We start from the raw sequence: 144,179 nt of genomic DNA, 5'->3' as shown, positions 1-144,179 counted from the left end.
GGTATAGCTATGTCAAAGGCCAGGAACAGTTTAATAACCTTGGGGGCATAGTTTCAAATTGTTTTCCAGAAAACAGCTGGACCAATTCACAGTTCCACCAATGGTGTGTTAATGTGTTTGTTTTCCCAGAGCCCCTTCAACATTTGTCATTGCATTTTTTTTGTCAACTTTGACAACCTGATAGGTGTAAGGTTGAACCTTAGAATTGTTTTAACTTGTATTCCCTGACTTAATAGTGATTTGGAGTTTTCATTTTTTTTTCATAAAGCTATTAATAGTATGGATTTTTTTGTTAGAAAACTAACATTTAGGGAATGACTTCCTATAATTTTGAATAAATTCCTATTAATTTTGGAAATAAAGCAAATGGATATTTATTAAGCATTTATTAAATGCAAGACACCACAAGAAATAAATACTCATCAAAGAAGTAACTATCTAACTCTACTTATTTTCTTTCAGAATGTTTATATTCCTTAACCCCAAAGTCATAACTAACAGAATAAAGCCAGGAAATATTCAGGGCACATGTTTCCTTGGGAAAGGGGAAGTAAATGCCTCCCCGTAGCAACCTCTATTTTTGAACCCTATTCTTTGAACAACTCATTCCCAAAGAGGTGTCACCATGACACCCCTGTCCTCAGATTTGTTTTCTACCTCATCGACCTCTCAGGAACTCAAAAGGATACGCCATACTTTACATAGCCACAATCACACCGTCCTCTGGGTCGCTGACTCATTCAACCTTCCTCCTTCCCAACTGATTTCGTTCATGGTGAAATTATTCCTAAATCAGACTTTTCCATACCCAGGTACAATATTGCTGAAAATCAGAGTTGAAAGGGAACACAAATAGCATTTAGTTCAACCCATACCTAGTTGAGAATTCTTTGTATTTGACTATATTGACTATGTAACCATATTTAACTACGTGAATATATATCAATATATGACTATATTTATTTGACCACATGACAAGCGGTCATATAGCCTTCACTTGAAGTGAAGTGGGCAGAGGTAGAGGCAGTGTCTTAGGGGTGTCCCAAGTGAGTTCACTCTACTTCTGAGAAGCCCTAATTAGGGAGCAGCTAGGTGACGCAGTGGATCGAGCACCAGCCCCGAAGTCAGGAGGACCTCAGTTCAAATCTGGCCTCAGACCAAACACTTGAAACTTACTAGCTGTGTGACCCTGGGCAAGTCACTTAACCCCAATTGCTTAATAACAAAAAAAATAATAATTTTTTTTAAAAAAGAAAGAAAAGCCTTAATTATTTGGAAATGTGTTATATGGTACCAAAATTCTGCATCTCTTCAACTCTGCCCATTGTCCAGTTCTATCTTCAGGGACAAGCCCTCTGAGTCACTATACCTAGGTAAATGACCATTTGCCTGATGCTTTCTTCTTCTTCACCTTCTAAAGAATGACCAGATCCTGCTCAAACCCAACACTGCTTGCCAGTTCCCATAGATGCAAGTCCAAACAAGAGAACAATCTGTAAAGAGGAGCTCCACTCTAAACCAGAGGGACCCTGACAGGTACATGCTATTATTGAGACAGCTACAATACAAGACCCCGAGTTAACTGATGTTATTCCTTAGCTGCGCTACTGATTCCCTTCCTCCTCCACCAGCTCTCCACCAAAACTACCTTTTATTCAGTGTGTGTGTGTGTGTGTGTGTGTGTGTGTGTGTGTACACTCATATGCATACACATTCTTTTGTTTCTTCCGTTAGAGTCTAAGATAATTGAGGAAAGGACTATTTCACTTTTGTCCTTGCATCCCCCACAGTTAACATGGTACCTGCCGCATAGTAGGTATTTAATAAATGCTTATTTGTCATTTGGTTGATTAATTGTTATAGCTGCTGACATCTTTTGAGTCATCATTCTAGGGATAGGCACAACAATCTTCTCCCTATATAGTGATGCCAGCTTTAAACTAAAGCAGAAGGCATGCATCCACTATCTTGAAATCCACCATCAGATCCTTACAAAACCAGGTGGGTGCTTCATCATTGCTTGCTGATAGATTATTTTAAGTCTGCTTTAGCAAAGGATTGCCTTTTCCCCCAAAGAAAGTTAAGCTTTCCTTGGAGTAAGAGAGAATCCTTCAATCTAAGCCAGAAGTTGGTCCAAAGAAGCCTTATTCCCCAGACTTAAGACTGAGAGGCCCTGTAGTGAAGTGGGTAGATCACTGGAGTCAGAGTCCAGAAGACCAGGGTTCAAATTCTTTAGACACTTACTAGCTGTGTGGCATTGGCCAACTTACTTAACCTCTCTAGGACCTCAGATTCCTCATCTGGAAAAAAATGTAGGGTTATACTTAATAGCCTCTAAGGTCCCTTCTAATTCTAAAATTATAATCCCAATTGTAAAATTCTAATCCTCTGATCCCTTCCAGGGTCAGCCTGATGGAGCAATTCTGAAGAATATTGTGGTGTTTAGCATTACTTCAGTTGGGACCCTCATCCCTATGGCCAAGCCAAAGCCAAGCTGGAGAGTCAAGCACAAAGCAAGCAACCATTTATCTTTGTAGATTCTCCATGGAAAACAGCAAGCATAATCAACATAGAAATAAAGATCTAGCAAATCCTTAGTAACAGATGAGAGAGTCAATTGACCCTATACAGTCACTTAAAATGCACAGAGAAATTATAAAAGTTAAAAAAAGGCAACTGTCTCATTTCTTGTCTCCTACCCCACGCAGTCCCCTCAGCAAGGCATGTCATCCTAACATGAGTTCCATGCAAAAAAATTGCAATTAATAAGGGACCTTAGGCATCTCAACATGTAATATAACATTCAAAAGGCTTGTGATTCTGTAAGATGCCATAACTTTTTCTTTTCCAAAAAGAATTCCTCTTTATAGCTCTCACTTAATTGCCCTTATGGACTAATCAGTCCAGAGCATAATGCTGTTCCTCACCCACAACCTTTTGATCTACTTCCTACTAGGCTTTATTTCATTTTCTGAAAACCACAAAAGGAATAAAACAGGGGGATGAAGGCTGAAGTCTCCCCCTCTCTGCAGGCTTGCCTGCCATGACACACTCTCTCTGCGAGTGCTAAATCTCATGAGGGCTCTATTGAATAAATCTCAAGACTATTACTGTTAATTGTTACATATTTTCTCAACAGAATACCCCCTTTCTTTATGTTAAACAATGTTTTCCCCCTTAAATGCATCGCAACAATTATTGTAACTGATTTCAATTAGGATTCCAGTTTACACTAAGTATTAGCTATTATTAGCCCTATATCAACACACAGAAGGATGCTTGCAGTTGACACAGCTCCTGTGCCCTCAGCATAAATGCAACAAGCATTGCACAGAGAAGAAAAATCAGCAACTGAAACATTTCTCATGCCGTGGAGTGATATCCTAGAAATCTTGTCTGGGTGCAAGCGAGACACTATGCTGTATTTCTAGTCCAATTGATGTTATTTATGAATTCTCATGTTTGCATTTTAATTGCATAATGACTCAAGCCCCCACAAAGGATCTTTTATGAATAAATATGCCAGTATTTAGTGTAGTTGGCCCTTATCTATAGTTCAGGATCTCATGACTTTCCACTAGAATATATGTTCTTAAAGCTACTTGGGGCTTGGCATTTTGTTCACAACTAACACAAGGAATCTCGGTATGCCACCTCAGAGTCAGGGGTTTATGTCTGGATTTTTGTTATGCATTTCTAAAGCCTTATCAAAAGCACTCTTTGGCCCCAGGTTTTTCTGTAGCTGTCCCCTTCATCATCTCCTATAGTATAATAGTATTCCATTCTACTTGCATACCACGGTATGTTCATTATTTTCCCAGGGTCTACACATTATTACCTTCTCTTTGTTACCTCTTTGTTACCACAAGCATTAGCACTCCATGGACAATACCACTGTTAGAAGATCACTTAACCACCACTGAAGTAGAAAGTCACCCATGAAATCACACCATTGAGAGACAGAGCTATGGGCAGAGCAGCTTTATTTATGAGCAGAGTCTAGGATAAGGATTTTTAACCTTAATATTCTAGATTTCAAGGGGTTCATGAACTTGTCTAGGGAAAAAAATTACATCTTCATTTCAATGTAATTGGTTTCCTTTGTAATATTGTGTTTTTTAATTATGCATTTAAATGCATTATTCACAAAAAAACATCCATAGTTTTTACCAAATGGCCAAAAGAGTCATTGACACAAAAAAAGTCTAAGAAGTAGTTCCTGCCTATTCGCCCGATACTTGTATAAGAAGCAGAGGATGAGTTCCATCCATCCATCCGTTACTTGGAAAAATTCAAAATCTGTTATCAAAAGGGTGGATTGTGAATTCTGGAAGGTGAAACATGGCCCACGAAACCTAACCTTATGCAGAGCAGGTAGGTCATGCTAAACTCATCTGATTTCCTTTCATTTTCCTCCTTCCTTCCCCCTTCCTCCTCTTTACCCTCCCTCCTTCTTTCCTTTCTTTTCTTCCTTCTTTTCTTTCTTTTCTTCCTTCCTTCCTTCCTTCTTTCCTTCCTTTCTTCTTTCCTGCTCCTTGTTTTTCTTTCTTGGGTAATAATTAATTGGTAGGTCAGGCAAATGCAGTAGATATAGTTTTCCTTTATTTTGGTAAAGTATTTGTCAGTTTCTCATTTTTTTCTGTGTGGATGAGATGAGAAATGTGGACTAGGTGTCAAACTCAAATGAAAGCAGAGCCATTAATTTATCCACAAGGATCCCTGTAGACCATATATTAACTCACTTTTAAAATGTAATATTATTAATGTCCTACTATACTTTTGTTTATTTTGTTTAATATTTTCTAATTTCATTTTAATTGTAGTTGGGCCACACTCAAGAGTCTCATGGGCTGCATGTTTGACACCTTTGAATAGTTAGGTTGATTCAGAGCTGGGTGAACTCCTAGACCGAAACAGACATCATCAATCATTTTATATTCACTTGCAAGGAGGTCTCTAGTGAATGTCCCAGGGATCTGCCCTGACCCTGTGTCATTTAGCATTTTAACATCAATTGGGATAAAAGGCTAGATGCTTTATTTACCAAATACACAGGTGACACCAAGCTTAGGGATATAGATAAAGTGCTGTATGGTAGTGAGACAATAAAAATTGGACAGGTTAGAATGATAAGTTGAATCTGATGAGATTAATTATGAAGTCTTCCACGTGAGTTCATAAAATTAACTTTAATGTGCAAGATGGGAAAGGCTTGGCTGGATAACAGACCATGTGGAAATAAGTTAAAAGTCTTTATGGCCTACATGGTCAGTATGAATCAGTTGTGTGATAGGTAACTCAAAATGTCTCGTGAGAACGAGTTTCATTAAAAGAGTTAGGATCCAGAATACAAAAGAAATATCCTCATCATACTTGGCATTAGCAAACAAGGAGAGTGCTGAAGTTAGTTCTGGGTTCCATGTTTTAAGTAGAGCATTGGCAAGAATTCACATTTCTATAGCCCTGTTAAGGTTTACAAAGTACTTCACTCACATCACTTATGATAAGGTAAGTGATTTTTTTAACTGAGACCTGTGAATTGATAAGCTCAGTAAAATTTCAATGAGGAAACTCTTTAATGCAAATTAGCACCTGCTCAGAGACTTGCAGCTTTAGAGTTTTTGAGGATGCTGAGAAGTTAAGTAGCCTATAGGTTAGTGACTTAGAGGTATAATTATGATCCTCATATTACAGATGAGGAAACTGAGGTTGAGAGAGTTGAAGCTAACCACGTGGTCATATAGCTAGTGAATGCTAAGATGTGGTCAGATACTGTTCTTGCTGATTTCAACTTCAGTGTTCTCTCTAGTATATCAACATTCAGAAAAGGGTGATCAGAACAGGGAAGAGCCTTCAAATCATACTATAAAAGTACAAGTTGAAGAAAATGGGCGTGTCTAACATGAAGAAAACAAGACTGGCAAAGGAAAGACAGAGAGGATCATGATTATCATGATTAAGCATTTAAAGTCTGTCAAATGTTGAGGCTACAGAAGATCTTTTTTATTTTAATCTATTCTCTCTTTTTTTTTTGGTTAGGCAATGGGGTTAAGTGACTTGCCCAGGGTCACACAGCTAGTAAGTGTTATGTGTCTGCGGCCGGATTTGAACTCAGGTCCTCCTGAATCCAGGGCTGGTGCTTTATCCACTGCACCACCTAGCTGCCCCTGATCTCCTCTCTTAAGACAAAGAAAATTAACTGGGAATATTGAGTCAAAGTTCCAAATTTAGGTTTGACTTAAAGAGAGACTTTCTTATAATTAGAACTATCCAATAGTTGAATAGTGCATCCTCAGGCCATGGTTATTTCCTCTCCCTGAAGGTCTTCAATAAAAAGTTTGTTGATCACTTTTGTTGGATGTTGCAAATCTTGTTCAGAAACACATTGGACTAGATCATCTCTAAGGTGCCTCTCAGCTCCATGAGTCTGTCATCATCTCTGCATATAGGATCATAGGATGACAGATCTAGAAGTAGATCTCTTAATGTGCTTGGAGGTCATCTAGTTCAACCCTTTAACTTGACATAGGAAGAAACAGAAGCCTGTCAGGGTGAACTGACATTCCCAAAGTCAAAAAGTTTTCAGGGTTTTAGTCCCAGGACTTAAGCCTCAGCAACAAGTTCTCCATCTTTATTCCCTGGGGATTAGGATCCTGCCTTAGGTTCAGGTGTTTTGTCTGTGGTGGAAAGATCTGAGATCCAACTCGTTTCACCCATCACCAGCATAGAACTATTTGGTGAAATATGAGTAAATACTCCTAAAAGCCAGTATTGGAATGAAGGAAATTACTAAGTGAGAAGTCCTGAAGCCAAATAATGAACTAAGTGTAACCTGCCCTGGATTCTGTCTTCCGGCTTTTGGATTTGTTTTGTCAGTCAGTCAACAAGCATTTATTAAGTGCCTACTATGTGTAGAAGGCAGAGATAAGGAGGGAGAGAATTCCAGGCACAAGGGATTTTTTTTGCTGTTGTTGTTGTTCTCTTGTTTTAGTTGTGTCTGACTCTTTGTGACTGAATCATACAGTAGGTGGAAAGAAAAGTGGAAAGTTATAGAGGGATCAAGTTATTAATGGTTTTAAAACCCAAACAAGATTTTATATTTGATACTTAGAGTAATAGTGAAATACTGGAGTTTATTAAATAGGGTGGTGACACAGACCTATGCTTAAGGAAAATTAATTTGTCAGCTAAGTGGAGGACAAACTAGAGTGGAGAGAGTATTGAGGCAAGGAAACCAACCAGAGACTATTGCAATAGTCCATGAATGAAGAAATCAAGGTCTACACCAGGGTGGCAGGAAGTAGGTGGAGAAGGTAGTATATGAAGGTAGAAATGATAAGACTTGATAATTGATTGGTTGTGGAGGTGATGGGATAGAGTGAGAGGGCGAGAACACCTTGATTGTGATCCTAGGTAACTTGGAAGATGGTGGTCTCTTAGACAGTAATAGTTCAATTAGGAAAATGGGATGATTTGGGATGGAAAATAATGAATACCATTTTGGACATGTTGAATTTAAGCTGTCTATGATACATACAGTTTGAAATGCCCCATTGGAATCTGGTTATGTAAGACTGATAGCCTGGGTTGAACTTATAAGTCTCAGAACCATTTGCATAGAGATGACCATTTTAAATGTGAGATGAGAACACCAATCAAAATACTAGAGAAGGAGAATAGAAGAGGACCTAGGGCAGAGCTTTGGGAGACACCTATGGTCAGTAGGTGTCAAACTGATGAAGATTGAGCAAATTAGCCTGAGAAGGAGTGGTCAGAGAAGAGAATAAATAGAGAGCAGTGTGACAAAAACTGAGAGAGAAAAGAGTGTCAAGAAGAGGATGAAAAAGTGTTAAAAGCTTCAGAGGGGCAAGAAGGGAGGTCAAGAAAGATGAGGATATAGAAAATGCCATTAGATTGGGCAATGAAAATATCATTGGTAACTTGGGAGAGAGTAGTTCCAGTTGAATAATTCAGTCAGAAGCCAGAATGAAGAAAGTTAAGGGAAAGAAAGCATAGGTACCACTTGCAGATTGCCTCTTCAAGAAATTTAGCCATATTTGAGTCTAAAAAAAATTTTAAATGAGTAAAAAGGAAAAAAAGAAAAGAAATTTGACTACAAAAGGCAGGAAAGAGATAGGACAATAGTTATCTGGGATAAATGGATGGATCAAAGTGAGAAATTTTTGAGGATGGGGAGAAACGAGCATGTTTGTAGACAGCAGGGAAGCAATCTATAGATAAGGATCAATTACAAATTAGGTTGAATAGGGATGATAGGAGGGGCAATCTGCTGGAGAACACAGCAGAGAATGGAATCCCTTATGCATGGAGAGGGGTTTGCCATGACAAATAAAAAAGCCACCTCTTCCTGTGAAATAGGGGTGAAGAAGGGGCGGTTAGGTGGTGCGTAGAGAGAACTCCAGCCTTAGTCAGAAGAACATGAGTTCAAATCCAACCTCAGACACTTGACCATTACTAGCTGTGTGACCCTTGGCAAGTCACTTAACCCAATTGCCTCACGAAAGAAAGAAAGAAAGAAAGAAAGAAAGAAAGAAAGAAAGAAAGAAAGAAAGAAAGAAAGGTGAAGGAATAAATAGAAGCAGAAGGTATTTGGCTGATATGAAATGAGGAAGGCAGAAGAAGAATCTCTCTGCAAACAACTTCAATTTTTTGAATGAAATAGGAATCAAAGTTCTTAGCTGAGAGAATGGAAGGTATAAGGGAGATATTGAAGGTATGGAGATGGATGAAATGGTTTGTAAAAGTCATTGTAGTGTGTGGGATAGTGAATTGATTAGGGAGATGTAAAAGAATTCCTTTGCTGCAATGAGAGCCCAGTTGAGATTATGTGATATAAATTTGGAGAAGACTTAGTCAGCACAGTTCCATGATTTTTCCCAGCTTTATAGTGGTTCATTCATTGGAACAAAGGCTGTGGATGGTGGAAGTGACCTAAGGTTGAGGTTTGGCAAGGTAAAGTTTTCAATAGGATAAAGGGGTAAGGGACTTTAGAGGAATGCACAATATCGAGCTGAACTGGTCCCCCAAGAATTCAGTATGAGAAAGGGAAGAGATGTGGTCAGTGCAGGAGTGATGACCTGGGAAAGAACAGGGGATGGAAGGATTGAAGGTCCTGGTGAGGACAAAAGCAAGGTTTGCAACTGGAATGCAGAGGGAGAGGTAGAAAAACAACAAATTGTGATCAGATCAAGGAGTCTCAGAGTTTGTGAATGTGAGTGTCAAACACTTGTAGGTGATGTGTAGATCAAAGGTATGAGCATCTCTGTGTGTAGCGGTGGTGGAGTGAAAGAGCAGATCATGGGGTATGAGTAAGCTGAGGAATTTCCTGTTTCAGTCCTCTGTTTCATATCTGGTTTCTTACTTTCTTACTAGCCTCTTGAGGCTTGGTGCAGATTCCCTATGGAGTATAGTTGAGGCTATGGCTCAATATGTCCCCTGACCTTCCTTGGCCCTGATCATGAATTATCTTCCATAACTTCATGAATCCAGCAGGTCAATAGCCCTGGTTTTTCAGTTTCTCAGAGGAAAATGGGACTGACTGTGATAATGTCATAAGAAGGTAAATCACTGGGTTCCATGTCTTTGATGACTCAGAGAAGCAAAAGGCCTGTGTATATTTCTATATGGCATTGTGGGAAGATCCTTAAAATCACAGAACCTTAGGAACTTGGAGAAACTAGAGAGAATTAGTGTGATGCTTGGAAGAGTCCTAACATTACACTTAGAGGATGTGGATACAAATTCTAACTGGCACTTTTGTAACTTATGTGACTTTAAGTTAGTCATTCTACCCCTCTAGGACTCAATTTTCTCCTTCCTAGAGTTTCCTACATGACCTCAAAGGTGCCTTCCCCCTCTGTGTCTGAGATCATGTATATTTTGTCCCCTTTGTTTTACAAATGAGAGGACAGTGATGAGCAAAATGGTTAAGTGGCTAAGTCTGCTTTTCCTTATCAAGCTGGTTCTTTCCCTCATCTGACTAGCAGTCTATAAAAGGCATCTTCCAAGAAGAAAAGGAGAACAATGACTCATGAACTTGAGCAATTATTGTTCTCTAATTTACCCTTTGGTTTGAATAAGAGGTGCGTTAACATAGAGAATTGCTTTTCTTATCATTGTCATTGATTGGACATTTCACAAAGCAAAAGAGAAAATATCTTTTGTTCTTTTTGTCCACCATTCCACTTGCCCACGAAGTTACCCAAATCAAATTAGTTCCCTAATTAGAATTGGGAGAAATGAATGCATTTAAAACAGCACCAGCAAAAATGTATTACAGCGTTTATGAATTTTTCCTTATTTCCTTTCTTTTGAACTTCTGTTTCGTAATTGGAAACTTTCAGGGCTTATGTCGAGGCATGCCTGTTTCTTTCATCCATCACCCTGATTCCTCCATAGATTCTGCCATATCTCAGTTCAAATCCATAATAAGTGATGAAATATTTTCATCTATTCCCAAGTTCAATCAGATCTCATGTCATTTCAAACATTGCCAATTCCTTGTCCTGAAGCACGTCATGAAACTTAGTTTTGTTAAGATTAATTTATATTATTGAAGCTTCTGGCTTCAAAGTAAGAGATCTCCTTCTTTCTCTCTAAAACCAACATTTCTACCTCTACTTTGGACTCCGATCCCTTCTAACCTCCTCTGGAATCTCAATCCCACTCTTACTAGTATCCTACCTCCCTCTATTTACTGTTACTTCTTCATATCTCCCTCTTAGTAAGTTCACTTTTTTGCCATCAACCAAATTCCAAGGTCTGCTGGAATTATAAAGAAATCTTAGCATGACATTGTGATGCTTTTAATTAATTTTGAATATTTCCTCTTCTTTTTTCTCTTGCCTTTTAGTATTCTCAACATTCTTTAAGGTTCAATGCCAATGCCACTTCCTAGTGAGTCTTTTCCTGATTCTGCCTCCTCAATCTTTAGTGCTCTCCTCCCATAGAAATTGTTTTATATCAACTTTATACATAGCAGCATATTTGCTCATACATGCATATGGCCATTGCCTCACACAAATGTAAGTTATTTGGTTGTGGGAACTGTTTCATTTCTGTCTTTGTATCTTCAGAATTGAACATAGAGCTCTGTACACAGTAGGTGCATTCTAATTGTATCTTGAGTTGAATTGAATTGCTGTCAAAATCTGTGACCCTAAGTTCAATACTGGATATGCTGACTTCTAATCCAAACATCTTATCAATCAGTCAACAAGCACTTATTAAGTGCCTCCTGTGTACAAAAATAAACATTAAGTAGTCTTTGACCTCAAAGAGGTTCTATCTGATCAGCAGAGACAGCATGTACCCATCCCCCACGTACACACCCACACCCACCCACCAAACATACACACACACACACACAATCTCTAGTGAGCAACTATTTTGTTTTCTTATGCCCAGGGTCATCTAGTTTCTTACAGGAGGACTTTAAACCTACATAAATTTGTGACATCAGCCAAATCTCTCAACTAATCTCTACTACAGACTGAAGTAGAATGTGAATAATATGTTTAGTTGGGGGTTAGGGGCTCAATGAAATTCAATCATGGGTTTAATTTGGGAAAAATATTCAGGTGGCCCTGACCCTTTCCATAAAGCTTTTGGGAGGGATGAACAGAAGGTAATCTTTAACAAAGTTATCAAATGCTTTCTATACTCATTCGCCTCTGGCATCAATATGTATAAACATTCATTTTTCATCAAGTCCTTGTAATAAAATTATTCTAATGTTTAATATTGTCCAACTTCACTTGCTCATGATTTTCAAAGCCAGGGGGAAAATGACTCCAATTGGTAAAATATCCAATCCAATTCAATCCAACAAGCTTTTATTCGGCTTTTATCATCATAGCATGTCATAGCATGTTAGATGGTCAAGATAAAAAGAACAAACAACCACAACAAAATGAAAACATCCCTCAAGTTCAAGAATCATATTCTCCTGGGAGATGTAGCATGTAAACAGATAAATATGTACATGGACATTTCCAACAGGATCTTGGAGCTAATGAGTTAGAATCAGTGTAACTAGTTGGCACACTTGCTTTGCCATTCCCCAGTAGATCAATGATCCACATATAGGAATAGGCAGTTCTCAAAGGATGAATCCTAAACTAAAAACAATTATATGAAAAATTGTTCCCTATCACAACTAATAAGAAAATTTTAATTTAGAATGATTTTTTTTCTATCTACTACTCATCACATTGGCAAAAACAAATAGAGAAAATGACAATTGTTGCAGGGACTGTGGGATGACAGACACACTAATGTGGCTGTTGATGGAGTTGTGAACTGGTTAGGCCATTCAGGAAAGCAATTTGCAACTGTTCCCACAATGTGAACGGTACATACCTTTGGACCTAGAGATACCACTACTAGGCTCATATACCAAAGAAAAACCAGCACTGGTTTTGAATTCAGAAAACCAGGTAGAGAGAGTTCTGTCATTGATTGCTTGTGTAACTTAGGGCAAGCTCTGTAACCCTACTGCATTTCTTCATTTGCTTAATGAGGGGATTAGACTGCACTAACCCTAAGATTTTTTTTTTTCCCCAATCTTTTTGGAAAGCTTCCTTTGGAGATCAGGATGTTAGAGGTGGATGCCTACCGGTCTAAGCAGAAATCACCCCAGTGTCTCTCATATAAATACCCTGGGATGTTTGCCCTGACTCTTTGACTAACAAGAGTAGAGTTTGCTAAGGCCCTCCCTTTCCATTAGGGCCTCCAAAAGCCAAGCAAGAGAAGAGGTTCTATGCATAGCATGCATGAAGAAGCTGGACAGGTACAGCTGGTCAGATGTATCTCTGTGATAAGCAGTGGGACTAGACATAGGAGAGTGGAGACCCTGGAGAGAAATGAAGCAGGTCATGAGACACTCAGTGTCAAACTCTAAGACTTGGGCTCTTGGGTCATATGCAAGAGGAGTGTCAGGATGGATGTTCTAAGGCTAAAGTCCCCACCCTTCCCCATTTGCACACTGCAGACTCAAGGCAATGATTTCTCCAACTTTTCTCTCCTCTTTGCCTTCCGCTCCCCTCAGACGGTAAGCACCTATTTCCTAGAAATTAACTCTGTATCTTTTATTTTTTCTCCTTTTTTTCTTTTTAAAGAAAAATTCAATTAATAAGTGTTTATTTTCTTTCCCTTCTATCTCCCTCATTGAAAATGTCCAAAAATATGTCTCATTCTATGTGGTGAATCCATCTATTTACTTTTTCTTTTATATGTGATATAACTTAGGATCTGGAATAATTTTCACAAGCCCCACTCTCTTAGTAGGTTGGATCCCCAGAGGAGGGCTGACAACTTCTCCTTTCAGGGTTCTAGGAACAACCCTGAGGGGTTAAGGAGTTTTCTAGTAATATTACTCTCAAGCCCCCATCTGGCCTACCCCGATGTTAATAGCTCTTCAACATCAATTAAGTAACATCGGCCAGTTTAAAAAAAAACATTTTATTTTTAATTTATGGAATAAAACAAGTATTTTCATAACATAATAACAATAAAAGAAGATACTTGCACATGAAACTGAAAATCTGCTATGCATAACTTGCTGTTCCTTTCAAATATACAATACAATGATCATGTAACTTTTTTTTTTCCTTCCTTCCACACCACAGAAAATATAGCAAGGACGAAAAGACAAAAACATCCTCCTACAATCTCTGTCATACTTTGCCACAAGCACGTACAGAGTCCGGGAGGAGATAGACTCAAATTTAGAGAAGGCATGGGGCAAACGGGTAATACAGCTCTTGGATACATAGATATCCATTTCTTCTTTTGTAGAGTCCTTGAGAGGTTCTCCTGAGCTATGTCCTGAGTTCCTACTTCACTTTGAGAGTCTCATTTGTCCTCTTTTAGATCCTGATGGGAAGCGTTGTTTGCTACTAGTGCAGTCTCTCTGATGACATTGTGAGTGGTACAAGGCAATAAAGCGTTCAGTTGCCTTTGGCCTCACTTTCCCCCATAGTTACTGCCTTCTGATGCAGGCACAATGGGTCTGTCTCCTCAAGCTTCCAAAGCTTTTACTTTTGAAATAACTGCTTGAATTCTTCTGTAGGAATATCAGTCTTTTAGATACCTAAACCAAGGGATGTATCTAATTCTGTCAACCAATTCCAATACATTTTGTCAACTGATTTCATCTAGTGCTTGGAAACATTTCACTTCTCAACTTAATTAACCAGGTCATTCTTACCTAGTTTATACTTTTGATTGACTGATTCAACAGCAGTCCTTGGAACTGTTCATATCAAAGTTTGCACATTTGATTGATGGATAGATTCTGTGGTCAAGTCAAGGAGTGTTCTCACCTAATGATGGCATCAGGATACTTAGTTTCTTGTTAGTTACCTTAATTTGGGGGAAGATGACTTATTGATTTCTTGTTTCAATTTAGAAGTCAGTCAGTCAAGTAGCAGTTATTAACCAGTTCTGTGTATCAGGCCCTGTGATAAGTGCTGAGGATACAAGGAAAGGTTAAAAGGGCGGAATGCTTACCTCTAGACTACTCTCTCTCTGACAACAACAGTATTGTTGCTGCTGAAGTATAAATCTGTTCGTGTCACTCTTCTACCCAAGAAACTCTCATATTTCCCTATCACCTCAAGGACACGGACTCTTTATTTGGGGTCTATGAACTTCTTATTTTATATTTTGATGACAATTCTTCAATATATTTAGTTTTCTTTGTAATTTCAGAGGGGGTTTGTAGATTTCAAGGCACTTCCAAACGAATGCATCATACACAGAAAAAAGATTGCCTCTGAAATAAAACACACAACCTTCTGTTAGCCATTCCCTCCTCTTATGTTTCTAGGCTTCGTTTTACATTCGTCTATAGGCATTCCATATTCTAGCCAAACTGAAATACTTGTTTTTCCCCACATATGTCTTTGCCCAGGCTCCTCGTAATGCCTGGAAGTATCACCTACCTGACCACCACATCCCAGAATCCCTTGCAGGCTCAGTAGAAGTAACACCTACTATCAAAGACCTATCCTGACTCCCCACACACACCATTTCCTAGTTTCTCCCCCATCCACAGTCAATTTGCTTATTTTGCATATAGTTTACATTTATCTTTGTTCATTTTGTTCCCCCCAAAAGAACTAACATTTATTGAAAACAGAGACTTTAAAAAAAAGTGTATCCCCAACACCCAGTGCAATGCTTAAAACACAGTAGGTGCTTAATAAATGCATATTAAACAGATGAATGAATGAATGAATGAATGAATGAACTTGCCACCTAGCTCCTTAGTCCCAATAGAAATATCAGGTTGGTGAAGCTGATGCTTTAAAATTAGAAAACCTGAAAAGTCTGATCCCCAACTAGTCCTGGTCCCAGATAGTTTAAAGGGGGATGCATCTTTTCAATGAGCAACAGGTGATTGGGGGGGGGGCCTACTTTATTACAATTGCTGCCAGAAATGCCCAAGTGGTAACAGATTAGACTGCCCTCCTCCCTGACCATGGTTAGCTCCCATCACCATAGTTTGAAATAGCCATATTTTGAACTCATTATAACCCGTTCTCGGTGGAGGTGGGGGTGGAAAACGGGTTATAATGAGTTCAAAATATGGCAGTTTCAAACTATATATATATATATATATATATATATATATATATATATATATATATATATATATATATATCTCACTATAAATGCAGGTATTTCCTCCAACATTAGTGCTGGTACTTGGGAGATAACGGAGGGCAGCCAACAATGAGCCTTTCTACTGACCACCACATTCTCTCTCAATCCAGTTTCACAGGCTCTCCCTTGTATTCCCAGCACCTCATGTGGGGTGCTTATGGATTATCTGGATAAATGCACTTATGTTACAAGCTACATAATCACCAAAATGGCTTTTTTTCTCAGCAGTGCCTCCAAATGTTACAACCTCGAATAAAATACACACAAGTAGTTTTCCGACACAGAGGGGCTAGATGTTAGCTGCAAATCCACATATGCTGAAAGAGAGTAGCTATAACACTACCCTCAGTGGCCTTCGGTGGGGCTATTTTCTTATTTTTTTCTTGGTTATAATCAGGTGAGAAATTATACTTATTAATGGATTAGAAAGTTAATTGATCTATATTATATCTGCGAGTTCCCAGATAAAATGGAAAGGAAGGTTTCTCATCCCCTGCCTCACTCATATATTGAAATTGTGCCTAAGTAATTTTAACTTACGCTATCAGAACTTCAGGTACATATAATTCATTTGGAAATGAAAAAGGTTATAGAATTAATATTTTTATAATGTCTCATTACTAATGCTTTAAGATCTTATGTTTAAAACACTCGATAAAGTTGAGCTAAGCATCGTAACATTCTTTACAAATTTCATAGGATTTTTATTTTTGGATGATGATGTCCATTTGAGTATGTCTCAGATGGAAGCTATATGCTTAATGATGTAAACAATTAAAAAAAACCCTTATCTATAGAAGCCAACTCCAAAAATAAAACTTGATGTATTTTAGGATTTAAGAATATTTCAAAATTCTTTAAATTTGCTACCCATTTCTGAATATAATTTCAAAAACGGATTTGGAAAAGGCCTGAAAAATCATAGGATCACAGATTTGGAACTGGAAGGAATCTCATAAACACACTCATTTTGCAGAGGAGGAAACTAAAGCCATGAGGGAGGGAGAAATCAGTCTAAGATCACATAGATTGTGGATCATTATTGATCACATTAAAAGACAATATTTTGGAATGAATATTGTATGTCAAGGAGGATGACAGTAAGAGTGAGCAAACTAGTTGGTTGTGTCCTTTGTTTTTGAAAAGGACCAAAGTGACATCACTATGCTGGAGTCAAGTTTTAGTGTGTCTGACTATGGCTGATCAAACTAATATGAGCTTGGAATGTTCTACCACAGGTCAGGCATAAATAATCTGTGAACATTTGGGCAGGATTCTCTAAGTTTGCGCCTCTTGGGCTTCTCTTGAGCTATTTCAATTCTGCTCTGTTCATAAAGCACAGCCACCTCTTTGAGGTGGGCATGCCATGCTGAGTAGTCCTATGCCATTATCTCCCATGTCACACAATCAATTCCAAAGTTCTTAAGAGAGACCTTGAGGGCATCCTTGTATTGCTTCTTCAGACCACCATGTAAATGCTTGCCCTGTGTGAGTTCTCCATAAAATAGTCTTTTTGGCAAGTGTATGTTTTGCATTTGAACAACATGGCCAGCCATTGGAGTTGCATTCTCAGAAGCTGAGTTTGAATGCTTAACAGTTTAGCTCAAGAACAGACCTCAGCTTCTAGTATCTTATCCTGCCAGCTGATCTTCAGGATCTTCCTAAGACAGTTCAAATGGAATCGATTCTGTTTCCTGACATGCTGCTGGTATACTATCCAGGTTTCACAGGCATACAACAAGGAGGTCAGCACAACAGTTCTGCAGACCTTCAGTTTAGTAGTCAGGTTAATACATTTTCTCTCCTTTCATCTCCTTTCAAAGACTCACAAACACTGAGCTAGCTCAAGAACAGGTGTAGATGTGAAAGGAGATGGAACACAATAGCTGTTTCCAAATATTTGAAGGGTTATTAGTGAAAGAACTTTTAGTCTGATTTTGCATATCTCTGGTGGAGAAAATGAGGATCAATTAATGGAATTTATAGCAAAGTCAATTTCAGTATGCTGTAAACATGTTTCTAATAATTAGAATTGTCTGAAGATGGAACAGGCCACCATGGGAAGTGGTCCATCATTGGTGTTGTTGAGGCAGAATGTGTATGGCCTGTTTCTAGGGTTATAATGGGCAGAAATTTTCATTGAGCAAAGGGTTGAACTATGATGAATGTGGTGCAGTGTAAAAGAAGGCTGCATTTAAATTCATGAAATCCACATTTAAATCTTATCTCTGCTACTTGCTACCTTGATGACTTTGAGCAAGTCAGCATCCAGTATGCATTCTTCACAATGAAAATGCTCTGTATAAATGTGTTACTTCTACATGCACTGGTGTTTTAATCCATTACTATACTTTCACTCCCAGCTCTGACAGTATGAGCATCCAATAGCTGTTCTCAAATATATGTGAAAGTTTCAATAAATTAGATTCATTTTTTGTTCTTTTTTTTTTGTAATTAACATTTTTCAAACCCAATCAACAGGTTAATGAGACACACTTCATCCTTATGGAAATCATTTCTGATTTATCTCAGTTAAGTTATATTATTCTGAATATATCTTAATTCAGCTATTATTCTGTGTCAATGTGATAAAGCAAATATATTGAAGTGGAAAGGGGAAAAAAACATCATTATATATGTTCCAATATAACGTGAAATCTTATCAGACCCACAGATGCATCCCTAGTTTTGAAGAGAGTTGTTTAGGGTGAGTAAATTTAGTATTCTATGATCTGAAATTCCTTCCCATCATCAGACCTCTGCTCCTTCAGAGAGATCTGGTTTCTCCACCCACACAGAATGGCAGCCTTCCCATACCCCACCAGCAGCTGTACTTCTTTCAATAACTAGTTATGTATGTCACTGTCCTCGGCCATTTGCCTCCTACTCTTCCTGCAGTTGTCTGGTGGATAGGGATGCAAATGGGTTTCTTTTACTCAGTCCTAAGAGCTCAAATGACAAATGAATTTCTCTACCCCTGCTGCTCTCCAAACTTTAGGAAGTATCAAGTGAACCATTAGCCTTTTCATGAAATTCTCCCTGTGTAACCATGCTGAGAGTGGGAGAACTGTAATGCCATTTTGTCTTATGTATGTTTATGAGCTCCACCGTATTTAGTTCTATTATGGTTTCCCCCAGTATTTTCATTTTATTGTGGCATGAATTATTTATTATCTTTATTTTTATTATCACATTATATTAATTGTTATATTTCCATTATTGTTTTCTTATTTGCTTTTTATAATGGTTGTAAAGTTAATAAATATTTTTCGACGCCATCTCAGGAGGCCAGTGTTGCCACTGAATTTGACTTTAGCCAACTTGGCATTATAAATGTTGGTGTACAGTTCCCATTCAGGCATTTTGTACATTCACACAAAACACATTATGTTGTGATGAGAGAGAGAAAGAGAGAGAGCCAGATGGAGACAGACAGAAACAGAGAGACAGAGACAGAGAGAGAAAGAAAAAGAGAGAGAGAGAATGTGTGTGAGAGAGATCTAAATAACTTATTAACCTAAATATTTTATAAGAACAATAGGATAAGTGGAAACACAAAAGTTCAGTTCTTGGTCACAGGAATTCACCATTTGGAAATGGAGTGTTCCTAGACCCAAAGATAGATGTGAAAACTAATTATTTTTAAAAAAGGTTTTATCTTTACATCAAGTTATTTTTTTCATTTTTTCACCTTTTTTACTAATTTATTTTGATTTATCAACAACCACTTCCATATGCTTTTGAGTTTAAAATTTTTCTCCCCCTTCCTCCCCACCATCCTCCCCAAGACAACACACAATCTGATATAGGCTATACATTTACATTCCTATTAAACATATTTCCACATTAGTGAAGTTGTAAGTAAAAATTAAAACCAATAGGAGGTACCATCAGAAAGAGGAAACAAAACTCAATAGAAGAAAAAAAAAGATAGTGATTCAACTTCCATAGTTCTTTCCTTGGATGTGGACAGCATTTTCCATCAAGATAGATTCATCTTTATAGAATACTTATCTATCTACCTATCTATACCTTCTAACCTACCGACATGAGAGACATTATGGTAGAGTGGTTAGAAAGCCAGTTTTGACATCAGAATGACCTGGGTTTAAGTTCTACCTTGGACACGTGCTGACTAAGTGACCCTGGGCAAGTTCCATAAACTCTCAGTTCTCTAGAAAACACTCTAAAACCCTAAATTGTATACAAACTCCCAACTTACATTGATAGAGAGCATTTCCTTATCTGAGATTTCCCTAAACCAAAAACAAATAAAAGTCATATGGAACAAGCAAATAATAACATTGGGGGAAAACACCAAAGTTGTCATTGAATGGCACTGTCTGAATGAGGCATTGGTGATTAGAAGATATTCAAGAAATTGGACCATACTCATTCAAGTTAAGATAAAAAAAAAACCCAAACCTGTGATCTCATAGTATAGTAAATTCTTGATATAGAGAATTCTTGGTATGGAAACTCCCATTACTGACGCAGATTGTCAGTTTGTCTGCATGTTTTCTTAGAGATTTATCTACATCTAAGGGATCAAGCAACTTGCCCATGACTTTGAATTTAATGTGTCAGAAACAGGATTTAAACCCAGGCCCTCCTGACTCCAAAGCCAGCCTTCCATCCGTTATACCATGCTATCTCTCAGATCCCATATACCAATACGAAAAATATGAACATACCTAGAACATTTTTTTAAATCAATGCCAACAGTATTGTGAGATTGATTACCTACTGAAAAAAAGTGGAAAGAGGAGGAGGAGGAGGAGAAGAGAAGAAGAAGAAGAAGAAGAAGAAGAAGAAGAAGAAGAAGAAGAAGAAGAAGAAGAAGAAGAAGAAAACTTCTATATTACTTTTAAGTTTTGCGAAGTGCTTTACAGTATTGATCTGCACAACTACCCTGGTAGGGAAGTACTATTATTTTCTCCATTTTACATATAAGGAAACTGAGGCAGAGAGAGGTTAAAAGACCTTGCCCAGGTCACAGAGCGAGGATATATTTGAAGTGAGATTCAAACTCAAGTCTTCCTGATCCTAAGTTCAGTAGTTTATCTAGCATCACCTAACTGATATGGCACTACTTAGTGGTCACTAATTAGGAAACTGATGAAAAAAAAAAAAGATTCACAAATCTCTTGAATAGATCATATTCTGGAAAAAGTTCCTTAGATTTACAGAGGAATTTTCTTTAGAAGTTTCACGATATTAGGCAAAGGCAACAATCCAAATGCTCCTTGACCCTGAGATTCCATTGATAGACCTATACACAAATGAGACCAATAACAAAAAGAAAGGCCCCATGTATATGGAAATATTTATAAAAAGTACTTTTCCTGGTAGCAAATAATAGGAACCAAAGTAGGTACTTATTGGTTGGAGGTAAGCAAGCTGATGTATATAAATGCAATCAAATATTACAGTGCTGGAAGAAATAAAGACTAGAGAAAAGCATAAAAAGACATATAAATTGATTCAAAATGAAGGAATCAGACCTTGGAAAGCAATATACGGTATTGTAATAATATAAAAGAAGATAACAGCAATAAAAGGATTGAAGAGATATGAGAAATCTCCTTTCCCACTTTCTTTGTAGGGATGGGGAGTCATGGGTGTGGAACATTGTATACAAAGTTATACTTGATTGTGTTGACTAGGATTGCCAAAGTTTTTGTTTTCCTTTTATTTTTTCTTTCTTTCTTTCTTTTTTTATATAAGGGGTAGCTTTCTGAGATGATGTTGAAGAGTGATAAATTGGGAAATATAGGTGATATAATATATCAATAAAATGTATGTTTTATTTTAAAATGAATCATAATTGTATGCATATATGCATATGTGTATACATAATATGTACTGTAAATATATCAGCATAAGACTATGAGAACAAGAGTCAAGACATGGATGCTCATACTAGCTCTGCCACAAATTTATTTTGTTACTTCTGCTCTCTGGACCTCATTTTCCTAACCTATAAAATGAAGAAATGGAACTATAAGATGTCCAAGTCCCTTCAAGCTTAGACTCTTGGAAATATATTGAGGAAGTAATAACCTACCTGCAAATGCATAATGGATCTGTGGTTTTTCCATGTGGGAAACTCCTCATGTGGAAACTCCCTTTACTAACTCGATTACAATTCACTTATGACAAGAGGTAACTAGGTGGCTCAGTGGAGTGAGTGCCTGGCCAGAAGTCAGGAAGACTCCTCTTCCTGAGTTCAAATGTGGCCTCAGACACTTACTAGCTTTGTGACCCTGAGCAAGTCACTTAACCCTGTTTGCCTCAGTTTCCTTATCTGTAAAATGAGCTGGAGAAGAAAATGGCAAACCACTCAAGTATCTCTGCCAAGAAAAGCCTAACTGCGGTCATGAAGTCAGACGTGATTGAAACAACTGAACAAAAACACATGCTAAAACATATGATCTTGGTGAGTTGACAGGCAATGAGAAGTTTATTAACTTTCTGAGAGTTCACAATCAAGTAAGTATCAGAGGCAGGATTTGAACCCAGGTCTTTTTGACTTCAAACTCAACCTTCTATCCATTATGGCAGTCAGTCTTTTTTTTTTAACATGCTATATTTGAGGAGAACATTAATGCATATTTGACTGCCATTATGCAATTTCACAAAATTACGAAATTTGCAGATGTTATTTTAATATTGAATGATCAGCAATATGTTCTGAAATGACATAGATATGTAATACTCATCTCCATAGAATACATAGGAATTAAAATAATCATAGTTCAAACTGTCTATAAAAATAGAAGCATCATAAATTTCTCATCACCAGCTAGTTCATGACAGCTATTTTATGACCCACTGCCTGATGCCCTATCTGCTACAAATTGAGCTCTATCACTAATTAGCAAATAAAATAAACACCTAATGGGCCCACTAAATTGACATACTGTGAGTGAGCATAAGTTGTGGATGCTAACACAAAAAGGAAGAGGGAAGAAAATAGCCTGTCACCATTATAATTGATCATTATGTCATCTAACCTTGCTTATACATATAATACCCTTTAAAAATATTTGCCAAAGGCTATTTGGATTTACATCAGAAATGAAAACTAACTGACTATAGCTAATTAAAAGGGGCACTTAATTTCAAAATTTTTGTGTATGTGATGAACTCTGATATATCTCAATTGTTCATTTTAAACCAATTTTATTTAAAATATAGGAATAAGGATATGGATAAATTTGTAATTTCATTGGCATAGGAATCTCCTAGATGAAAAAACTCCCTCTACCAACATAGATCAGTATGTTCTCTTCAACTTATAGCCTTAGAGAGTTGCCTAGACCATTGAGAGATTAAATTATTCACCAAAAAATCACACAGCCAATATGTTGCAGAACTTAAACCAGTTCTTCCTGACCCTAAGACAATTCTCTATTCACTACACCACAGCAAAATGAATTAAATATTTATAAACAATTTCAATATTGGTTTTGGTCACTTAGAATGGCCAGGACTTTTCACAAAACATGTCACCAAACAGGGAGCAGGGATCTTGGTCTCAGTTTCAAGGCAGGGAGAACATTACCACCTGTGGCGATAGGAGAATGTGAGCCCTGCTCACAATTTCAGAGCCAAAAGCACCACTAGTGTTTGCTATTGCAAGGGAGAAGGGGTCCTTCCTGGGTCCAGATCACACAATCTTGGAAGCATGGAAAACTTCTGAAAACAGCAGCTTGAAAAAGTCTAATGCTTGGAACAGTGTGTCCCCACCCCCAAGTGAACAATTGAAGTTCAAAGTCAATAAATAGGCTGAAAAGTGAGCAAACAACAAAAAAGAACTTGACCATGAAATGCTGCTATAACGTCAGGGAAGACCAAGACATAAACTTAGAAGAAGACAACAATGTGAAAATATCTGTAAACAAAACCTTGGGGGAACTACATGGCACTTTGGATAGAGCTCTGGCTCAGGAGTACCTGAGTTCAAATCTGTCCTCAGACACTTGACACTTATTAGCTGTGTGACCCTGGGCAAGTCACTTAATCCCATTGCCTCACCAAAAAGCAAGAATAAATAAATAAGTAAACAAATAAACAAATAAATAAATATAAATTAATAAACCTGAAAGAAAAATAATAACTAAACCCAAGCCCACCCAGAATTCCTGGAAAAGTTAAAGAAAATGATGAGTGGATGGCAAGTTGGGAAATGAAATAAGAGTGAGGCAATAAAATTATGAAAAGAGAATAAACAGCTCAGTAAAAGAGGCATAAAAAATGCTAAAGAAAATAGCATCAAAAAAAACCAGAATTATCTAATGGTAGAAGAGGAATAAAAATTCACTGAAAGAGAGAACTCATAAAAAGAGAATTGGCTGAATGGAAAAAAAAAAGATACAAATGCTCACTGAAGAAAATAATTCCTTAAGAGTTGGAATTGGGCAAGTGGAAGTTAATGACTCAATGAGACATCAAAAAGAAAAAAGAAAAAAAGAAAAACAGGACTTCTGGGGGTAGAGCCAATACAATGGAGAGCATTTAGCTAAGCTCTCCCACCATCCATGTTTTTGAGACAAGAACTCTCTATTTTTCAAAATTTGCTGGGAAAATTGGAAAGCAGTTTAACAAATATTAGGTATAGGCAAAAATCTCCTGCTGTATACCAAGATAAGGACAAAATAGATCAATGAGCTAGATATCATAAATGGTGATATCATAAATTATATCCTCTAATTAGGGAGTATGGAAAAATGTTCCTGTGAGATCTTTGGACAAGGGAAGAGTTTATGACCACACAAATTATAGAAAGGATTATGGAAGTAAAATAAATAATTCTGATTACATGAAATTAAAAGGCTTTTGCACAAAATCAATGCAACCAAAATTAGAAGGAAAACAGGAAACTGGGGGTAGGGATTAAAGCAAGTTTCTCTGATAAAGCCCTCATTTCTCAAGGGGAACAGAGCCAATTTCATGCATATAAGGACCATTCCCCAATTGATAAATGGTCAAAGGATATAGACAAACAATTCAGAAGAAAAAAATCAAAGCTCTAAATAAATGAAAAAAAATGCTCTGAATCATTACAGATTAGAGAAATGCAAATTAAAACAATGTTGAGATACTACTTCACACCTATTATATTGGCTAACATGAAAGAAAAGGAAAATGACAAATGCTGGAAGGGGTGTGGGAAAATTAGGACATCAATGCATTGTTGAAGGAGTTGTAAACTAATCCAATCATTCTGGAGAACAATTTGGAACTATGTCCAAAGAACTAAAAACCTGTGCATACCCTTTGACCCAGCAATACCACTGATAGCTCTATATCCCCCCAAAAAAAATCAAAGAAAAAGAGAAAGGACCTATTTGCACAAAAATATTTAAAGCAGCTCTTTTGGTAGTGGCAAAGAATTGGAAACTGAGGTAATAGTCACCTGTTGAGGAATGGCTAAAAAATTGTAGTGTATAATTGTAATGGAATACTGCTGTGCCATAAGAAAGTATAATAAGAATCATTTCAGCAAAACCTGCTAAGACTTAGATATATTCATGCAGAATGAAGTGAGAAGAAACAGAACACTGCACGCAGTAACAGCTATATTTTATGATCAAATGTAAAAGACTCCACTGCTCTGATCAAGACAATGATCCATGATAATTCTAAAGGAACCATGATGAAAATTCCTATCCACCTCTAGAGAAAGAACTGATGAACTCTTAATGAAAATTGAAGCATACATTTTTCTTTTAATTTCTTCATTTTTTTATTATTTTGTTTTGTGTTTTCTTTTGCAACATGGCTAATAGGAAATATTTTGCTTGTCTTCACATGTATAATTGATATTTTTTTCTTGCTTTCTCAGTGAGTGGAGGAGGGATAGAAAGGAGAAAGAGAATTTGGAATTCAAAATTTGAAAAGAAAAGAATGTTAAAATGTTTATGTTAAATTATGAATGTTAAAAATGAATATTTTTTTAAAAAGAAACGTAGATTAGAGCTTAAAGGACTGTAGTAGCTATCTATTTCAAACCCATCACATTCCTCTCAGGAAACTGAAGTCCAGAGATGTAAGATGACTTAACTAAGATCATGCAACTTATAAGGAGTTAGTCTTTTAATGAATGTCTTTACTTCAAATTTAGTGCTCTTTACCACAATCTTTCTGTAAAATGATGTAGCTGGACTCTATTACTTCTACAATATTTTCTAGCTTTAAATCTTGTAACAAGTTCTTTGCCTATTTCAATAGTTATTACCATGTCAGGAGGTGGGGACGACATCCCTTTAAAAAATCAAATTCCAGGGGCAGCTAGGTGGCGCAGTGGATAGAGTACAATTACTGTTAGGGTTAGGGTTAGGGTTAGTTCAAATCTGGCCTCAGACACATAATGCTTACTAGCCATCCTGGACAAGTCACTTAACCCCATTGCCTAGCAAAAAAAAAAAATCAATTTCCAACCCATTGTCAGTACTATTATAACTGGATTTTTACCATTCTCCATCCCAGTTTTCTGGATTCATGGGTTAAGGAGCAGAGTTTGACATATTCTTTGTTTCCGACTATCCCATCCAAATTATTCCTTTACTACCATCCTTCAATAACATTTTTCTTCATTGGAAGTCCATCTAATCTGGCTATACTTGTCTCTTTCTGTTTCTGTCCTTGTTTTCAGCCATTCATGTCACTCTTCAAAATTTCTGAATGACTTTAATGCCTTATACTCCCTTCACCTTATACTTTGTCACCTACTGTTGATGACATTAATATTCATGTTGATGTCCCTTTAATGATGTAACTACAAGATTCCTCAACCTTCTTAATTCAAATAATTTTGTTCTCTACTCTGCTTTAACCACATAGTAACCTGGGCACATATTCGATCTCACCATCTAATTCAATTCTTTTGTAATATTATTTTTACGTATCATAGGTGTCAATTTAGCCATCTTATTCTCCTACTAGACTGTTAAGGTCTTACAGGTCAGGCACCATATCTTATCTAAACATATCCCCTCTATTACCCAACATATTAGGAGCATAACAAATGTTTGATTAATTCAATTGAATGGATCAATGCTTGTTAAGTTTGAAATCAAAGATGGGATAATTATGTACTCTACAACTATACCAAAAATCAGTATTAATGAAGAAATAAAAAAGTGTAGGAGGGGACATTAAAAGGGAAAAGTTTTAAAAGACATTTCATTATAGATCATAATAACTTATAAGAAAAGTAAAAAGTATTATCTTATTTTATAAGAACAATATAATAGACTGCATCAAATGAGTAACTTTAGTTACTAAGGTTATTATTTTAATCACTGCACTATTTTTCTTTTGCATTGTTATTCCAGTATTATCCTAGAAGAGTTGGAGTGAAGACATATAGAAAAGAATGGAATTTAGAAGAAATAACAACACTGTAATATTCAGCTTGATTTCAATGGGGTGGAAGCTACATAGAGGTGAAACTAGGGACTTAAACCAGAAAGAACCTAAAGAATTATAGACTAATGGAAAGAATACACAAGACATGGTTCCTTGTCCTATTCCTAGGAGAGCTACTTTCACCATCTGAGCCCCAACCATTTTGTGATAGCAACGGACTAGGGCATTTCTAATATTTAAGTGTACCGTGCCACTATCCCAATGTTTGTACCAGGAGCCAAAGTGTTGAGGCTAGAAATGAAAGTTTGACTTGGAAACAGTGTCTGGCAATAGAGAGGACTAGCCTGAGGGATCGTGACCATACAGACTGCTCTTCAGACTAAAGAGTAGTGAAGATGGAGAAGGACTACAAAAGACAAGTTATACAAAACTGAGCAGCATGAATTAGGATTGTAGTGTTCTTCAATGACATATAGATTGTGATTTAAAACTCTGTCATGTTACTTAGTTGTGTCATCAAATTGAGCATGTACTCTAGTGGGAAGGATGAGAAAAAAGGGATACAATGAGAGAAGTCACAAGGGATTTGAAAAAAAATTACTATCATGAAAGTAGATAGACCAATGAAGGATGTGGGAGAGTCCTTGGAGAATGCATTAGAGGACCATATGACAAGAACTACTACCCTTACTTAGATAGATCAAAATGCCTTTGATGTTAGGAAAAATCAAGGAATATATCAGGCCTGTTTGGGGGAGAGAGGTGAAAATCTTCAAAATAGAAAAGCATAAATGATTTGTGATCTGCTTCATTGAAAGGAATTCCTCAATCAATTGAGATCACAATGTCCTTTGAGGATTTGGGTAATTTATAAAGGAAAGGAAGGAGGGAAGGAGAGAAAGGAGGAAAGAAAATGAGAATGTATTAAGCTCCTACTATGTGCCAGGTCTCTGCTAAGTACTTCACAAATTTAATTGCATTTGATCCTCACAACAATTCTGAGAAGTAGGTGATATTTTATAGGCCATTCTATTATTTTATAATTGAAGAAACTGAGGCAAACAGAAGTTAAGTAACTAACCCAGAATTACACAGCTATTAAGTGTTTGAGGCTAAATTTGAATTCAGGTCTTCCATCTGATTCCAGGACTAGCATTCTATCCACTACAGTAATAATAGTAATACTAATGATAATAATAACTATTATTATAATAAGCTATACTGAATATAAAGATGAAAGTGAAATAATTATAAGAACAAATAAGACTTGTACTTTAAACCGTAAAAGCAAAAAGCTTCACATACATTATCTCACTTAAAAACACCACTATAAGGTAATTTCCCAATCCCCTCATTTTACACACAGGAAAACTGAACCCCTAAGAGTTTACCCAAGTTCCAAAGCTATCACACTTTCTACTACATGGTGCTTTTTTCAGGTTGCATTTCAGAATATCAGAAGATGCTATAATTTCATCAGAAGAAAATCATCATGCTAAAATATTCATTTAACATTGTTTTAGAATGCCTTTGCAAACTATTGTGAGTTTTACATTTATTTACTTTTTGTTAGCAAGGTTATAACCTGTCTCTTTGATTTTAATTGCTGCAGTGACTTTCTTTTCCAGTGTTGCTATGGTGAAAGAAGTTTGGCTTCTCATAGACCATGTTGGACCATGCTTTTAGTCAACCTCTCCTCCATTATTTTTGTATTGAAATGTCTTTCTTCGTCCCATCAGAGTTGTATTTGCTGCAGAGTTTCAGAAAGACTTGAGAATTTCAGAGAGAAGGAACCGGGGTAATAGAAAAAAAAAGAATGTCCTGAAACCAAGCAAACAAGATTAACAAAGAGGCTCACCCAGATGCCCCAGCAATTCCCGTTGTGGAATGGTCCTTTATCAGGCTATTAAGTTACAGCCAATTTTGTAAATCTAGAAAGACTGCATTGGTCAAAATTGTATACGAAGTCTAATAACTTGAGAAAACAGTTACAAAGTTGCTTGTTCATGACCTACTGTAGCAATCTGGACCAGGTAATCACCATTTAGGGAAATAACAAAGAACAAATTCAATTCAATTCAACTAGTATTTGTTCAAGGCTTAGTGCTGCTAAGGACCATGCTAGATCCAGGAGACACAAGGAAATAAAAATGAAACTGTCCCTGCCTTCAAGGAGTTTATGTCCCATATGGAGGATACAATAAATACACAGATAAATAATTACAACATATATACAGAATGGTACAATGTAATTTCAAGAGGGAAACTATATAAAGTAAAAAGAACAGAAAATGTCTCATGCAGAAGATAGCAACTGAGCTGTGCTTTAAAAACTAAGGGTTCAAAGAGAAGGAAGGAGGACGTGTATTCCAGGTATGGGTAACAGGTGAAGGCACAGGGATAATACACAAAACACAAGGCACATACACAAGGAAGAGCTGTCTATCTCAATGGGGATGGAGGATGTGAAGGGAAATAACAAAAAGAAAATGACAAAGATAGATGAGAGCCAAATTGTGAAGGTATATATAAAGATTTTATAACTGTTCAGTCTCTTATGACCATATTTAGTAATGTGAAATTCAAACCAAAAACAACTGAGTAGCAGAGGACCTCATAATACCTCACAAAAGCTTCAGGAGGGGGAAAAGTCACAAAATTTTCACCTGTAATTAAAAAGCCCCCTGTAGAATCTAAGTCCTAAATTAAAAATGTCCATTTTATTTGCATTTAGTAAATTTGCAGAGAAGACAGCTGAGTGCAATTAGTGGATAGGCTGATGGATTTTGTGTCAAAGTTAACCTTCAATATTTATTATCTAGGTGACCCTGGAAGAGTCACTTATCCCACCAGATTCTCTAGTACTTCATCTATAAAATGTGCCTACGTTACAGGGTTGTTGCAAAGAAAGCAGTTACAAACCTTAACGTGCTATGTAAATTTAGTTATTACACTGCACTATTGTTAAATGTTATTATATATAATTTAAATATCTATAATTTCATCATGGTGCATCAAAGTAATACAAAACTCCAGCATGGCTCAGGAGATACATCCTAGAGAGTGGTTCAAGTATCAGAAAAGTCAAGTGGCTTGCCCATGGTCAAACAGTAAGTGTGGAGTTTGAAACCAGGGCTTTCTAATTTCAAGTTCATTATCATTATACCATACTACCCCCACATGAGATTTGTAATATTATCAATATTTAAGGGGGGGAGTCTTCAGGAAAAAAATGGAAGATGATAGGGATTTTCAATATTAGAGAATTTTAGAGTTGAAAGGTAATTTTAAAATGTTGTTAAGCCACTTCCTTCATTTGATAAAGGAAAGGTGAGTTTCCCCAACGTCTCCCATCTAGTAGATGTTTGAACTAGGACTAGAAGCCCCATTTTATGATTTTTAGTTGTGTTCTACAGCATACTACCTCCCAGAAAGATGATCACAAAACTCATTCAGTTGTCTTCATTTGGTTTGGTAGCACAAAGTAGTGAAAGCACAGTCATGGATAAAATTCCACCTTCTACAAGAAATCTTTCCTGTTCTCCCTGAACACTAGTGCTTTCCATTGCTAGTTCTCTCCAATTTGTCCTGTTTATGTCATGCATGTACATAGTTGTTTGCGGGTTATCTCCCCCAATAGATGGCAAGTTCCTTGATTTAGGGACTGATTTTGATTTGTTTGTTTGATTTGTTTTGTTTTGCCTTTCTTTGTATCTTCAGTGCTGGGTGCAGTGCCTGGCACATAGTAAGCACTTTAAAAATACTTATTGAGTCAATGTTAGCTTACTGGATGATTGACTGGATTTAGAGTTAGAGAAAATGGAGTCCAGATCTTTCCACTTGCTATCTGTCTGACCTTGGAAAACTCATTTAACTTCTATAGATGTTAATTTCTTCCCGTGTGAAAAAAGGATTTTGGACTCAATGATCTCTAAGGCCCAGTCCATTTCTAATTTCTACTTTTTTTCCAAATCAAAATGTTGTACCCCATTATATTATAAGAGAGGCAGCATCATGTAATGGACAGAAGATTGGTCTCAGAGCCAGGAAAAAAGTGATTTGAATCCTTGACTTTCTACAAGACTCAATCCAAATTCCACCTTCTACAAGAGGCTAATTCCTGCTGCTTCCTCCCTTCCTTCCCCACACACATACTACTAGTGCCTTCTTTCTGAGATTACCTCCCATTTACTCTATATATGTATGTGTGTTTGTGTGAGTGAATATATACACATGTATGTATATATGTATGTGTATATGTGTGCATATGTGTGTGGCCATATGCATCTACATATGTAATGGTACATAGCTGTTTGCACGTTGCCTCCCCATTAGAATGTGAATTCCTTTAGAACAAGGACAATGTTTTTGCATTTCTTTCCAGTGCCTGACACAGAGTAGGCACTTAATAAATGATTGTTGACTGATTGACCAAAAGTCTCTGGCACATCCTAGTGACTCTATGGACAAGTAACTTAACTATTTAGCTGCCTGAGAAATTCTAAAATACCCTAATTATTGATAATCAGCTAATGGGAACTCATTGAGGGAAGTATCAACATTGTGAGTTCCCTGTGACAATGAAATCAAAAGTCCAGACCAAAATTAATAATAATATCATCAATAAGCATCCACCTTAAAAACCTAGCTAAGATTTTTGCATTTGTTATTTTGGTTTCTCTTTCATCCACTCTTTCAAACTTAATGGCATTAAAATAATGTTTTCCTTTCATGTATAGCTATAGCTCATTCATCCCCTTAAGCTGAAGGAGATACTGGTCTACGGTAAATCTTGAGTTATGAAAAAGCTCGCTTGTCGATGGAGCAGCAAGACTTACATTGATTCTAAATGTATTTCAGAGTGATGAAAGGAGGTGGATTCACAGGCCCAGAGACTGAAGTTCTCTGGTTATCCACTGAACAAAGAGGCCCTAGGGCACTGCGGTGCCCCATAAATGTGCCTCAACTGTGAGGTGAAATTCACCATAAAGAAAGCATGTTGGGTAGGTCCAACTGAAAGAACTGTATGACTCGAAGCCCATACATCACACAAGTCAGAAAAAACAGTCTAGTCCATCCTGATGTCGTGTTAGTCAAGTCAAGACATTTGCATTTTATTTCATCCCAAAAGATTTGCAAGGCTTATTTCAGTGACTTTTTTTAGAAATCCTGGATCTCTCTGACATTTGTTTGAAAATATTTGGGTGTGAATATTTATGTAAGGTTTAGCTTTTCAAAGGGAAAAACAAAAGCTTTCCTAGAAGTAACTCTGAAAGACCCACAGAAAAGGTTTTCATTATCCTCTTTCATATTTTTCAGTTTCTAGACTGTTACGGAGTAGATTCGGGATAACAATAGTACTTTGAATTTATATGGTGCCTTAAGGTTTGCAAATTGTTTTATATCCATCAGTTCACCTCACCACCCTGTAATGTAAGTGCTTTCTGTTAACTCCATTTTACAAGATAGGAAGTAGCCTGGTGACTGAGTTGTCTCACAATTCATCAAAAGTTAGATTCCCTTAGGCTACTTGGAATCATGGAATCACAGAATCTCAGATTCAGAAGAGACTTTGGAGGTCAAAAGATCATAGGATGACAGATTCAGAAGTATAGAAGATATTAAAGGTCATCTAACCCAACCCCTTCATTCTATAGGTGAGGAAGCCAAGGACCCAAGAGACTGGGTCATTTCGTCAAGGTCACCGAGATGACTTTGGTGGCAGATCTTGGGTCCCATGACATCGCATTGGTTGTCTAGGTTTAGGCCTCTGATCAATACATGAATCCTTATAATTACATCCTTAACTGGTTATACGATTTCTGTCTCAGCACCAGCAATAATGGGGAACTCATTACCTCCAATGGCATTACATTCAATCTAACACTTCCAATTGCTAGGAAGCTCTTCTTTATATGGCACTGAAGTCAACTTCCCTTATAACTTCCATTAATTGGTCTAAATTTCTCCATTGAATGCAGACAGATTAGGAGTAATATCTCTTTCATCTAATGGCATTTCAGATATTTGATAACACAGACAAAATCTCTCTCTCTCTCTCTCTCTCTCTCTCTCTCTCTCTCTCTCTCCCTTTCTTTCCTTTTCTCTCTGGAATCAATATGATCAGTCCCTTATTCATTATCTGTGTGTCAATTTCTAAACCTCTCAACGTCTCATCACTATAGTAATCTTGCTATGGACATTGCAAGTTCATCAATATCCCTTCTAAAGTCTAGCTTTATGTAGAATTGAAACATTTCTGAAATGTGAGCAGACTAAGATTAGAACAGTGCTATTCCTCCCACCAACCCACTCAGTTCTCAGTTCTATATATTCTATATATGTTAATTCGTGAGGGCTTTGGGAACTCATGTCACACTGCTAAATATTCCTGAACTTTCCACTCCACTCAAACCCCCAGGTATTTCTCACCTGAATGGCTAACTAGTGATGTCTTCTTTTCATAGAATCACAGAATTTGAAAGGACCTTAGAGAGTATATAGTTCAATTACCTCATTTTGTAAATGAAGATATAGAGTCCCAGAGAAGCTGTCTAAAGACACACAGCCAGTTAGGGGAAAAGTCAGTACTTGAACCCAAGTCTCCTGACTCACAATTCATTGTGTTGTCTCTATCATAATGCTTTCCACTTGAATAACTGACATTTTCAATTTGTCAAAGTTTACATTTATCCCTATTAAATTTCATCTTGTTAAAATCAGCCCGTCATTCCAGCTTGTCAAGATCTTTAGGATCTTAATTCTGTCACCCAATGTAAAAGTCATCATTTTAATTTTCATATTTCTCAGAGTTCCCCAGTCTTTGAGACATATTTTCAAGGAGAGAGAAGGGCTTCAGAAATGTCAGTTCATGCACAAAACAACAGGATCTCTTACTTCATCTTCTGCCCCTTTAGTGTTATTTTTGCCCTTCTAGAATGGTCAAGAATCTACAAATGCAGCTGTAGAAACAACAGACTTCTTAGGTGCACAGATGGGAAACACCCTGGGGGCTTCCCATCCTGGAGAATAGGATTCCCAGCAAACCTTAAGAATATACACAAGTACAAAAACCCCAAGAGACTCCTTGTTAACCAATGCACCATTTGTCTACTACAAAGATCCATTTGGCTTTTTTTTTTCACTCTCCTTGCTCCCTACAGTTCAGCATCTGTGGTATCAGAAGGGCTTGTAAAACAAGGAGCATCAGCCATGTTGTCTGATCCCCTACAATGCACTAATATAAGTGGAGATGCCATTAATTCAATTTAAAAACTAAATGGACTAGGTGAGACAGTATGATTTGAGGTCAGGAAGATCTGAATTCTATTTCTGCCTCAGATACTTCCTAGCTGTGTGACCCTAGGCCAGTCATGTATTTTTTTCTTAGTCTCAGTTTCCTCATCCATAAAAATGGGAATAATAATAACACCTAACCTATAGATCTATTATGTGATTCAATGAGACAACATATGTAAGGTGCCTTGCAAACCTCAAAGTGTTATTTAAATACTAGCTATCAGCACCATAATCATCAACAACAATATTAAATGCCTACTATGTTCTATACTGGTGAAACCCACATAGTTCTCTTCTCCCTGCTGCCACAAACCAGCTATGTTAATTCCTTTGCAATATCATTAGCATCGCCTACAAATTTGATGAAAATTCCATCTATACTCAAAGACTCAAAACAACTCTGAGCTCAGTGATATAGATGTTCCTTTCAAGTAGCCAACCGCAACTCATCCATGCTGGCTTATCCTGCTTTCTTCCAAGGTGACTTCCCTCCTTCCCTCTAAATAAGAAGTTGCCAGCTATAAAGACCTTCATACTAGAGTCCTCTAGTATATGCACATATATACATACACACACATATGTATTATATGTATACATATATACACAATATGTATATGTACATACATATATACACATACATATATGCATATGTATTATGCATATGTGAGTATGCATGTAATACAAATTTAGCTTATAATAAACCTTTGTTGAATATACTGAACTGAATTGAAAGTAACTCAATTCTATTCAGTTCTGGGTTTTGTCCCTCCTGGCATCATTTTTAGATTCTCTTCCCTTGTTTTTCACTCTTTCTTGGTTATTTAATACAATACTGCTTTGGTCATTTTTACTTATTCTAAAATTTGAATTTATCAGAGAGGTCCCTATGTAGCCACATTGGTCTTTGGAAGCCTCACCCCTTGTCTTGTCCACTGGAACTTTGTCATAAGAATTTCATTCCTCAGACTCTCCTGTATTTCTACAGCCTTTTTTTCCTTTTAGAGGGAGGATTACTCTCCATAATTTGAGGGAGGCATTAGAAAGAAATACATTATTTTCCCAAGACAAAAGTGAGATCTTATGATCTTTACTATAATTCATATAAACATACAAAATGGACCCCACTGAGCCACTTCAACCTAACCAAATGTATACTTTCAGACACAGAACACAGGGAAAAGCCTCAGAAAGCAGGGCTGACTGAATTTTTCACTACCAGTTTGGGTTTCTATCAACATCCAGAAACAGCTTCAGGCTCTGTGTCATGCTATTTTCCTCATAACATATTTTCCCAGCTGCACATTGAAATGGAATGGGGTGAACAAAGACATTTACATGAGCATAGTTGTCTCCCTGCCCGACTGATTCAAACCAGGCCCCTAAGTAGAAATGCACAAACTTAGAGCTCAATGTCAAAAGCATTGGAAACCTGTTTTTTCAACAAACAGGAAAAAAAAGATTTAGGAATGGAAGGGAATAGTGAAGAGAGAGAGAGAGGTCAGTGCAGAAATACATGTAAAGCGTAGAATTGACACTGAAAAAAGCAGAGAAATTCATGGAAATCCTGATTCATAGTGAATGATATTTTCCTCACTCTTCAATTAATCAATCAATCATTAAACATTTTTGCTAAGCATCTATGTTCTAGGCATTTCTCGTTTTCCCTAACTAGAATTAGAAGGCAAACTCATTGCAAAAAGGGGTTTTTTTTCATTCCATAGTTTTACTCCCTTTTTTCTAATATAGTGCCTGCTTTGTGGTGTGTCCTTAATAAATACTTAACAACTGCTTGACCAAGTAGTATGAAGTCCAATGCTTTTGCTGGCACTCTACATCCCTATCTTTTGACCTTCTACTACAAAGGATTAAAAAAAAAAACAGATATGAGATGCCCTCTGGTTTTAAGATACTTCACGAATACTCTAACTTCAGTCACCCTTCCCGGTGCTAAAGACCTAGCAGTGGCCAATTTATTGAGAGAGACTGAAAAATATCAAATTAGTTACACTTATGTTTATATTTCTGTATGTAAGGCTAGTTAGAATGATAGCATGTTAACAAACATACCTTAAAATCTACAAAGTACTTTAATAATAATAACTATGAATTCCATTATCCCTCTATAGCAGATGAAGAAACTGAGGCAAAGAGAAGTTAAAAGTCTTACCTTTGGTCACATATCTTGGATATATCAGTGCAAAGATTCTAAATTAAGAACCTGCCCTCTGCTACCTTGCTTATGGCTTTGACTATTGCCTCTAAACAAATCTTTATTTGAAGTCCCAACCAATCTCCTGGACTAATAGTCCTTTCTTTCCAACTGTCTGTTGAATATTCACATCTGGATGTCTTTAACTTAGATCTTCTGAATCAAAATAATCATGTTTTCCCAGATCTGTTCTTTTCCATGGTTTCCTTATTTTTGATAATGTCTGTATTCATTCAACAAGCTTTCATAAATCACCTACTGTGTTCCAAGGATTAGAGTTACCAAAAAACCCAAAACAAAACAAAACAGTAATACTTACCACAGCTTGCATTCTAATTAAGGGGAAACAATATGAGCATAGATATGAAAATTATGAATGGCTTTAAATGACAAATGGAAGAGTGTATTTTTTATCTTATAGGTATATGTCGTGAGGAAGAAATTCAATAACTGGTTTTGACTGGATGGCGTGGTATCTATAGCTCTAGAACTGGAAGAGACATCAGAAGTTACTTCTTCATTTTATACTTTAGGAAACTGAGATCTAGAAAAGTTAAGCGACTTTCCCATTCTACTAGTACTAAGTTTCAGTGCCAGCATTTGAACCTAGGTACTGTGTGTTTGAGTGGCAGTTAGATGTCTCAGTGGATAGAGCACTGGGCCTGAAATCAGGAAGACCTGAGTTCAAATCTGGCCTCTGACACTTTTTTAACTGTGTGAAACTGGGCAAATCACTTAACCTCTATTGGTCTTAATCCACTGGAAAAAGAAATGGCAAGCCATGTCAGGATTTTTGCCACGGACCCATACTATATGGAGCATATTGTCATGTCATTGTTATGAAGAATCAGACACAACTTAACAATAACAAAATCTGGGTTTTAACATAGTACGACCCAATGCCTAATAGAAATCAAATCAGATAGCTTTTTTCTAGCTATTAATATGTAACTAAATTCTCCAGTCATTTAGATTTCCAAAGAATATTGGCCTACTATGACTTTTATACCAAGAAAAAATATATTGCCCACAATCAAATTTTACATTAAGAATAAAAAATCTCTTAAGCAAAATATTTCCTGTTCCAGGGATTTAAGAAAGTCCTTACTAAGAATATCCATAGGTTAAGCCTACTTTACTTTCCTCTGATACCTTCAGCTGCCTAAGGAATAAACATCCTTATATTGTTCCTTCTCCTTTTTCCTTGATTGTGTCTAATAACTAGTCATTCTGCCTTAATTTATTTGGCCCCTGGGAGCTTTACACAGAAACACCCATTGGATGAGGAGAAATCAAATTGTCTCAGGTCCCCATCCAGAGCCTCCCACATCCAGTAATAGTCATTAAGTCTGTTCCATTCAGAAAAAGATATAAATTTTTAAAAATCAACAAGTTGACCAAGTTTTCCTGAATTAGATCAAGAGGACAAAAGAGACATTTCTTTAGCACTCACTCAATATAATTTAAGATGGCAATGGAATCCATAGTTTGTGCATAAGTAACTTTCTTTTATGGAGGGGGTGAGATGAAACAGATACTTCTAAATATTCTGATTAGACTGAACATCGTAGCAATGAGTGGAGTAAGATAAATACAAGGATAGATTCTTTCTCACAAATATTTCTTTTTTCCAATCTGGTGTTACATATGGATGTTCAAGATAAGTAATGTAAATTGTTCTCTAATTTCCATTTAAACAAGGACTTAAAAAGGATCAGGGAGCACTCTTCTGCCAGGAAAACTGTAGCCTAAAAAGAGACTTTGGTATTAGAATCATCACCAAGTCCCCATTAAATAGATTCATCCTCAGTTAGGGACATCCACAAGAATGTTCTTCAGATTAAAATATAAAGTGGGCATAGGTGCAGGACACCCAGAATTACATGGTCAAAAGAAGATTTCACATTAAAACAGTGATAAGCTGATTTAAAATTGGGCAATTATTAAGAATTTATGTACCTTTTAGCATAATTAATGGTACATAATACTGTCGTTGGAAAATTACAATCCATCATTTTAAATTATGCTTATAAATTTACATATATCATTAGAATGAAAATAAATGTAGAACAGTTAGATTAATAGGTACAAACCAAACCTGGATTATCTATTTATCCATGGTGAATATTAAATGGGAATGTGAGAAATCCTTCTCATATTAAGTAGATCCTAGTTAACTGTAGGGCATTTACTAAAACTAATATTAATATTATCTTAGTTAACTTTTCATATATAAAATGTTGGGTAAATAAGCCCTGTATGAAATCTGGAGTGTAATTTATAATGAATTTGTGCTAATGATATCTAATGTGCCTAGTTAAGATGGGAAGCTTTATTGAAAATAAATGTTGCTCATTTACTTCAAAGAGAGTTACCAAACATACATAATTTGATGGTAATTTAAGAAATAAGACAATGTTGGCTAATAAAAGTATGATTCACAAATTTCCTTGTGAAACTATATAATACAGACACTATACTTGTGGGTTTTTTTCTTAATTGCTAATATCAAAAACTTCTAAGAGTCTCTAGGCTTTAAAATGTTCTATAGATAAGCTATTATGACAAATGCTTTGATTTTTGTATAAATATATGTTTTGTATGTTCATTATTTGCCCACATGCATTTATTCTTTCTTCAGAATATTTTTGGTGAATTATATGCAAAAGGTGCATAAAATATGCTACAAATAGATGTAAGGCATTGATTCTGATGGTCACGTAGCCAGCTGAAAGCTGTATCATCAAGATATCAAAAAAAAGGCCATTTACATGTAGGGTAGCCATGGAGAATCCATGGAGAATTGATATAGCATGGATTGTAGTCACTCAAGTGGATAAAGTCTAGATCAGACATGAACTTGCATCATTGCATAAAGTATTCCCAAAAAATTAAGATAGCAGTTCATTGGAAGTCTTAATTTATACACACATACAAAGAGGTATATATAGCTATTGTATTATATACTTTAGTGTTAGAAAATAAATGGTGGTTATTTTCTTATGTTGTATCCCTTAATTTAGCAGGATCTCTCATGGCACAATTTAATAGAGTTAGCTCTCATGGATCACTGGAAACAGCACTGGACCCAGAAACAGGAGAGACTCATTTTCAACCCCCTGCTTCCAGTGCTTACTAGTTGTGTGGCTATCTTCATCTTTAAAATGAGGATAATAACACCTATCTTATTTTTTCTCTCACAGCACTGTGTGGATCCACTGTAATAACGTATACAAAGTGCTTTGTAAGACTTAAATTGGTATATAAGTGATCTGTTACTATGTGAAGTTTTACAAACTGATTATTCCCAAAGGATTTTTCTTTCAAATGGTAAGAAGCAAGAATATTATATAGTCCTGAGGCCTCTGATTTGGAGAGAATAAAGACCACCCGTCAGAAAGCCTGAAAGATGACCCAAGTTCAAGTCATTATTCTGCCACTCACTAGTTGAATCATCTGAAAAAGTCATTTTACTTTTCTGTGGTTCAGTTTCTTCATCTGCAAATTGACAGGGTTGGACTATATGATGTCTAAGGTCCTTTCTGGCTCTAAAGCTATGGTTCTATTGTCCTAGAATCAAAGAATTTTGAGAACTGGAAGGAACATCAGCTACCATCTAATCCAACTCATATCCAAATGGAATTTCACTAACCCATATAGTGATTTGATGGGCAGCCAGGTGGCTCAGTGGATGGAGTGCCAGGCCTGGAGTCAGGAAGACTCATCTTCCTGAGTTCAAATCCAGCCTCAAGTACTTGCTAGCTATGTGGCCCTGGGAAAGTCACTCAACCCCATTTGCCTCAGTTTCCTCATCTATAAATGATCTGGAGAAGGAAATGGCAAACCACTCCAATATCTTTGCCAAGAAAACCTCAAATCGGGTCACAAAGAGTCAGACACAACTGAAACGACTGCATAACAACAAAATATTTGATAAATCAGTGAGGCCATCCAATCACTTCCAAATTCACAGTCTAGTCTGCATCTGCATCTCTACCCGTACAAGAATAGCATGAGAAACTTTGTCAAAAGCTTTGCTAAAATCTGGGCAAATTAGGTCCACAATATTTACCTGATTAACTAGTTTAACACTTTCAAAAAAGGAAATGAGGTTAGTCTGGCATTTCCTATTCTTGATGAAACCAGGCTAGTTTTTGTAATCACCACTGATGTTTCTTCATCTTCCCCAATCAATTCATTAATGATCCATTCTAGGATTTTCTCAGGAACCGCAGTCCAGCTTACTAGCCTTTATTTTGTATTTTCTATTCTCTTCCCTTTTTTTGAAAGTCAGGATGGCATTTTCCTTTCTCTAAAATCTTAAGCTACCTCTCTTTTTAAATCCCCATTGAGAAAGAAGTAGAAACAAAATCCCAATGACAACACACGTATTGTCAAGCAAAATAAATTTCCACATTAGCCATGTGTTCTCTCTCTCTCTCTCTCGCTCTCTCTCTCTCTCTCTCTCTCTCTCTCTCTCTCTCTCTCTCTCTCTCTCTCTCTCTCTCTCTCCCCCTCTCAGTCTCTCTCTTTCCATATATATATATATGTATATATATATATACATATATATATACATATATATATTCATCTGCCCTCCAAATCTCCCACATTTTTTGTGATTTTTCAAATATCACTACAAGCAACTCAGCAATAATATTGACCAGCTCCTTCATCATATAATGACATAGTACAGCTAATCCAGGAAGCTGGAATTCATCAGGGGCACCTCAATGCCCTGTAAGTATATCCCCTTACTTTTCTTGGATATCAACTCCACATTTGCCACTTTTATGTTGTCTTTTCCAATGCAAAAAGTCATTCTCACACACAGAGAAAATAGAAGTAAATATATGAGAGCAGGTTTGTCTTTGCTGTTATCAGTTATTTTCCCATTCACCCCCCCAAACAAAAACCATTTCCCTTCACAGAGCTTCCTTTTTCTCCCGATTCAGCTAAAAGAGGCATCACTAATCTCCTTTTATTCTCTCACCAGTCTCGACTCATTCTGAGCTTTAGCCCTCCTGACTGCATGTTGGCAGGGCAGTCCTATGCTCTCACATGCACTCTCCATTACCTGGCCTGACATTTATTTTCTCCATGCTTCTTTTTTCATTCTGTGTTGATTGGTGAGTTTCCCATGCAATCCCATCAGTCTTCAGACATATATTATTTCCCCACACACACTCTCATTGGACTGTTCCTCTTTTTAAAAATAAAATAAATAAAATAAAAAGAAGAGGAAGGGAAGGGAAGGGGAAGGGGAAGGGGAAGGAAGCAATTAAGCATCTGTTAGGTACTCAGATTTCAGACAGAGATTCTGTTGTCATAGAGTTCGTGACACAGCAAGAGGGGAAGATGCATATACAAATAAGTAGGGTGCAAGGGAGAGTGAGATAAATATAAAGGAAACTTAAATAGTAGTTATCAAGAAGGGGAAGCCGTGGGAGGTTGTAATTAGCCGAGTAACATAAAAAATTATTTTAGCTGTAAATGTTCAGAATAGTCTTCAGGCTTAGTGGTTTGAAATCTACTAGGAAGGATAGTAAGCAGCTTTAAAGTTAATAACAACGACAACAGCTAATATTTATATAGAGATAGTATTGTATGGTGGATACAGAGTTTGCCTTGAAGCCAGGAAGATATGGGTTCAAATGCGACTTTTGACACGTAATAGTTATAGGACCCAGGGCAAACCACCCTCTCTCAGTGTTCTACCTAGCCATCTCTCCAAAACTATACTGCTGGCTTAAACTGGTAGAGTTTCCTCACGTGAGGGTTCCCTGGACCAGTGAAATCACAGGTCCAATTCCTATCCTTAACCCCTAACATTTGCATAGTGCTTAAAGGTTTGCAAAGCACTCCCAACCAACCTGTTCCATAGGTGCTATCTTTATTCCCATTTTACAGGTGATGAAACTCAGACTGAGGGAATTTGAGTGACTTTCTCCAGGATGCGGCACTATAGTATGTATTAGAGGCAGAATTCAAACTCAAGACTTCCCAATTCCAAATATAGCACTCTATCTCAGTGGTTCTTAACACTGGGGTCAGTGAAATTTTTTTTTCTCTTTTTGGATAGCTTTTTTTCCCAATAAAATCAATCTTTATAATCCTATGTATTTTGCGTATTTAAAAGCATTATTCTGAGAGTCCATGGGTTTGCCAAGTGTCTGATATAAAAAAGAGAAAGAACCTCTGCTCTCTCCACTATGCCAAGCTGCCTGTCCCATGACATAAAACAGTGTTTGGGTAAAGCATTACACAGCAATGATGAACAAGAACCATTTGATTTGTAAACTCTCAGAGATAAAGAAGCAGCTGTCAAAAGCCCATAAAGACACTTCCCTGGCTCTCTATTGCCTCTAGCATAAAATATAAAGTCCTTTGTTTGGCATTTCAAACCTTCCCAGTCTGGCTCCAATCTCTTTTTCCAGGTTGATTATACTTTACTCTCTGTCACATGCTCTCCATTCCAGCCAAACTGGGCTACTTGCTCTTTCCTGTACATGATTTTCCATCTTTCATCTTCATGTCTTTGCACACTGTCCCCCATGACTCCTTACCTCTTAGAATGCCTAGATTTTTTCAAAATTCAACGTTAAGGTGCTGGGGCAGTGAGGTGGTTCAGTGGCCTGAAGTCAAGAAGAGTCATCTTCCTGAGATCAAATCTAGCCTTAGCCACTGAGTATCTGTGTGATCCTGAGCAAGTCATTAAACCTTGCTTGCTTCAGTTTCCTCATCTGTAAAATGAGCTGGAGAAGGAAGTGGTAAACCACTTCAGTGTGTCTGCCAAGAAACCCCAAATGGGGTCACAAAGAGTTGGACACGACTGAACAACAAAAGTGCTGCCTTCTATAAGAGGCCTTTGGAGATTTCCCTACTTGGTAGTGGTCCATATCTTGCCCTGCCTTCTAATTACCCTGTGTTTATTGGGTATATATTTCTATTAACTGACTGGTGTATATGTTGTTGTTTCCCAGTGGAACACAAGCTCCTTGGGGGCAGGAATTGTATTGGTTTTCTCTTTGTATCCCCAGTGCACAGTGCAGTGTCTCATTCAGAGTAGGAACTTATTGAATATTAGTGTAATTGAACTGAAGACAGAACATGATGGTAAAGAGAGAATCATAGAACTTTAGCATTTGAGGAGACCCTAGAAGCCATCTTGTCCATCTTATCTCATTCAAGAGTGATTTAAAAGATTTTGGCAAAAGTCAAGAAGCCAAATGGCTGGTGATCATCTTGAATATGCCTGAATAATAAATACAGCTAGAGAAAGAAAATTGTATGCAGAGGCCCAGGAGAGATAGAATGCATAGCATGTGAAAGTTTTTGAAGAAGCTGATTGAGCAAGGCTCAGAAAGTCATCTAACAATTAACCCTGTAAAACCCTTAGAGAGCCCAGAATCTCCCACAAATAACATGAGTGACAACATGCCTCACGGTGTGCAGGTGTGCAGAGAGGAAGCTACTTAATTATCAGGCAGACAGGATAGCAAAAAACCTGAAAAGGGGCAGAATAGGGGCATGGAAAGGAGAGAAAAAGTCTGAAAAAGTATTATGTGCCCAGGGATGGGGAGAAAGGAAATTCTAATGAAGAGGGAGTTAATAGCCAATCTCAAGTGATGTATATCTACATCTGGAGAGAGAAACAGGCAAACAGTGAGGTATAGTTGTTGAGAACTGAACAGAACCTGGGTTCCAAATCTTATCTCTGGCATATCTCGGCAGTATGATGCTAGACATAAGTCACTCATTCTCTCATTGCCCCATGACCTCGAAGACCATAGTAGTTGCATCAATAGAATGAAATTCTCTTGATATTCTCTGCACTGAAGAAATCACACCATGGACGCACATACTCATACAACACACACACATAAACAAACATACACTCACATGACACAAACCTACATATGCTATTTTTTTTTCTTTTCCTGGATCTATGATTTTGTCAGTGTCGTTCCCTAGTAAAGAACTTCTATCAATAGCTAGTCAGCATACTCTCTACAATAACCAATGGTCTTAGATAGTTGTCTTGTGCACTGAGAGGTTAAATAATTTGATGTAGGTCACATAGCTGAGAGTCTGAGCTTGAGCCTGTCTTCTTGCCTCCAAGATGCTCTCTCTTCACTACACAATGCTGCCTATCTACATATCTGTATCAATTATATCTATATCCATATCTGTATATGTCTCTCCATATCTATCTTTCATATATCAAAATAGATGCATATGTATATGTAGCCATATACAGAGGCACGAACGAATATGTACATATACATACATACATACATATTTATAGGCACAGAGAGTTCTTGACTGAAATCCAGAAGAAGCAACCAACATCTGGCCTCATGGCTAACACCAGTGTGTAGTTCTCTCACGCTGATTGGCCTGAAGGGAGGATGAAAGAGCTCTCCCAAATGGGAACAGATGGAAATAAGTGCCAACATGGATTGACAGCACATGATTCCCTTTATCCATTTACATTTTCAGTAGCATCTTGGTACCATCACCATCATCAGCAGCAACAACATTTATATAGCACTTACTACACGCCAGATATTATGCTATATTTTATAAATATTATCTCATTTAATCTTCACAACTCTGAGAGAGAGAGAGAAGTACTATTATTGTCTCCATTTTACAAATGAAGAAACCAAAACAAACAGAGGGTAAGTAACATGCCCAGCATCACACAGCTAATAAGTTTCCAAGACTGAATTTGAATTCAGATCTCCTGATTCCAGATTCATCATTCTTAGATGCCCAAGTATAGAGTGCTGGATTTGGCATCGCAAAGGCATGAGTTTGTATCCTGCTTCAGATTATTAATAGTTATGTGAACTTGAGTATATCACTTAACTTCTCTGTGCCTCAGTTTCCTTACCTGTAAAATAAGGAAGTTGGACCTGATGGCCCCCAAGATCACTTTCAGCTCTATATCTATGATTATTACCATATCAGATTGATTAAACCTCTAATACTATTATATTCTAAGCCCAATTAAGACAAATCTTTACATAAGAAAATAAAAATTGAATGCTGTAGTAGGACATATTATCTTCATGATTCAGGGATAAAAGAGAAAGGAATTTGATTTTATATAAATCCATTTTCAAAATACTGCATTAATGTCTTGCATTAAATTATTTAACTATTTAATATATTGTAAAATTTAAAATGACAGTTCCATTCAAAATGCTTACAAAGCACTGAATTTGAATGTAATTTAATAAAAGTATATAAAATGCATTATGGTATGAACTCAATCTGATTAGTTTCATAATGCCACATACATACACTGTTGAATACTGTTAAGAATGTATTATTACAGTTCCCATTTGAAACATTTACTGACTCTCTGCCACTGACTGAATGACCAAAGATTCTGGTTTGTTCTCCAAACATTATCTTGACATCACGATTTCTGTAACTGTTTTTACATTATTTAACTGTGGAACATTGTGAGAGGCTAACTACGAAATGTGTGATGCACATCTAAGTGGTACTGTAGGACTTTGTCACATCTCTTGGAATAATCCTGCAATTTAAACTAGTGTTTAAGAATTGGATTCTGCTTTAATTGCCATTTGATATAACTTTATTTTGATGATTGGCTAGTTGAAAATTAATCTGTTTATGTCAGGATCAGGAAAGCAGTCAGATTTTTTAATATGGCTAGAAACATCTAAGTCAGAAAGCACAAGGTCAAATAACTCTCTTTTTAAAATAAAAATATAGATTTGATTTCTTGTCATTACCTACCATAATGCAATCATTTAATCAATAAGCATATTGTTCAAAGCATAGTTCTAGGTGCTAAGGGTGATAGAAAGAATAAAAAGTCTTTGGTTACAAGGAAGATACTCAGACACATAAAAATGAAAAGTTAAACAACTGTAAAGAATTTAAATAATAGTTTTAAAATCTAACAGAAGCAACATTATAATGTATGTTTATGTGCAATAAATGCCCTACATTTACAACATATACAACACAATATACGATTAATTATTGTGTAGGCGAAAAATTACCTTTAGAGTCAGAGAATAGGTGAGATTACTTAGAGCAGTGGCCAAAGCATTAGAGAGGAGGTGAGATCTGAGCTGAATTTTGAAGTCTGAGTAGAATGCCGATGGTGTAGGAGGAGAGAAAGGAGTTATGTGGAATTATCTGAGTAGCAGGAGAGTACAAGTTATTTTCAGGAGATCCAAGGAATAAGCTATTTTTTTCTGCAATTAGTAGTTTCCTCAAAGCCTTTGCTTCAGGAAAGTTCTGAAAGGTACTTAGTTATAGATAGAACTATAAAGGTGGTATGTGTGCGACCAGAAGGTAAAATACCAGAAGGTAAATAAAATGAAGGGGGAAAAAAATTAGAGTGTAAGGCAGTAAATGAAAAGCATCAAATTAGAAACACAAACAATAATAAGACTTTAGTGGAGGACTGCATCCTGTATATACCACTGGTTGTATCCAGACAAGACCAAAGGATAGTTGTGTTGGCTTTCGGGAGCATGTGTCCAGTGTGGTGGAGAACCTGCCATGACTGATCAAATCCATCAAATTCTGCCTGCTGCTACAGTGAGGTGGCACAGTAGATAGATAAAGCACAGGTCCTGGAGTCAGAAGGACTTGAATTCGAATTCAGCCTCAGACACATACATGCTAAGTGACCCTGATCAAATCACTTAACCCTGTTTTGCCTCCGTTTCCTCATATGTAAAATGGGCTGGAGGAGGAAATGGCGAACCACTCCAGTATCTTTGCCAAGAAAACCCCAAATGATGTCATCAGCAGTTGGACACAACTGAAAAATGACCGAACAATAACCCTGATTCACAGGGGGATCAATGATAGCGCCAAAAGAAATCTAAAAAGTTGCTTGAGTGATTTTGAAATCCCAGTCAGAAAATTAAGGACATGGAGACATAAGGATGGTTATCATTTCTTCTTCCAATATAAGACTGAAAAAGAAACATCTAGATGGTGAATCAAATGACAGGATTTTTTTTAAACTTTTGTTTTGGATATTGCAATGATGGGCTCTTGGCTAGTGAGCAAGTATATTTCATGTAGACTGGGAACACTGTGTTCAACCAGAAACTTAACAATCCAATAAATAGAACTTCAAATGGAAAATGGAAGGGAAATATTTCCATCTCTCTTTGTTTTCACTTCTCTGCCTCTGTTTCTTTCTCCATGCTTCCTCCTCTTTCTCACTCTGTCTCTGTTTGTGTCTGTCTGTCTGTCTGTCTCTCTCTGTCTCTCTCTCCACCCTCCCTCATTTTTCTGCCTAACCAGAAATTGTAACCCATAACAGTAAGAGCAGGAAAAGTGGCTCAGGAAATGTACCTTGACTACTCTCTCTGTCCCCTCCCTGTCCCTCAGCCTTGCCAGTCCCTTACTCCTGAGATGCTCTCTTCCTTACTTCTCCATCTTAGTGTCTTTGTCTCCCTTCAAAGATCAGCTGAAATCTGACCTTGTGCAGGAGCCCTTTCCCAGGCCCCCCCCACCCCACTAACGCTTTCCCTTTTCAAATTACTTTTCACCTCCTTGGTTTATACTCCTTCTGAGGATGTAGCTATTCAAATGCCATATCCTCATTTGAATGTATACTCTGAGGGCAGGGTCTGTATTTCTACCTACTAATGTTTCTCCAGCATTTAGTACGGTGACTACTGTACACTAAGTGCTTAATAAATGTCTGTTGACTGGTGACTTACTCTCTTCTCTGCCTGAGATAATTTTATCTCAAGCTGACATCCCCCCACTTCTGTGCTTGCTTTTCCATCTCCCCCCTTCACAAAATTTTGCCCTAGCGACATGGGTTGCTAGGTGGTGCAGGGGACTGAGTGCTAAGCCTGGAGTAGGGAAGACTTGATTTCAAATCCAGCATTAGTAGCAATATCATTTAACTTTCCTTAGTCTCAATTTCCTCAACTATAAAATGGGGGTAATAATAGCACCTACTTCCCAGGGCTGTTGTGCTGATTGAAGGAGACAATATTTGTAATGCGTTTAGCACAGGGCCTGGCTATAGTAAGTGCTTAATAAATGCTGATTCTCTTCCCCTCCTTCACATTGTTTTTCTTCTCTCTGACCATGTATATGTGTCTCTGCCTTCTTACTGCACTATGTGAGTTATACTCAGAAGTTGCTAAAAATAATTTCCTGAGAAGAAATAGTCTTCAGTCTGAGCTAATTTACCATTGTTGAATGATAATTTCCATATTTGTCTTCAAGCTAAAATTGATCTAGAAGATCCATGTGTAGTTTGGTTCAAATACCTAAGAATTTGCACTTCTGTTTTCAAAGAAAAAGCAATACAAGGGAAAGATAAGAATATGCAGATAAAACTTTATAGTTAGCATATGATAAGTATGACAGAATTCATAAAAATAGTTAGGAGAGGAAATACCTATCAAATCTGCAAGCAGACTCAAGCTATCAGGTACCTACTAACCAGGACACAGATTTCAGGCTAAAAAACAGGTTAAAATAAAGGTTTAAAAATGAATTTGAAATTTTGTCAAAAGGAACCATTAAATGTCCCAGAGGGATCGAGCTCACGTATAGTAGATGGTAATGGAAATATTTACAATGTTCAAAAGACACAAATCTGAGAGACCTGATAGGCCTCAAGTGTGGTTTTATCAACAAATCAGATTGGGACTGGTTCAGGAAAGACTTTGTGTATAGATAGAAGTTGGCCAATGAGCTGGGCCTTTTAGGAAACTGCAGATTCTGAGATGAGGAAGGAGGCAATTTCAGGCATGGGGAACTCCTCATCCACGTCTCCCATCGCTGTGCTTTTGTACCCATAATTTAAATGCACTAGCTCCTCAACCTTCATCTTACAAAATCCTGCACTTCCTATAAGGCTCAGCTCATACACAACTTCTATATATGAAACTCTCCTGAATCCCACAGTTACTAGTTATGCCTCAAATCAACCTGGACATATTTTGTTTATACCCATAATACCTAGCATTTATTTGGCACTTTAAGGTTTAAAAATTGTTTATATATCTATCTATATATAAATTACATGTGTTATTATTTGTATATTTTGTGTATTTAGAAATAGAATACATATCAATGTATAAATAAATATATTTAGATAAATTTATAAATAAAATATATTTATATAATTCATCACAATTATATTGTTAATTACATAAGCGTTAATTACGAATATATTATATGTATATCTACATATACGTATGTACACACATGTATACATATGTATGCTTGTAGCACACACACACACACGCACACATATTCTCATTTGGCCCACATAACAACCCATTTTGTAGATGGGGATACTGAGGCTGAGGAATTGACTTGACTATGGTCATACAGCTAGTAAGTATCTATGGTAGGATTTGAATTAGTTTTTTGAGACTCCAAATTTAACACTCTACATACTGCACTACCAAACTGCCTCAATATCCACATATGTTGCCTCCTCTGCATAGACTGTAACATCTTTGAAGGCAGGCACTGCTTTCACTTTTGTTTGTATATTCCCAATACCCAAAACATTGTTTGGCAATTAGTAGTAATGTAATGAACACGTGATAATTGATTGAACGATTTCTTCATTTGTAAAATAGGGAAAGGAGGAAACTACAGGACACCTAAAGGAGTTTATAAATCTATAGATAATATGACGACATATTTTTATAATATGGCATATTTTAGGTTGCCGTTCCATTACAGCCGTTCATTGGTAATGTATTATACCCTATTCACATTTACCAGGAGTTTTTCTGTTGCATGTTGCCTTTAGGGCTGGCTCACGCGAGAGAGAAAGAGAGAGAGAGAGAGAGAGAGAGAGAGAGAGAGAGAGAGAGAGAGAGAGACAGAGAGACAGAGAGAGAGAGAGAGAGAGAGAGAGAGAGAGAGACAGAGAGACAGAGAGAGAGAGAGAAGAGAGAGAGAGAAGAGAGAGAGAGACAGAGAGAGACAGAGAGAGAGAGAAAGAGAAGAGAGAGAGAGAAGAGAGAGAGAGACAGAGAGAGAGAGAGAGAGGGAGAGAGAGAGAGAAGAGAGAAAGAGAGAGAGAGGAGAGAGAGAGAGAGAGGGAGAGAGAGAAGAGAGAGAGAGAGAGAGAGAGAGGGAGAGAGAGAGAAAGAGAAGAGAGAGAGAGAGAGAAGAGAGACAGAGAAGAGAGAGAGAGAGAGAGAAGAGAGAGAGAGAGACACACACACACAAAATGTATATACATATATGCAGACATGTATGTATATGCAATTCACATTTGCTGCATGTGTGCACATACATGTCATATGTATGTATGCACACATGTTGTTAAGTCTATAGGTAGTTCGTGCATATACACATTATGCACATATATTCCATATATAGTTGCATTGTGCATATTATCTATGCGTGTATGTTATACATGTGCACACATGTACATGTATTTGTGGGTGTGTGTATCAGATAGCACTATATACTCATCTGGGCCCAAGATTAAACAAAAGAATGAGCCAGATGACCTTTGGGAGATTTCTCCGTGCTTTTAATGACTCCCAAGCTCCTCCCTGAAAAAGGAAATATTTTTACCAACAAAATTCTTTCAGTGATGTCTCTTGGCTGCAAGTCATGAAATATCACAGTCTCCAAAGATTGGAAATTTCAGGTCACCTACAGGGCAACGGGGAGGTACACAGTGAGTTATTATTATTGTTATTACCATCTTCGTGAAGTTTGTGTGTGTGTGTGTGTGTGTGTGTGTGTGTGTGTGTGAGAGGGTACTTAAGGAAAACACTTTATAGGCTGTAAAATGAGGCATTATGTTTATATTCAAGGGGGAACAAACAGGAGTGGCCAGATCCATTGCAAAAGAACTATCAGAAAATCAGAATTGTAGAACAAGCTGAATAAAGTTTCTGAAAAACACTCAGGACAACAAAGAAGGCTTTTTGAAATGTGTGTTTTTAAGTCAATAACAAAGATGGAAAACTGTGGAGCAGTGGATAGAAAACTGGCCTCAGAGTCATAAGGCCCTGGGATCAAGTTTTGTCTCTAATGTTCCCTGGTCATAGGATCCTGGAGAAGTCACTCAACCTTTCAGTGCCCCCAAACAACTATCTTAGACAGTTAAAGAATGCATGCCAAGGTACATTGATAGAGGAATTTTCCTCATTGGCAGTTCTCTATGCCAATGAAATCTCAGGTCTGGTCCACAGTCAAGTAGAAGCCCCTTTGGTTTATCTTGCACATCCCACTTACTCTCAAGGGTTGGGTCCCCAGAGAGCAGCTGACTCCTACTCTGTGTTTTAGGAGTAACCTTGGGGAGTTATACTTCTGCCCATGTCACTTACAAGCTCCCACTTATGTTCCTCATAAATAGTCAGCCAGGAGCAGCATTTAGGTTTCGGAAAAGACATTTACTAAATTGGCATAGCAAAAATAGTTAGTACAAACATCCCCAAAATCCTCTCCCAAAAATGCATGCAAAGTCAAACTTGTCAGACAATGGTAGTGAGAAATAAAGGGAGAAAACATGTGTGTCAGAAGGGTAAATCACAACTCCCAACCTAGAGGTCCTTTCTTGAATTCAAACTTCACATTCTTCTCTGCTGCAAGATTTCAGATCCTAGAAGATGTCTCCTTCCTTAGGTTATTTTCTTATCAACTGCTGGTCCAATCTCTCTGATGAAATGGTTAATCTCTTCTCCCAAATTGCAATTCCATCTCAGGGGCTTGGCTCCAACTCTGTATCCTCTATTCTCCTTTTGACCATTGGTTGATTGTTTCTTTTTGCTTGTTTGTTTGTTTTGTTTTCCCCTTAATCACATTTTGCTTTTTTCCCAATTACATGTAAAGATAGTTTTCAACACTCACTTTTATAAGATTTTGAGTTCCAAATTTTTTTCTCCCTCCCTCCCTCCCTCCACTCCACCCTTCACATGCAATCTGATATAGGCTATACATGTACTATCCTATTAGACATATTTCCACATTAGTCGTGTTGTGACAAACAAAAGGGAAAAACCACAAGAAAGAAAAAAATAAGAAAAAATAGTATGCTTTGATTGATTGATTGTTTCTGACTACCTCCACTCAGGAGTCTGGGCTTCCTGTGGTTATATTAATCAAAGTGGTATTAGAGCTTCCACCCCTTACGGTGATTGTTGATGATGACGATGATGATGATGATATAGGTAGTGGCATGGTGGTGGCAGTGATAGTGATAATGAATGGACAGCCCCACTGCCTGGAACAAATGCTACAATCTTTGACTCATAGACTGCCAGGCTTCTCTGACACCTCAGAAGTCTTTGAATCCAATTTATGCTTTAATAAGGCTCCCAGTCTGCTTGAGGCTGTGTGGTGGATTTGAAAGTGCACTAGATTTGGCATCAAAGGGCCTGGTTTCAACTATTTAATATATTACTGCCTCCTCATATGAACCTAGACAATTCACTCCACTTCTCTAAGCGCTCATTTTCTGACATATGAAGCAAAAGGACTAGATTAGATGGCTTCCAAGTCACTTTCCAACTCTACAGTTCTTTGGTGCTACCACAAGGTCCTCATGGTCACTCAGTATCTGCCTATCAACTGTCAGTATTAGATAACTCGTTATCTATTGATAGACTCAAAGGATATAGAACAGAGCTGCTCATGTACTGTCTCTCTTCCATCTATTCTGTCATGGATCTTCAATCTGTAAATGAGAAAACAAACAAAGCTAATGGGAAATTGATTCACACATTAGACAAGGAGATGCAAAGGGAGGAACTATCTGTGCTAAATGAGGTTATGACTCCAGGACCAAATGAATCCCATCCCAAGATCCTAAGAGAGTTTGTACATGAGATCACTAGCACTGTTAATCTTTGAGGAATGGTGGAGAACAAGAAAGAGGCTTGTAGGCTAGGGGAAAAAAATCAATTTTCAAAATGTGGGAAAGAGTGGATTCCTTAACTTTGAAGTGAAAGTAGAAATAACAAAAGAAAGGTGAAAGGTAGAAATAACAAAAGTAAGGAAAGAATGAATGCAAGAAACATTAAGAAGATAGAACTGATACAACTTGAAAACTGCTGAAAAGGAATCTTGACACAGTGAAAATAGTTCTGGATTCAGAGTCAGGAAATCCTAGCTTTGAATTCTACCTCGACATGTCTCTAGGTTTGTGATTCTGGGCAAGTCACTTCAAATCTCTGGGGCTCAGTTTGCTCATCTGTAAAGGGCTGAGACATTTAAGAAGTTTGAAATACATCGTTTCTGAGTAATTAACCATTTTATTAATAATGTTAGCATTTTATTAATAAAATGGTCAGTGACACTCTTGGATGTCAAAGACCCCTCATGGCACCCAAAGAGTGGGTGGTCCTGAGGGTAGCAATTGACTCTAATTGGTTAACAAGTAATGAGAGAGAATGAATAGTATAATGAGAAGTGGGCTTATTCCAATGAGGGAATTGGGGTACATGATACTGAGCACCCAAATCTTGGTCAAAGGGATTTGTCAATTTCTATATCACCTGTCTGACAAAAGGGAGAATCCACATTTTCCCACACCTGAATAAACAAAATGACCAAGAATCCACCCATTCACCTAAGCTTAGAATTTCTTTACCGTCCTTGATTAGATCATACCTTGAGTAAGTCTTTGCCCAACATTTCCCTCCCTGGTTGATTTCCGGATGAGGAAGTAGAAAAGGGGAATAATCTTAGTCCTAATTCAATAATCAGTTATTAATATATCAAAGAAATAATAATTTCTATCAGGGCTGATAATATTAGTACTTAAGAGAATTGTTGTCAGGCTCAAATGAAATAATGTATACACAGTGATTTGTAATCTTTAAAGCATTACATAAATGCAAATTATTATTGGATATGACTGAGGAAGAGCCAAGAGTCAAAAAGATGACTCTCGGATTTGAAGTCTGGATGATTGAAAGAATGGTGATAACATTACCTGAAAAGGGAAACGTGGGAGGGGGCAGGGGTGGTAGGTGAAGGGTGGCAGGGAGTAGACAGTCAATTGTGATTTTAGTTTGATATGATAATGAGACTCTATATTTATATAAAATGTTAGCATTTCTCAAGGCCTTTCACAATGTGATCCTCCCAACAGCACTGCAATAGCCTAAATGTCATTATTCCTACCATCTGTCACCATTTGTCCTATGACCTAGACTAGAGACCAATGGCCTGAGGGACTAAAGCCTTTCAGCTCCAGAATTCCCAACATGGGCCCCAGTACCATCCTGACTGGCAAAAGGATCACATAACCCTTTTATTCAGGGGACCCTAGCCATGTTTCACTTTAGCCCGCATCATGTGTTTGCCTAATGCTCTGGCTGATGAGTATTCTCATACACTAGCCTTCTCACCTCTGCTTTATAGTCATGGAACCATAATCAAATCCTTACTGCCATTGCTATTAAGAAGGTTGTGTCAGTCTACTTGCCTATGGCTCCACTCACTGTCCTTGCAACTTTCCAATTCAAGATACTCGTCCCTGACCACTCCTTTTATATGAGTTGCCTTCCCCTTTAAACCCTCATTAAGAGCAGGGATTAACTCTCCTTTGGTACTTGTATCACCAATGTTTGGCATATAAAATCATTTTACACAAGCTTATTCATTCTTACAGATTTTGAAGATGAAGAAATTAATCATACTCATTTTGAAACTGAAGATCAAAGAGATCAGGTGACTTTCCTAAAGTCACGCAGCCAATATGTGGCAGAGTTAGAATTGGAATCTAGAATTTCTGAATCCTAGTCAAGTAGCCTTCAGTCAATCAGACAATAAACATTTATTAATAACTACTATGTCAAAGAGACTGTGCTAAGTGCTAGGGTTCCAAAGGTAAAAGAGAGTCCCTGCTCTCAATATGTTGTTGTTGTTCAGTCATTTTCAGCCATGTCTGACTCTTCATGACCCTATTTGGGATTCTATTTGCAAAAATACTGCAGTGGTTTTCCATTTCCTTCTCCAGGTAATTTTACAGATGAGGAAACTGAAGCAAACAGGTGAAGTGACTTGCCCAAGGTCTCCCTGTTTGAACATGTCTGGGTGTTCCTGACTCCAGATCCGGTGCTCTATCCACTGTGCCACCTAGCTGCTCTCAGCATCCAGGAAAACAGAAGATGGTGTCTTTCTTCAGCTACTCTAGGGCAGTCTTTAGAACTGGAAACAACCTCAGTGAGAGTCCAATCCTCACATGTTACTTGTTCTTGACCGAGGCCCAAAGAGTTAAAGAGACTGGTCCAAAGTTTTATAGTTAATAAGGATCAGAAGCTAATCAAACCAATGTTTTCTGACTTCACATCCAGGACTTTCTTATAATCTGGACTGAACAGTTTTTGTCATTTGTCACTATTTGAACAGACTATGATTGAAAACTTCCCTAGTTATGAACTCATACACCCATAGGGAAAGAAGGGAGGGTGCTAAGTCATCATTTTATCCAACTCCCCCATTTTACAGGTGAAAATACTGAGACCTAGAGACAGAAGGCAAATTATCAAAAGTCATATGAGTAGTACATGTCAGAGCTAAGATTTAAACCTAGGTTATCTTCAAGTACCTGAAAGGCTGGCTTGATCAAGAAGGAATGGTCTTGGTCTGTTTGGGCATGAGAAAGCAAAATTAAAAGCAAAGTGTGGACAGTGCAAAAAGGCAGATTCAGGCTTAAGGCAAGGAAAAAACATGGAAACAATGAAAGTTATCCACAGGTAGATAGGTAGTGAGCTCCCCTTTACTGCTGGACAATGAGCAAAGGCTCATGAAGTACATTGTAGAGAGGATTCTTTTTTCAGCCACATTTTGGATCAGATGGCTGCAGAGGTCTCTTCCAATGTTAAAAGCCCATGATTCTGGGATTCCAATTCCAGTCAGTCTCAGCGTCTTAAATCTGCCTCCTGGCTTCTCAGAGCCCCTCCCTGAGGTTAGACTGTGTTTATATTCTCATCCTCCTTTTCTCCACTTTGGAGTCAAAATTTACCTGTTATCATTTTAAGAAGGCTTTTCAATATTATATTAAGTGCGAATGTAATTAGATCAGCTTACCCCCTCCCCCTCATAACGTGTTAGTTTTTTCTCTAATGTGTTATACATTTGAGATAATGTGATGCCTTGACCCTAAAGGAATGCTGTAAATGTTAAGAATTTCTTCTGACCTTACCTGGGGAAACTTTCAGAGAAACTGCATAAGGTCTGCACCAAACAGCAGGAGACAGCCAGAACCAAATCAGCTTCCCAGAGTGGAGGCTCCAGGCAAATGGTCACTTACCTCTATGAGTTTTATTTTGCTACTATATCTTTTAACCCACTCCCTACCTCTTAAAGAAAGATTGCAGGAAAGATCTAATGGTGACTGTTTTCTATGGAGTCACAACCTTCAAAATAGAAAGTGGATGACAGTTGTCAGAGATGCTATAACAGATTTCTGGGTGGTAACTGAGGTTGAACTACATTACGTACATATTTTTGTCTAACTCTTATGTTACTGTAAATAGAGGCAAGGCCTTAGATGATGGACTTTGGGCAAATCCCATGACTCATTCATGCCTCAGTTTTCCCATCTGTCAAATAAATATAATAGTGCTTGTACTCCCTACCGCATAAGGCTTTTGCAAAGAAAGCATTTTGCAAAGCTTAATGAACTACAGAAATGTAAATTCTTTTATTATTGTCCTTATTATTCTCTTTACTAGAGTACCAAATAAAGAGCAAAATGAGTTGATTTGAATTTTGCTTCCAATTTTATAATCTGCTAAAGGAATTTACAAGTAATAAAATAGCCAGTAGCCAAGCAGAATAAAGGAGGAGGATTTTTATAATCTGCTATAATGTTTTTATATTCCTTATTCAGATTTGTTTTTTTCCCCTTAGTGAGGATAGGCAAGAGAGGGGATGATTTGGGGAGAACAGATCAGATTTGGTATTTCCCTTGGTGCAGGGAACTCCCAACAAGAAAACTCCCTCTACCAACACAAATCAGCAGATGCTCTATAAAATATAAAAAATCATTTGGATGCAATGAGATAGTAAGTGTTTTGCTGGGATTTGTACAGCCAGGTTTTGATGATACTTGGACTCCAACCCAGGTCTTCCTGACTCCAATATCAATTTCCTATCCATTGTATCATGCTGCCTCTATTGAATATTTATATTTGCAGTTGCATGTGTGGCGGGAAAAGACAGAACAAATTGTCTAGACTGCACCTAAAATGCCCACAGTAATAAATGTTATGCCCATGAAGAGGAAAAAGAAAAACAAAGTAAATCCTTGGGTCAGAGCTCTATTTTCTCTTCTAATGTTAATGTGATTTAGGCAACAGTAATAGAAGGAGAGCACTGAGGAATAAGAAGGGGATGGCCAAACCACGGCAGGAGGGTTGGAAACAAATCTGGACACCATAGCACAGCCTGAGGAAGGCAACCATTAGGTTAAAGGTCCTTGAGGGCATGCCCTTTGAGAATTATTGAAGGTTCTGGGAATGTATAGCCTGGAGAAGAGAAGGCTAATTGGCTGGTTTGAGATAGAGTGAGGGATCACAGTAGCTATCTTTAAATATCTGAAGGACTGTCACAGAAAAGAGGGGTTAGATGGGTCCTGCTGGGTCAGAAAGGTCAGAAGCAGTACCAATAGGAAGGAGTCACTAAGACAAAACCGTAGGTTTGTTGTAAGAAAATACTTCATAGTAGGGCAATCTAAATGTGGAATGAGTTGCCTAAGCAGGTAGTGTCCACCCTCCTTGAAGGTCTTTAAGCAAAGACCAAATGGTCGCTGGTTGGTTATAATAACAACCAACATTTATAAGTTGCTTTTAAGTTTGCAAGCTACTTTCCCTGTAATTTCACGTGATCTTCCCAACTACTGTATGGGACAGCTGCAATTATCATCTCCATTGGAAACTAAAGAGACCCGTCCATGGTTATAGAGCAAATAGGTGTTTGCAGGATTGGATCTCAATTCTTTCTCACTCCAAATGCAGCACTCTATCCACTCAATCCAAGAAGCAATTCTTCGTCAGCTATGAGTTGAACTAGAGGGCCACCGATATCCCTTCCACTTTGAGATTTTGTGATTCTATAGCTTAAGAAAGATTTTGACCCTTAACTACTCAGGTTAGTGCAGGAAAATATTAACTGAACCTAAATTGCTGGTGTCATACTTCTCGTCACTCTCCATATGCTGCCAGGAATTAATAAGAGAAGAGTGACTCTATAAACATCCTCTTTAACCCTCTCTCAGATTTTTAACTTGACAGTAGAAGTACAAATAGGATGTTAACAGATTTGTTGATTTTCTTTAATTCATTTACCAAGTATTCTTCCCTGCTTTTTTCCCATGAGCTCTGAAAACATAAACCCTACTGTTTCTTAAAGCTCAAAATTACCCAATTTTTAGTTGGAAGGGACCTCAGTGACCAATTAGTGCACCTGAATGAGAAGCCCTTCCACAGCCAAAGAAGGGGCAGCATGGTGAACAGCAGAGGTGTACAAATCAAATAGAAACCAGGGCCGCTAACCCACACAGAAAGCTCCCTGCAGGCCACATATTAACTTAGAAAACCACATGTTAACATTATCTCTGTTCTATTGTATTTTTATTCAGTTTCTTAAATATTTCCTAATTACATTTTAATCTAATTTGGCCAGAACACCACGTGCCTTGGTTTTGATACCTTTAGTCTAAAGATAGAGAACTGACCTCAGAACAAGGAAAACCTAGGTTTAAGTACCACTTCTAACCCAGACCAGCTAAGTGACCATGGGCAAACCACTTCTCAATGTTCTGAGCAACTCTCTAAAATCATGTAAGGTGCATAAGGTGCCTATCTGCATTGGTAGAGAGAATTTCTTCCTCTGGGACTTCCTTATTCCAATGACATCAGAGACCTGGTTCCAATCCCTAACTCTGTCTCTGACAACACAGAGGAGCAGCAATCCAATCTTGACATGAAAAGTTAGAGGAAGAGCCTGAGGCGGCCCATAAAGTCTCCTGTCTTTTAGGGCAAATCAAATACAACACATAAAGGTCAAAGTTCCTCAGGCAAAGTTTAAAGCAAAGTACTTATTTTCAGTTTAGGTAAGAATAATTGTTCTTTGATATCTATGGTATCAGATGGGATGAAAATGTCATTCAGGTCAAAATCCTTAAGGTGATTCAGTCCTCAAAAAGTTGTGGATCACACTGTATTTTCACTAATAATATGTCACTGCTGGCCAAATAGCCAGGTGAACATTTTATGTATAAGTGAATGGAATCACTTTCTTTAGAGTAAACCCTGTATGACTGGTTCTGTGATAACGCATGTATACCTGAGTCCCAGTATTGGTCTGAACTACATGGCCCAGAATATGACTGTGACCCTCAAAAATATGAAAAGGATCATTGTCCTGTAACTTACAACAAAAATAAGATTGTAGATGATGTAACCATAAATTCTTAGGTTTCCTGTGGCAATAAACCCCAGTATGACTATTTAGAAAATGGAAATGGAAAAACACACACACACACACACACACACACACACACACACACACACACACACACACATACACATCAAAGATCCATGTAAGTTGAAAACTAAAATTAGCAAATAGTCCCATATTTATATCTCGTAGTCAGAATACAAATAAACATCCTTGGTGAAAACACATCAGTGCTTCCAATTAAGGCAATATAATTGCATGCTTTGAAGTGGAACAATGGAAAAATCTGACATTCCATTGTATTAATATGAGACACAGACTTTAGAGACATATAAAAAATAGCATTTAATCTGTGTAAGGCATCTGCTACTATATACTTTTCGCATAACATTTATGTATTATTTGTAAACACACACATTAGATAGATAGATAGATAGATAGATAGATAGATATAGATAGATAAACATATGTTAAAGAATAGGATGAAATGTAGCTGCAGCCATCTATTTCATGTTAGCAAACAATTCTACCAAAAGCCTTCCCAATTTTGTTCTCTCTGTTTTTCTCTCCACAGTTTTCTAAAGGATCTGGAAAATAGAGTCTAGATTTCTATTTTAAGTATGCATTTATTTACAACCAAGGCAAACATCATGAGTGTTAATGGGCAAGGCTTTGTCCAACATGAACTGGAGATGGCTAAATACTGAGGAAATCCAGAGCCCAGAGGGTCTCAATATCATCATCAAACCTCAATATCATCAACATCAAAAATACCTGATCTTAACTGTTTTATTTCATTCACAAATTAGTGTGTGTATGCATGTACACATACCACATGCATATATACACGTATATGTAGGTGTATTACACAGTGGATAGAGTGTTCTACAAAAATCAGAGTTTAAATCTAGCCTCAAACACTTAGCAGGGGTGTGACCTTCGGCAAGTCACTTAACCTCTGTTTTCCTCAGTTTCCTCATCTTCAAAAGGAGATAATAGATAATAACAGTCTCTACCTTTCAGGGTTATTGTGAGGAGTAAATGAGATAATATGTGGAAAGCTATTTTACAAACCTTAAAGTGCTATATAAATGCTAGCTATTTTTATATATGAGGAAGTAATAAGCCAACTAGTATCTTTGGAAAGTACCCCTTTGGGAGCATACGTTTATTTTCTAAGCTATGTGTTCAACGCACAGATTTTATATGATTCTCCTCTCCTGATCTGTTTTCAAGTATGAAACGCTATCTCACTTTGTTCTCAAAGACAAAATGTTAAAACAAAGCTTTATCTTTGCATTTCTCTTAAAGAATCTAGTTCTCGAGGACTTTGGCATTGCCTAAGAGACCCATTGCAGAGGAATTGAAACAACAATGTCACTTTGGGTTTCTAATGCAAGATGGTCTAGACAGCAGGTTACAGGGAAATGGGAAAGAGAAGTTGCTTTAGGTAACCAGTGAAGGGAATGAACTGTAGCCTAGAATAATGGTGCTTTTATGTGGCTGCTCTGATTCTTGGGCCTTAGGGAACTAGATAGGAACAAAAGCTTCATATTGGCATGAAGGATAAAAAGAATGAGAAGAATCTTTTGGTCCAGATTTAAGTATGGGGAAGAGAGAACTATTTGACAGAGGACTGGAGAGGAGCATTAGTTATTCTCATACCTGGTTTCTTCTACAAATGTTGTTTCTGTTATTATTAGGACATTTCTGTTATAATTCCACTGCAGCTAGCAACTTATTCTCTGATTACAGCAAATTCCATTCCTACTTATTTTTTTCCCCTCCTCATTTGCACTTATGAAACACCAGCCACTTTCTGGTGCATAAAATTAATTATCTCTGATACCTGAACCATCTTGCATTAGAATTACAAACTCACAAAGGCCCATAATGCAAACAAGCTACACTGCTTGGGGTGGTAGGGACTGGCCGTGATGTAAAGATGTTGTGACATGAAATTGATTTATTCATGATCTAAGCTGTCTTTGTTCATGAAATCCTCAATATTGCTGGATTCCCTTCCTTTAGTCAAATGCAGAGTATTGAATCCAGAGCTATGCTTCAACTAAGAGTTCCTGCTGATTTCAGAAATGTGCCCTTTTAAACTATTTTTAGTGCTCATGATCAAAGTTCCAGATTGACAGTCCTGGGAAAGAAACTAAAATCTTTTGTTAATTCACACAATATGTATTCCTTTCTTTCCGTACCATGTGCTTAGCTCCCAATCCATAAGGAATGTTAAGGTAAATGAGTAGCTTAGCCTCATTGTCCATTTACCCATGACATCTGGGTCAAGTTTATCAATGAGATTTTAGATACAGATTTTAAGAATGGAATTCAGTTGGGGATTTATCATTGAGCACCAAACATCCATTAGATGGTAAAAATCTTTCATTCTAGAAAATTTATTCCTTGATATAAAGTGATGAAGACTTTTCTTAGTTTTCTGAAGTGATAGGAGTTGGGGGGGGGGAGAGGTCGAATAGAAAGATGAAGGCATTAGGTTTGGACTAGGTAGTTATCCATGTAATGACATAACCCAAATAATGAAATATTAGCATGTTATTATTTCTAAGAGGTATTAAAATGTTTAGCCTTCAACTTCAGCACACAGAAGATCCTGTTGATAAGTACTCACTCTAATACTTAATCAATCAATAAGTATTTATTCAACACCCACCATACCCCAGTCTCTAAACTAGGTCCTAGAGGTATAACAAGGGAATAAAGCAGCCCTTGTCCTCAAGAAGCTTATATTCAAGTAGTCTGATACAACACATATGGGGAAGGGGTAGCCAGGAAATGAAATTTTAATCCAGAAAGTCATAGGGATTGTGACTAGAAGCATTGATCAGTAGGTTGGCATACCCTTTCTTGCTAAAGTAGAATTTATTTGATGATTTCATGAGCAGGAGAGGTAAAGAATAGGGAAGTGCAGTGGGCAAGTGACAGGCAGTGGTATTATTTGGCAGTAGCTCCAATGGCAAGATATCTGATGGCGAAATATTCTGGCGAGGTCTTGGTGTCCTGATGATAAATAAATGGAATGGTATTCCTTCCATCGATACTGGTCAAAATCTACACATTCCTGGTCATAATGGATAAATCTCATCTATAGTGTCCCATAAATTCCCCACCTGGGGGAATATGTTAATCAAATATGAGGGGGAAGAGGAGACTTCCTTACATTCTTTGATGTTTCATAAATACCAATGTAGGGAGCAGATCCAGAAAGTTCCCTCATCAATTTAAGGAGTTACAGGGTGTACTGGGGATTTTGAGAGCATTTTCCTATAGAAGATTTGACCTGTGACCAGTGATACCTTGCTGAGAAGAATAAAGAACTTTTGGTTGGAGGCAGAGGAATAAGAATTGATCAGGAAAATTCCTTGAGCAACTTGATGAATTTGTATGTTGTTGGCACTTAACAAATGCTTGTTGACTTGACTTGGTGAGCCTTTATTTGTTCTTTATTTGTTTGGGGAGATTATGAATATGGCACCTATTGAAAGTTGGGTCTCAATGATTATGTATGTTTTGATTGGCTTGGTTATTGCAGATGGCGGGGCACCTTTTTGTGCTGTCCTATGAAAGAGTCTTCATTGCAGAACGGACACTTCTTCTATTTAGGGGCTTTTCCCCCTCTTTTCTCCTTTTCAGTAAACTTTATCAGTACACAGGAAAGCAAAACTGTTTTCTAGTGGGGGTGGGGTGAAAGGAGTAGCCATGATGACTGACTTAGGAAAGAGAAATATGGATGACACATACATTCTTGCCCAAGATGCCACTCAAAAGGACAGTTTCAGGTCTCAAGCTCCTAGGCCCTCCCTCAGAGGGTCAGTGATATAACCCCACAGCCTGATGGGAACCATGCAGTCCAAGAGGAAAGAGTGCTTGAACCCCAGACTGATGGCTAAAAGAGAGGGAATTCCCTGAATTGTATGATCCCAGAATCTAGGGATTTCATGGGGAGTGCCACCTCAAAATTGTCTTTCTAGCAATCCCAAGTTCAAGAACTCAGGCATGCAAATTTTGGGATACAGAATAAGCAGCATCAGCCCCCTGGATGGAAAAAAAGGATCACATGTGTAGCCCAAGTAGAGCGTAGCCACCCACAGTACCTCAAACCATTTATTTTGTCTTGTGAGCTTCTAGTCACTCTCTGGTTGACTTGTTCACTCTAACTTCCTCTCACCTTGGTAGGTCTAGGTGCCTAGAGATACACTACCACCACATAGTTACACTTTAAATCATCTCAGGGTGCTAGTGGTAACCCTGTATAGGAGAAATACACTTCCTGTATTCACCACTCTATTTTTAGCTCTCCCCTTCCCCAAATGCAAGATGCAGTTACATGCCATGCAGGACGCAATACTGAATCTGGAAACACTTGGATTCAAATTCTGCCTAGCTTTGTAACCCTAAGCAAGTCATTTAATGTATGTCTGCTTCAGTCCCCTCATCTGCAGAAAGGAGATAAAAATATTACATGCCTCCTAGGATTTTTCTGAGGATAAAATGAGATTATGTTTATAAAGTACTCCGTAAACCTTTAAGTGCTATATCAAAGCCAGTTATCATTATTATTATTTCTATTTATAGAACCAGACATTAACAATAAGATTTTTAGATCTTCAACAAAACCATTTGCTTAACAATAAGGCGAAAGAAATAATGATGTCATCACTGCTAATCAGGTATTAAAGCAAGTCAATGAATTGTAAAAATACATCACAGTCCATAAATAACTCTCTCCTGACAATGTCCTTGGTATTTATGTGGCAGAATGGCACCCATTTATAGATACATCAGGAAAACACGAGGGAGAAAAACCCACGTTATCAGATAATTGAGAACTCTTAACTGCAGATATGGACATCATTTATGCATTTAAGGAACATGTGTACCACATGAAACTCCTGCTCAGATAATTGCTTGGCTTTTGGTCCTCATTGCTTTTAATTGTACAAATTGTCTTTTTTTTCTGTATTCCATCATATCCTTTATAAACTCTTTCAATTTACAATCAGCTTTAGAGAGGTGTTTAGAAAGTCATGTAAAGAGCAGAGCCATAAAGTTCATCAGGCTGAGCATCTCTGACCTATGCAGACCAGACAAACCAGTTCTTGTCATACAGCAAAGCAGCAGTAGTACCTGTTTATTACTCTTTCTGCCTTTGCCTCTCTAACCAGAGGGAGCTGACAATGGAAATACGCACTTCTGAGAAGCTCCCCTTCTCTTCACTTTTAGTTGGCACTGAATAGACAGTAGATAAAAATGCAGTTTTCCTTCAGCCAATCATGAACTAGTAGCCAAAACCTTCCGGTCAGCTGAGCCTTTTTGTTGATCTTTCTTAACGCTCCCCACAAAAACACTGCCTTTGGCCCCCTATCATTTCTTTCCTTTTTTCCCAGGTTCCTCAGCCTTCAGCCTCAGTCTTCTTACTCATCTCTTATTCTTCCTATGCCTTTCAGTGGCTTAAATCAAAACCCAAATTCTCCCTAAGAAATTGAGAGTCCCTTTAAAATCATACCTCAGTCTCCAAATGTTTATATTGTTTTTCTTTCTTTTTAGAGTTTTATCCTTTTAATCATAAAATATATGTGCAAATGAGCTAGGGGACCATAATGTCCTGCATTTTATAAGTCCTCAACATGGTCCAAACTTTTATTTTGTGTCTTTGAACTGTGTTTCTTTGTACTTACATTTTTTTAGGTTTTACTAATTAGAATTTCTTTCTCTGTCCCTTTAAATCATCAAGCTGTTTATATACACATGAAGTATTATTCTACATGATTCACAAGATGATACAGACTTTCATATTTACCTCACAGTTAATTTTCTGTCCAAAACAGGTCAAATCCTATTACAGAAATGTTTCTTCATATACATATTTTAGTAGTTTTTTATGAAAACAAAGTTTGTCTCCTTTCAGGCATCAATCATCATCTATAATAGTTGCAACATCTTACATCATTTAACAGATGATTTAAATTCTTTCCTTTGCACAAAAGGGATTTTCTTGTCTCTTTGAGTACTGAACTGCTTCATATGAGAAGGTCTTTAAATAGAGAGTACAATATACATGCATAGCTCCAGAAGCAATGGGAACACAAAGGGTGTTGGGATAAGGAAGGAGAGATAGATTGGTTAAACCATAATACGGGAAAGCTAGGCACTTTCTCTGTTATGTGATTTTTTTAGGGAGTGTCAGTCTAATTGGAAAAGAGATTGCCTCTCTATGTACCTCAAATTTGTTTCCCTAAAGGAGGAGCCCAAATTTCAGGACAGTACTATAATGCTGGATGCCTATATGGGTTCCTGGGAGTGAAAATGTGATTAGCCAAAATGTCAATGAGTCACCTACCTAGCAAGCCCAAAAGTATTTCCCTCCAGTTGTGTCTAAACTACATGGTAAAGTCATACCTTTCAATATGTTTCTAGGTCTTTTGTGAGAAAAACAGATTCAGAAGAATCAGAATTTCAGGGTAGTGCAGTGATGACTTCCAGGCCCCAATTTAAGTGCAATAATAGTTATACAATAACAATGACGATGATGATGATGATGATGATGATGATGATGATGATGATGATGATGAAAGCTAATTTTTATAAAGTCTTTACTATATGTCAGACACAGTTAAACACTTTACAATTATTATCTCATTTAATTCTCAACAACCCTGGGAAGTAAGTGTTGTTGTTTCCCTCATTTACAGATAAGAAAACTGAGGCTGACATAGGTTAAGTGATTTGCCTACGTTGGCACATCTATCCAGTATCTCAGGATGAATTACACTCAGATTTCCTGAGTTCAGGCCCAGCAGAACTCATTGGAGATGGAAGAGAAATGTATCTATTGTTCATAGGCTACTATGAGAATCATATATTTTCTGTGGTGTGTAATAAAGACTGTCCTGTACTGGATAGTACCCTGAATTCCTATATATATCTGGGGCATATCTATTCACATCTGAGAAGACCTATACACAAGCTATATTTAAGGTATATTCTGAGATTTCCCAGGAAGATCCCGGTGTTGGGGCAGTATGGACCAAAGAAATTTAATTTGGAAGTCCACTCTAAGACTGAACCTGGTCTATGGTACATTTACAACAACATATTGTTTGATATCTTTTGACTTCAATGTGAATGTAGGTATAGTGAAAGATGTGAAAAGAAAAGTTGGAAAATATGGTTCAGGAGAAGGGAATGAGGAAGGCTAGAGTGAGCTTTAATTAACATCACAAAAAAAGTGAATTTCATTATGTTTTAACAGATAGGAAATGTTTCTGATGAGTCATCCCACAATCTGCCACCTACCTGTATACAGTCATAACAATGACTAGTTTAAACAAAGAAAATAATGAATGTGAAACTAGATGAAAAAATAAAAATAGAGAAATAATTCCCTCTCCAGTCAGAATTACACAGCCTTAAAAACTCACACCAATAGCCCAGCCAAGATCAATGTCTTATGTTTCTGCTCTCCTATAAGGCATATAATTAAAACAACTTCAACTTGACTCATGTATATGAGTAATTGATATATACAAAAAAAGAAAACAAGGAAAACAGATAGAGGAAAGGACATAGCCACCAATTATAAGTTTCACATAGAAATTTAACCAATGTAAGTTTTAACCAAAATTGTGGCTTTTCAATTTTTAAAATTATATTTTTTAATGTTACTGGAAAACAGAACAATGATAATCATAGAGGAAAGGAAAAGGTATCAAGGTCCTTAAGAAAAAACATGTAATTGTTAAAAATATTTTAATAGAAGTTCAGTAATCATTCTTTGAGCAACCTGACTGCATTGTGGAAGTTAGATGTTATCTATTCCTCTCACAATTCTTACATTAAACTTTTTAGTGATTAAATGATTTGTATTCCAGAAGCTGAAATGTCAGAGAAATAGTTTTGCTGTTCCATTTGTGGACTTTTGAAAAGGCTGTGAAGCATTTGAAGAAGAGGAGCAGGTTTGGAGTGATGGGAGATGTAAAGACGTAAAAGCTTTGGCACGCCTGTGTGAAGCAAACCAGACTTGGAAGGAACAGCCCTACCAAAATAATAACACATTCACTTTTTATTCATTGTCCTCAGAGCCTCAAGGCCTCTGAGAGGCTTTGCAAAAGAACACGAGGAACAACATGGCCTAAATAAACTCCAAAGAAGGGGGAAGGTAAACAGAGAAATTCAAAGAGTTCAAGGCAACACCAGCTAACTGTGTGCGACCAATAAAAAAAAAAATCTAAAAGGAAGCAAAAAAGCTTTGAGACTGGCCTTTTAGGTGGCGCATATAAGAAGGGCCTGAATTTCATAGTTACAAGCTTTAAAGATCCAACAGTTTCCACTTTTTGATGGTCAACAGCTCTGTCCTGCTGACCTTGACTGCCACTCTAGGAGAAAGATGGAAGGGCATTTAAATGGAGCCATGTTCCAGCTCCAAACAAACCTGAAAATGTGGATCATCAAGATTGAAGGATAGAGGTCACTTTGCTGTTTTCTTTGTACCCTGTTGGAGCTAAAAATCTGTGAATGGTTTTCCATTGTATCCCTATATAGAAATCTTTACAGAAGCTCAGCGCAGTTGAGGAAAAGCATAGGATTATGGAGATGGAGAAAGAGGTTATAATAATGTCACACTTTGAATTTGGAGAAATATGGGTATGTGTTTTATGTGTGTGTGTGTGTATATATATTCATGTATGTGTATGTATATGCTTATCTATTTAGTTTGTATGTATATGTATGAGTGTCTATATGAGTACACTTGTTTAATCATGGGCTAGAAATGTGTGTGTGTATACTGCTTTCTCTATACTTTCATTATATCTGTGTAGATTCTCATAATGTATATCTAGTACACACACACATGCACACACACACACACACACGCACACACATTTATAGCCCATGACTACATTTTTAGACTCATGGGACCATCTTTAGCAAGTCCTATCACTCCAACAATCCACCTTAGGCAAATAATATCTAGGACAAGTAGAGTTCCACCATACCCTATAGGGAAATAATTGACCCCTAGGTATTTATTAAGATTCCATCACAAAGAAGCAATCACTAACTAGACTGCATCTAGCCCATCATCTAATTAGGCTCAAATGTACCCAAGAGAGGAAATCATTTCAATCAGATGGCCAAAATCTTAACTCTATCCAACTACGGCTGAGAACTCTTTGATACACAGTGAACAATAATGGTGATAGAATAACTCCCCGCAATTTATTGTGATGCATAATGAGTTCCAGCTACTAAGGTTTTACATTGAAAATATCTCCTAAAGAACTCAAAACTCTTTAACTGACACTGTGAATGTCAATCAATCTTATAGCCCAAAAAAAAAAAAAGACTATAGCTATGGAGGGCCATGTGAAATGTCAGCTCAGTAATTGTCTGGTTAATATGATAGTTGCAGATGATTCAGGCCTCAAAGCTTATAAGTATCCCTTCTCTGAAGTTATGAAAATAAAATCTTTATTATCTGTAAATTGAGATAATACAATCTTTCTTTTTTAAAAAAATGTTTTATTAACCCATTTCAACATTTACATTACACTTCCTGTTAATCCCCCATAATACCTTTCCTCATAACAGGAAAACAAAACAATTTAACCAAATTTAACAACACAATCACTGATACTGTCACTATTGTCCGAATTTGTAAGTCTACTCATATAATTTACCACTTTTATAATAAGAGGATGGTGATGTATTCCACATTAGCCATCTGAAAGCAATATTGCCTTGCTAAAATCTACTTTTGTGATAGATAGCTAGGCAGATAGATATGCAAATATAGGTATTAGTATTGATATAGAGATAGATCTTTTCCTGTAATCTATCAAATAACACAGTCAAAAGATAAAATGATCTTAGTCTGGCATAACCTATTGTTAATGAAAGGACACTGTTTTCTTTGGGATGTCCATTTTCCTTTCTACATATTCCCTAAGTACACCTTCAGTGACACTTTGCGTTTCCCATGAATAGGAGCCAAAATTCATGCCATCAGTTTTTAGACTCCATTCCATTCCTTTTTCATTAAATTGGGATATTTGCTCTTCTCTAATCCTACCAAAACCATCCTGTTCTTCCTAATTTTTTTCAAAGATCTCAGATACTGGTACAGCAATCCCATCTGCCACTTCTTTCTGTTCCTAAAGATACAGCTTATCTGAACAAGGTGATGCTAACTCTCCAAGGCCAGCTAGGTTCTCGCTTACTATTTTCTTACTTATCTTGGGAATTCACTTTCTATTAGTCAGATTTGTTCTGTATTTTCCAGCCCAATGATCATTCACGGAGGCAGAGAAAGCAAGCAAAGTGAGAATGGGGAAGCTGTGCCATATCTCTGCCATCAGTTATAACCATGCTCCCTGGCAGCCCTGCTATCCCTTCTCTGGTTTTCCTGTTTTCCACAGCATAACAGCAATACATTCTTGATTTTCCTCAGTTCTTCTCCATTCCTACCTCCTTGTTCTCTGCTCTCCTCAGCTCAGTGAGTTTTACCACCTCTGATACTATTATTATAGGACCAGTCTACATTTCTTTTGTATCCATTGTATGTTACCTAGCCTTGTTCCTGTCTTCTGTCATGCTTTTTAAAACCTAAATTAGTAGGTGAGTTCCCTGGTTATCCATCTATCTATCTATCTATCTATATCAGTGTCTTCAGGCTCTTCCCTCTCCCCACTCCATGTAGCCAATAGGTGCCAAATTCCATTGTTTTCACTCCTACAGTATCTCTGGCATCTCTTCTCTATTCTCTACTCCCATTGAAATCATTTTCTCTCTTCTCACCTAGAACATTGTCATAGAGTCCTGACTGATCTTCCTACCTGAAGGTTATCACCTAGGCAAGCTATTCTACATATCAAATCATGTTCATAACATGGCCCTGTGATCTCATTACCCTTCTACCCAACAACTTTCAGTGACTCCACACTGCCTGTAGAATGAAATGTTAGTTCTCAACCCTGAAATTCAAAGCCCCTCATCATCTGGTTCTGCCCTGCCTTTCCAGCCTTACAGCCTACAATTACTCTTTGCATACAGTACTCAACATTCAAAACAGCCTGCGTTAGTTTTCTTCTGCCGTTCTAGCCCTGTGTTCTCTCATGTTCGTGCTTTATCCCTTTTACCTACCATGAATTAAACACACTGTCTCTTTATCTATCGATAGGAGGTCTTTCCAACCTTCAAGGCTGAAGCTTATCACTACTCCATATGTGAAAATGATCTGTCCTTCCTCACGTTACTCAAAGTGCTTTGCCTGAACCTCTTCTTTTCCTGGACTTCACTCTTCCTTGTATCATAGTTATTTGTGTATATAACTTCCCCCATTAGACTCTAACCTTCTTGAAAAATAGGACACTGAAAGACGACACCAAGATGATAGAATAAAGTCAGAGACTTGCCTGAGTTTCCCAAAATTCCCCTTAAAAAAACTTCAAAATAATGCCTCTAAATGAATTCTGGAACAGCAAAACAAACAAAAGGATGGGGTAAAAAAAATTTCTGCCCAAGATAACTTAGAAGGTTGGGGTAAGAGTTGAGCACCGGCCATCACAGCCTGCACCCAGGAAAGCCAGCAGCAAGTCTTGTGGGTGACTAAATCATCAGTGTGAGGTTTCTGGAACACAGCCCATAGGGGATTGGACAACTGGTCAAAAGGAGAATACATGGGACCCTTGGGTGGCACTGGGTATAGGACTCTGTTGCATTGCCCCTATGTGATTCTGGGTCACAGTACCAGAGTGAGGAGAAGCACTAGCACACTAAAGCATTGGAGCAGGGACCCTGGTCACTGTTCCAGGGCAGAAAAGAGTCCTTGTGGTCCCTCACAGACCAGCACAAAGGCCAGGAGAGCAGTGAACACATCTCTCCTTAGATCATACATACCACATTGGAAGAACCGAAAACTTGTAGACCCCAAGAATTAGCTCTGAAAACATCTGCACAAAAAAACCTGAAGCCTGTGAAAGTGGACCTACCTTCCACCCTGGAAACAGAGCCCAGGTTTAATATAAAATTAAAAGTCAAGACGTAAGCTGGGAAAATAAGCAAACAGGAAAGAAGTAAAAGAAGAATCTGACCATAGAAAGTTAAGAATTGGGCAAGTGAAGGCTAAGGACAACATGAGATATCAGTAGACAAATAAAATCAAAAGAATGAAAAATAAAAGAAAATGTGAAATGTTTCATTGGAAGAACAACTGACCTGGTAAATAGATTAAGAAGAGATAATTTAAGAATTATTGGGCTACCTGAAAGCCATGAGCAAAAAAAAAAAAAAAGAGCCTAGACATATTTCAAGAAATTATTAAGGAAAACTGCCCAATATCCTAGAACCAGAGGGTAAATAGAAATTTAAAGAATCCACCAATTGCCTCCTGAAAGAGATCTCAAAATGAAAAATCTGAGGAATATTACAGCCAAATTCCAGAGCTCCCAGGTCAAAGAGAAAATACTGCAAGCAGCCAGAAAGAAAACATTCAATACCATGGAGCCAAAGTCAGGATAACACAAGATTTAGCAGCTTCTACATTAAGGATTGGAGGGCTTGAAATATAATATTCTGTAGGGCAAAGGAAGTAGGATTGCTACCAAGAATCATCTACCCAGCAAAAACTGAATATAATCCTTCAAGGGTAAAAATAGATATTTAATAAAATAAAGAACTTTCAAGCATTCCTGGTACTTGAAATTCCTGATGCCTCCTGACCAGAGGGCACAGGTTTAATGGATTATTGATGGGATATCTAAAAAAAGTAAAATGGAAAGGTAAGAAAGAAGAATGCTCTAGGAGAAAGGGAAAGGGAGAAGTAGAACAGATTATGTCACATAAGAGGTCTGAAAAAGCTTTTACACTGTAGGGGAAGATGGGGCTAGGAGGAGAGGCAGACAATACTTGAACCTTACTCTCAGCAGAATTGGCTCAAAGAATATATAACACTCAATTGGGTATAGAAATCTATCTTGCCCTGGAGAGAAGCAGAAAGGGGAAAGGGTAAGAGAAGTAAATGAGAGGGCTGATGGAAGGGAGGGGAGATTAGAGAAGGCAGTGGTCAGAAACAAAATAATTTTGAGGAGGAACATGATAAAAGGAAGGAGAGAAAATAATAAATGGGAAAAATAAAATAGAGGGAGATGCACAGTAATCATAACTGCGTAAAAAAATTTTACAGCAAGTTTCTCTGATAAATGTCTTATTTCTCAAATATGTAGAGAACTGAGACAATTTATAAAAATACAAGTCACTCCCTAATTGATAATTGGTCAAAGGATTTGAATGGGCAGTTTTCAAATGAAAAAATCAAAGCCACCTATCTTTGGTCATATGAAAAAACATGCTTTAAATCACTATTGATTAGAGAAATGTAAATTAAAACAACTCTGAGGTACTGCCTCAGACCTATCAGATTGGCTAAAATGACAGAAAAGGAAAATGACAAGTGGTAGAGGGAATGGGGGACAATTAGGACACTAAAAACACTGTTGGTGGAGTTGTAAATTGATCCAACCATTCTGGATATCAACTTAAAACTATGCCCAAAGTCCATAAAACTGTGCATACTCTTTGACTCAGAATACCACTATCATGCCTGTACTCCAAAGAGATTTTTTTTAAAAAGGGAAAAGGAGCATATATAAAAACATGCATAGCAACTCTTTTTTGTGGTGGCAAAGAACTGGAATTTGAGGGGATGCCCATCAAGTGGGGAACGTTGAATAAGTATGATATATTATTATGATGGAATACTATTGTTCTATAAGAAATGATGATCAGTATACTTTCAGAAAAAACATGGAAGGACTTATATGAAGTGATACAAGGTGAAATGAGCTGAACAGGGCTATCATTGTACACAGTAACAGCAATGCTGTAGGAAGATCAACTGTGAATGACTTAGCTATTCTCAGATATATAATGATCGAAGACAATTCTCAAGGAATTATGAAAAATGATATCCACCTCCAGAGAAAGTACTGATGGATTCTAAGTGCAGATTGAAGCATAGTTGTTTTGTTTTATTTTTTACTTGTATGTTGAATTTCTTTGTTTGTTTTGGTCTGTGTTTTCTTTCACAACATGACTAATATGGAAACAAGTTTCGCATGACTGCACATGTACAATCTATATCAAATTTCTTGCCTTCTCAATGAGGGGGGTGGGGAAGGAGGGAGAGAATTTGGAACTCAAAATTTAAAAAAAAATGTTTAAAATGATTTTTACATGTAATTGGGAAAAATAAAATAGTTTAAAAAGAAAAGTAGGTTATTATTCCATATATCTTCATATTGACGCTAGCACAGTATCTTGTATAAAATAGGCACCTAATAAATGCTTACTGAAAAAGAGAAGGAAGAAATGAAGAAAAGTAGGAGACAGGGAAGGAAGGAAAGAAGGAAGAAGGATAGGAGTAAGGGAGGAAGGGAAGAGCAAAAAAAAAGGAAGGACAGAAGGAAGGAAGAAGTGAGGAAAAGAAGAAAGAAAGGAGTGAGGGAGAGAAAGAAGGAAAGAAGCAAGTAGGGAAGAAAGAGAAGGAAAAAATAAGGAAGAAGAAAAGAAGGAAGGTAGGAGGTAGAGAAGGAAGGACAGAGTGAAGGAGCAAGGGAGATAAGGAAGGAAAGAAGGAAAGAAGGAGTAAAAGGGGAAAGAAAGAAGAAAGGTAGGTAGGAGAGAGTGAAGAAAAGAAAGAAAGAAGGATAGGGGAGAGAGAAAAAAGAAAAAGAAAGAGAGAGAAACAGCTATAAAAATAGATTTTCTAACAAGTAATCTGATGGCATATATATCCCTAGAATCATAGAATCTTAGCTGACTCTCTTTTTTTATTAGTTTTCCATCTCTGGGCTAGCTCATTGGCCGGCCTTCTGCATTATAATCAGGCCAGCATTCTGCTCTAAATCAGAAGGCTTAGACCATATTCAAAATCAAGAAGAAATGTTTTTAACTCTCAGACTTGGAAAATCCAGGCAGACATACTTTTCCCCCCAGATAATGTTCTCAGCACCTCTGTTTCCCTTTAATTATGGCAGCCTAGGCCTAGATTTGAAGTAGGGAAAAGGGATGAAAGAAATTCTTCCATTTCAGTGCTAATTATCAACTTAAAAAGAATACTCCCATGTAATGGAGGGGGTGGGGAGAGTGCAGCGTGGATTGAATCCACTAGTTTCCCCTCCTTGCAAGTAAGTGGTTTAAGGCCTTGGACCCTTGAAAATGCTGCAACCTATATATGTGTGTGTCCATATCAAATGAGATCATATCTGCAAAGCACTTAGCACAGCGCTGCATTTAATAAAAGATGCTTCATAAATGCTCGTTTCCTTACCATTGTTCCCTTCCTTTTGCATGCACATATATATCCATAGGACGAGTCTCCTAAGTAGACTAAGAAGCCCATTCACATTAGTGGGATTTGAAGGACACCAAAACTTTGAAGAACACACAAAAACATTTTCTGTGCCTACTTCTTTATATACCATATCCTCTTTTAGGTGAGCTCCCTGAAAGCAGCAACCATTTGTCCTTTCCTTTCTACTCCCAGTGCATGTCACATAGTAGGGGCTTAATATGTGCTTGATAACTAATGAATCAACACTTGAATGTTAAAGGCATGCCCGGGATAAATACCACTTTCAACAGCTACCACCCCCCCAGTGCTCTGAGTTCAGCCTGACGTGTCCAGCTGTCCACCCCAACAGTACCTCTCCAGCCCCTCAAGGACATCCTGTCTTCCTTTCCCTCCTCCTCTTTCCTATCCTAACTTTTAGTGGAGGGGAAGTAAAGCAGTGGGTGGTCACACAGGAGGCCCATACAGTACTGGGGGAAAATGCAAAACTGTACAATGCAGAAATGATAACCGTTCCAAGAGATTTGGTATGGCTTTTTCAATAAAGTTTCCCATAAACACACCTCCCAAATGTTCTACAAATACCCCTCCAAATATCCCCAAACTAAAGATTTACAAACCACCTTTGGAAAGTTTCACAAGAGAAACTATGCCGGAGCTTTGAAATCCATCACTGTGGTTACAGGCTCCTGCCAAAAGACTCTGTGATTGAAAGGCCCTGTAGATTTCCAGTTCTCGAGTATTAGCTTTCCATTGTCCAAAACTGTCATCTTCAGGAAGAATGTGACACTGAGGATGAGATTGCAGCCTTGTGCTTGTATAAAGTCACTATTGTTTGGGGTAACCCACAACGAAAACATCAGAGACGGTAGGAAAAAATTAAGGAGATGTTAAGAAAGTGACAGTACCCAAAGAGGTCATCCTGGGCACTAACACAGCAAGTGATTTTCAAAGAAACATTTCATTAAAGGTGGGGGGGGAGGGGGAGTCATGTCTCCCAAACAAAAATAAAACGCTTGCTAAACCAAAGTCTGTCCTTGGCCCCTCTATACTCTTGGCAAGCTGATGTGGAAACCGGCTGGGTTGGGGACAATAAGGAGGAGAAGGAAGAGGAGAGCTGGTAACTGTCATGGAGGGGGTCTGTGAGGCAAGAATTATATGGCTTTTGAAATGGTGTTTAAAATAACCCACCACCTCCCTCTGTTTGGCCTTTCCTGAGATGATTTTGTAATATTTCCCTTTCTTCAGAAAGAATTGGGCTGCTTCCCCTCTGAAAGTGGGTCCATTGTTTTTCAGCCTTTCTGTATACTTTGGCAGGGAACCACAACCTGGGGTATTGTTGTCTTTAGAGATTAAGAGAAATGCAGCCCTCTGCTATCTCTCTTCTGATCCTCTCCAATTATAACCAGTTGCAGGCAGTAACGTGTGGCCTCTGCAGCTCTGTGTCTACTAAATAATTGGAGTTGAGATGTCAAATATTTCACTAATGAGCTCAAGGTCCAAAGGAAACTCTGAACAAAAATCACCATCTTGGAGCCTTGTACTGTGTCTCCTTTGCAGAAAGGGTTGGCCCTCAGTGATGCATGTTCACTAGGGTAGGGGGCAGGGGGGACAAAAATGAGGAGAGAGAAACGACAAAAACATTCCCACACATACTAAATTAAGATGCCAGTTCTTATCACTTGTGTCTAGCTAAATAACCTTGGAGTTATTAATCCCTTCATTTCTGATTCTTTTCAACTCTAACAAGATAGGGAAACTTTAAAAACGAAGAACTGGCTCCTGACAGAGAGGTGATAGACTCAAGATGTAAAATCAGAAATTCATAATTTGTTTTGCTTGAATATGCAGCTTTGTTACAAGGGCTCTTTTTTAAGGGGGACAGTGGGGAGAGTGGGAAGGAGAAAAAATCAATGCTTGTTAATTTTTAAAAAGTAAAATTAAATTACAGATATATATATGTGCGTATATATGATACATATATATAATTTGTGAACTCAGCCGTTCATACCCTGTGACTCAGAGATCATATGCCTAAGTACACATCCAAAAAAAGGTTAAAGGTAAAGACAGAAAGGTTATTTATGTATGCTTGTCTATATGTATATATGTGTGTCTGTGTATGCATATGAAAATGTATATGCATTTGTTGTTAAGTCCTTTCAGTCAAATCCAACTCTTTGTGACCACATTTTGGATTTTCTTGGCAAAGATACTGGAGTGGTTTGCCATTTCCTTTCCCAACTCACTTTACGGATGAAGAAACTGAGGCAAACAGGATTAAGTGACTTGCCCAGGGTCTCACAGCTAGTAAGTGTCTGAAGCTGCATTTTAAATTTGAAGTCTTTCTGACTTCCACCCGGTGTTCTATCCACTGTGCCACCTAGCTACCCTTGTATATGCATAACTAACTAACTAACTAACTAACTAACTGTATATATATATATATATATATATATATATATATACACACACACACACACACACACATATAAACACACCTATACATATCTGTATATATGTGTATAAATATACATGTGTGATCTGTATTCACTGACTTTTAGTGTCGTATTCTTTATATTATTTCACTAATCATATAGTTCTCTTGATCGTTCTTTCTTCATTATGTATCATTTCATACAAGTTTGAAAAATAGACGTAGTTTTGAATCCCTCACATTTGTTTTTTCCTCGATGTAATCATTCCCTGCTTCTCTGAAGAGGAGGTGAAATACTACAGAGCAGAATGCAACACTCTGTTTTTTCAGATACAGTGAAAATATACATATATAGAAAGAGAAGGAGAGATAGATGATAGAAAGATGACAAATAAATAGAAGATAGTAGATAAATGATAGTTAAGTAGATGATGATGATGATATAGATAGATAGAGCCAGTTCAGCAAGGATCTGTTGAGAGCTTGCTATGTGTAAGTGACTAGGCTGGGCTCTAGAAATACAAAGACGAAACTGATCAAAATCGTAATCCCAAAGAACTTCCGCTCTCATAGAGCTAAACATTCCACTAGGGGGATACAACATATAAAACAGTAAGCACAAACATATTCATTTAAGGCTGGAGAGGCAGGTGGCATTATGGATAGGGAAGGTCTTTAAAGCCAGAAAATGATGGGTACAAATCCCATCTCTGACAAAAACTGGCTCTGTGACCCTGGGCAATCATTTAATCTCTCAGGTCCCTAGCCAACACTCTTCAGGCTACAAATTTCAGGAAGGCACTGGACTGGGTGGACAGAGGGAATTTCCTCATCTGGTAGCTAGGTGACTGTGGGTAGATCACTAGGCCTGGAGGCAAGAAATCTGGCCTCAGAAACTTACTAGCTATGTGACCCTGGGCAAGTCATTTAACCTGTCTTCTTGATTTCTTTATAAAACAGAGAATAATAATAGTACTTACCTCCCAAATTTGCTGTGAAGATCAAATGAGATAATATGTGTAAAGACCGTAACACAATGTGTGACACATAGTAGGTGTTTAATAAAATCTTGTTTCCTTTACCCCCCCCAATATCAATAAAACCACAATTTCATTCTATTCTCTACCTCCAACTTAGGAGGGAAAAGCATGAATTCAGTTTCACAAGTGCCTTCTTTGTACAAGACATCATGCTCTAGGCTGTATAGAAAGACAAAACAAAACAAGTCCTGCCTCAATGAGCTTACATTCTGTTAGAGAGGTGGAATGTGAACAAATAAACCCAAAGAATATCCACTTAATAGGAAGTATCAAGAAGTTGGGAAAGTGCCAATAATGGGACAGGAGTGGGAGGAGAGGAGCTTAGGTAAAGGCATTAGACACTGAAGGAAGCTAGGAATTCCAAGAAGCAGAGATGAGGAGGGACCATTTATTTGTTCTAATGCCAAGAGGAAAGAGATAAACTACCATACTGAAGGAAGAGCTAACAGACCAGTTTAACCAGAATAGAGAGGGAGAGAGGGAAACCAAAATATGCATAGGAGCATTTTTTTGTGGTAGGGAAAAAAACTGGGAGTATACTATGTACCCATCAATCAGGGACCAGCTGAACATATTGGGGTACGTGAATATAATGGAACAAGATTGTGCCATAAGAAAAGACAAATATGAGTGATTCAAAGATACATGGAAAGAAACAGGAAATGATACAAAGTGAGGAAAGCAGAAACAAAAGAATGATACACATGATTACTACAATAATGTAAAGAAAACAACACTAAAATTTCGGCTGAATTCAGATTAATTTTGATTGACCAGTTTGGGCCCTGGAAAAGAGATGATTAAATATACGTTCATCTTCTTCTGAAGAGAGAAGTAAAGGATTATGGAGCAGAAATCTGTATGTATTTTCAGATATAGTGCTTTATGAGTTATCATTCAATGAGTCAACACTAAGCGCCTACTGTGTGCAAGGTACTGTGGTAGGCACTGAGGATACTAATAAAAACTTCAAGGAGCATAAGTCTATTAGAATGGGGTTCCTAGCCTATGTGTGTATGTCAGTGTCCCATTTGTAATTCTTTGGAAGCCTGTGAACCCCTTCTCTGAATGTTTTTAAATGAATTAAATAAAAGACATTAGATTGAAAAGGAAACCAATCATGTTGAAATGCATTTATTAAAAAAAAAAAGTCTGTAAAAATAAGATCATGGACCCCAAGATTAATAAACCTGTATTACAGGAACACAACACGTTTAAATGTAGTAGTAGTAGTAGTAGTAGTAGTAGTAGTAGTAGTAGTAGTAGTTGCTGCTGCTGCTGCTACTGCTGCTTTTGTTGCTGCTTCTGCTGCTGTTGAAAGTGGTAGTGGTGATGGAAGGGAAGACTCAAGGAAAGTTGGAGCAGCATGAATTGGGAATTGACTTTAATGGAAAAAGAGAGCAAGGCATCAATAAAATCATTTAAATTTTTTTGTTAAATGTAGGGCTCCTTGAAAAACCAAACCCTCCCATGAAATCCTCCTCAGAGGGGGACTAGCATGCTCAGTGGAAGCCTTGCTGGTTTTGATGAAGGAGCACCTGGCACCTTGAAGCTGAGATAAACACAGGTGCTGTAGATAACAAACCCAGCCAAACCTCAGTCCCCAGCCACCGTTCCAGGTAAACCACCTGCTCTTCCATGCCGAGGAGAAGGTGAGGCACCTAGAGAGACAACGATTCAGGATGACTAAGTGTATTCAGAGCTTTCTTTTCTAGGAAAGATAATGGTGGCCCATGCCACCCCACCCACCAGTGCAAAAAGAATAATAAAGAAGCCTTTGTGTCTTTTATAGCCAATCATTATAGCCAAGGTGCTGATGTCTCACTTTGTCAACTTGAAATTCTAATCCAGGGTTTCACTGCACTACACATCTGGATGGTGGGGAAAGAGCAGGGGAAAGCATCAACTTCTGTGGCCTTTACTAAGGATTCACTTCACACAGTGGCTGGGGGGAGGGGAAGGCAGGTTGGCCCCCTCAAAAATGGCCTCCAACTCCTCCTCCTGATAGAGTTTGAGTATGAACATTTTAAAATTAGCATGTTATATTAGAAAATTATTCTATAAAGTCCCTTCAGGCTAAAACAATAGTCCAGAGTGATCCTAGTGAGTGTCAGCACAGCCATTTGGATGATGCTTTATTAAACATAAGCTTTTCGATCCTTTGAAATAGCCTGCTGGCACAAGAGGGAGTTTTGCCACATTATTGGGAGTGTGGACACGTTTGTGCTGGTTTCCTTTATTATTTTGGGTCTCTTCCCAAAGCAAATCCTTTTGGAACTCAACTCTCCAGATTTTTACAGATGTACTGTAACTGACTCCTTGTTTATGAGCCTGTATCCAGATTTCTTTCCCCCTCTTTTCAATGAAGAGTAGACAGATTACACACACTTCTGAAGGAGCTATTGTGCATTGTGAGTACCTTGTGTTTAATTGAAAGAGGGAAAAAATGCCAACAACTCAACTACTTAATTTATGGATATCAGCAACAGGGCCAGCAATTTCGACATGGAAAGTGGAACTCCCATCATTCATAAAGCTGGCAAGGGCTTCTTGTGAATTTCAGACAGAACAAGTATCTTTCTTTTTCACTGGTTTCTTTTCTTTTTCCAGAAAGAAAATGTAGTGCTAATGCAAAGTAGCTGGAGTCCTCAGTTTAGTCAGTAAACAGGTGCAGGAGAGGTAGTGATAATAAAAAGCTTCCTGAATTTAGCCAATATCAGTGAAAGGATGAATAAAAACATTTGTTAAGTACCACATGCCAACCCCTGTGTTCAGTCTTCAGTCCTCCTCTGAGGGGTCCAGTTTCCGAGAGTGGCCAAAATTTAGGATGTATGTTACTTTCCATCTTGATCGACCTTCTGACACCATCTTCAACACTACTACTTAATTAGGTGATGTGTGGTACCAGCTACAGGCAATTCATTCAACTTACTGTAGTTTTCCCTTCCACATCTTGACTTTCCCCATCATGATTTCTATATATTATGGGCCAGCATAAGAAATTAAATGGGAATTTGGGAGAGTTTTGCGGAAATTGTAGATAACCCCCGAAGGCCAGCGGACAACACACCCAAAAAAAGTTTAGAAACTCAGAAATAACACAAAATATATGTGTATTATATGCATAATTATGTATAAAATGTATAGTAATGTACAATAGCAATATATTTCATCTTTTAATACCATAATAATTCAGACTTCTTCTCTGGTATGAAGGGAGGACCAAAAAAATTTTACACAAATTTTCCAGGGCCACGCCATTAACCCCAATAATGTGAAAGGGATAACTGTACTTCTCAAGTCTATCCTCTCACCAGATTTTCACTCATTTTTTCATTTTCTTTGCCAGGGACAGGGGCAGGGAATTCCCTTCCATATCCTTCCAATGAAAATAGGAATGGTGAGGCAGCCATTGGGGTCCAGAGGCTAAAACCAACAACTCTCCTTAGATCTGTCTATTTGTCCTCTTCTGGCTGCTATTTACCTTTGCAGGGCCTAGATTTTTGTTTTCAAATAAGGAAGCAGTAAATCCCTTATGGCTTTCCCAGATGGTATGATCATACCAGAAATTAGTTATGTCTTTGTTGAACTTGACATTGCCAAGGAGTGAGCTTACCTCTAAGCTACAAGAAGAAGATGCCCTTAGGGTCTTGCTGTGGGGCCACCACAGTTGAGGCTGCCTTGTAACAAAAGGTTGTTACCTTGGAAATTAACTCCACTTTGGGCCAGATGCAGCAAGTCTAAAGTCTGCTCTGAAGCCTGTTATGTCATGGTCAGCTTTTATAGCAGTAAGAAAAGGTCTTGCTCGGGAGCATTAAGGCAAGGAAAGAGTCAGTCAATCAGTAAATATTTATTAAGCGCCTTAGATGTGCCAGGCGCTATGCCAAGTGCTGGGATACTTAAAGAGGCAAAAGGAAGCCCTCACCCTCAGGGAACTCACAATCTAATGGCAAAAGCAGTGTGTAAACAACTATGTATAAACAAGCTAGGTACAGGATAAATCAGAAATAATTAACAGCCAGAATTCACTAGAATTAAAGGAGATCATGAAAAGCTTCCTGTAGAAGATGAGATTTTTTTCTAACACTTGAGGAACAGCACTGTTAGGAACAGTGTCTTCCCCCAAGATACCAGGAGATGGCTCAACCTACAAGATTTCTTCAAAATTAAAATTCAAAGCACTCTAATCCGTGAAACACAGAACATCCACATGATATCATTTCAAAAAAGCTACTTAAAATGCCCGGTGCAAAAAGCTTGGGTTCACTCATAATCAAGTCTGGATTTGTGCCCATAATTCGAAGCCCAGCTCCTTCATATCCCATTCCTAATCTCTTTAATAAGTCTTCCATAGATTTTATCTTTCTCCTCTCCTCTTCCCTTCCTTACTCTTCTTTCCCTTCATATCCCTTCTCTTTTCTTCCCTTCCCTTTCTTTCTCTCCTCTTCTCTTCTTTTCTCTTCTCTTCTCTTCTCTTTTCTTCCCTTCCCTTCCTTTCCCTCCTCTTCTCTTCTCTTCTCTTCTCTTCTCTTCTCTTCTCTTCTCTTCTCTTCTCTCTTCTCTTCTCTTCTCTTCTCTTCTCTTCTCTTCTCTTCCATCCTATTCTCTCTCTCATTTGCTTATTTGGAATTTTACATGCCGTAATAGCAGCATATCAGCTAGGGTTCCTGAAAGGCCACTGTTCTGCAAAGGGTGTCATGTAGCTAATCCCAAGTGTTCCCCAATAACTATTTATGAAACCTTGTTTCTCCGTAGTCAGTTCAGGCATTAGGCAGATGGGAAGGAGAAAGGAAAAAAGAAAGCAGCAGGGGGAGAAGAACAGAATTAGGATTTATTAAGCCTCTATTCCATGCCAGTTGCTGTGCTTAAGCACTTTATAATTATTACCTCATTTAATCATCACAACAATGCTGGGAATTAGATAATATTATTATCCCCATTTTACAATTGAGGAAACTCAGGCAGACAGAAGCAAAGTGATTTGCCCAAGGTCACAGAGCTAGGTAGTGTCAGGCTAGATTTGAATTCAGTTCTTTCTGACTTCAGGTCTAGTGCTCTATCCACTGTTCAGATGTTGTCAGATAGTGCAAAGTGTTTTTTTTTTTTTCTTGGAGACAGAAGGACACACATGTGGTGACAATCTGTGGGATGTGTGTGTGTGTATGTATGTGTGTGTGTGTGTGTGGTTAATTAAGGAAATTTCTTGAAGAAAGAGCATGTGTTTGCTCTGAGTTGAATTGACCTAATTTTTTTTAAAGTATTCTATTGGAAAGATACCAGTCCCAGTTCCTGAATTTGATCCAAACAAGCAGAGCCTCTAGCTTTCAAGGTTATTGAGATTACATATGTAAAGCCATTGGCAAACCTTAAAGCATCACTGTGAATTCTAGCTATTTATTAAGAGCCTACCATATGTAAAACACTGGTAAGCCAAAAGAATGGTATTGAACTTGTGATTTCATTGGTATAGGGACCTCTCATGTGAGGCACTTCCCTCTACCACCTTCTACAATGGATAGTCTTCAGCTTAAAGATTTACCTGGAGAAGCAGGACCAAACTCAAAAGAAATGGAGGCCATCATTTCCATGTTGACAGTTGTTAAATGTAAGACTATCTATGTTTTATTGTATTTTTATTTATTCTCTTACATAGTTCCCCATTACATCTTAATTGGATTCACACTGCTCTTGGGCAGTGCTGTGGCCCATATGTTTGACCCCCTGGCCTAAAACATTACAATGGAAGTGACTTTCCCAGGCTCACTTGAGCAGGATATATTGGAGGCAAGACCTAAAACTTTGAAGTCTCCTCTCTATCCACTACGCCACCTGCTCCTTGGGAACTTGCAGACAAAATAAACACACAGTCGCTGCCTTCAAAGAGCTTAGGTCCCCCTGGAAGGATGTAACACGAAAACAGATTTGCAGTTTGGTCTGGATGATACTAAACATGTGCAGAATTTCCACTGGGAAAAGTTTTCCCCAAGTTTGCTATTAATCATGAACTTGTTTCATTTAGAATAAGATTTTGTAATATGGTAATATGAAAAGAGAGACTTTATATTTCTGGAAATACAGCTAATTCTGGCTTCTTAAAATGATTATTAGTGATATGTTCTAATTTTCAGGTAGTCTTTTCTCTATAAAAAAGCACTAGACTGGGTTTCAGTTGATCTGGGTTGTAATCCCACTCCTGCCATTAATTTCATGACCTAAAGAAAGCCATTTAACCTTTCTGTACCTCTTTTTCTTCATCTGTAAAAATGAAGACAAAGATATTCGCCCTGGCAATTTCACTAGGTCTTTGGAAGAATCAAATGAGATAATTCAAGTGAAGACATGTTGAATGTACAAACACCATAAAAATATTATGACCATTACTAATAATGGTAATAATTACTAATAAAAATCAGGCTTTGGAAATACCTAGCCATAATATTTAACTTTGGTGAGATTTACTAACACTGATCCCCAACATCTAGCATAGTGTCTGATGTATAGAAGTTTAATGGATGCTTGTTGAATGAATGAATGAGTGAATGAATGTTACATTTTTGGTTGATCATAGGGAAAATGGATTTTGAATATAGCTTCAACTACTATAGACCAAAAGAGATCTATAACAGCTTTTTGAAAATTATATATATATATATACACACACACACACACACACACACACACACACACAAGTAGAAATACACGTTATATTATATTTGTATATGTCTGTGTATATATACATATATTACTCCAATCATTTGTTAACTGTTTGAAGGCAAGGGCAGTTTATACAGTGTTTTTAATCTCTTTTTAACCCTGAAATGCCTCCACATGCAAGTGTTAATAAGTATTTGGTTTTTTTTTTAATTCAGACATTTGACTTCATCTATATAAGGGAAATCTCTGTATGCAAACTCCCTCCCTTGATGCAGATCAAATACTTATCTGTAAGTTGCAGTCTTGGAGATTTGGCAGAGGCACTGAAAAGTTAATCACTCAAGTCAAGTCATATCAACAACTATTTATTAAACACCGACTCTGTTCCAGGACCAGTGCTTGAAAAGGCAGGATGTGTCTGAAGCAGGACTTGACCCACCTCATCTTTCTGACTTTAAAGTGTTCCTTCCATCTACTATTCCATGTTGTCTCTCATTGAGTTGCACATGAGCTCAGACACAATGTTGAACGTCTGAGCCATAGGTTCCCTTTTATCAACTTAAAGTCCAAACCTCTGAGTAATTTGGTTTTGTATTTCTTTGCTTCTCGCTCAGAATCACAGCTTGGAATGGAATTCCATTGCTTATAGTATATCACAAATGTCCCCACTGCCGTACACTAGAAAAGTAGTCATCTAATGTGTTTTCAAAGACCTACCAAGAGGGGGAATCTAGCCTCCCATTTATGGATAGCCCTAATTGTTAGGTACTTGTTTTCCTAACATTAAACCTAAATATGTTTCATTAAACAGCTATCCCTTTCTCTTAGATCTTCCCTGTAAGGATAAGCAAAATAAATCTCATTCCCCTCCTATATGACAGTTTTCTTCAGAAATTTAAAGACAGCATTCACATCCAACACACACACACACACACATACACATGCACGCACACACACACACCCCTGAGTCATCTTTTCTACAGCATCCCTAGTTCCTTTAATCAATCCTCATCTGGAAAAATGTCAAGGTTCTCCTCCTCCTCTAGAGAGCTTCTTATGGTCCTCCCAAAAATATGCTGCCCAGAATTGAATTCAATACTCCAAATGAGGCCAGACCAGGGCAAAATACAGCAGAATGCTTTCTGTGTTTATCTTCCTAGGAGGGAGAGTGGGATCACTGATTAGGTTAGGTTTTGTTTTTACCACTGTATGATTCTGAAATCAAATATTTAATCACAAGAGACATCTTGGTATAGTGTGCTGAGCACCGGACTCAAGGTGAAGAACACCCAAATTCATAATTATATAATTACTACCTGTGTGACCCTGGGCAAGTCACTTAACAGACTGTTCCTGTTGTGTAAAATGGGATTAATAGTAGCTCATACCTCATAGTAACATAGGTTTAGATCTGATAGGGAACTTAGAAGCAGCAAGATAAATGCTCTCAGAGTTCTGTAGATGAGGAAACTGAAGGGTGTCCTTCTTTGTGAAGATTAAATGTAAAGCACTATACATATCTTTAAAAAGCCTATTGATATTATTTGGAGTAAAAAGAGCTGGGCTTACATCATCTGTTTCTTCATCTGTAAAGTGGGATTAGCATCTACCTCACAGAGCTCTTGTAAGGACTTCTTCACTTAAAAAAAGTTATAACTGCATTTCAATGGAATTAGTTACCTCTGTAATCATGCAAATTGAATTTTAAGAATTCAAAAATGTTTGTAAAATTAAAAATACTGTAAAAGCCTTAAGAAGGGGTGCATAGGATTCATCACACTGCCAAGGGTTCTATGACACATAAAGGTTAAGAATTATTGATTTAATGAGATAATGTACATGAAGTGTTTTGTAAACCTTAAAGCATTATGAAAATACTCTTCATGAATAATATCCTGAATCTTAAACTAGGGCATCAGTCACTGCCTGCAGAATCAGGTGATGAGTCACATTAAAACTTGGATTTGAAACTTGTAAAGTCAGCCTCAGGAAAAGGACAAGATTCTCCCACACAGCCCTGCTTTGTCAGAGGTTTCTTGGAACTTCCTTGGGCTAATCTTTTGGAGGTCTAAAGAGGAGGCTGTTTGTATTCCATGGTTCCCAATTGTTCTTTGTCTTGTGGTAGCCAAAACCTAAACTGAAAAAAATAGTACCTCAAAGTGTATCCAAATCTAAAGCTGAGCCTTGCCTCTGAATACTGATATTGGGCAGTGGTGAACCAACTCTAAGTGATTGTTCAAGGTCTGAGTGGCAGTTAGTGATGGAACTTTCCCTCCTTTGATTGACTTCCCTCTCTCTCTCCTTCAGCGGGCTGAGTGAAAGGCAGAAGCAATCTGCAATAGATGGAGTGTCTACAGAGCGGCAAAAGGTAATAATGGAGAGAAAAGACAAAGGACCCAGTTCCCAAGGGATACAAAGCACACTGTCAGTCTTTCAATTCATTTATCAATGAATCATCAGAAGCACCAAGATTCTGCCTTTGTCCCTAGGCCTGCACTTTTGAGGTGACATTTGACTTCACCTTTGCCAAATCACACTCTTACTACACCACGCTGCAAAGTCTTGCCACTGACTTTTCTTAAATATTCCCCCCAAAATAACCCCTTTACCTTAACCTTTTTCAAGGGAAAATAAATATAAAACCTTTTTTTTCTCTCTAGAGATTTATTCAAGACTAAAAATAGAATTCACTTGGGGAAAAATTTTTCCCAGAGGAAATTCTATACCTTTTCAGGATCGTCTCTACTAAGCTGAAGATTTCCAAAGAGATGACAGGGTTTGCCCCCATGGTATTCTCCAGTGTTATGGAAGATGGCCTGCACAAAGTCCAAACAGAAAGATGGATTCAATATTTTTTTCCATGAACAATTTTTATTGAAGATTTCAATCATCTTTGAACATGAAAGACAACACTGATGTGCAGTGACTATCAATGGGGTTTTCCCTTACCTTGTCACAAAGGCACAGTCTCTTCTCCTTTTGATCCAGATTTTCCTTTTCCTATTGGTGCATAATTTTAAAATCAGCCTAGCCTTATAATTTATAAAGCACATTCTTCTGCTTGTAAGATTCCAATTTTGTTGTCAGTCCGAAATGGTGGTTACTTTTACCAATTGTAGTGTGAGTTTGCAGTAAGGTTTTGAGGACAGAGTTATGTCAGAGGTTTTAGAATGTGTTTGTATGTTGTGTGTTGTATTTAATGGATAGAATTAAATAAACTACATCAGTTCCTGGAAGTCTGGGATATTTCCTTCCTCCCAAAAATTTCCTTGAGATATTATCAGATCTTCTTCCAGCAGTTAAAGACATGATGGGAATAGAGTATGTATGATGAACTCTGCTGGTGTGGTAAAGGAGAAAAAAGCCTACTTGAATATGAATAAGAAGCATATCTTTGAGTCAAGAGAGTCAAAAAAAGATATACTAAAACATAAAAGGTCTTATTTTAAATATTGTTATTGTTCAGTCAGGTGTGACTCTAAATGAACCCATGGACCATAGAACTTCAGGCCCTTCTATCCTCCACTATCTCCTGAAGTCTCTCCAAGCTCATATTTGTTGTTCGCATTACACTATCCGTCTATTTTGTCCTCTGCCATCCCCATTCTCATTTTGCCTTCAATTCTTCTCAATATCAGGGACTTTTCCAGTAAGTCTCATCTTCTCATTATGTGGCCAAAGTATTTAAGCTTAGTTTCAGTATTTTTCCTTCCAGTAAAAGCCTGAATTAATTTCTTTAAGTATTGACTGATATGATCTCCTTGCTGTCCAAGGGACTCTTAAAAGTCTTCTCCAGAACCACAATTCAAAAGCGTTGATTCTTCGGCACTCAGCTTTCCTTATAATCCAGTTCTTATAGGCGTACATTACTCATGCAAAAAACATAGTTTTGACTTTACAGACATTTGATGGCAAGGTGATGTCTCTGTTTTTCAGTATGCTGTCCAGATTTGCTATAGCTTTCCTTCCAAGGAGCAAGTGTCTTTTAATTTCATGGCTGCAGTCACCAACTTCAGCAATCTTTGAGCCCAAGAATATAAAATCTAACCTGCTTCCATTTCTTCTCCCTTTTTTGCCAAAAAGTGATGGGAATAGTTGCCATGATTTTACTTTTTTTTTTTAATAGCAAGCTTCAGGCCAAGCTTTTATATTCTCCTCTTTCACCCTCATCAAGAGGCTCCTTAATCTTCTCCACTTTCTGCCATCAGCATGGTATAATCATACATGAGATTGTTGATATTTCTCCCAGCAACCTTAATTTTAGCTTTTAATTTGTCCAGCCTGCCATTTCACATGATGTACTCTGCATACAAGTTAAGTAAATAAGATGACAACACACTCTTTTTCCAATATTAAACCAAAGTTCTAACTGTTGCTTCTTAGCCTGAATGCAGGTTTCTCAGAAGTCAAGCAAGACAATCTGGTACTCTCATGTTTTTGAGGACTTGCCACATTTAGTTGTGATCCACACAGCCAAAGACTTTAATATAGTCAATGAAGCAGACATAAATGTTTTATTGTGTTTTGTTCTGGATTTCCCTTGCTCACTCCATAATCCATTGAATGTTGGCATTTTGGTCTCTAGTTCCTCTCTCTCTTTGAAAAGCAGCCTGTACTTCTGGTAAATTTCAGTTCACATACTGCTGAAGCTTCACCTGCAGAATCTTAAACATAACCTTGCTGATGTGTGAAATGAGTACAATTGTTCTATCATTCTTTGGCATTGCCCTTCTTTAAGATTGGGACATAAACTGATCTTTTCCAATCCAATGGCCACTGTTAAGTTTTCCAAATTTTCTGGCATATTGAGTGCAGCATTTTAACAGCATCATCTTTTAGGATTTCAAATACCTCATCTGGAATTCTGTCACTTCCACTAGCCTTACTGGTAGCAATGCTTCCTGAGGCCAACTTGACTTCATTCTCCAGGATGTAGGGCTCTAAGTCAGTAACAATGCCTTTGTTGTTATTAGTGATGTTAATATCTTTCTTGTAAAGTTCTTCTGTATATTCTTGTTACCTCTTCTTAATCTCTTCTACTTCTGTTAAGTACCTACCATTTTTGTTTTCTATCATGCCCATTTTTGCATGAAACATTCCCTTCACATCTCTAATTCATTTTTTTTAACTTATTCATTTTTAGTTTTCAACATTTACTTCCACAAGATTTTGAGTTCCAAATTTTCACCCCATCTCACCCCTCCCCCCACCCCAAGATGGCATGCATTCTAAATATCCATTCCTCTAGTCTGCACTCCCTTCTATCTCTCCGCCTCCCCTTCTCTTGTCCCATTCCCCTTCTATTTTCCTGTAGGGCACAATAGATTTCTGTACCCCATTTCCTGTATTTCTTATTTCCCAGTTGCATGTGAAAACATTTTTTTAAACATGTGTTTTCAAACTTTGGGTTCCAAATCTTCTCCCTTCCTCCCTCCCCACCACCTCATTGAAAAGGCAAGCAGCTCAATGTAGGTTATACATGTGCAGTTATGCAGAACACTTCCATAGTAGTCATGTTGTGAAAAACTAACTCTTATTTCCCTTAATCCTATCCCACCAACCCCTCATTTATTCTATTCTTTCTTTTGACCTTGTTCTCCTCAGAAGTGTTTGCTTCTGATTACCCCCTTTCCCAGTCTTCCCTCCTCTCTATCATTCCCCAGCTCTCTTGCCCTTCTCCCCCTATTTTCTTGTAGGGTAAGACAGATTTCCATACCCAATTGAATGTGTATGTTATTCCCTCCTTAAGCCAAATTCAATGAGAATAAGATTCACTCATTCCCTCTCACCTTCCCCTGTTTCCCCTCCACTGTTAAGAGCCTTTTCTTTTCTGTTTTTGGTGAGATAATTTACCCCATTCTACCTCTCCCTTTCTCCTTCTCCCAGTATAATCCTCTCTCACCCTTTAATTTTATTCTCCAGACATAATCCCTTCATCTTCAACTCACCCTGTGCCATCTATCTATCTATCTATCTATCTATCTATCTATCTATCTATCTATCTATATCTATATATACATGTATATATACATACTTATAATTTTTTTCACTCCAACTACCCAAATACTGACAAAGGTCTCCCAAGTTATAAATACCATCTTTCCATGAAAGAATGTAAACAGTTCAACCTTAATAAGTCTCTTATGATTTCTCTTTCCTGTTTACCTCTTCATGTTCCACTTGAGTCTTGTATTTGAAAGTCAAATTTTCTATTCAGCTCTGGTATTTTCATCAGGAATGCTTGAAAGTCCTCTATTTCACTGAATCACCATTTTTTCCCCTGAAGGATTATACTCAGTTTTGCTGGGTAGGTGATTCTTGGTTGTAATCCTGTCTCCTTTACTCTCCAGAATATTATATTCCATGCCCTGCAGTCCCTTAAATCTTGTGTTGTCCTGATTGTGTTTCCACAATACTTGAATTGTTTCTTTCTGGCTGCTTGTAATATTTTCTCCTTGACCTGGGAACTCTGGAATTTGGCTACAATATTCCTAGGAGTTTTCCTTTGGGGATCTCTTTCAGGAGGTGATTGATGGATTCTTTCAATTCTATTTTGCCCTCTGGTTCTAAAATATCAGGGCAGTTTTCCTTGATAATTTCTTGAAAGATGATGTCTAGGCTCTTTTTTTGATCATGGCTTTCAGATAGTCCAATAATTTTTAAATTCTCTCTCCTGGACCCGTTTTCCAGGTCAGTTGTTTTTCCAATGAGATATTTCACTTTGTTTTCTAATTTTTCATTCTTTTGGATTTGTGTTACAGTGTCTTGATTTCTCATAAAGTCACTAGCCTCCAATTGCTCTATTCTAATTTTTAAGGAAGTATTTTCTTCAGTAAGCTTTTGGACTTCCTTTTCCATTTGGCCAATTATGTTTTTTAGGGCATTCTTCTCCTCATTGGCTTTTTGGACCTCTTTTGCCATTTTAAGGTGATATTTTCTTCAGTATTTTTTTGGGTCTCCTTTAGACAGCTGTTGACTTGTTTTTCATGATTTTCTTGCATCACTCTCATTTCTCTTCCCAGTTTTTCCTCTACTCCTCTTACTTGCTTCTCAAAATCCTTTTTGAGCTATTCCAAGGCATGGGAGTGATTCATATTTTTCTTGGAGGCTTTGGATGCAGAAGCTTTGACTTTGTTGTCTTCTTCTGGTTGTATGTTTTGATCTTCTTTGTTATCAAAAAAAGATTCTATGGTTTGACACTTCTTGTGAGATTTGCTTATGGTCCCAGCCAATTACTGGAGTTATAAACTCTTTATTAAGGTAGAAGTCTTCTTCCAATGTGGAGTATATACTATCCCAAGCTTTGGGGGTTTGTACAGCTGTTTTCAGAGATACTTGTAGGGACCTGTAAATTTTCTGTTCTTCCGAGGTGGTATGATAAGGGGGTGAGGTGTTTACTCCTTTCCTGGCCTGTGCTCTGGTCTATTAGTGACCACAAGCACTCCTCTCTGTTTTGGATCTGTGAGGAGGATTTTATCTTCACAACCACTACAAGCTCCACCATGCTAGCGCTCCTCCTTGCCCCAGGACCACCCCTCAGAACTGTGACCCAGATCTAAGCACAGGCAAAGCAAAAGAATCCTGCACCAGTACAGAGATCTCTGCAATCCCTCTCTGATCAGACGCTCAATTCTCCCTTAGCCTGTGGGCCAGAAGCTCAGGAGTTAGCCACCACCCTGGGGCCACACTTGGGAAATGAGGCTGAGATCTAGCTTCTCTCCCACCACAGAAACAGACTTTTCCCACTGACCTTCCAAGTTATCTTTCACATTCTTGGGTTGAGAGTTCTGGAATCTGCCACACCTGCCTATGATTCAGTCCTCCGAGGCCTGCTCCAGATTTGCTGCGGTCTGCATGCCTATGCCAAACTGCGCTCCTCTACCAACCCAGCATGATATACCTTTCGGATCAACCATCCAAGTTGGTTTGGGCTGGAAATTTGTTTCACTCTGTTGTCTTGTGGGTTCTGCTGCTTTAGAATTTGTTTAGAGCCATTTTTTATAGGTATTTGGAGGGGTTTGAGGGAGAGTTCAAGCAAGTCACTGCTTTCACTCCACCATCTTGGCTCCACCTCTGATATTCTAATTTCTTGAAGAAATCTTTTATCTTTCCCATTTTATTATTTTCTTCTATTTATTTGCATTGCTTATTTAAGAAAACCTTCTCGTTTCTCCTCACTATTCTCTAAAATTCTGCATTCAGTTAGCTATATCTTTCCCTTTCCCCTTTACCTTTCACTTTCCTTCTTTCCCCAGCTATTTATAAAGCCATTAGTCATTTTGCTTTCTTAATATTTTTTCCTTCTGATGTTTTTGTTATTGCTGCTGCCTCCTATACAATATTGTACTTTGTCCATAATTCTTCAGGTATTCTATCCCCCAGATTTTTTTTTTGGCTAGGCAGTGGGGTTAAATGACTTGCCCAGGGTCACACAACTAGTAAGTGTCAAGTATATGAGGCCAGATTTAAACTCAGGTCCTCCTGACTCCAGGGCCAGTGCTGTGTCCACTGTACCACCTAGCTGCCCCTATTCACCAGATTTAATCCCTTAAATCTATTCATCATTTCCACTTCATATTTATGATGGATGATATTTAGGTCATACCTACATGGTCTGATCTTTTCCCTTACTTTCTTCAATTTAAATCTGAATTTTGTAATAATAACCTCATGATTTCAATCACAGTCAACTCCAGGTCTTGTTTTAACTGACTATATAGAGCTTCTCCACTGTTGTCTCCAAAGTGTATAACCAATCTGATTTCAGTAGCCACCATCTGGTGATATCCATGTTTAGAGTTGCCTTTGGGCTTGTTAAAAAAGAGTGTTTGCTATGACCGTCAAATTATCTTAACAAAATTCTACTAGTTTCTGCCCTGCTTCATTTTATACTCCTAAGTCAAATTTGTCTATTATTCCAATTATCTTTTGATTTCCTACTATACATTCCAATCCCAAATGATGAATGTGACATCTTTTTGGGGGGAGCAGGAGGGGTATTATTTTTAGAAGTTGTTGTAGGTCATAATTTCACTGAGCTGTGCAAATCCCTCTGCCGCGATAAGGCAGTGCTCCAGGATGTTTAAAACCCATATCTATAACTTAAATATAAACAAAATAAAGCCCTCAGAGATTTACAAGACTAAGGCTAGTATCTGATTTTTATGGTAATTTTAACAACTTCCAAGAGAAGCTGTTGATAGGTACTCTACTCTGCATTCTCCTCTGTGTATACATCTACATTATTTCCACAGCCCCAAAATTTTAATTTTCTAAATTAAATTTAAATTTCCACCCAATTATTGCTATGTTCAGACTTCTTTCTAAAATGTTACTTACTAAGATCGTGATTAGGAACGATCTTTGAGTGTTAACATCTTCCTATCTAGTAGCAACACACTCAGTGACACTGACAAATTCAAGGACATATAAATTAGTGTTATGAGGTTAGAGACCCAAATCTTTGAGCTTTTAAGGGAAGTTATTGCAAAGACTCTATATTCCTTGTCCTTCCTATCTCTGATTGAGCTTAAGTCAAAGAAAAAATATTCATTCTCATTTGTGCTTAGGCCCTGTTTGGCTCACAGTACATGCAGAGAACCTCTTTCTTGGATTAAGAAACTATATTGTGAAACTTCAGATATAATGGTCTGGAAATTTTCCTTAGCTTCTCCTAGCTTTGAAATCCATGACTTTGTAGGGGAGTGAGGGCCATTGGAGGCAGGTGAATTTGACCCTGTAAATGGGATCTGAGAATGCAATCTCATTTCAATTATTACTGTGCATTCAGCTATACATTGTTTAATCAGTTCTGATTTTATAAGCTTTTGTTGTTGTCGTTTTTCTGAATCATTTTGGCTTCATTTATAATGTATGGGTTTCCTCTGATCATGTCCTCCATCTTCCCCTATGCTGCATACCACCTCCTTAAAGCTTGAAAATCCTGATACAGCCAAGAACTTCTTGACATATTGTTGTGGTCATCTCATACTCACATTGTGTCCATTAAACCCACCACCCGGCCACAGTGCCAGGGGTAAGTCAAATGCAGTTATGCTTTCCACATCATGGTGATTAGGGGTGTGATGCCCCCTCAGTCTGGAAAATCTTTGTAAAAATTTTTGGTCTTCCATACCAGAGAAGAAATCTGAATTTAATAAGGTATTTACAGTACCTTATTATAAAATTTGGGTTACATATTTGTTCATAAACTCTGTGTTGTCTGCTGGCTTTTGCATGTCATGTGCAGCTTCTGCAAAACTCCCAAAAAGTTTCGACTTAATTTCTTTTGCAGACCCACAATATATCAAAAATGTGATGGGGAAAGTCTCATTGTGAAAGGGATTACTATAGTTCAATATTGATGACCATGTTCTTCAGTTGCTTACAGATGGATGATGCACTGCTAGGCCGAGAATGGAATAGTTATCTCCTAGATGAACTATACCCTGAGGTACAGAAAGAAAGAAAGAAAGAGTCAATCCTACCTCTAAAGCTTACTACCTGTTTTAGCAAGTCATTAACTTCCCATACCTCTATTTCCTCATCTGCCAAATTAAATGATTGCTGATATCCATTAAAGTGCTAGATCCATGATCCTATGAAGGTACGAGATTGGTAAGCCACTGTCAATCACATATGGAAGTATTTAAAGCTCAGTCATGTATTGGTGCACATTTTTTATCAGTGACTCAAAAAAGGAATCAATGGTTTGCTCATCAAATTTGCAAGTGACACAAAATTAGAAGAGATACCTAACACATTCGAGGATAGATTCGGGATTGAAAAAGATCCTACCAGCTTGGAATACTGAGCTGAAACTAAGTAGATGATAAAATTTAATAGAGATACATTTAAAAATTTTCCTTGAGTACAAAAAATCAACTTCAGCAGTTAAAGATGGGAAAGATATTGTTATATGCAACTAGACAGCATAGTGGATAGAATACTGAACTCAGAGTCAAAAACCTCAAATTCAAATATGGTCCCAGATTTGAATTTCCCTAGTTATGGGACCTTAAGCAAGTCATTCAACCTTTATCTGCCTCAGTTTCTTCAACTGTATAATGAGGATAATAGCAAGATTGATGCAAGGATAAAATTAAATAATATTGTAAAGTGCTTTGCAAACCTTAAAGCATTTACAAATGCTAGTCACTATTGTCATAATTATTACATAGCAGTTGTTCTGGGGATTTCAGTGGATTGTAAATTCAATGTGAGTCAGCGGCATGGCAATTTAAAAAAAAAGCTAACGCTTTAATTTTAATTGCCACATTGATCTACATTAATAAAGGCAAAGCTTTAGGGAGGTGATTGTTCCACTGTAAACTATCTTCATTCTACCTCATCTGGAGGATGGTATTCAATTCTGGGAGATATCACTGATAACCTAAAGAGTGTCCAGAGGAAGTAACCAAGATGGTGAAGGGCCATAAGTTCTTGTGGCAAAAGGATAATATGGAAGAGGTAGGCATTTTTAGCATAGGAAAGAAAAGACAGAAGGCAGACTTACTAGCTCTTTAAGGTTCTGTAGGGCAGAAATATAGAAGAGGAATAGATTCCAGCAGCAGTGCCTAGAAGTTGCAGAGAGAAAAATTTAAATTTGATATCCAGAAAAATTTCCCAATACAGCTGTGTCAAAGAAGAATGGATCACCTCAAGAGCTGCTTACTCTCCTCCTCCTTGAAGGTTGGCAAGCAGATGCCAAATAGCCCTTTATGGGGTATGTTATACTGGGCATTTCTTTTGTGTATGGGTTGAACCAGGTTTTTAGGTCCTTTCCAACTCTCTCATTCTGTGATTCTTAGTACCACATTTTAGGAAAAACTGGAGCATGGCCATCAGAGGATGGACAGAACAACGAGAGGACCAGGAATCTGTTGTTGTTATGGTTGTTGTTCAGTTGTTTCAGCCATTTCTGACTCTTCATGACTCTATTTGAGGTTTTTTTGGCAAAGATACTGGAGTGGTTTGCCATTTCCTTCTCTGACTCACTCTACAGATGAGGAAGTAGAGATAAACAAGGTTAAGTGACTTGTCCAGTCACAGCTAGTCACAGCTTAGTGCCAGCTACTAAATGTCTAAGGTCGGAATTGAACTCAGGCCTTCCGGACTCCGGGCCTGGCGTTCCTTACACTGCATCCCCCAGCTACCCTAGCTGTCCGTAAATTAATGTTAAAGATAGTAATTGCACTAAATAATGGTGTCCATGGGCTGGAGTGATTTAAGGACATAAAGGGAGATCTGTCAACAGGGCATAGAAAAATGAGTAAGATTGAGGTAAATAGAAGTGAGGAAAACATCTCAGGAAGATGTAATAGTAAAAGCAAATCTCAGAGACAGGAAAGACCAAAACGTGCTGGAGAGACCAAGAGTGGATCAGATTAGTGTCCAATAAAAAAAAAGTGAAGAAAGAAAAGAAAAGAAATTTACATGATTTGTTATATATCAAAAAGGAATGGAAAGTTGTACATAATAGATTCGCAGTTTCATATGCAATCATCTTTTTTATTATACTTGTTTTATTCCATAAATTAAAAATAAATTTTTTTAAAAGGAGATCAGATTGCCTAGATTAAAGTTTCTGGAAAGGGGAGTAACTAGAAACAATTCTGAACATGTTGGACAGGACCAAATTGTGAAGGTCCATGTTAAGAAATTGGGTCCTCCTCCACAGGGCCTTCCATTCCCCACTCTCCCATATGTTCTATTGCCATTGCTTCAGGAAGCCCATGTTGCTTATCTCTTTCAACAATACTTCCAGATAGAGCCTGACTTCTCAAAGGTAGAGACTAAGGCTACATAACTGCTTTTACATCTATCCTGCATAATATCTCTCTAGTGAGCTGCTTTATAAAGGTTTTCCAATGACTTTTCAGTCCAAGGGGTAGTATACTTACTTGTCAATACTCACAAAGCTTAATGGACCATACAAGCTTATTGTGAGTCAACAGGGTGATATGGCTTCTAAAAATATTATCAAAATCCAAGGCTGTGCTAATATAACTATGTTCATATCATGGAAATAATAGTTTCATTGTATCCTGATTTTAATTGACCCCATCAGGAGAATTGCATGAGCCCCATCCTGACAACTGGAGAGTCCCATCTTATTTGGATGAAAACAATGTAGAATCTTAATTCGCATGTTACCTGTATGTCAAACTTATAAACAATGGCATTGTTACTCACTTGCAACTTTATTATAATACCGTTGATGAAGCAGGGATCACAAAAATACCACTTGGTTTCACTGAGAACTTATCATGCCAAGCGAACTTCATGCCTTTTTAATTTTTAAATTTTTTTTAAATTTTTTTAAATTTTTATTTTTTAATTAACAAGATAACTAATTGCACGAATCAGAGGAATGCTATAGATGCACTTTAGCAAAATCTTTCATGTTCTTATTACAGAAAAGATAAAGAGATATTGACTAAACAATAGCATAATTAGATAGATTTGGAGTTAAATGATTGGACCCCAAAAGTAGCCATTAATAGTTTCATGTCAGCTCAGAAGGGAGTTTCTATAGGAATACCCCAAGGATCGGTGCTGGCCTTGTTGTACTGTTGAACATTTTATCAATTACTTGGTTAAAGCTGTAGATGACAAGCTTATCAACTTTGCAGATGCCACAAAGCCAGAAGAGATGGCCGCTGTACTAGATGAGCATCTCCTAACGTGAAAAGATCTGGACACAATAAAATATGGGCTGAATTTCACAATGTGGATTATATTGGGGCAAATATATATATATATATATCTTTAGATTCTAAAAGCCAGCTCCACAGGTACATGATAAAGGAGTTTTAGTTATACAACAGGGGAGAGAGACCGAGGGGAGGAGAAGGGGAGAGAGAGAGAGAGAGAGAGAGAGAGAGAGAGAGAGAGAGATGTTAATAGGGATTAACATCACGAAAGGGCAACCAAGAAAAGGCATGCAGTCCTAACCTGAATTAAGAAGTGGACAGCATCCAGGGCTTAGAAGATGATAGATGTACACAACAATGGTCAGAGCACATCTGTAGTACTCTGTTCAGCTCTGGACCTCAAATTTTAGGGAGGATCTGAAAAAGATGGACAATGTTCAGAGGAGCATAGATTGGGTGGAAAAGTTCATGTCAGAATCAATTCCAAAAACATGAATTAAGTACCCAAAAGGCCTGTACTGTACAGACAAAAAAGGAAAAAACAACACACACACACACACCACCATTGTTTTTGCATTGACTATCCCCCATATTTTGAATGTTTCCCCTCGTCACCTCTCCCTTTTTAAATCCACATAGCTATCCAATTCACCAGCAAGTCAACATATCACCTGTGATGTCAAACCCAGAAAAACACATGAAAACAAAGGACAAACAACAATATAGCTCCCCTCAAAGGATAATTCATGTGCCAGTTCTTACTCAAGACCTTTCCTGCCCTTCCTCTCCCCCTTCATTAGTTTTCTTCCCATTCCTAAAATTAATATGCAATTTGTTTTACTGGATCTGTGATTTCATTGGCATAAGAAACTCCCACTGATGGAATTCTACCTTCCAAAGCAGATCTGCAATTGATAATCTTAGAGCTGCTTCAGGCTCTGAGGACTTAAGAAACTTGTCCAGGCTCACACAGCTAGTATATCTCCAAAGAAGGACTTGAATGCAGATCTTTCTGCTTCAAAGCTGGAACTCTATCCTTTAACATTCTCTCTCTCTCTCTCTCCATTTAAATTATGTGTATATTTATATATGTATAAATATATAACATGTATATACATGAATAAATATTTATACAAAGATTACATACATAATATACACAGATTTATACAGATTGCACACATAAATGTATTTTCTGTTGATGTTTATTTATAACATAAATCTCTGCATTTGTTGTTGCATTTAAATTGTATGTATCTGTATATATCCTGCACATGTATAAACATACACGTAGTTATACAAAGATTGTGTGTGTGTGTGTATATATATATATATATATATAACATATACATGTTTATACAAATATTGTATACATCAATGTATTTATCTATGTCGACATATGCTTATGTATATCATTTATAATATCATAGTATTTATGTGTAAATATGTTTATAAATAAATCGTTTCTATATGTTGTTCTGTATATGTCTCCAGCAAGTGATTAGTAAATGCTCGTTTAATTGTATTGAGTTGAGTTGAGTTGAATTGAACTGACTCATAAAGATTATGTATACAATTAGATTTTTTACTGTTTCCGTCTTTGGCCCTTGGAGAACTTCCAAAAACTTCCAATTTCATGGATTTTCCTGGGTGCTGCATTTATGCAAGAGTGTATATTTATGGAGTGTCTTTCCATCACAGATTATTTCATCCAAACAACAACCTTCTGAGGTTAGTGGTGCAAAGAAAGAATGCCGGAAGCTGAGAGGATAATTCAAGCTGTGTAGCAATTTGAAAAAAGTAACTCTGTCTCAGCTTAATAAAATGGAAATTGTGCTTCTAGAGCCGTGTTGTTTCGTGTTACTGCCAAATCTCTTTTGCATTTGTATGATCAAAAAGTCATAATCATATTGAATGCACACAAAATTGGATAATGAAGTCCTCCAAATAATATTGTTAGTGTCTGGTATCCCAACTCCCACACAAAGGGAGAGAGGCATGCAGCAAGCTCACTGCAGCATGAGGAAATCCAGCATCTCTTTAGGCATTTTCCTCAAAATGCACCAAACAGACTAATGCAAAGTGAGAATTGATAAGTGGCATAATTATCGGGGGGGGGGAAAGGAGATTGTTATTTAATTAGTTATAGAATAAATGAAAAAAGGGCAGAATTCTTTCAGAAGAGCCAATTTTCTAGCAACAAGAACCAGAGAGAGAATACTGGCTTCTAAACCAACAAGTGGGTTGAAATTATACTTGTCCATTATGCCCTCTGATATTTCATTTATCATTTATGCATAATGGTAAATTGTAGTCATGTACCAGCCCCGGTAAGTAGTAGATTTTGCAAATGAGAACTTGCAGAGGGGAGGGAGACAGAACCAGAGTGATTAACAGAAAATTGATGATGCAAAATTGATTTCCATTTCCTTTGTCATCTGTCAATTGCCAACAGACAGGCCACCTCAAAAACCCTGTAAGTTTCTATAAAAGGCAAAAAGTAAAAGGTTCTGTTGTATCTAAGTGTGGTATATTAGGGGAAGCTCAAGGACAAATTTTTTCAGTGAAGCTACGTGATGATTCAAATCCAAGTAACATTTTTTTCTATAAAATCACTTTAAAAGATTGCAAGTAATAACAATTTGGGGGAGCAGGAGGTAGGGGCAAGAGGGATGTTCCTTCCAATACTGAAGTTTTCTGCAGCTCAAGTTTACTATGGAACATACAAGGAACTTCAAAATCTGTCCCTGATTAAGAGAATGCAGTACATTCAGGAGAAAATGGCATGATTTTGGAGAAGGATGATAATAACGGTTGTTTCCTCAAATTGAACATAGATGTTTCATTGTTGCTCATAAAGTCCTATCTATGGGGGGAGGGGGGGAGAATGAGACCAGAGTGGGGAATGAGACATTATAACACACTCCCTATTCAACATTCCTGAATTAATGATGTGCCAGTAGTTCCCCACATGTTTACCATCCTCACTGGTAATGAATGAATTGGTAATGAAGCAATGAAAGGAAAGAGTTTTTCTCATTTCATCCGACAAAGAAAATGGAAAAAAAAAGAAGATGCGTAGTAATAAAGGTGCATTTGCTGTGACCCAAAGTATCTTAGGTAATATTAAAACAACAAAGCCATCAAGTCTGGTCACTATCTATATTGCTTGGTACCTATTTATCAAATGGTCTCCACTCACTCCCATTCATTGTGTTAACTTAGTCCACAGTACTCAGTATAGATAGCACCATAAGTTAAATTATAGCATTTAAAGGGAGAAAGGACTTAAAAAGTGTTTGGTCCAATTCCCACATTTTACAAACAGGAAAATGAGGACCAAGAGAGGGCAATTCACCCAATGTCACAAGGGTAATTAGTTAACAACTAATCAGAGAGTAGGTGTAGTTTGTATTTGCATATCTGTATACTGTTTCTCTCTAAACACTCTGCCCCCCAACCCCTTTTATCAGGGAAACATAAACATCTTAAGATATGGAGTCATTTCATTTCTTTTATTTGGACCTTCAGAACCTCACAAATAACATTTTTTAATTGAATTGAAAGTGGTGGATTTGTGATTTCTTCTGAAACTCAAAACAACATGGTGCAGTGGAGGGAAAAAATTGACTTTGGAGTCAGAAGCCCAGGGTCCAAATTCAACCTCTGGGGCTTACTACTTGTGTGACCTTGGAGAAGATGTTAAATGTACCAAGACCTCAGTATCCTTATCTGTAAAATTAAAAGTTTAAACTAGATGACCTGTGATCTCTGTTTGAGCTCTAGACCTTTGGCCCTATGACTCAAAATTCTGTGTTCTTTCTACTTTATCACACCTTCTGACACTGATAAATAGAAATTGCAGGGAAATTTCAGTTTAAAGGATTTTGCTTTTAATGGGAGACAGTCAACAAAAAGGACCAAATACAAACACAGCTCAAAAATATAAATGTCCAAGACATTTATTTTAAGTAAAGTAGTAAAGAGAAAATCTCTGGCTTGGTGGAGAGAGAAAGAGGAGAGAAATAGAGATACTCAGGATGATATAATATCCAAAAGTATTAAATTTTTTATTCCTAACCCAGGTAGGCAATTCTTCTTTGTCCAATATAGCCATTCAAATGCTATCTTCCTAATATCCTGATGACATTGTCTGAGCAGCTGAGATTTTCTAAGTCCCTTGTGTGAAAGTTGCCTGGAAGATTGAACCTAACTGTGAGAAGTGAGACCTTTAACTTTCTCTCCTTGTGAAACACAATTCAGGCACCTAATTTCTTAGATTCTATTACCTTCCCTATCAGTAAAGATCTAAGTACCCAGGTCCACAGGAATGTAGTAGGAATCTATTAATACACACCAACCTTGAGAATGAAAGAGACTTATTAGACATACTTGTAAGTTAAGTCAAAGGGTGTTCAGGGAGGATGAGCACCTCTGGTGGGAGGGCTCGCTGAGCCCTTTTCAAGGCTGCTCATCCACAATTGCTCTCCACCTGTCATCCAACTCTCACCTGTGGCTCCAGAAGCTGTAGCTTGGGCAGTGGCCACACCATCTTAGCAGGTGAGCTAAACCAGGGGAAAGTAAACCAGTAGGCCTCAAACCCGTCAATGAATTAGGGGGATGTCTACCCCACGCATGTGAAGACTTTCCCTAGTGGAAGAGGTGGATGAGCACAATTTGTTCCAACAGCCACGAAGGCAGCTGAAGTAGGCACTATGTGCTTATGGCTTGGTCAGTCGTTAAAGACATCAAGGTCATCCACTGTATCCTGGGCCATCGCCATTCCTCCTGATTTTTTGTCTTACCATTGCACTTCGATGACTCTGGAGGAGGGAGTAAAACTGATGACTACCAACTCTGCCTCACTTAAATCCAATTTACATGCAAGTCAAGACATCACTCATCACACTGTGATTGGTCCACTTTGGAAACAAAAGAGAAATAACAACATACTAAGTCAAAGGGAAAAGCCAAAATGCTAAAACAGGTGATCTGTATTTCAATTCTCCAAGAGAATTCATTTTTCAGTCATCTAGGAAACTTTATTGCATTGAGAGATGTGGGATACTAGAGGGCAGCAGGAGGGAACTTGATTTAAGATGATTTAAATGGCTCTGTAGTTATCAAAATTCCCTACCAGGCCTCAGAGTCCCTATAGGCTTAAGTGAGGTTCTTCATGCAATTAGAACTGTGGAACTGATGAACTCCATGAGTCAAAGATAAAGTGATTAAATATTGCTACATGTGCTCTAACACTGAGACATACACATTTTGCAACTATGAAATAGAGTGTGAGTAACATGTGCATGGCTTTTAGAAGTGTGTTATCCCATAGACCCACCATAAGGCCCCATTATCCAGAAGGATCCACTAGAGAACTCCCATTATGAAGCGATGCTAAAATATTTGCTTCTTTTAAATTGCCTTTTAAGTAAGCAATTTTCCTTTACAAAAATTTATTCCAGGCTGACTTGGGATAACCCCCTCTGTGAACAAAATTTGTTCTCTACCAAATGTTCTTCATAGAAGTCCTTTAAAGAATCCAGCCAGTCCCCAGGTAATCACATTGACCGGAGCATACAAAAAGAGCCAGGCTACTCTTCTGAACCCAAGAAAATTTGGATATAATTCCCTTTGTTCTGCTCTGCCTCAACAACCTTTATACATTTGCTGATTCTATGTTTGTACATCTCTCCTTTTATCTTTCCAACAGACGCATGCTGTGATGAGAAATAGAGAAATGCACATTAGAAACAATGATGGTTATCTTCCTAGTAGAGTCTGATAGGCTTACTCAGATCCCAGTATGGAACCCATAGAACACCAGAAAATGATAGGCAGGGGAGCTCTTCAGAGTTATTAGGAGCTTTGGGATCAGAGTGCAAGAGAATGATGGGAGAAAAAAAAGGGTAAAAATGGAGAGCAGCAACGGCTTCATTGAAACAATCTGTTCCATTGTTCCCTGAAATGCAAAGGGTCTAGAATGCATTGTGAGGCAGGGTAATAAGACTGATAGGAAGAAAAGAAATAGGAGAGTATATTGGAAGGAAAAAAAAAAAGAAAATTTTTTAAATCAGATATGTGGGCAATTGAAAATTTCAGGTATTTGTCTGAAACCAGTCCAACTGACACGTTGCTAGAAATTCATTATTCTAGTCCCAACCACACTGCAGTGGGTAGACTTAGGAAACACACAGCAAAATGCAGAAGAAATGGAAAAGTCAAGAGAAAGAAAAGGGAGAGGTGCACGAGCCCCGAATCCCATTTCTTCTAGTCTTGGCACACCAACTGAATCATCTCATTTTCTGTTGATAGGTCAGCTGATCCTCACCCACTTCAAAAGTGGCTATTGAAACCTTTTAGGGAAGGCCCTCATCCCTGCTTTGGTTATTAGAGATTGTATGATACACACTAATAGCACTTCAGGCTACGATGGCTCTTCGATGACCATCAGGGCCTACTGCTTCTAAATAGGCCAATTTTATGTGTCAGCAGGCCAGAAGACAGACAATCATATGAGAAAAGGCCTTTAATCCAGTCATTAGAAGGTGGGAAAGTAGAGGAGGCCAGTTGTGGTGTTTATGGGGATAACTGTAATTTTTCCTAGGCTCTTCCAAGAAAAAGATTGTTTCCAGTGTACTAGAAAGCACTTCCAATAAACTAGTGTTACAATTCTAATATCTTCTATTGAGGTTATTATTTGAAACCAAGAACTTTTCTTTAATGTAAGAGAAGGTATTTTTTTTTGTTTCGTGTTGCTTTGGGTTTTTTTTTTTTTTACTGCCTGAAACCCAAAGAGACCCTTTTCACTAGAGAAATGAATAGACTTTGTTTTTTTTTTAAATCTTCAACAGGTTGATGTAGTAAATAATTTACTTGAGTCTTTTCCGTTTTCCTTCATAACTCTTCACTTGATCTCTATATTGAGGGGGGGGGTCATTATTTGTTTCCATATATGGCCCTCATTCATTAGATTTCTTGATTTCTTTTCCCTTCACCCCACAGTCTCTTCCTTGCCTATTACATCAGCTCCCATCTCATCCCACCAGCAAGCATAATTCCTATCGGGCTTTGCAACTTCCAATTCGTTAGGATGTATTATGCATGCAAATGTAATTGCAGAGGAGGAGTTAAGCAGAATGACAGCTTAAAGAAGTGCTTATCTTTGGTAGTGTCACTCCCAAAGAACGATTATAAAGAGAACTGGGACAAGTCCATGTCCTGATGAAAGCATCAGAATGTCAAGGTATCAAGTTAAACAATAGAACTGTCCTTCTGAAACCACATCATCTATCACAGGCAATGCAAGCCACATACAAGGAAAGAGGTTAGAGGCTACAAAGGTAATAATCACCCCAGAGAACCTGCCTTTAATTTACACATTGTGAAAAATAAATGGAAATTGGGCTTTCAGCACGGTCCTTTTGGGTGAGAAATGTACAAACCCTCGTTTGTCACACCATATAATGAGTTATTTTCAGACCATTTATTTCGTGAAAATGCATATAATAAAAGTAGTAACCTGGGAGTTAACTGAACAAATGTGGTAAGTCATAACTACACTCTTAAAAATTTAAGAATTTCACTTGAAATCCACTCTTGTGAAAGAGAAGCCTAATGTTAAAGGCAATGGATTAGCCCTTAGAAATCCAAAGATTTTAGAAAATGATAGATCTGTTTAAAGACGGTAAAGTAGATTTGTGGGTTTCTTTTTTTTTAATTTCAGTGGTAAGAAATTGCTACAGAGCCATTGAAATGGAAAGTGGGAAGGGCAGCATAGAAAGAGTGCTTACTATGTGTGTGACCTTGAGGAAGATACTTTACTTCTCTTGGACTTGCTTTCTTTAACAGTAAAATGAAGAAGGCTAGATTAGATGACTTCTGAAGTCCTTTCTAGTTCTAAATCGATGACTCTATGATCTTTTTTTGAAAATAACATTTTACTGTACAGTTAATTTCACTTGCATTTAGTGCCTACTATGTGCAAGGAACTAGATAACTGATTTTATATTGAATTAAAAATTCACTTTATATTGAACATTCCCATGAAAATACATTTTCACTCACCCCTTCGTTCTTCTCTGGGCTTTTCTCCTGACTTTCCCAATGCCTTTTCCACCATTACCCAACAGCTTCTCCCCCTAGAAGATTCATCCATCCCTGTGACTCATTTCTCTGAACGGTCCATTTATTCTCAAATTTCTGTTTTAAGGAAATGCCTAGGTCCTCCTCATTCACTCCTTCATCCATCTCTGAGCTCCTCTCTTGACTTCCTGGGCTTTTTTCTCCACCATTCCCCAATCTCTTGGTCACCCTGGAAGACACCTTTGGCCTTGTAGCATTCACGCATTGGAAGATCACTCTGGGTCTGAGGCTCCTTCTGATTGGTAAGTCCTTCCTTGAACCTCTATTTTAAGAGAATCCAAGGCAGCCATGCTCACTCTTTCATTGTTCTCCAGTCATTTTTAGCCATGTCTGACTTTCAGCGACTCCATTTGGGGTTTTCTTGGCAAAGATACTGGAGTGGCTTGCCATTTTCTTCTACAGCTCATTTGACCAGTAAAGAAACTGAGGTAAACAGGGTCAAGTGACTTGCTCAGGGTCACACAGCTAGTCAGTGTCTGAGGCTGGATTTGAACTTAGGGAGATAAGTCTCCTGTTCAGTTCTGGTCCCATTCCAGGAAAGACAGAGATAAAATGGAAATAACCAGGAAGATGAAGGGCCTGGAGAATAATGCCAAATGAGGATTAGTGAAAGGAGGTGGCAATATGTGTCTTTTAGGAGAGAAGACTTGGGGATCCATGACCACAGTATTTGAAGGGTTGCCATCTGAAAAGATTTGATTTGTTCTGCTTATCCCCAAAAGGCAGAATTAGGAGCAATAGGTAGATGTCACAAAGAGCAAACTTAGGCTGATGGCCTTAGGAAACACTTCCTAAGAATTAAAGTGATCTCAAAGTAAAGTGGCGGCCAGTTGGCTCAGCGGATAGAGCACCAAGCCTTTAGGCAAGATACGTGCTAGCTATGTGACTCTGAGCAAGTCACTTCACCCTGTTTGTCTATCTTCTCTCATCTATAAAATGAGCTGGAGAAGGAAATGACAAATCACTCCAGTATGGGCAGCTAGGTGCCACAGTGCACAGAGAGCCAGGGCTGGAGTCAGAAAGACTCATCTCCCTACGTTCAAATCCAGCCGCAGACACTCACAAACTGTGTGACCCTGAGCAAGTCATTTGACCCTGTTTGCCTCAGTTACTTCATCTGTCAAATGAGCTGGGGAAGAAAATGGCAAGCCATTCCAGTATCTTTGCCAAGAAAACCCCAAAAGGAGTCACTAAAAGTCAGATATGACTGAAAATAACTGAGCAATGAAATTAAATGGGCTTTCATAGAAGATAAGGATTTTCCCCTTACTTAGATGTCTTCAAAGTCTGGATAATCATTCATTGGTTTTGTTCTAGAAGGGATATCTGTTTGCATATGAGCTGAACTAGATCCCTTCTAATTCTGTAATTAGGTTATTCTAGATCTCTTTATGCAAAAGCTTTGTTTAATTATTTTTTATTGGAAATAAAATTGAGAGTTAAGGGGGATGCTATTCTCCTTGACACTCAAGCATTGCCTTCTGTGCCTTTTGTTAAGGGTCTTGCGTAGGGTAAGGCATTCAACAATCAATGTATAAGTGACAGAATTAATGAATAAATGGTTCTCTGAGATGCACACATATATGTCTACTGATGCAGAAGGGCAGTATCACTGAGTCTTTATCAATTTGGGTGGTTTTCCTATCTCCTAGCTAATATTTATGCCTTCAGTTATCCAAATCAGATAATTAATTTCCCTGAGTGAATTATATTGACTTGGTATTTACTAGCTCCTGTCCTCCTCGGTTGGCATAGAGCCTTTAGAGAGACTGCTGAGATCAAGTAATGGGTCTCTTAAAGAGACTAAAACCATCTTAGGAATTCAAAATCTTATGATATGGCTTGGCATATCCATATATAGTTAAGGGAAGCCAAGGCTAGCGGTCTATCCAAATGTGTACATATCAAAAATTGGGAAGTGTTTGACATTTCACTTTTTCTTTCCTATAATCTTCTTTTCTCTGTTGCTAGAATCTGAGAGTTTCCCAGAGAGAGGAAGATAAATTCCCAAGTGCCCTGGAGACTCCATTTCTGCTTTCAGCCTGTGTTTGAGGCATTAACTTCACACAAATTTTGAGGTTTGCCTGTTGTTGTTGTTGTACAGTCTTGACTACAGTAAGAGGCAGAGTGACAAAGTGGGTCGATCTGGCTAATGGACAGTCACCCAGAAAAACCTGGGTTCAAGTACTAGTTCAGATACACACTCACTGTGACTGTGAGCAAATTACAACCTCTCGGTTCTCTAAGATTGTCAGTTGCAGAGGGTGCCAACCTGCTTTGGTAGAGGGAGTTTCCCCAAAAGGAATTCTACATATCAAGTCACAGGTCCATTCCCTAAAGGGGGTGCTTGTGTGGTTGGCTGTGTTTTTTTGTTTTTGTTTTTATTTGTACCCAATCACTTATTTCCTTTAGGATTGCTGGTGATGAGAATGCTAATCTCAAACCTGACCAACCCCAGATAAATTCAGTCCTCAAAGTGAACTTTAATCACAACCTAATACTTAAAACAGTTACATCACTTACTCTGAGAATTAGAGGAAGAAGGCTTAAAGGAAACAAGGCCCTTGTTTTTCTCTTCTTTTTCTTTTCTCACCAAATAATTTCTCTTCGTTTGAGGCAATAGAGATGGTAAGACAAAATTTTGAATTTTTTTTATCTGTACCTACGATACTATCTTTGATTTCTAAGCTCAGGAAAATATGGAAAGATACCATGGTATGATAGATAGCTTTGTGCTGCATTTAGGGTTGAGAAGATCTGGGTTTGGATACTACTTACGAGCCATGGGGCCATAGGAAAATCACACAACCTCTCCCGGCCTCAGTTTCCTCATGTGCAAAATGAAGACAATAACATTCGTCATACCCCCCTCAAAAGTTTTTTTCATAAGAATCTAATGTAATAATGAAGTATTTTGCAAACTTTGAGGCATCATATAACTGTCAATTATTAGTATCAAAGAACAGAAACATTTGAAACAGATCTAAAGCTGAAAGTTTCCTTAGATGTCATCTAGTCCAACCTTCTTATTTTATATGAGGAAACTGAGTACCAGTAAAGTTCAGTGAATTTTTAGGTCTTCAGAACCATGTTCTTTACATGTGCAAAGCCATATGCCACAAAATGTAAATGACTGATTCAAGGTCATATGGCTAGTAAGTGGCAAATAGAGAACCAGAATTTCTTCAAACTCTGGCAAGGATCCAGGAAATGAGAAACCTCCTCACAGCACAGGATTCCTTCTCAGTTTCTGGCTTTTGACACATATTTGACTTTTTTTTGAGTCCTAGGATTGAGGCTATGCCTTATCAGTGAGCAGCAAGTGTTTCTTTTTTAATGAACAAGGGTTGGACATCCAGCTGGATCCTTTGAAATCTGCCAACGTCCTTTAAGACAGTTCATCATCTGTCTTATATGACTTAGATGCCAGCCTTATGCTAGGAAGCAGAAGGATGAACCATATGACTTATAGAAGTCCTTTTTAGCCTTTGGATTTCCATCCTTTGATTTCCTATTTATGATCTAGAAGGAGGAGGAAGGGCTTTGGTTTATTCACAAAGTCCATTGATATATTTTGAATGAGATGTAGACCAGGAGTTTTGAACAGTTACTCATTTACCCTAAGGACAATGACCTATGAACTGCCTCAAGGCTCTCTATTCAACCTTTCTTTAGGGCATACCCAACCTCTCTTCTCTTTTGATGGTGATTTTCATTTTTAGCATTTAATCAAATGAGCTGAAACAAGTCTCTGTACATGTGCACATCTCAGTGAGTTAAAAGATATTATTAATAAATAAGAAAAAACCAGAAAAGCAGCAATATGGCATAAACAAAATTAAGTTAGGATTCTCTTGAATTTCTGTGATCTCAGTGTTTAAATACATAGCCCCTAGGTAAGGCTACCTCTGAACTAGGTGAGCTTACTTTTTCTTTCTTTTTTTTTTCTTGAGAACTCATCTGTACTTGTCACGTAAGAGCTCAATTGAACGGGAAAAGAAATGCCTTTGATGGAAGGGTTTTTTTTAGTCTTTGGAGTGGCCATTATACATCTCCCACTCAGATCATCCCTACTCTCCAGGGACTCCCAACCATCCACACATTCTCTCTTTTTCCCCCTTAAAGAAATAGCAATTCTATCAAGATTACAGAAATTTCCTTACCACTGCTATTTCTTACAGTTTAAGAAGAGGGTTTTTTTTTCCTTCCAGTGATTGAGGTCCCTATTGAATTTGAGAGACTGCAGTACTGCACTCTCAGTTAAGCAGGTTGCCTAATGAAAGGAGCATGATGGCCACAGGTTGTCCTGAGTGGAGACATGCCACCCAGAAACATCTTGGGAGAGAAATACCAGCTAACTTGCCCATGGACTTGAATATCCACATCCCTTCCAAATGTGCTCCTGTTTATTTTAGGAAATCCTGTTGGGAAATAGATCACCTTAATCATTTCTTGAAAAAATTCACACTTACAAACTGAAGTGAGATATAGCAATTCATGAAAACAATCTTTTTGGAAGATGATTTTGCACTGAGAAGAATATTTTATTTTATAATCTGTTTTCAAAATCATAGTTTGGAATTTTTTAATGTTTTTTAATCAAAAGTATAAATGAGATCTTTGCAAATAACTACACATTCTTATTGGCACATGATTAATTTAAGTAGTAATTATTTCTTTCAGTCACAGTTTTCTGTGAGTCACTATCTTTGCCAGAAAATAGAGGAGGCTACAGACAAACAATTGCACTGGCAAAGCTGCTAAAACTCCAGCTTAATTGGATAACACAGAAACAAATGAATCAATTCCATCTGTTTTAACAAGATCAGGGGCACCACATTTTTTTAAAAATGTCTACTGTATGCCTATCGCCAAAGCAATATGTACGAAGCTAATTCACTAATCCCATTATACCAAAAAGAGCAGAAATGTGGAAGAGGCTAATAATCATACAGGTCAAATCAAATGATGTATCTATCAATTGACTGCTCAGTCAATAAGCATTTATTGAATATTTTATATATGCCAGGCACTATGCTGGGGAAAAATGACAATCCTGAATGCTCTGTTCCATCTGCAAATCCATGAAATGACAAATTCCAGGTGGAGGCAACACATATGCCCTAATTTTTTTTTTCATTAGAAATCGTTCATTAAAACAAAAAAGTCTTCCCCTGGTTATTAGTGAATTGGTTATCTAAATAATAGAGAGGGAGGGAGAACCCACTGAAGGCATAGTGGAGTGGAGGGTATGAACAAAGGCCCAAAGGAAAGAGAAACAAGAATGGAGAACGTAACATTTGGTTAGAATGTGGCCTCTGTGGAAGAGAATGGTTTGAGATAATGTTGGAAAGGGAAGTGGGAGCCAGACTGATGGAGGGCCTCGAATACCACGACAGGAGTTTATAATTTAGGCCAGGGGTGGGGAACCTGTGGCCTCAAGGCCACATACGGCCCTCTAGGTCCTCAAGTGTGGCCCTTTGACTGAATTCAAACTTCACAGAACAAATCAGTTTAATAAAAGGATTTGTTATATAAAACTTGTACTCAGTCAAAAGGCTACACACAAGGGCCTAGAAGGCCACATGTGACCTCAAGGCCCCAAGTTCCACACCTCTGATTTAGGCAATGGGGAGACAATGGTATGACACTAAAATTTTTGTTCAGGAGGAAGACGAATTGGAAAAGAGATAGACTTGATTCAGGAAGGTGAGTAGGGATGTTATAACATCAACATAAGCAAGAAGAACTGATGGGTTGATTTACAGTGTTTGCAGTCCAAATGGAAACAATAAAATGGATTTGAGAAATACTGCAGGGGTGAACTTTACAGGACAATGACGTAAAGGAAATAACATTGGATTTGTAATCAAAGAAGATGGATTCAAATTCCAGCTCTTTTGTTTCATCATTTGTCTCTCTGGGCCTCAGTTTCCTTATCTGCAAAATGAAACAATCTCTAAGGTCCTATTTAGTTCTAAAGATACAATTTACCATAGAATTTGACAATTGGATTGAATTTGAAGGTAGTGAAGGGACACTTGTATCTATATGAAGGGAACGGGCACCTATAATACTTTGAATAAATTATTGGGGGGATTCTGGGAACCATCAACTAAAATAGAGAATCAGGGGAAGAGGGGCATGTTTAGGGACAAAGATAATGAGTTCAGTTTTTAAGTTTTTACATGCTGGTGAGATTAGGAGTCGAAAGTCACAGGATCATAAAGACTTAGGGCTAGAAGGGACCTTGAAGGTCATCTGGTCCAACCCCTCAGGTGAAGCCCAGAGAGATGATGCCTTGCCCAGGGTCTCAGAGATAGTAAGCGACAGAGACAGAATTCATACTTGGGTCCTATTCCACATGCTTTCCACTGCACTGACCTGCTTCTTAAGGATCGAAGCTAGGAGTGTTGGTGGAGATGGTGGTGTCATCTGCATAGAGGGGACCACTGAAATATATAAGATACCTAAGGAAGAAAGTATGCAGAGAGAAGAGAACAGGGTCAATGACAGAACCTTGAAGGACTTTCTGATTTAAAGGATTGGAAAAGGGGCAGCTAGGTGGCACAACGGATAGAGCACCAGCCCTGAAGTCAGGAGGACCTGAGTTCAAAGTCAGCCCCAGACTAAACACTTGACACTTACTAGCTGTGTGACCCTGGGCAAGTCACTTAACCCCAATTGCCTAAAAAGAAAAAAAAAATTGTAAAGGATTGGAAAAGAATGAAATCCCAGCTCAAGATCCACTAGCCTACTTGGTATGTACCAAATACATCTTGTATTTCCTGCTTTCATACGTGTATTTGTTCATGTGCTTTCCTTTTCGGGAATTCCGGTCAGCTCTAGGAAATTTTATTCATTACCTATCAAAGTCTTATTTAATCCTCAAGCTCTGACTCAGTCATCTCTTTCGTGAAGCCTTGCTTGGTCCTTCCAGCCAGAACTATTCTCTCCCTCCTTGGAAATCTGATAGCATATAATCTGCATCTCTATGTACTTATCTTCTGGTATTGTATAATGTAGTTTATTTCATGCTAGAGTTTAAGCTCTTCAACTCTTTTATGTTAGTACTTTGTATTTCAAAAATGCTTCACAATTTGAAACATTAAACAAACCTGGGGTCACACAGCTAGGACGTTTCTGAGGCTGGATTTGAACTCAGTCTTTGGCCTTAGGGAAGATATAAAAATGGACAAACAGGGACCCTTACTTTCAAAGGGTTTGCATCTTGTGGATTTCACTGCCCTGTGCCTTTTTCGATCTGAAGCTTTTTCCATCATTCCTGCAAGGTTCTCCCTCGCCCTTTTGGATCAGTCACTATCATAGTTCTCCTGCCTAGAGGCTAGGAACATACAACTGCCATTAATAAGCAGCAGTCAGAGCCCACCTGAGGGTGAGAAACATCTGGAATCATTCAAAACACTGATATTCTAAATGATTTTTGCAACTCTAGAGGCAGATTGATGCTGTCCACCATTCACTGGTCAAGTTATGCTGCTAGAGCATGAAGCATAGAAAGAGTATTGGAGTTGGAGTCAAGAAGGCCGCCATCTCTGATACTTAGTAGTGAGGTGACTATGGAAAAGTGATTTAGATTTTCTGTGCCTCTGTTTCCTCATCTGTAAAATGGGGATTAGAGGAAGCATAGCACAGTGAATAAAGAGCTGGCCTTGGAGTCAGGAAGGATTCATGTCTTACTTCTGAGGCATACCAGCTGGGTAATCTTCTGCCAATCTCTTAATGCCTGTAGGCAACTCACTAAGAGTATAAATGCTAGTTACTGGTTGCTATCAGTGGAAAGAATGACAAGTGGCAGCATTGACCACACTGAGGAAACCATCGGTCTAGAGTCTCATCCAGAGTAAAACAGAGTTAATAATATGGAGGTAAGAATATGGAATTTCCAGATTTGTTTTGAGGCTCCAAAAAGAGAATGCAGGCAAAGATATCTATAAAATTTAACGTGCTATATAAATCTCAGAATAAAAGAATTTGAGAATTAGAAGGAACCTTGGTGGCCATTCAATTAAAGCCATATCTGAAAAGAACCCCCATTATAACATATGCAACAGGTGGTCCTCCTTAAAGACCTCCTGGAAAGGATCTTCACTATTTCTGAAAGCTGCCCATTCCACTTTGGGGAGTGCTGATTGGATCCCTGCCCTGTCATGGTGAAGAGACTTGTGTAGCTCAATGAAAATATGAGCTATGCTATTCAGAATTACCCAAAACAGGTCATAATGAAGAGTTCTGACAAGAGGAAATGGCAAACCACTCCAGTATCTTTACCAAGAAAACTCCACGCACAGTATTAAAATAATAAAAGATAGCATACTGGAAAATGAGGCCCTCAGGTCCGAAGGTGTTCAACACATTATTGGGGAAGAGCAGAGGGCAATTACAAGTAGCTCCAGAAAGAATCAAGTGGCTAAGACAAAGCTAAAGTGAAGCTCAGCGGTAGATGGGTCTGATGACAAATAGAAAGTCTGATGCCATAAAGAACAATAACGTATAGGAACCTATGCACCAAGGAAAGCTAGATGTGGTCAAACAGGACACAAAAAGATTAAACATCAACATCCTGGGTGTCAGGGAACTTACATGGACAGGAATGGGTGAATTTAAATCAGGCGGTCACTGCCCATACTACTGTGGGCAAGAATCCCTTAAAGGAAACACAGTAGACCTCGTAGTTGATAAAAGGGTGAGAAAAACAGTATTGGGATATAATCTCAAAAATGACAGAATAATATCTGTTTGAATCCACAGAAAATCATTCAATATCACAGTAACATAAGCCTATGCTCCAACAAAGGATGTTGAAGAGGCCAAAAATGATCAGTTCTATGAAGACCTACAATATCTTTCAGAAACAAACAAACAAAAATAGAAGTTACATTCATCAACTGGGATTGGAATGTAAAGTAGAAAAGGAAAAAAAAAAGATAATTGGAATAACAGGAAAGTTTGACCTTGCAGTACAAAATGAAGTAGGGCAGAAACTAATAGAGTTTTGTCAAGATGATTCACAGATCATAGCAAACCTTATTTTTCAACAACCCAAAAGGCAACCCTACACCAGGATATCACCAGATAGTGAATATGAAATCAGATTGGTGGAGAAGCTCTATATAGTCAGTTGAAACAAGACCTGGAGTTGACTGTGGTTGAGGTCATGAGCTTCTTATTGCAAAATTCAGACTTAAATTGACAAAATGAGGGAAAACCATCAGACTGCGTAGGTATGACCTAAATCACATTCCTTATGAATATGAGATGGAAGTGACAAATAGATTTAAGGGATTAAATCTAATAGATAGAGTGCCTGAAGAACTATGGGCAGAGGTTCACAATATTGTACAGGAGACAGCAACAAAAAACATCCCAAAGAAAAAAGAAGAGCAAAAAAGCAAAATGGCCATTTCCAAATAGCTTAAGAAAGAAGGAAAGTGAAGGATAAAAGAGAAAGGGGAAAAATATACCCAAATGAATGTAGAATTCCTGAGAATAGCAAGGAGAAATAACATTTTCTTAAATGAATAATACAAAGAAATAGAAGGAAAAATAGAATGAGAAAGAGAAAAGATCTGTTCAAGAAAATTAGAGATATCAAGGGTATGTTTCATGCAAAAATGGGTATGATAAAAGATAAAAATGGTAGGGACTTAACAGAAGTAGAAGAGATTAAGAAGAGGTGGTGAGAATATACAGAACTATATGAGAAAGATCTTAACATCACCAATAACCACAATGTTGTGATTATTGATCTAGAGCCAGCCATCCTAGAGAATGAAATCAATTGGGCTTTAGGAAGCACTGCTAATAATAAGGCTAGTGGAGGTGATGGAATTCCAGCTGAGCTATTTAAAATCCTAAGAGATGATACTGCTAAAATGCTTAACTCAATATGCCAGCAAATTTGGAAAACTTAACAGTGGCCACTGGATTTGAAAAGATTGGTTTATTTTCCAATCCTAAAGAAGGACAATGCCACAGAATGCTCAAATTGCCAAACAATTGGGCTCATTTAACATGCCAGCAAGGTTATATTTAAGATTCTGCAGGGTAGGCTTCAGCAATATGTGAACCAAGAATTGCCTGAAAAATTGTCTGGTTTTCGAAGAGACAGAGGAACTAAAGACCAAATTGCCAACATTCAATGGATTGTAAAGAAAGCAAGAGAGTTCCAAGAAAAAAAAATCGACTTCTGCCTCGTTAACTGCATGAAATGCTTGACTATGTGGATCACAGCAAAATGTGGCAGGTCCTCAAAGAGATGGAAGTATCAGATCCCCATATTTGTCTTCTGATGAACTTGTGTGCAGGCCAAGAAGCAACAGGTATAACCAAACATGAAAAAATGGATTGCTTTAAGATTAGAAAAGAAGTATGGCAAGGCTGCATGTTGTCACCTTATTGATTTAATTTATATGCAGAGCATATCACAACAAATGCCAGGCCAGATGAATCAAAAGCCAGAATTAAGGTTGCCAAGAGAAATATTGATAATCTCAGATATGCAGGTGATACCACTCTGATGGCAGAAAATGAAGATTTAGAAGCCTCTTGATGAGGGTAAAGAGGAGAGTATAAAAACTTACTTGAAACTTAACATCAAAAAGCTAAGATCTTGGCAACAAGGGAGTAGAAATAGAAGTAGTGTCAGAGTTTATATTATGCTCAAAGATCACGGCAGGCAGCAACTATAGGCAGCGACCATAGCCATGAAGTTAACTTGCTCCTTGGAATCAAAGCTATGGCAAATCTGGACAGCGTACTAAAAAGCAGAGATAGCACCTTGCCAACAAAGGTCTGTATAGTCAAAGCCGTGGTTTTTCCAGGAGCAATGTATGGCTGTGAGAGTTGTGAAGCTGGAGAAGACTTTTCAGAATCCCTTCACCAGCAAGGAAATCAAATCAATCAATATTTAAAGAAATCAATTCTGTCTCTTCCCTGGAAGGTCAAACACTGAAGCTGAAGCTTAAATACTTTGGCCACATAATGAGAAGACAGGACTTGTTGGTAAAGACCCTAATGTTGGGAAAGATTGAAGGCAAAGGGAAAAGGGGATGGTAGAGGATGAGAAGGATAGATAGTGTCATGGAAGCAATGAACATGAGCTTGTAGGAAGACAGTGGAGGATAGAAGGACAGGCTGGTATTTTATGGTCTATTGGGTCACAAAGAGTCAGACATGACTGAACAACTGAACAACAATTATTATGAAGGTGGAATTTTTTGTTTTGTTTTTCCTGACATCAAGCCTAATTTTTTCTCTTTGCAATTACTACCTGTAGGTCCTGGTTCTACACTCTGGGGCCATACGAAACAAGTGTAATTCACATTAGAATCCTTCCAAAAATTGAAGACAGTTATCACATTCCGCCTGACTCTTCTCCAGGATTAATTAATATCCCTAATTTCTTTAGCTGATATTCATATGGTTCAAGGTCCTTTCGACATTCTGGGTGCTCTCCTCTGGGCATTCTCCAGTTTATCAATGCTTCTTCTTAAACCATGACATCCCAAACTACTACTACAGATGAGGTCTGATAAACATCATGAAGTGGAGCTATCACCTCCCTAAAAGTCAATTATTATCCCTACCTCCCATTGTATAGACTCCCTAACCCCTGCCATGCACCTTAAAAGCTAACAGTGAATGTGGCATCTATACTGTCTCTTCCTAAAAGGCTGCACAGTGTAGTGGATAGAGTAGACTTCAAAGTCATGGAAACCTGGGTTCAAGTCTCACCTCTGTCATATAGTGGCCATGTGACATTAGTTAAGTCACTTAATCTCTGTGCTCTAGGCACTTCTCCGAGACTGAGTTGCAGAGAAATTGCCAACCTGCATTAGTAGAAGAGATTTCTTTACCTGGATTTTCCTTGCTTCAGTGAAATCACAAGACTAGTCCCTTTCTCCACTCCTCCCTAAATCACATTCCTATTCAAGTCAGCCCTACTCCCATCACTTAGCCTATTCCTCTTGAACTTCCTCTACAATTTCCACAAATTCCTTTATATTCTCAAATTTTTCAACTAACATTCCTTCCACCTTCCCACTTTAACAGAAGCTTTGCTCTCTCCTGATTCTCTACCACAATCTCATAACCTTTTCCACTGGAAACCAGACTTTCTCCAGCTCTACCTAATTCTAAGGGTCAATAGGATAGGTGGACACATAGCTTGATGTAACAGTGATGCTTTCAAATAATTTCTTTACCACTCTCACTCATTGACTTTTTCTCTTTTGAAGTCCACAAAATCGATATATAACACCTTCTCTCATCCATGCTGCTGTCACTTACTGACCTCAGTCATTCTTTCAATTTTTTTTTATTTTATTGATGTGTTTTGTTTTTCATTAAAGACATTTACAAGTTATTTTTACTTTTTGAGATATCTCCTGTAACAAAGTCAAATAATTAAATAAAACTAATAATATGGTGACATCATCTGAAAGTGAATGCAGCATTTCACATCTGTAGCCTTTTCTTCTTTTTTTTTTAATTAACAAAAATATATTTTCTCTTTCTCCTATTTCCTATCCTATGGTGGGGGGGGAACAGAGAAAAAAGTAAAGAAAAGAAAATTTCTTGTAACAAGTTTGTGTAGTCAAGTAACACAAATTCCCTCAATAAGTGTATATAAAAATATATGTATCATTTTGCACCCTTAATCTGTCTTGTCTCTATAATGGATAATATGTTTCATCACAGGTCCTCTGGCATCCTGAATGGTCATCATATTGATTCTTAAAGCTTTCAAAATTGTTTATTTTGACAGAGTTATTGTTGTTGCACAAACTGTTCTCTGGGTTCTGCTTACTTCATCCGCTGGTTTATAAAATCCTCCAAATTGTTCATTTTGTAATATTGATGTCCTAATCTAAGTTGTTCTTGGCCCTGATCACTTCACTCTATCAGTTCATATGTCTTTCCATGTCTTTTTAAAATCATCCATTTCCTCATTCCTTACACCACAATAGTGCTCCCTCACATTCATATCCCACACCTTATACTGCCATGTTCAAATGATGGGCATCTCCTTAGTTCCTATGTTGTCCCCATACACACACACACACACACCCCACAATGGAAGTGCCATTAATACTTTTGTTCATAAAGGACCTTATCTTCATTCTTTGATCTCTTTGGAGTATATGCCTAGCAGTGGCATAGCTGGAGCAAATGTTTAAGGCCAACTTTCTTAATGACTACAATACCAAGCTCTCACTCTTCCTTGCCACTCTATCTGCTGATACCTCCTGGGGCAGTTCAGTCTTCATTGTGTTGATTCTTTTAACATCTGGACCACATAAATCCTCAAATTCTCCACCTAACTATAACCATATAACAAAATGTTTACCTCTTGGACAGCACTGTACCATCTCCAAGATCTGGAACTTGAAATTCCTTTCTCCAGACATAGAGTCCTATCCTTCTACCTCTGAATGCTCTCACTCATGCCCCATTATGCCCCCAAGAACCTCATTATCTTACAAAATTTCTTCAGCACCGAAACTCACACCTTGTTAGTACCCTCTGCTATGGGGGCCACACCCTCCCTCTGATCAGATGGCAGAGACAGAAAGCTCCTCCCAGAATCTCCATTTAAGAAAGATGCCCAAGCCAACCATCTTTTAATTTCCCATTCAACTGCAGTCCTTGGACTTCTCCGTCATGGCCATGAATGAAATACTTTCCTCCCTTCCTAACCCTACCATTCAGTTCAATTTTGTATATTGTCTTCCCCCGTTATACTGTAAGCCCCTTTAGGGTGGGTGCAGTCTTTTGCCTTTCTTTGTGTCCCCAGCACTTAACAAAGTGGCTTTCACATGGTAGGTGCTTAATAAATATTTGTTGACTGACTACTAAACTTTTGTATGATGACATCTGGTCTCACTCCTCTTAATTTGTATTTCACATTTTGACTCCACTTGTCTTCATATCTAGCTTTGACCTAATGATCTAACAGTTTGATATTTGACTGACTCTTAAGTACCCAAGAATCCATTTCCTCCTGATCTCCCACCATTCTCTTCCTGTGACTCCTTATCCCTGGTTCACTCCCACCATCTGATTCTTCTGCTCATGCTCAAGAGCTGCCAAGGGATACCAGAAAAACTCATGAAATTGAGCTCATTTCAACCACTAAAAATTCACAGTAACAACTCCAGCTGGGCTCTTAAGTAGGTACTTAATAAATGTTTGTTGTTCTACTTTTTAAGGGCATGAAACTGAACAGAATGTAAAGTCCATTGGAAATTTCTGAATAAAAAGAAACAAAAATATGTAATTATCTGAGCTGTAATTAGGATATCATTGTTAAGACATATGATTAATTTTGAAAATGAGAAACAATACTGATCCTTTTCCCTGGACTTCAAAAATATCTCCTCTCTGAAATAGCACAGTGCCCCATTTGAACATCCAAATTATTTAATGTTATTATTTTAATTGGGGCAAATGTTGTGATTCATATAATATACTGTATATAATCAGTGTTCTGTTTTCCTGTACTCTAGTACAACACCATGATGATTGCTCACATAAGCTAGATTGTCTCATGCCTCATACAAAATCTTTTGGTGACTTTCACTACTCACCGGAAATTGCTTCTGACCTTATATTTAGGTAATTCTATGCACAGCCTATACACAGCATGTATGCTAAGCACTAAAGATTCTGATTAAAAATGACAGATAGTCTCTGTCTGTCAAAAGCTTACATTCTACTGAGGAGGGGAAGGGGAATACAATGGAGATTTGCTAAGTGATTGACACATATTGTCTAATTTTTCCTCAAGACAACCCAGGAAGGTAGGTGCTTTTGTTAACTCCATTTTGCAGATTAGGAAACTGGGGGTGAATGAGGTTAAGTGACTTGCCCAGGGTCACACGATAGCATCAGAGGCCTGATTTGCACTCAGGTTTTCCTGACCCCAGGTCCAACACCATGCCATCTCTTGCTTCACATATATAAGCAAGTAAACACAAGGTGATTTCACAGCTAAGAAAGCCCTAGGGGGATAGAGGGGATATTTGGGAAAAGAGGTCAGAAAAAGCTTTATATAAGAAGGAATACCTGAGCTAAGCCTAAAGATAGTAAAAGATTCTAAAAGGTGGAGATTAGGAAAGAATGTATTCCCTTGTCTTATGGAAGAGCCTATGGAAAGGTATGGCGATCGGGAGATGGAATAATGAGTTGTTGAAACAGCTAGTACTCTGGTTGTCCTGCAACCAGCAATGCCCAAAAGCACATTTCGGAATGGAGATGGAGATTACCAGGCAGGGTTATTGGGAGACTTAAATGACCTTATGTATGTAAGGTCATGTAAAGAACCTTGAGGATGAGAATACCGTATAAATTTCAGTTTAGGTTATTTGGGGGAGGGTAGCGTATTTTTGCTGGGTGGAGGGGGGTTTGAAGGGAGGTGGATGGAGGTACAGCAATCCTGGACCTGTCAAGATATAGAAACTCCCTCCTGAAATTTACAGATTTATCTAGTTCCCCGGGGCTCTAATTGATTAAGTATCTTGCTATATATGGCAGTAGATGACAGACAGGACTTTATCCCAGGTTTCCCTGACATTAAGCCTAGCTCTGTAGCCATACATCTATGCTTCAACTCTGCCAGTCTGTTGCTATTAAAATAAAGGCTAGACTAACAAAAATTCTAAGGTCCCTTCCATCTCTGACTTAGGTATCTATAGACATATAGCACAGAGAAGTGGCAATGCTCCATTCCCTACAGATTTGAAAATGTTGTTTTGACCAGCCAAACTGTTTTGCTTAGAGTGCATTTTCCCCCTTCAATTTTGAAGTTGAAAAGGGAAAAAAAAAATCAGCTTTGCTTTCATATTTTTTTCCAGACTGGTCAAATGTTGACCTTTGACCCTTCTCCATTGTCAATACCACTTGGAGTTCTTTTATAGTTTGAATGAAAGGAATTTCCATTGTCTGTTGTTTGCTCCAAACTCCTTCCTTTCTTTTTCTATCCCCCCCAACCCAACTCTATCTGTTTTTAAATTAGTCATTTTCACTACCTCATGCAATCTTCTAAATTACTTTTTAGAGTGCTGGCTATTAATATTTTAGGTGGCTTTGATGTTTTACTTTATAGTCTTCAATTTTATTTTACATTTCACAGGTTTCTAGTTGCAAATAATCCTACAGGCAATTTTCTCACACTGCAACTATTCCTTGAAAGATATGCTAATGCAGCAAGACACTTGCAATACTGGGGGTTAAGTTAATCACCCAAAATGAGTTGTATTACTGTCAGTGGTGTATAAAGACATCCCATAGTGAATTACTAGGCAGATGAGCTTTAAAGGGGTGTTGCAAAAATACCCAAAGCTAGGAGGAACAAAAATAAGCATTTATTTCAAAGTCCACTGAGCTCAAGAATCAAACATTTGTTATTTTTGGGTCTCAAAGTTACCAAATATAAATAATGGGATTTAGATCCTTTACAACAAAATAATTGAGAGTAAAGCCCTTATGGGATGATCAGACTCCACATCTGTGGGAGACACCAGTGAGTAGCAAGGATTATATCCACATTTATCTGCATAGATAGGAAGAAATCATTGTTTTGTTTCTTGTTTAGTTACAAATTGACAACCCAGACAGCTTCAGGAAAGAGACTCCTGGAAATTCCACGAAGTCCATATCAACTGCCCAAGCTCAGAAGGGAAGATGTCCATGGAGGGTGTGCATGGATTCACCCCTTTCTTGTCACTGCTTGGCCCTTCTTCACATTGTACTTCAAGAAATAAATAATATCATGGGGCACCTAGGTGGTGCAGTGGCTAGAGTACTGGCCCTGGATTCAGGAGGACCCTGAGTTCAAATCTTGCCTCAGACATACAACACTTACTAGCTGTGTGACGCTGGGCAAGTCACTTAACCCTATTGCCTAACCGAAAAGAAAGAAAGAAAGAATAATAAGAAATAAATGCCAGGTCCTGTACCTTAACCCTTCTTATGCTCCCAAGTCCCCAGACTCCCACCTTCAGTAATTCAGTATTAAACCAACTGTCAGAGGAAACAAGGAAGCCCTGTTAGTAATTACCATCATCCTCATCCTCATCATCATCATCTAGTATTTCTATAAAAAGCTTAAAGTTTGCAAAGCACTTTACAAATATTATCTCCTTTGTTCCTCAAAACAAACTGTGAAGTAGGTACTACTATTACCCCATTTTAAAGCTGAGGTAACTGAGGTTAAGTGACTTGCCTAGGGTCATACAGCTAGTAAATGTCTGATTTGAGCTCAGATCTTCCTGACTTCTGGTCCACTCCTCTGTCCACTGTGTCACTTGGTTACCTCTCAATACTTGCTTTTCTTCCCGATAAAGATGCTATAGTCAGTTGCTGAAGTCAGAGGACCTGGGTTCAAATCCTCCTTCTATTGCTTATTACTTGTGTGATCCTGGGGAAGTCTCTTCAGCTCTATGCACCTCAGTTTCCTCCATTGTAAAATGAGGGTATTGGATTAGATAGACCTTAAGATCCCTTCCATCTCTGGACCAATGATCCTCAGCCTTGCCACCTCACTCTCACATCTGTTTCTATTTGTAGAGTCAGTTAAATGGTCCAGTGGTTAGATGGCAGCTTGGAATCAGGAAGACGTGTTTAAATCCTACCTTAGACACATACTACCTGTGTGATCCTAGACAAGTCATTTAACCTCTGCCTGCCTCAGTTTCTTCATCTGTAAAGTGAGAGATAATAACAGCACATACCTCCCAGGGTTGTTATGAAGTTCAAAGGAAATTGTACGTGTGTGTGTGTGTGTGTGTGTGTGTGTGTGTAATGCTTTACAAACCTTAATATGACCTGTTCATGCTAGCTCTTTTTATAGTTATTCTGGGTCTTCTTATATATGTACTTCTGGTCTTCTCCTTGTGAGTAGGGATGGTACATGCATCTCCAGGCCCTCACACATAGTAGGCACTTACTAACTTAATAAATTCTTGTTGATGGATCACAGTCTCTTTCTGGCTCCATGCAGGAATTGAAATGATTTTAAGCACCCTCTGAAGAACCAGTGCCCAATGGCAGGCCGGCTGAGAGCGTTAGTCCACTGAATGAACTGCTTCTCATACACTGGGTCCCATCCTCTGCCTGACCTGCTTCCTTGATTGTTTTGGGTCACTGTAGTGGGGGCCGTTCCAATCAATTCCAGCATGTTAGGTAGACTCACTCTGGCCCATCCTCAGGGCATTTCCTTCTCCATAGACTAACAACTCCAGGCAAGCTGAGGAGGAGTCCCCCAGCAGCATTTTCAGACGACAGCAAGCTGCACTTATAATGATGTAGATTTCTCCTTCCTGTCTGGCAAAAAAAAAAAAAAAGAAAGAAAGAAAAGGAAAGAAAAATAGAAAGAAAGGGAAAAAAAAGAAATAAGATTTAGTGACAATGTTGTGATATGCATTTTTATGAGGAAAGAATTATATTGTGAGGAGCCAGCTAGTTTACTTGAAAAGATGGGGAGAAAGGGAAGGCAGAAAGGTTTATCTGGAACATTGTATTTATTTGCCATGCATATTTGATATGAGTTCATTAAATACACAATAGAAGTGTCAACATAAAGTGCTGTTTAGATCCAGCTACGAAAACAAACTGCCCTGGTATTAAAATTGGAATGTACTAATCTGTGGTTAAATACAAGCCTTATTTACTATAGAGGAGAAAAATATTTTATTGACTATTGTTAAATAACCATCTACTTAGTCTAATTTAATTTGCCCTTCATTTATGGTCTGACTGATTGAATGCTATGCCAGTGATATGGGTACTTTTACATACCATCCATCCACCACTCCATGGATTTTCCCTTTCTCACTCACTGATGTTCAATAATTAGCAATTATCACTAGCCCGGGCTTAATTTGAGAGTATTTTCTCCGTTTCTTGGGAGCCTTGCCAATCCTTCACCCTGAGAGGAAGAAAAGAAGAGGAAATGGGGATCTCTTGAAGGAATGCTTGTGGTGTTAATGGAATGCATCGGCCTACACTCCCACGGCAGGAAAATCCACTCACTGGCAAAATCGATGGTTTCATAAGACAAAGTGGACCCATTGGGTTCTATTCTGGGATTCAAAACCTCCACATAGATATTTTTGATTATGAAGTAGATGCGTCAGGCAGGAGTAGATGAGTATAGAGTTTGTCTGAGCTTTGCCTTTCTGACTTTTCAAAGAAAAAACAACCCTGGTAATAATACACAAAAGTAAAAGATTGTTATTACTTACATACCTTATGCAATATGCAATAATGATAAGCATGCTGTAATTAATAGTGACCATTTCTTCCTAGCAGCCTCTCAGTGTAATACTTAGGGACGATGATCAAGAGAACAGATGCATATTCAAAAAATCCAAGACCCACGTTTTTGTCAAAGAAATGGTTTCTACCTTCCCTCTGAACTTATTTTCTCACAGCAGTAAAAGCCAAAGTTAAGAATACAGATGCTGCCACCAGGATGCATAAACATTTTACAAGCACAGAGAAAGCATTATGGTTCTTTGAAAGTGATTTTTGGAGTTGGAAGCTTTTTAACTAGGGCATTTTATTTTAAATATGCCTTTTCAGTGGTTACAGAAAATCACATGCACACACACACACACACACACACACACACACACACGCAAACTTAGCTTTCCTTATCCGGCATTCTTAATTTCAGTAATTTGATCAAGCTTTTACTTTAATGATTTCTGAAGAGGGCAATTGGTATACACAGCCAGGAGTGTTAGAGATATGGAAAACAAGAGAATCTCAGATTCTCTCTTTATTCAGCTATGTAATTGAGAGGTTGACAGAAAAAGGAAAATGATTTTTTTTTCAAATCAATACAAAGAAGAAATAGATACAAATTCTGGATTGAATGTTTAACACAATAACAATTGAAAGGGATTAAGGGATTATGAAATCCCTTAAAGTTGGCAAAATGCTTTTATATGCATTAACTCACAAATATTTTTGAGCTAGATTCTACAAGTATTATTTTCCCCATTTTACTGTTGAGGAAACTGAGATTAAGAGAGTTAAGTGACTTGCCCAAGGCCACACAGTTAAGTCAAAGTGGGATTCATTTATTCAATAAGCATCAGTAAGTAGCTACCACTACAGAAACAGGGTAAACAAAATAAAAACAGACAGTTCCTGGCCCCCAGGGTGTTTGTATTCTATTAGGGGAAAATAGTATATATGCAGAGAGAAAGGTAGTGTGGTTAATTTGAAAGAATACTAGGTTGGGAGTCAGATGACCAGAGTTAGAATTCTACCTGAGTGACCCCATGGACAAGTCTCTCTTCCATCTCAGTAAAATGAAATTGGACAAGATAACTTCTAAGATGTTCTTTTCTGCTCTAAATCTTTGAGATAAATACAAATCTATGCAAAGTAGTGTCACTTTGGGCAGAGAGAAGGACCACAATCCATGGTGGGTGGGGGATGTGGGAGATAGGAGTCAGGTGGCAACTGAATGGAACCATGAAGGAAGCTAGATAAAGAGGCCAAGATGGAGAGCCAATATTTTGCAGGTATGGGGAAGACACTCTAAGTTCACCTCTCATTGTAGTAATCATGCCTCCTCTGTACTGGTAGGAAATAAAGATTAGAATGGTGCAGTGTCCTACTTACTTAAAATTATGTTGTGATCTCTCTCTGCTGTAATCCCAACTCTAGCTAAGGCTTTTAATAGCAGGAGAGCTGGTCTGTTAAATCAGTCAATTATTGGTGAATATTTTAGAAACATACTGGACAGGGCAGGCTTTGTAAAAAGTTGACCTATAGACAAACTAAAGTTTCTATACATCACCTGGTAGTTTGCTAGTTTACAAAGTCACTTACGGTACTTAGCAGCTTATCAATAAGTCTGCACGCATTTATTAAATGCCTACTGTGTGTCAGCCAGTGTTCTAACCTCTCGGGATACAAATACAGGTTTTAAAAAAATGAAAACAGAACCTGCTGTCAAGGAGTTCGTGATCAAATAGGGAGAAAACATGTAAGCAACTATAGAAATGAACAAGACAGAAACAGAGAGACAGAGAGAGACATAGACAGAAACAGAGACAGACAGAGAGAGAAATTGGAGATAATCTCAAGATGATCTCAGGGAAAAGACACTAAGATTAAGGAGGACTGGGGGAAAAAAACTTCTTGCAAAAGGGATGAATTTAAGTGAGACTAAATGGAAGCCGGCGATGCCAGAAGATACAGAGAGCAAATTCCAGTCATAGGAGGCAATCAGTGACAACAGTCAGGAGACTGTCTTGCGCAAGGAACAGTAAAGAGGCCAGTGGTAGAGTATGTGGGGGTAAGGTGAAAGAACTCTGGAAGTTGGGGTGGAGGAAGTTCACAAAGGACTTTCAAAGCCAAACAGATACTTGATTCTGGACGTAATGGGAGCCACTGGAGTTTATTCAGTGAGGGGAATGGAGGGGATATGATCAAATGTGCATCTTAGGAGGCCAGCTGAGAGAAGGATAGCTTGGAGTGGGGAAAGACTTGGGGTAGGTAGACTAACCAACAGGCTGGTTCATCAGGTGAGGAGGGCCTGCACCAGATGGGCTGCTGTGTGAGAGGAGACAAAGGGGTATAGGAGGGGGAAAGATGGGAGGCGTACGGGAAAATAGATGGGGATATAGGAAATATTGGAAGACAGATGAAACATTTTGAAAAGCCACAGTGGTAAGTGGAATTAGAAAACAAAGCTTCCGTACTTTTTATGTATGTCACGTACCCCTTTGGAAGCTCAGTAAATTATATTGTTAAATGCATAAAATAGAAAATCCATAGGATTGCAAAAGAAACCAGTTGTATTGAGACATAGTTATTTAAACAATTTTTACACGTTTTAGGAACCCCAATTTAGAAATCCCTGACAATCACAGAACTTTAGGAGCAAAAAAGGTCCTCATCTAGTAGGATTTTCCCATTTTGCAGATGAAAAAAATAAAATTAGGAAAAGTAAATGAAGTAACCCAACTAGTCAGTGTAAGTCAGAGAATGCTAAGAACTAGAGGGTCCCTAGAAATCACAGAGGGAGGGGCAGCTAGGCAGTGGATAGAGCACCAGCCCTGGAATCAGGAGGACCTGAGTTCAAACCTGGCCTCAGACACATAACACTCACTAGCTGTGTAGACCCTGGGCAAGTCACTTAACCCCAAATGCCTCACCAAAAAAAAAGAAAGAAAAAAGAAATCACAGAGGGTAACAGACTTTTTACCACCCCAAAAGCAAATTTAGCAAATAATATTATTTCCCCCAGTAGCCTCAACTATGATTTTTTTTTCATCTGTAATGCATTATCATCTTGTCACTTACAGTCTTAAATTTAGCTTAGCTCAGTGTCTGGTGCCTAGCAAAGTGCCTGGCACATAATAGATGCTCTAGTGTTGTTGTTGTTCAGTAATTTTTCAGTCATGTCCAACTCTTCCTGACCCCATTTGGGGTTTTCTTGGCAAAGATACTGGAGTGCTTTGGCATTTCCTTCTCCAGTTCATTTCGCAGATGAGAAAACTTAACCAGGGTTAAGTGGCTTGCCCAGGGTCACACAGCTAGTATCTGAGGCCAGAATTGAACTCAGTAATTTGTCTTAAAAGACACTTGTTAAATGATTGATACTAACTAACAAGTTACACTAATAACTGAGACCCAAATTATCTAGATGATGCTAAAATTGAACTACACCTTCAGCTTTTGATTTATGCAATGCTGAGCATACAAAGTCTTTACACTAACAGAAAGCTGGACAAATAATAGAGAACTCTTAAATGCATTCTTTTGAGCTGAGAACATCCTGACTGTCAAAAAGCCTAAGAACCATTAGGATAGATTACCAAATTTTAGAGCATGTTTTTTCTGCACATGCACACATATGTGCTCGTGCATTATATATTAAAAGAGAAATTTAGCTAATGTCCACAGCAGGGAAGAACAATTAGGAAATTCATGAGTTATGCTTTGGTTTAAACTGTCCTTATCAGAGTCGTTACCATTGGAAAACACTAAAGTTAATTCAATTCAGTAAGCAATGCATCTAACATTTATTAGAACTGGTGGATATGACTACAGAGTCATTAGTAGAGGTCCTTGACAAATGATGGAAAATGAGAGAGGTCCAAAAGACCAGGAGAAAGACATATTTCAGTTTTCAGAAAGAAGGAGGAGTCCACAAAGTGCAACCTGATGAACTTGACTTTAATGCTTGGCAAACTTGGAGAAATTGCTTCTGAAAGGATGGTAGCTATTTAAGGGGAGTAGGGATCACTAAGAGCCAGTGTGGATTCCCCTCAAACAGATCATCATTGCAACAGCCAGCATTTACACAGCACTTTAAGGTTTGCAAAGCACATATGTTGACTCATTTGATCCTACCACAGTAATCTCACTTTGCTCTTTCAGGGGGGTGATTAGATGGATAGATCAGAAGAATGCATGAGACACAATGTATCCAGATTCATTAAGGTGTTTGACAAAATCCCTCACATTCTGGAGAATGAGGGTAGACAGTGATAAAGTTAGATGGGTTCAGAACTTGTTAAATAACTCAGATCCTAGAAACCATCTAGGCCAGGGGTGGGAAACCTGAGACCTCAAAGACACATAAGGTCCTCTAGGTCTTTAAGTGTGGACCTTTGACTGAATCCAAACTTCACAGAACAAATCCCCTTAATGAAAGGATTTGTTCTGTAAAATTTGGACTCAGTCAAAAAAGCACACCTGAGGACCTAGAAGGCCGCATGGGCCCTTCAAGCTGCAGATTCTCCACCCCTGATCTAGGCCAACACCCTCATTTTACAGATGTAGAAACTGGGATCTACAAAGATTGAAGGACTGTCTCAAGATCCCAGGTAGTAAGAACAGCATGGACCCAAGTGTTCTGACTCCAAATCGAGTGTTCTGTTTCTCATATTACAGTCTTCAGATAAAGACAGAATGACCCTAGATCTGGGATGTTATAATGGGGACTCTTATTTACATATAGATCCTGCCAGCCAGGTGATTCTAGGAAAATTCACAGTATATGTAAACACAAGTATTATTTTCCGGTATGAAAAGCAAATTGTAAAAGAAATGAGTATTTCAAACTTCCTGGTGAAATTCAAGCCCGCTATCACTTACTGAGGTGCCTAGTCTATATTAGTCTGGGGAAAAAAATATTTTGGCTTAGAAACTCAGGTTTACATCCTAGGTAGGACAGGGAAGTTTTCAAACAGGTTCTAAGCTCCTTGAGAACAGGAACTACCTTATATTTTTCTTCTATACCTTGGTGCAGAAGACAATCTGCTGGGCATTATAGGCCCTCAGTTAATGACTGCAGATTGTATTAAGATGTAATGAATATTTGAATGACATATGATGTGTAGAAAAGTATTTTCAAAGATATGTGAATATACATGGAGACCTGAATCATTTCATAATTTTGGTATTGGAAAGTGGAAAAGAAACATTTCACAGGTGACCAGTGTTACATCAAGCATTTTTCTAGATATGACAGCAAGGTCTTAGAGGAACTGATTTGGCAGAGCTGTATCTAAATCTGTGTAAGAATGAGTGAGGTCAGAAAATAATTTCATTGTGAGTAGGTTTGCATGAATTGACATATAATATTTGATATTCCTTTTTTCACCCATCAAAGGGGAACCTTTCCACATATTTGTTCTTCAGGCAAAGGTCTCTTGCTTGACTGTCAACATATCAGGTTGATATCCCAGCCTTAATTTTTGTAGCTCCAAGATGACAGATGGGAGAGGAAAGACATTTGAGGATAAAGCACTCACCACTCATGTTTCACAGAGTTTTTCGGAGCAATAGGGCTGGATTATTGCTTCCTAATGTGAGAGACAACCTCTGACCTGGGAACAATGAACAGAGGAAGATTTAAGGTCTGAATTCCTTACAAGCTTAAAATTTCTGACCCTTGTTAAAATAAGCAATTAAGAATAAATACTTTCATAAATTTGTAAGAGTGGCTAAAGGAAAGAATATGTGTAGAATTAATTGTATCCTTCATTTAAAATGATGATGAATAATAGATTTTAATAATAAAATATCATTCAAAATAATTATGCAATTAAATAGCTCATTACATCATGAAAAATTTTTGTACGTAAAATAGTGTCTATTTTTATCAAACATGTAACTTATCAATTACAATAAGCTATCTACTGTACTCTAACACATTAAAATGACTAAGCCAAGTATATTTAGTAGAAGTTATTATATTGTATTTTGTATACAATTATCTTAATATAGCATTAAAATCACACCCTTGAAGATGATAGGATTTTTTTTATCTCTGCTAGCAATCACATGCAAAAATACTTGTCAAAAGCTTGTTTCTTAGACTTGCTCATCCTTGCAAACCCTTACCAACCCATTCAACTAGTGATAAGGAGTGAGCTTGACTCACAAAGCATATTCAGTCCAAAAATCTGTATTACCAAAATATTTATGGTTCATATTTTTACTAGAGATTGCATTTCCAACCACCCAACGTGGTGAATAGGCAGAGATAAAGAGACAGTGGGTTGGGAAGCCTACTCTATTCTTAGTAGTAGTAGTAATAATAATAATTGCTAACATCTATATAGTGCTTTCTTACTAAGTGCTTTAAAATTATTATTTCATTGGATTATAATCCAATTGTATATAAATATATATTATATAAATAAATATTGTGTGTATATATATATATAATTGTATAATAATATAATTATTATTTCATTTCACAGTAAACCTGGGAGGTAAATGCTATTATTATCCCCATTTTACAGATGAGGAAACTGAAGCAAATAGAAGTTACGTAACTTCCTCAAGGTCACACAGCCCCTAAGTATCCAACACCAGATTAGAGCTGGTCTTCCTGACTCCTGTCCCAGTGCTGTATCTACTCTTGCAGTGAGTATCAGGAAATCTCCTTATTGGGATAACCAAATGTAAATTTAGCAGACACAAAGCAGAAGAAAATTAACTAATATATCTGAGTCAGCTGCTTTCTAAGCCTGAATCACAAAGCCATTGATAATTGATATGTCCATCCCTGATAGCTCTCATCTTATTTATCCTCCCAATTGTTCCTGACTAAATTCCTTGAGCAGGTCCTCTACAACAGGTGTCTCCACTTTTTTCATTCTCTTCTTAACCCTCTGCAGTCTGACTGAAACTGTCTCTCCAAAGCTACCAACAATCTCTTAATTGTCTAATTGTCTTAATTGTTTAAATCCAATGGCCTTTTCTCAATCATCATCTTCCTTGACCTCTCTACATCTTTTGACAGTCAATCGCCCTCTTCTCCTTGAAAGCATTTTCTTTTTTTCTTTTTCTTTTTTTCTTTTTTTTTTTTAGGCAATTGGGGTTAAGTGACTTGCCCAGGGTCACACAGCTAGTAAGTGTCAAGGGTTTGGTCTGAGGCTGGATTTGAACTCAGGTCATCCTGACTTCAGGGCCAGTGCTTATAATATCTTCTCTCTAGATGAACTTCCTCTCTCCTAGGTCTCTTCCTAAAGCCCTCATTGCTCCTTCACAATCTTGCTCACTGAATCTGCATCCAGGTCCTGACAGCTGACTGACAAAGCTTTGTAATCACTTTTTTGTTGTTTTATACATTTAAAAACTTTATTCTGAAAAAGGGTCCTTAGGGCTGCAGGAGATTTCCAAAGAGGTCCACGACACATAAAAGGTTAAGGTACCCCTAAATTTAGAGTGTTAAATCATTGAATGAAAGTCTGGGAGACAATCTGTCCTGTTTGACCCCAGAGGTCCAATGCCTCCAAGAAATGTAGACTTCAGCTCAATCTATTGGGAGCAATTTTCCTAACAATAAGGGTACCATTTCTTCAATAGAGTAGACTTACTTAGGTGTATTTCAGCAAGGATCTTTAAAGCAGAGGCTATCTAGCCGACCACTTACACAAATATTACAGAGGGCATTTATGCTTTGGTTCGAAATTGGACTAGATGACCTCTATGGTCCTTTCCAAATTTAGTATTCTATAATTCTGTGATTTTAAAAGTTCACTGCCTTCTTTTCTTCCTATTCTTTATATATCTTGCTTCAAGGAATTCATATCACCTTTAGCCTACTTACTCAGTTACAAACATTGTGATAAGGTTTCATATTACACCATAATACAACTAGGGAATAGAACATTCTAGAATATTGAGAAACATCGACACTAAAAATATGGACTAATTGTTGGCACATATCTTCTAATCTTTAGGTAGACAATGATTATGTAATTCAGATATGCAAATTGATCTGTGTTCATACCGATATGATTACTCCCACTCACCATTCATATCACAACCCAGTCATGGCCTACCATAAGTTTTTCACAGCAGTTTCACTCAACATATAGAAGGTCTTCCTCACTTTTTACAGTACTTAATGATCCACATTGATTATTTGTTCCTGCATATATCAAGATAGATCCTGTAAGTAGGATACTAATGTAATATACAAACTATCCCTTGTTTTTGTCATGTGACACTTTTTTTTCTTTTTTGCTGATAAATTTCTCTAATGGCATTCTTTACTCTTTGTGATTCTTTGTTATGCTATAAATGGTCATGTAAAAATAAAATGCTGTAGTCAACAAAAATTCTTATCTTGTCAAGAGCTATTTTTCCATCCAACAAATTGAATAAGACCTTATTAATGAAGGGCCAGTCTTGATCACCCTGGGGTGTAGCAAGGGAAAGAACAATGAAATATAATACATTTTGGCTCCTGAATTATTAAGAAGAGAGGAATTGATTTAGTCTATCACTCTAAACTTTTTCCCTGTTTCGATAAGTGCACATTTTAAAATTTTAGGGCAAAATATGTGATTGGAGAATGGAGGCCATGATACCCACAAATAAATAGCAAGTTAACACACAAAAAAATGTGGGAAGGAAGGGCTGTTCAAATGGTTAGAAGACTAAAGAAACACAAACTTATCTTCCAATTTTTAGAATTTTATAGTGGAGATTTAACTGGGAGCTGTAGCATTCCAATTTCCAAAGCTTTTGTAGAGTAGAATGACTTTATAAATTCCTTAGAAGGACATGAAAAGTGATGTTGGCATGGTATTTTTTAATGATCCTGAGCAGAGCTCACAAGAAGTCAAGAGCTCTGCAAAAGATATTTCAGAACCCCTAATACTTGGAAAAATCTCAAACTCTCATTCCTTTGATGTGAAAGATGAACTTCAGCATTACAACATTTTGCAACCAGGTGGACAATGAGGGGAAAATGTTCAGACCTATATTCCAATATTTCCTTCACAGTCATTTCTCAATATTCTAACCTCCCACCCCCGTGCAACCTCCCCACCTTCTTCCCACCTTTCCCCAGTAGAAATGTGACAGTACATGATCTCATTGCAAAAACCATATTGCTTGCTTAGTCTAGCAGGAATTCTTAACCTAGAGTCCATGAACTTTTAAAATATAACTGGCTTCCTTTTATAATGCTATGTACTTTATCTTCTGCATTTAACATTATTCCGAGAAGGGATCCCTAAGCTACACCAGGTATCCAAAGGGGTCCATGACACCCACAAAAAAAGGTTAAGAATCCCTGGCCTATAGAAATGGCACCTGAAGCATCTGTTTATATGGTATTATGCATGTGAAATTTGAAATTGGGACACATGCCCCAGAATAATTGCACCCCTACATTTCACAGGTACCATTCGAGTGCCTGTAACATTGATAGGATGATAGAATCATAGATAGAAAGCTCCAAGGAACCTTAGAGGCCATCTATTCCTGCCATTTTCTTTTACAGATGAGTAAAATGTGATTCACTGGTAATAAGTGTTGGCCAAGAATCGAATTTAGGTCCTATGTCCAACTTTAATGCTCCAAACTCAATACTCTTTCCACTACATTTCCTGTTTCTGTCCATTTCATGCCAATTGACAGTTGTAACAAGTGTGATCAACATTTCACATTTTGATTATCAGAGTGCATAGGTCTCTTCCCTTGTTCAGAACACCTAAAAGCATCGAACACATACTCAGGCAAAAAAAAAAAAATGTTCATCCCCTCCTCAAAAGCTTGTTACATGCCTTCCGAGTTTTATGAAAATTTCTATTTTCTGAATTTTAGATGCATCTTTGAAAATATAATCAATTCTACTCTATCTCATTCCATCCAATTGACCCATTCATTGAACAAATATCAAGCATTTATTATGTGCAAAATAATGTATATAGTAGCACTCACAGGTTGACTATAACTTTACTAATCCCAAATTATTTTGAGTGATTCAGAGAGATCATCATGGTTGTCTGCTGGTTGTGTCAGAGAAACTAGGTTGACATCTAGTACAGAAGATGAATTGTAAAGTATTTTGCTTCCATTATCCTTGGGCACCAAAATTTGCATGGGGGAGGAAAAGGAAGCTTCTCTATGGCCATTGGTCACATACTTGTCAGTAAACTCTTCCACTCCTAAGTTCACCCCACCCTTGATCATTTCCAATAGTGAAAATTTTGGGTAACTGCTGTGACTACTACTAAATGAAAGAAAAATTTATCTGTGGAATCTGTCCTTTCAGTTACATTCCTCAAGGTGTTGTGGGTCTAAACTAAGAAGATTTGGGTTCAAATTCTGTGTCTACTGCTTACCACTGGTACCACCTTGGAGAAGTCTCATAATTTCCCTGAGATTCAGTATTTCGATATGTAAAAAGGAGGCTAATGGTTACCTGCCACACCTACTTCCAAGAGAAGCAATTTAAGAGTCATTGGACTACCTGAAAGCCATGACCTGTGTGTGAGTGTGTGTGTGTGTGTGTGTGTGTGTGTGTGTGTGTGTGTGTGTTCTGGGTATCTGATTTCAAGAAACCATGAAAGAAAACCACCCAGAAATATTAGAACCAGAGGACAAAGGGGTAAAAGAAAGAATTCTTTGATCACCTCCTAAGAGAAACACCAAAATGAAAAATCCCAGGAATGGCACACCCAAATCTCAATATTTCCAGGTGTAAGAGAAAAAAAGAAAGAATCCAAGAATCAAGAAGACTCAGAGTCACACAAAAGTTCATAACAACTACCATATATATGTAAAGAGAACTTGAGAGTACAATATTAAGAAAGATAACATTGAAGTCTTCATTTTGTTTTAACTAAATAGACCTACTTCTCTTTTGTTTTTTTTTTGGGGGGGGGTTGGCTAGGCAATGGGGTCAAGCGACTTTCCCAGGGTTACACAGCTAGTTAGTGTTATGTGTCTGAGGCCAGATTTGAACTCAGATACTCCTGAATCCAGGGTCCAGCGCTCCATCTACTGCATCACCTAGCTGCCCTGACCTACTTCTTTCAAGCAATCTTCATTTGAGATGGTCTCCAGTTCTCTTACTATCCTGGTTGTCCTCTGAATTGCTCCAGTTTATCAATATCTTTCTTAAAATGTGGCACCAGTTATGAATACAATGACTCAGATATAGTCTAAGAATGGCGTAATTCAATTGGATCATAGCTTCCATCATTAGAGTTTATATTTGACCCTGGAGGAAAAAGAGATTCACTAAAGTATATTGGGTAAGGGAGTTTAAGGAAAATCACTTTGATGTCTGTGTGGAGAACGCATTTGGGTAAGAAAAGATATGTCAGAAATATAAATTGAGGGGGGCAGCTAGGTGGCTTAGTAGATAGAGCACTGACTCTGGAGTCATGAGGATCTGAGTTCAAATCCAGCCTAAGACATTTGATACTTACTAGCTATGTGACCCTAAGCAAGTCACTTAACCCCATTGCCTAACCAAGTATACATGTGTGTGTGTGTGTGTGTGTGCGCGTGCGCATATATATATGTGAATTAAGGGAGTAGACTTGATGAAGGTGATAATAAGGATGGTGGTTATGTGAGTAGATGGAAGGGGACAGATAGGAGACATGTTGTGGAGGCAGAAAATCAAGATTTGGGAGTTCAGTGGGTTCTGCTCCTTCAGAATTTGTGTAGAGCCATTTTTTATGAGTATTGGGAGGGGTTTGGGGGAGAGCTTAAGCAAGTCACTGCTTTCACTCTGCCATCTTGGCTCCACCCCCCCTCTAGGTCTTCTTTTAAAAAAAAAAATTATTTGAAGGGTACCAATAGTATCCCCTGGCTATAGTCTATTATTATCCCTCACTCATGGCCATATGATCATATATTCCATTGAATTTTTCAAATTACTGAGTACCAAAAGGAATGTTCAAAGCAAAGGAACCAGATTTCAGACTGAGCAAATCCTTATTCTAAATTTGAATACGCTACTTGAAAAATCACAGAATGTACCTGAAAGTATTCTTCCAGTTTAGTGATCTTCCTCTGCCTTGCTGTGAGAGGTCCACTCCCCTGCTCCACAAAATCCTAACTGGAAAACAAGGAGAGAGTGAAAGCCAGGGACAGGCTCTGAGCTGCCTGAATTGATCTAAACTCATTTTGTCCTGACCTGCAGGGTAGGGAGGGGGAGCCCAGAATTGAAGGGCTGCAGCTGAGGAGAGGAAACCAGGGCAACCTCCTCACACACTAGGCCTGCCTCGAGCATTTTGACTGCAATGTGGTTTTCATTTTTTCTTCCCACAAAGGGAGGTTTGGGGAATGGGGTAGGGGGTTGGTAAAGAGAGTTGGATATTTCATCTGCATTCCCCCTTTTTTTTTTTCCCCTCCAGTCAAGGGAATTAGAAATGGTGCTAAGAGGAAATTCAAACCAGAGAGTCTTAACCCTACTGTTAAATATCTTATCTTCCCCAGCTCTGCATACCCTGTGCCATCAATGTCATGATCTGATAAAGGCATCACTCTACCCAGCAGTAATAGTGCTGCAGGTGACTGATAATAATTAATAGATCTCTTCAATTACAGCCTCTGACAACATTACTGATAGGCATGTCATGGGTAACATTACCTGACAAAAGATATGTTGAAAGTATTTTGTTATATGACTACTCCATCATTTATATTTCCTGAATCAGCTTCCTCACATTCACATCTAAGCAACTGTCTCGTTTGGCATTTGTAAAGGTCCAGCCGTACCTCTAGGTCCACATTTTCAAAGAACAAGGACGGATTTGCCCAAGCAGAGCCCACTTTCAGATTTTCAAGGGAAGATGGATTTGACTGAAGCACAAATAACACCTAGCCAGGCATGCAAATGCTAAAGTCTTTTTCGGTCTAGCCTGGAAAAAAGGGAACTTGCGTCTGAATCCGCATTTTCCGGTTGTTGTTGTTACAAGAGAAAGCCAACCCTTTCCTTTTTCTAAATTTAGCTCTTCATGTTCATTTGGCTGTCTCAAGGGAAAACTCGGGCATTGCTGTTTATTTTCTGAACTAATCCAATTATAATTATTTCTCTACTTAAGGATGATGTGCAAATGTTTTAAATCAGGTCTTGTTCCCAATGGTCCAACTTAAATAATACCATTGTATTCATGCTAATGGATGGGAGAAAAACATACTTACATGCTCATGGACCCACTGATATTTACCAAAAAAATACTTACATGCTTATGTATGCTCAAAGCATTCAGAGATCAAATCATTCACTCTCAGGACAGAGGCAAGCATGATATCGTAGAAAGAGTGTTGGACTGAGGTGACAGGACCTGGGTTCAAATTCTGACTCTGACATTTGCTTTGTAACCTTAAACGAAGTCAATCAACTGTTCTCAGGTTCAAATAAGATAATACATGTTAAACACTTTGAAAACTTTAAAGTGTTATAGAAATATCTATAATTATTATTGACATTAATATCATCATTATTAATATGGTTATTTAAGCATCTTTTTTTTTTTGGTTAGGCAATGGGGTTAAGTGACTTGCCCAGGGTCACACAGGTAGTAAGTATTATGTGTCTGAGGTCAGATTTGAACTCAGGTCCTCCTGAATCCAGAGCCAGTGCTCTATCCACTGCTCCACCTAGCTGCCCCTATTTAAGCTTCTTAAGGGCAGGGACCATGATTTATCCAAACTTTGTATCTCCTCTTGCGATTTGTCATAGAAAAAAAATCCAGATGAGTGAATGGACAAATGAATGAATTACCATTTTCCCTGGCTATGTCTACAAAGTCAAAACAAATAATAGAATTCTGGTGTAAAGTATCCTCTTTAGTGTTTGAATTATATCAATGCAACTGTGCTCTTATCCATGTGGGTTTCTCCTTCCAAAGGTGTGGATGACATGCTTCTCATACTTTGTCACTCTTGTCCATGACTTTCTGTAAAACTTCCAAAAAGATCCATCCCACATGATAGAGGCCCTTTCTCTGGCCTTTGAAACTTCCTGGATACCAGGAGAGCGTGTAGATTATCCATAAGTTATGTTCCAGTTCTCATCACATGACTGGTACACCTTTTCGAATCTTAAGTGCTCTAATAATAACATTTCTTCTACTTCTCCTCCATTGTGATTTTATTTCTTGGGAGTCTGCATGTTATCTGTTATCTGGTCTCCAAGTTATGCTGTTTAAAGAGACAGGTCAAGTAAATAAGACAATTGTCCACTCTCCAATTCCCTTTTGCCTTTGTCTTTAGAATTCAAACAAAGAAATGCCAACAATTTAACAGTGAATGAAAAAAACCACGAAGCTGGCAATCTTACATGACAGCTAAGGCTTGTTCTCAAACCTTTGTTTCTCCCATCCCTCACATAAAGTCATCCTGAACCAGAAATCCTGCCCCAAGAGATGTCAGGGGCATTTTGACATGCTATTTTCTCTTTAGCAGTAGTATTAGTATAGGATCATAGCTCAAGAGCTGGAAAAGATCTGAGATCATCTAGTTGGGGCTTTCATTTTATAGATGAGAAAAATGAGTTCTTCCAAGGTTATATGACTTGCCCAGGGTCACACACAGGTAGTAAATATCATAGGTGAGATTTAACTCAGATCTTCTGCCCCTGAGGCAACAAGTCTAATCAACTATAATTTATTAAGTGCCTACTATATGCCAGGTAGAGATAAGCACAGGGGATACAAAGAAAGGAAAAAAAAACAAGTCCCTGTTCACAAGAGGCATTGCCCCTTCTATTGTTCTTCATGTGATTTATCCATCATCATAGAGGCTCCCTACTGGAACTGAAAAGTCTTGGTCTTACTATGAGCTCAGAAGTAGAAGGAAATATGTTGAATTACTCCAGGGTGTTCACAACATCTTGAGAAAGGCACATGGGGGAGAGTTTGGAGTGACTCATGCACTAGTCTCTACTAGCGTAACACTCTTCAGGAGACCATAGTTTTAAAATATTATATAGAGGAATATGTGCACAGAGGCTTATATTGCTTCTGGGCCCCTTTGTGAGATGGCACAAACAGTATTATTTCTAGTAATGTTGTATTTGAGTTCATGCTGTTTTCACATTTCTCCCCCTACCCCCCACCCCATCATGCTCAAGCAGATTTTGCAGCTTCCTATAGAAATTGCTCTTTTCAGCATCTAAACCCCTTCACAATCTGGCTCCTATCCATCTGCCAACATTACTCCCAATAATGCAGTACATTCCTGCCAAACTGATCTGCTTGTTCTGCCATGTATATGACTCTCATCTCCATGTCCCCCATGCCTGGAACGTTCCCACTTCTCACATCTGCCTCCTGGAATTTCTTGGTTTTTTTCAAGAATCTGTCAATACAATACAACTTTCAATATAAGAATCTGTTCAATGCAACCACTTTATATAAATGGGGACTCACCAATAGATATCTCCCTTGAGATTACTTATGATTTTTATTTACTGGTCTGTATTAATGTCGTACTATGCCCTGCCTCACCCCCAACAGAATATAGATCTCTTGAGGGTAAAAATTATTTGGTTTTGTACACCATATATTGTGCATTTATACTTATTTCTATATAATCTCCCTCATTAGACCACAAGTTCTTAGAGAGGAGGGAATGAGTTTTTGTATTTCTTGTATCCCTAGTGCTTACCAGAGTACCTGAAACATAGGTACATAATAAATGCTTGTTGACTAACTCTTGGTTGCATTCCTAGCCCCTAGTTCAATTATAAGCAAATTATTGCTGTTGTTAAATTAAACTGAATTAAATGTTATACTCCACTTTATTTTAATACTCATCAATATATTATCCCCTGTTACGATGTAGATCCAAACAAGCCACTCGTGCCTATATATTAAGGACACTATCTATTTCCTGACAAGTTCAGGACAGCAGGTCCTTCCTTAAATCATCTTGTCACTAAGAGATGGGGGCTATGGGGGCCCATCCACCATCCTTCCGGCTCCTGCTCATCTTCTTTGGTGATCACACACTTCTTTTGTGATCTCTCTTTTTCAGTGTCTCCTGTGTAATTCAAAGCTTCCATGTTATAAAAATAATAGTCATATAATTTTAATGATTTACAATATAGAATACTTTACAGACATTACCTCATTTGGTCATCATAAGTGCCTTATGAATGGAACCAAAACAGTCTTAATTTTCATTCTGCAACAGCAACTCAGAGAGATTATCAGAATCACTGAAGTCACATACTTAATAAGTAAGTGATGGAGTCTGGATTAGAAACCAAGTCCTCCAGCACTAAATCCAAAACTCATCTGTTCCATCGACTTACACAAGGCAATTCCTCATATGAACTTCAATTCCCTCTTATGTAAAAGGAAGCAATGGGACTAGAAGACCCCTAATGACCTTTCCAGGGCTGAATAATCTCTGAGCTCACACACAGACACACACACACACACACACACACACACACACACAACACACACACACACACGCACATAAAACTATAGTCATGTGACAGCTGACTACTTTTGTATTTGTTTCTGCCAAAGCCTCAGCCTCCTTTAGGGCAGCTAGATGGCACAGTGAATAGAGTGGCAGGTCTAGAGTAGAGAAGTCTCATCTTTGTGGGTTTAAATCCAGTCTCAGACATTTACTAGCTGTATCACTCTAGGCAAATTACTTAGCCCTGTTTGCCTCAGTTCCTCATCGATAAAATGAACTGAAGAAGGAAAAAGCAAACCGATCCAGCATCTTTGCCAAGAAAACCCCAAATGGAGTCAAGAAGAGTAAAGCACAACTGAAAACAACTGAGCAAGAATAAGCCTCCTTTATTATTAATATTCAATTCAATCATCATTTATTAAAACACTATATGAAGAAAAGACAGTCCTTAAGGATGCAGAATGTATCATTTTTATTATGATATTGGGCAGTCCAGTCACCATCTACAACCTCTTCACCTTCATGAACTCTAGATTCCGACCCTGGAACACTGGAATTTGACAGGTAAATTTTTGTCTGATCTTGCATAGAATCACACCTTGATCACTTTCCAACTATGTCACCTAACCTCTGTCTGACTCAGTTTCCTCAACTGTAAAATGGAAATAATAATAGCACCTACTTCCCAGAGTTGTTGTGAGCATCAATTGAAATAATATTTGTAGGAGTTCTTCCACAATGCCTGACACATAGTAGGTACTTAATAAATTCTTGTTTTCTTTCTTCCTTCTTTCCTTCTGTATTGTTTCCTGGTCAACTTCCAACCATGCTGCAACACCTATGCCCTTTAACCCTGTCTCCCTTCCTAGTTCCCCTTTATCACCTTCCATCAGTTGGACTTTGAGGTACCTGAGGACAAGGACTGCCTTTGCTTGCTTGCCCTTATGTTCCCAGTGCTTAGCATTGTGCCTAGAACATAATAATCACTCGTTCATTTGTATTCCCAATTCTTTGCACATAGTAGGCATTTGATAAGTGCTTGTTGGAGGAATTAAGCAAATCAAAGAGGGAAGGAATTGATAATTAATTAATTAATGCTTACAAAGTCCTGAGATAGGCACTGGGTTTATACACAAAAACTTACCCCTTAATAGATCATCTGTCTGGG

Source organism: Phascolarctos cinereus, unplaced genomic scaffold (genome assembly GCF_003287225.1).
Source record: "Phascolarctos cinereus isolate Bilbo 61053 unplaced genomic scaffold, phaCin_HiC Scaffold_5;HRSCAF=322, whole genome shotgun sequence".
In the NCBI taxonomy this organism is placed as follows: domain Eukaryota; kingdom Metazoa; phylum Chordata; class Mammalia; order Diprotodontia; family Phascolarctidae; genus Phascolarctos; species Phascolarctos cinereus.
This window is presented reverse-complemented; position numbering follows the sequence as displayed.